Source organism: Pyrgilauda ruficollis, unplaced genomic scaffold (genome assembly GCF_017590135.1).
Source record: "Pyrgilauda ruficollis isolate IOZ18807 unplaced genomic scaffold, ASM1759013v1 scaffold14, whole genome shotgun sequence".
Classification (NCBI taxonomy): Eukaryota; Metazoa; Chordata; class Aves; order Passeriformes; family Passeridae; genus Pyrgilauda; species Pyrgilauda ruficollis.
Genome location: NW_024512543.1, coordinates 8,469,986 through 8,591,881, shown reverse-complemented (window position 1 = coordinate 8,591,881; position 121,896 = coordinate 8,469,986). Strand labels below are relative to the sequence as shown.

At 44.7% G+C, this 121,896-nt stretch overlaps 6 protein-coding genes across 13 annotated transcripts; 4 read left to right on the top strand and 2 right to left on the bottom strand.

Annotated features, from left to right (window-relative positions):
- The first annotated feature begins 611 nt into the window (after positions 1 to 611).
- On the top strand, positions 612 to 13,260 carry LOC121349525 (embryonic protein UVS.2-like). The gene is made up of 11 exons (XM_041460070.1): positions 612 to 687; positions 848 to 872; positions 1,791 to 1,928; positions 3,211 to 3,328; positions 3,885 to 4,063; positions 7,651 to 7,732; positions 8,649 to 8,776; positions 10,496 to 10,611; positions 11,015 to 11,240; positions 12,344 to 12,462; positions 13,030 to 13,260. Exons 1-11 carry the CDS (start codon positions 619 to 621, stop codon positions 13,258 to 13,260), a joined length of 1,431 nt encoding a protein of 476 aa, XP_041316004.1. The 5' UTR covers positions 612 to 618.
- Positions 13,261 to 17,967: 4,707 nt separating this feature from the next.
- ZFYVE19 (zinc finger FYVE-type containing 19) lies at positions 17,968 to 34,704 on the top strand. 7 transcript variants are annotated; one of them, XR_005954544.1, is made up of 16 exons: positions 17,985 to 18,171; positions 18,698 to 18,819; positions 21,262 to 21,315; positions 21,815 to 21,975; positions 23,192 to 23,337; positions 24,232 to 24,346; positions 24,926 to 25,135; positions 25,629 to 25,708; positions 26,414 to 26,524; positions 27,905 to 28,047; positions 29,456 to 29,620; positions 30,129 to 30,770; positions 32,486 to 32,565; positions 32,789 to 32,889; positions 33,883 to 34,013; positions 34,482 to 34,704. XR_005954544.1 is itself a non-coding variant. In XM_041460001.1 (11 exons), the coding sequence occupies exons 1-11, from the start codon at positions 18,118 to 18,120 to the stop codon at positions 29,526 to 29,528; spliced, it is 1,269 nt and encodes a 422-aa protein (XP_041315935.1). In that variant the 5' UTR covers positions 17,968 to 18,117; the 3' UTR covers positions 29,529 to 29,981. The 7 variants fall into 7 exon arrangements, 1 of the variants encoding a protein (XP_041315935.1); XR_005954547.1 differs by lacking the exons at positions 30,129 to 30,770; positions 32,486 to 32,565; positions 32,789 to 32,889; XR_005954546.1 differs by lacking the exons at positions 32,486 to 32,565; positions 32,789 to 32,889; positions 33,883 to 34,013 and having other exon boundaries at positions 30,129 to 30,189.
- Positions 34,705 to 34,817: 113 nt separating this feature from the next.
- Positions 34,818 to 41,490, bottom strand: PPP1R14D (protein phosphatase 1 regulatory inhibitor subunit 14D). Its single transcript, XM_041460003.1, has 4 exons — positions 41,308 to 41,490; positions 37,129 to 37,224; positions 36,912 to 36,944; positions 34,818 to 34,894 (listed from the first exon to the last, which is right to left on the bottom strand). The coding sequence occupies exons 1-4, from the start codon at positions 41,488 to 41,490 to the stop codon at positions 34,826 to 34,828; spliced, it is 381 nt and encodes a 126-aa protein (XP_041315937.1). The 3' UTR covers positions 34,818 to 34,825.
- An 8,733-nt stretch (positions 41,491 to 50,223) lies between these two features.
- SPINT1 (serine peptidase inhibitor, Kunitz type 1) lies at positions 50,224 to 68,908 on the top strand. The gene is made up of 11 exons (XM_041460122.1): positions 50,224 to 50,374; positions 50,518 to 50,990; positions 58,596 to 58,747; positions 60,128 to 60,266; positions 61,365 to 61,535; positions 62,225 to 62,251; positions 63,170 to 63,295; positions 64,177 to 64,227; positions 65,026 to 65,196; positions 65,866 to 65,922; positions 66,986 to 68,908. Exons 2-11 carry the CDS (start codon positions 50,561 to 50,563, stop codon positions 67,180 to 67,182), a joined length of 1,521 nt encoding a protein of 506 aa, XP_041316056.1. The 5' UTR covers positions 50,224 to 50,374; positions 50,518 to 50,560; the 3' UTR covers positions 67,183 to 68,908.
- Positions 68,909 to 89,161: 20,253 nt separating this feature from the next.
- Positions 89,162 to 93,676, bottom strand: RHOV (ras homolog family member V). Its single transcript, XM_041459975.1, has 3 exons — positions 93,481 to 93,676; positions 90,202 to 90,260; positions 89,162 to 89,878 (listed from the first exon to the last, which is right to left on the bottom strand). Exons 1-3 carry the CDS (start codon positions 93,674 to 93,676, stop codon positions 89,438 to 89,440), a joined length of 696 nt encoding a protein of 231 aa, XP_041315909.1. The 3' UTR covers positions 89,162 to 89,437.
- A 9,201-nt stretch (positions 93,677 to 102,877) lies between these two features.
- VPS18 (VPS18 core subunit of CORVET and HOPS complexes) lies at positions 102,878 to 112,127 on the top strand. Of its 2 annotated transcripts, none has more exons than XM_041459987.1 (5): positions 102,878 to 103,004; positions 105,870 to 106,011; positions 106,198 to 106,289; positions 106,987 to 108,857; positions 109,573 to 112,127. In XM_041459987.1, the coding sequence occupies exons 1-5, from the start codon at positions 102,914 to 102,916 to the stop codon at positions 110,299 to 110,301; spliced, it is 2,925 nt and encodes a 974-aa protein (XP_041315921.1). In that variant the 5' UTR covers positions 102,878 to 102,913; the 3' UTR covers positions 110,302 to 112,127. The 2 variants fall into 2 exon arrangements, with proteins under 2 accessions (XP_041315921.1, XP_041315922.1); XM_041459988.1 differs by having other exon boundaries at positions 102,985 to 103,114.
- The last annotated feature ends 9,769 nt before the right edge of the window (positions 112,128 to 121,896 follow it).

The following is a 121,896-nucleotide window of genomic DNA, read 5'->3' as shown; positions in this document are numbered from 1 at the left end:
GAAAGACATACAATTTCTGTCAGCAATGATTATATTGCAAGATACCATGTTGAAAAAACAATTTCTGTCAACAATCAGATTAATCTCTGACTCCAAGAGATTTTTAGTGCTTCTGGCCAGAAATGCTGGGCTGGGAGCTGTGCACAGAGGGGACAGGCAGATAGATGGGCTGTGCAGAGCAGGGTGTCTCCTGGCAGCAAGATAAGGAGTTACTATTACAGGTACTCAGTGGGGATGGATCAAAGGGTTCCTTGAGATGGAGTTTGGCTGTAAACAGACTGCAGCCGGATATCCTGTCCCTTGGTCAGCAGTGAGGGGACCTGCAGCAGCTCATGGCTTCTTCTTAGAATTAAAGATGAGTCACTTAAAGGTTACTGAATTTTCTTTCCTATTGCTCCACTTCCTCTGTTTTCTAAAGATAAATAAGAAATGAGAGCCTGGAAATTCTCTGGAGAGGTCCTGCAGCTTGTTTGTTTTGTGGAAATACTTCTTGTTATCTAATTTTGTTACGCTTGTTAACAACAGCAGCAGCTTCCCATAAAACTTGCCCCAAGTAAACTAACCACAATTTTGAGAACTGAGCTGCAGAGCAGAGAAGTTCATCTTGGAAATTTGAAGATGAAGTACTTTCTTCTGCCAACTCATTTAGCATTTCTCTGTAGCTTTGCACTAAGTAAACCTGTCCAGGTGTGTCCCTGCTTTGAGATGTTGAGAATTTACATTGCTGCTGCTGAGTTGCTCTATCTTAAAATTAATTAGAAACACTTACTGCTGTGAATCTACTTGATAGAAATTTTCTGCTATGGAGATAAGCATGTACTAAAATATATGTACTTTTTTTTTCCAGATAGCTACAAGAAAGAATGACTTAGGTGAGTTTGATTGTAATTATTATATAAATAACTACAGGTTTTGGTGGAGCTACATCAGTATCATGATTTGGTATATTTTTCTCTTTGAAAATGTTTTGGGGTTTTTTTCCACCATCAGCAGAGGCAATTCACAGAATTCAAATGTGTTTTAAAGTCACATTCATTGTGATTTTTTTATGCTGTTGTGATTGTTTTATGCTGTTGTGATAAAGAAATTATGAAGAATTATTGAACAATTGCTAGAGGATATGTTCTTTTCCATATGTAGCTCTAGCAAACCAGAGTATTTTCACTTTGTTTTCTATCTTATGTGATATACGGTACTTTCCTGTCTGCTATACCCAAGACTTCTGTAATTTTTTTGTTTAATAACAGATAGCTTTTGTCTGTGAGAAATGTATTCCCAGCATTTTAGAGTCAGAACTGAGGAGCACATCACAATGTCTTATGTCAAATTCACAGTTAACCTGGCCATTAATAGCTTGCATACATTCAGTATGCATGATAAAAATAGTCCTTTATTTAATAGTAATGTATTATTAATCCTATTTTTACAGAGGTCAGTTATGATTTTTCTTTAATTCCACAAGCTCTAATGAAGAGGACAATGACTTATAACACTTAGCATTCCCCTCTGAAAGCTCCCAAAGCTTCTTAAGCTAAAGTTTATTGAGTCACAACATTGATTACAGCTGCACTATGACATTTATATTAATACTAAACTTTTCTATCCAGGAAGCAAGGCAGACCTAATCAGTCATAGCATACTAATCCTTCCTCACATTATTAGAAAATGAACTTGAGTGAAAGAAATTTCCAAGGATGCAAAATCTTGGTTCGCGTGTGCCTCGTCTCCCTTTCTGCAATGTATTTGCCTTCCCAGTGCCTTGTATGTTCTTTATTTTCTGCACCTGCCAGGTAGTGAAATAGCTGTGTATGAAGGAGACATCCTTCTGAGAAGAGGGCGGCGCAGTGCAATTAACTGTGAGAGCTGTTTGTGGCCCAAGTCACAGGATGGACTGGTCAAGGTTCCAGTTAACATCTCTTCTGATTTCTGTGAGTGTGTGCAAACGGATGCTCTAAAGTGAGCCTTGATTTTCCAGTCCCTAATCCCCTGTTATTTTATGTTTCACTGGCATGCACCAAAAGCAATCTCTGCACAAGTGAGAACTTATTGACACGTCTCTTTTTCTATCCTGTTAGCCCTATGGAAGTTTGGCTAAGATTCCAAACAGATCACACTAAAATATGTGGTTACTTGGGCCAATAGTCAGGTAATTAATTGTAATTTCAAATATTAGCTTGCTCCTGTTAGCTACAATGTACTTTGATATTTAGCAAGTACATTAGAAGAGGCATAATGTGTTCCCATTATGAATGTATTTTTGTCATAATTACCACAAGGAACATGTTTTTTTAATGTTATAATTTTCTTTTAAATCTCTCATAGAAATATTCCCACACTAGAACCCCTGTAGAGGCAAAAATGGAGCAAAGATCCTTGGAGATATTTTTCCTTTTTTGATTCCCTCTAGTCAGTCAATAGTTCTGTCCTATGCAAAAGCTGCAGGAGTAATTCCATACAGACCCTTCTTCAAAGATCTTCCCTTGAGAGAAAATGCCATGGAAGTAAAATACAGCCTGACCTGATCGCTGTTCCTCAGGGAAAGGAACTGAGAAAAGCTCAATCTCTGTGTTATCTAGGCTGCTTCTCTACCCCTGTGCCTCCAGAACTGCAGTATATACTTTTGTGGATGGGTGAGGGTTATTTCCTCCAACTCCCCCTCTCCAAAGTTTAAATATTAGGAAACTGAGATACACATCAGCTGCAGATGATTCATAACTGAGGAAGCCAAATTAAGCCAAAATGTTCCAAAGTAGATAAACACTCTGATCTTTATTTGGTACCTGAGCCTTGGCTGTCTCAAGTGATTCAAAGGGGGCTGTGGCAGGCATTTGCTCTTTCTGATAAACAAAACAGGGTTTTGGTACTTAGCTACAATCAGCTGGCTTATTTGGGATACTCTGCTCCAACTATTTGTATCTGAAACTGCCTCATTTCTTCTGTTCTGCCTAATGGAAGGAACAATGCCAATCTTTTGCTTTCCATCTGCTATCTCCTAAATAATATGTGTATGGGATAGCTGTAATTGCTAAACTTCCCCATAAAAGTCCAATCAGTTTGAAGATCTCTGAATGTTTGGTGCCCTTTTTTTACTATACTTGTATGATAAAGAGCTAATGAGTGCTGTGAAATTTCAAAGGAATGCACCCCATAAAAGCACCTTGCTTTTTGATCAACCAAGAAAGATTTCTCCTGTCCCCCTTCTCTTCCTAGCAATAACAGAGAGGTCTTGGATTGCTGATGCTTTACAAGAGATCTCCACGCTGACCTGTGTGCAATTTGTAAATCGCACTACAGAAACAGACTATGTTTATGTTGAACGAGGGCAGAGGTAAGCTCCCCGTCTCCTGAGAGTGGCAGCACTCAAAAGGTCTTTTCGATTTTTTTCTGGTTTGTTTTGGATTTAAGTAATTGTTTTGTTGGGTTTTTTTCATGCTAGCAGTAAAGATTTGGAGACAAGGTGCAATTTTTAATTTTTCTTTAGATAAACTGGTAGTTACATCAGCTAATAGGCTGCAGGAATAAATGTGTGTGTAGATTTAAAGATAATGGGGTGTAATTCAAAATAAGAAATTTTCCTCAATTGCTGTAAAATTTAAATAAGTATAATTGTTTCAGGTTTTGCGTAACACTTTATACTGCTTCGCCTTAGTTTGATATAGCCAATTTACTGGTTTAAAATTTGTCATCCTCAGCACAAAGGCTTTATTTCCCTCCCACCGTGTCATTTGGCAGCTTTCAGAAGTCTAGATATCTCATGCCAGTGATTATTTGCATGTCCCCTGCTGTGGCTGCATATCTAGAGAACCTTGGTGACATAAACAATACATCTATATATTTGTATTTGCTAAATGTGATCCTTTTGGTTATTGATTGCTTATTCTTAGCTGCTGGTCTTACTTTGGAAAGATTGGAGGACGCCAAGCAGTAGGCCTGGTGAAAAATGGTTGCATGGATAAAGGAGCAATTCAGCATGAAATGAACCACGCACTGGGTTTCATCCATGAACAGGCACGGAGTGATCGGGACAGGTTTGTCAAGATTATGTGGGAACACATAGTGGCAGGTATGTCCACTAAATCTTAAGAGAAAATATATACTTACAGTTAAAGGAGAACGTTTCTCCTGTGAACAGCAATGCAAATAAGAACCGTGATTAAATGCAGGCTGAATTGCAGCAGCAGCAGCACATTCAGTGTGATGGAATTTCTTGTTCAGTGTTTGTACTAAGGGAATTTCTGTGGCTACATCTATGGCACTGTGAAAGATGCAGCCTGAAAGTAGCTCTATATTCTTATTTTGATTGCCATCTTGAGCCCAGAGCCCAAAATACCAGGATCATCAGGATTACAAAATGTTGTTGCAAAGACTTGGCCAGGAGAAAAGACTATGGTATCCTTAACTGAGGGGGGTGAAGTGTGACATTGAAGATCATGTTGGGGAATCATACAACAGTTCTATCACAGGAAAGCCACGGAAATAGGGGAAGGCAGCCAGTAGGCATCTTGGCACTGAGTGAAATGCACATATCCTAAAATGTATATGAACCAGGGGCTCAATGTGGAGGTACTGGAAACACATGCAACCATTAGCATTTCCAAAATTCTGGGACCTGGCATGATGTGAGATGAAAGACTGCAATTATTTCCTCCTCATGGAGAGGATCATAGACACATGAAAAGAAGGAGCCATGGAAAGCAATCAGGAGTGGTAATTCTGTAGAGAAAAAACAAGTGGATACTATTTATGGAAAGGAATGCAGAATTAATTGTTTGGGCACGTGCCCATGATCTGTGTGCTGGGAACATAGGCTCATCATATACAAGAGCTCCAGGCTCTGGGGAGGAAAGGGTAGAGAGAATGGCAAGAGGTCCAAGGGAAAGTGAGAAAGTGGTACATAGAAGAAAAATACCAGAAGAAAGTATGCAGGGTGTCAGTTGTCTGACAGCTGTTTAGAGAGCTGAGTAACCCAAAGCAATTGTAAAAATACAATAGTCTATTTAGTTAATTATAGAAAATAATAGTAAATGAGGCCAGAGAATTGAATACCAAATTCTGTTAAGTCTCTTCAACAAATTAGATACTCAACTACACAATATCATGCACAGCTAAAAATATATCCATCTTTTTCTCCAGATGGAACTTGATTGTTTTTATTGCAAATTCCTAACACACTGCTCTCCAAACTTTCTTCAGCAATTCCCATGATATCCTAAGTAAATTCCATTTGTGTTGTTCTTTATTGAGGTTTCAGCTCCAGTGTTAAGGTGTAATTTTGCTGTGAGTTGTTTGCCATTGTACAACAAGAGTGTGCCATGTTTGAAATGTCAGCAAAGGATGTGCTAGGAAAGAGAAGTTGAAATCATGAAGTTATATACACTAAACACACATAGTCTTACAGTAGTTTTGCAAAGGGAACTCCACAGGTTCAGATGTCATAATTCCTGAAGGATACAGATGTAACTAAGCTGTGATTCAGGCACAGTGTCATGAAATGACAAATGAGGGGGAAGAGGTAAAGAAGACAAGGCTATGCCAAAGGAGATTAGGTGTATCATCAGTGTTTTGAGTGTTTGCCATGGCTGGAGAATGAGATGATTTGTGTGGCAAGGGAGTTGGAATGCAGAGTGTGCATTGTAGGGAAAAAAATGCAAAGATATGCAGGGAAAAGGAAATGGAGAGTTATGTTCATGAGGACTGTAATGTTACAACTTGCTGCTGTTAACACTGCTGATGGCAGAGCTCCTGCTGATCTTGGTGATGCAGAACTAGACCTCAAGACCTTTTCCAGTGTCTCAGCTCTCTCACACAAGCTGTTTTTCTCCTCACTGGACTTTCATATAGTTAATGTTTTCTGGGTTTTGTTTTTATCCAGCAATTTACCTTGGAAGCCATCCTACTTCTTTGTTTTGACAAAATGAAGCCTGATCGGTTGCTGTCCACTTAGTTACTTGAAACTCAGCTTGTTTTTTCTACATTTTTGGGAAAAAAAAAATATTCAGAGTCTTCAGCCATAGTTTCCTTTTCAGCTCTTCTGAGTCACTACACTTACATTCTGGCAGAGGTAGATTTTTTTTTTCTGAGAGTGGAAAAGATGGGGTAAGTCCCCAAACATGTGCAGGTCTAGACAGCCAGATCTCTTTGGCACATGATGAGGTAGGTAGCAGTTTGCTGGCAGCATCTCAGTCCAGCTAGGATGCTGTCACTTTTTCTTTATTTAGCAAACTAATTCAGCAAAGCAATTCTGTGCCAAACAGTAGCCATATGCTTCAGTGTTTCACCACGTTTGAACTGTGTTCTCTGTTCATCACCTCAAAAAAAGTTGCACACTTGCTGATAATTCTTTCTGAAGTTAGTATAGCAGATAAGAAGGACTGAGATTAAAACAGAGTCAGGAAGGCCAATGCTGTTGAGAAACAGTTTAAGCCTTAACTGAGTTTTAGAGCTATGAAAAGCTCCAAATCCATGTTTATCCCCAAATTTCTATTAGTTGGGATTTCAAATCTTTCTGCATCTCTTAGCCCTCAGCCCAGGACCAGTGCTGAAGGACATTACTGGCTGAGATTTGCTCTAGTTGGAAGCCTGCCAGCTGAGTTGTGTAGATGTCAAGGATGTCCAACTCCAAACTGTTGTCCAGATGGTCTGTGGTTTACAAACCACATTTGTAGTTACAATAATGAAGGTACAGAACTGGAAAGGAGTGCTCAGTGGCTAGGGCTTTACTCTTAATGCCAGGCTGGCTGCATTCAGCTCCCTGCTCTGACAGTGCTTGTTTGCCTGTCTCACCATGGAGAAGAGACCCAGCATGTAATTCATACTCATGATCTCCAGTCAGTGAGAAAAATAAATATGAAACTCCTTCCAACTGTGTCTCTCTTTCTTTCCCTCTCCTCTGACTATCCTGGAAGCCTTGAGGAATAGTTTCAGTGCCTAACTTGAAGAAATAAAGCTAGGTGACATGAAATTCAGTCTCTGTCCCTGGGCCCCAGCCCTGTATCAGTGTAACACTTTATCTCATATTGGCTTTTATGGCTGATGAAAAGTGATGAGATGCTCAGCAGCTGTTCTGACAGAATTTGTTTTTCTGCTTCATGTGAGTCATATCACTTCACTCTAGTCACTGCTGATGGGTTTGACTAGAGACAAAGCCAGAACATGTCTGGTGGCATGGGCTCTGCAGCAAGTAACAGGGAAAATATGTTCCTTTTTTTTGTGGCACTAGGACTCAGCATGACATCACCCATGCATAGCTCCTAATTTTTCATCTAGGTGGTCAGCCAGATTTCCCCCTTAAGGTATGAATGCACCTTTGGGGACATAGGTTGGATGCTTATAGTATTCAAGATAATGCACTGAAATGTATTTGGAGACACCCTAACGAAGATGGACAGAGGAATACTTTTGTTTGAAGAGTAGAATGTATTCATTGATTATATCAAAACTTATTTGATTAACTTTATATTCTGAAACCTGTTAGACTGTAAAAATGGGTTCCCATGGATTTCAAAAATCTCTGGTGGTTTTGATAGATCCAAGATCTCATCAGAACACATATTAGTGTCCTATGTTACTCTCTGGATTATGACAGCAGGCAGTGTACTATTAGAGCAGTAATAATTGTTCTGACTGAAATGCTGCTTTCCTACCTTACAGGGGAACAAGGGAACTTTGGAAAAATGAATTCCAAAAACCTGGGCCTTCCCTATGACTACTCTTCAGTGATGCACTATGGCGCGTAAGTTGTTTGCGGAAATATCCTTTCCAAGGAGCAAACAGCTTTCAGACCTTCTGCTCAGATCTAGGAAGAAGAAGTTGCTCTGTGCAGGGAGTGACTTTTGCTGTTCATTTGAGTGCATGGACATAATTAAGGGTGAGCATACTTCCTTTGTCAGCAGGATTCCTGGAAAACAAGTTGATATGGCTAGCAACAAAACATAGGACAACATTTTTCTTCCAGTGTACTCTTGCCTCTTGCTAAAGGCCTTTGACAGGCCTCTGGCCCAAAGTCTAATTCTACTGAACCACTGATCTAAACCAGTTCTGGAGTTTAAATTATTTCATAAACGTAGTAACAGCTAATCATAGACAACAACATTCAAGTGTAGAGGCAAGAAAGATGGATTTTTTTAATATTATTGAAATGTTGCATGCTGCCTTCTGTTAATCTAATCTGGGAACACTGTCTAAGGCTGCATTTTAGTCCATAATGTACAAGCTTGTATCGTGTACCTTCTCCTTTATTTCCACAAGCAAGTAATAATTTCTGAAAAAAAACATGAAACAAAACTGGACTAGCAGAAGGTAGGAAATTGCAGATAGCAAACAGGCAATTAGTAACTGAGACAGAACTATTTCTGCTCCTCTGCCTCAGGAACCAAGAAGGTGGGATTCAGTCCATTTTGCTGGACATTACTGAAAGGCCTTTTCACTCAGGACAGAGCAGCTTTTTCTGCTTCCTTGCTTTCATCTGCTGAACATCAAGTATCTGCCATGCTGGTCCTCTTCAGGGAAGGCTACCAGGTCTCTGAGAAGCTTCTTGTCTATTTCCATTAAAATTCTGTTTACATGGTACATGAGAAATTATAATGCAGTTAGAAAACATCCCTGTCTATGAAAAGCAATCTAGAAATGTGATTTCCTTATTTCTACAGGTATGATTTCTCCAGCACTCCAGGAAAACCAACTATTGTACCAGTTCCTGACCCCTCTATACCTATTGGGCAGAGAGATGGGCTGAGTAACTTGGATGTAGCTAAAATCAACAAGCTCTACAAGTGCAGTAAGTGCTGTAGATAGAAGGCATATGAATACAGCTGATGTCTGAAGGCACTGACAGACATTTCCCAAAGGAATGCGGCCCACAGTCCCTTCACTACACCTCTCTCACCCTACAAAAGGAAACAGAACTCTCCCTGTGCCAAACTGCTGCCTTCTTGGAAAGGACAATTTACTTTCAATAATTCACTCTCATTCTGAGTTATCCTCACCTAATCCCTGCTCTTGGAGATAAGCAAAATCCATCAGAGAACTCATGGTTGCTACCTCTGTCAAATTCTCATTTCAGGAAAGCTCTGAAGGTTGCAAAGCATGTAAGCTCTCCTCTGCCATGAATATAGCTTAGAGTCATGTGCATCAGTAGTGCCAGCAGATTTGTGATTTCTCTTAGTTACAAAATGTCTGCAGGGCTGTAAACATGGGTGCTATTCAGCCAGATCAGAACCCCTTGGAGGAGAAAACCATTGGCATTTTGAATAGATATCTACTTTCTTGCCACATCCATTTCTTAACTCATCCCTGTGGTATCTTAAGGTCTAGCAACAGCTACCATTCCTCTGTAAACAGGAACTCTTCAGCCAAGATGCACAAAACAGGTATAACATCATGCTCCTGCACTGCATGGGTTTTGCTTTAACTCCCAGGACAAAGGCTAATTGATTTATATGGTATTTGACTTTTCTGAGATGTTATTCAATTAATTTCCACCAAAACAGCAAGAAGCATTAACAAGACCTAAATATTAGTGTACTAAATTCTACTCTTGTGTTAGAATGTAGTTAAATAATTAGAATTTAGAAGGAATCAACATTCCTTCAGTTGGATTGTTAGGTACAGAAATCATTGCTGAGAGTGGTTCCACCCAATTTACAGCTGCAGATGAGACAACTTTACAATTTATGTGTCTCAAAGATAGTGATAACAAGTATTTAGTGATATTTATTCTTGACAGTTGGGCTGGGAATGAATCACATTTCAGTACCATTACTATGCAATTTCATAATTAGATCTGTATTTTTTGGAAGAAAAGCACTGAATTTAAAAAAGAGAGACAAACTTGGGGACTAAAAAAACCCATAAAAAATCTGGTTGTCTCAGGAAAAGTAGGAAGTGAGAGAAAAATGTCAAAAATTCCTATGAGCAGATGTCATACATTCATATTTTGGAATTTGAGAAGTTACATAAAATGCAAAAAATGAAGATGTGGAAAAACAAAAGACAGATGAGATCAGATGTTGTATACCAGTCACTAGGTCTGTAGGTCAACCTTAGTGCTCTCTGTTACCATTTTCCCTCAGTGACTACCTCTCCTTGCTTTGACAAAATCTTGTTTTCAAACTTGATTTTTGCACACACTTATGAATATACACAGTTGCTAATAGAAATTTATGTACTGTTGTCATTGAAAGTGCTTCTGTGATTGAAGTTAAGGAAGTCCATGAAAGATCCAGGCCTTTTTTAGTAAACTAATATGTGTGAACGAAGCCCTATTGTCTTTAAAAAAATATTAGTAGCTGAAATGGGCAAGTACTTCAACTATCTTTATTTCACTTGCAGGTTTTCAATAATTTTTAGACTAGGAACAGCAATATAAGCAGTAAGCAGTATAATTAATTTATACAAGCTTGACTGCTACAAATGGTTGGAGAGACTTCTCAGGCATTATGGGAATATTTTTGTGCAGTTTTCATTCTCTTCAATGCTGTTTGGTTCTTCCCTTCAGATTGCTGTAGCTCTGTGTTGCCTAAACCCAAAGGCTCATTCTCCTCTGCCAATTACCCATCCCCGTACCCGAACAATAGCAACTGCCTGTGGTTGATCCGCATCCGCCGAAGTAAGGTAATTTTTATCAGGAAGAAGAAGGTTTGAAGCACAGTATCCGGGCTACACAGCATTATTTCATTACCATGAGTAACCCCTGGGAGTCAGTTCATGCATCAAGACATTTATTTTGTTATGCAGTAAATGAAAGTCTCAACAATTTTCATAAGAACTAAGACTATTAGAGGGATTATTTCACTTGATTTTTATCCAGTTCAGACAGGGTGGCTTTTCAAAGACAAGCAGTGGTGAAACATCAGTCTCTGGGATCTCAGTAATAGGACAGCTAGATGAAATTCTGTACTCTTTTTATATAGAAAGTAAAGTTTCAGTAATACATGGATAATAAAATGAATATGAAGGTTTAAAACTTTCCCTGTGTATAACATTAAATCCAACTTTTGCTTTTTTGTTTCTCCAGATCTTCCTGCAGTTTGAGACTTTTGATCTCCAACGCTCCTCAGACTGTTCTTCTGACTATATAAAAATTTACAATGGGAACAGCAAGAGCTCCCCTGTCTTGCTGGACAAGTACTGTGGGAAGGGTCCACTGCCCTCCTTAGTGGCATCTGGATCCACAATGCTGGTAGAGTTTGCAAGCGATGAGAGCATTACAGCCAGAGGATTCAGAGCCTCCTACACCAGGGGTATGAACACTCCTTTACAAAGCTTGGAGAACAGCATGAGCAGTATTTGTATAGAAGAAATGAAAACCTACACTATACACTACAGAGTAGGTCTTTTCGCTGTCATTCTTCACACTTTCACAGCAATTGGAAATGCAGTAGGCCAGGCAATGATGTGTCTAAAGGTTCACAGGAAACAGAAAGTGGGATGTTGGTTAGTTAGTCTCATGTTAGTTATCCTGAGATCCTACTCACATTCTTCTGAGAGCCTCTGTTAGGTTTCTTCATATCTCCAGAACAATGTCTTTAAAAAAACCCAATGCAATGGCTGAAATTAATAGGAACAGTGCAGCCAAAGAGCACAAAGACTGCAGAATCAACAAGAGACTTCAACCAATGAGATCCAAAGCCAGTATCTGGGCAAGACATTATTCAAGGTTTTGTGGGATTTTATGCAGCAGCAGAGGGACTGACCTTGGGTACCTTACACCTTCTGAATTAAAAACTTTATTGAAAGTTATATACACAAAACACTGTGCTTTCTGTAATCATGTGAGGGGTGTCTTTTTTGCAAACACACAAATGCATTCTGGACTGCCAGACCAAATTCTGTTATGCTGTGTCGTGCTTTCAGCAAGAAGGCAGTAGCCCAAAGCTGCCTGATTTCAACTAAAAAACCAAGCTTCTTTGGAGCATAAATTGAAGTCTTAGAAAAGTGTCATTTTTAGTCTTTTTGCTTTATTCAATTGAGTAATTTCTAGAAAGCACTAGATATAATTTGATAATGCAATCTTGAGTACTTGAGCTGATTCTTTTCTGAAGGGCAGTCAGTGCCATCAGAATGCTATGCTAATATGGTAACAGCTGATTGGAAAGTCAGATACAGCTTTAGATGTAGCTGTTCCCTGTCCTCCAAAGACTATTTATCAGATGTGTTTCTAGTTTCTTCAGTACAGCTGCTGATACAAGTACTAAGTGAAGAAATAAAGTACTTCAGCAGTAGGTTTTCATGGTAGCACATTTTTTCTTGGTTTGAAGAAATAATAAAATAGGCTGTAAGCAAGCTCATTTCTACTGAGAATATGCTCTTGTTAATATATCTGGTTTTCTCCTTTACTCCTCAGTGAATTGTGGAGCCACTTTCAGAGATTCAAAGGGAGTCATCACCTCTCCAAACTACCCCAATAAATACCCCAAAAACCGAGCATGTTTCTGGGTCATCATTTCTCCAGTAGGATACAAGGTAAGGCACAGATGAATTCATTTGTGGGTTTCATCACTGTTCTCTGATGAAACCTCTGTTTCTCGTCAAGAATAAGAGCTGTTATGTCACTTTTTTCAGCAGATATCCTCAGAGTAAAAATCTGAAAGCACAAATTCATTTTAAGAATTTATGCTGGATCTTGGTATCTGAGGTGCTCAGCAAGGGAAAACCTTTACACATGCAACTGAACACATGAATCTAGCCTGTACCACAAGGCTTTGTCCAAAATAATCCCTAGATAAGAGCTCCCACTAGAAAACAGAAACATCACACAGGTGCTGTTTTTATATTTCTCTAGAGGAAAGAATGTGAAGCATAGAAGATCAATCTTGTCCCTTGCTTCTCCTTCCAATCCAAATACTGATGAACTAAGCTAATAATTTGCTATTAATTTGCATTGCCATATGGAATCAGGATGTGGTGCACACACAGAATAAAAATATGGTGTCGGCACACAAGGAGTTTAGAGTATTTGTTGTTATTTAAAAATGGGTAAGAGAAAAGGCTGCAACCTGGAAACAAAGTGCTTTGGTTGTATTTCTACAGATATCTCTCAAAATGTTATCCTTTGAGCTGGAATATAGTGACAGATGTGTTTATGACTACTTGCTCATACATGATGGAAGCCGCCCTGTGTCACCTGCAGTTGGCCCTTATTGTGGGACAGAGAAGGTTGCAGACTTTACTTCCACTGGGAACTTTGTGCTGGTTGAATTCCACAGTGATTTAGTGTGGGAGTTGCCTGGATTTGTGATGAGTTATACATTTGCTAGGTAAGTAAAATACAGACGGGGTTTGAAAAACACAGAGTGAGAGTAAGAGTCCAGCTAGCCTCAGGTAAAAGCCACCAATTTCAGAAAAAAAATATATAGCCTGATACCTTTAACAAGCATGAAGTTTGACCTCTTAGTCAAACATCTACAGTGGTGTAATTTCCATGGTGAATCAAGGACAGAAATGTTCCTGCCCATGGGATGCTTCTGTCTGAGACTGTATGCTTTTTGTTATAGTATTCTCATTGCTGGTGTTGCATGGCCAAACACAATAGCAGAGCTGAAACTATGTAAGCAGATTTTCAAGGACTTCTTGTGGTAGAAACTGTGTCCATAAAAAAATTCAGAACACGACTGTGTAGCAACTTTAACCTGTATTCTAGCAAACGCTATTACCCAACCTAAATATGCATTCCAGCATGCATACAGAAAAATCTTCAGACACATTTATTTACATTTTGAAGCCAAGATCATATAGGCACCAGAGCTTAGCCTGTAAAATCACCATCTGACACCAAACAAGTGGTGTCATAGTACAGTATGACACACAGTACCTCAACTCAAAGATTTGCACTACTCCTCTGTGAGATGGACCAGGTCAGGGAACAGATTTAACTAAAAAAACTAAAGTTAAGAGTAGCAGGAACAAGCACTGAGGGAGAGGGAATGGAATGAAGCACCTGCTATTGTCACTTTGCTGTGGCCTGAGTCAGGTATTGAAATTGTCCATAAGGTGCTACCAAAATACTTTTTTAAAAATGAGGCCTGAAAACCTAATGCAAAGACCACTGAGTGTTCTCTCTGGAGAGCATTTTAGGTTTGAAGTACCTTGTCTGTAGAGAGAAGTCCTCCTCCTCTAAAGAGATGGCTGGAGTGAAGAAAAAAATCACCACTGTAAACACCTAACACTTTGCCTCGACTTGATGTATTCAGAATTAAATGCTAGTGCCAAACTGAGAGATGCCAAAACATTATGAATAATAAAAGACTTTGCTGAAATTATGTCTCTGTGAAGAAGAGCACGTAGAAATTGCCAATTTGCTTTCCTGGTGCAACCAAGAAAATTTTGAATTATGATGAATTTGTAGCAGTGGGGGCGAAGGGTTTAAGATCTGTAATGTTTTGCTTTTTAAGCACTGGTTAATTTTCACCCACAGAAGAATGATAATTGATAAGTTGGGGACATCAAGGTTTAGAGCTTTCTTGCATCATGGTGGGAAAGTGCATGCACAGCAGGCAACAAATATTTGTATTTCTTACAAGCTCCAATCTTCTGGCTATAAAAAGCATTCCTTCATTTAACTTGACTCACTATTTAGATTGGCATATTTTTGGAGAATGTAACCATTTCATCAGCATGTCAGAAAATTAAACTCTACTTCTATTTTTAAGCTCAGCTTCTGACTGTAAAAATGCTAATTCTTCTCCTTGAGTCTGAGGACTTTGATGGAGGTGCAAAAGTAACAACCCCATGACAACTGTGATTATATAATGAAGTTGAACAGGTCTCTGTTTTAAACAGACACTGCTGAACAGCCTTGTAACTTGAGTATGACTTTAGATTCCCTTCCCTTGGTCTGATGTGGAGCTCTACAGACTGCAATGTTTTAGATGTTTACCCATACTTGGTAAAAGAGCATGAATAGCATATTCCAAAAGCAATATACCACATACAGGAATATTGGTCTTGCACTTTGTCCCTAGAAATACAGTTTTAAGTAGGACATTACCCATGAATAAATACACTCACATTCTGAACTATATGAAAGAAGAGTAACCAGCTAGTAGACACAAGGGACAGTATAGTCAAAAGTTTAAGGTTCAAATACCACAATAGGAGGATTTTCAGAAGTTCTAACTAAAGTTCAGCACTCACTTAACACACTATTGAAATCCAAAATGTAAGGATTTAACCATAAAACACAGAGGTATCTAGCAGTGAGGAATATATGCATTCCAATAGATGTGCATAACTCATGACACAAACAGGTATTACCTTAAGTGCATACAAAACCAGATGTTTTTAAAGAGAGACTCACTTCCAGAAGCCTGTGTTGTGTAAGAAATAAGAGTGTTTGTGCCCACATATTCCTTTTTTACCTGCTCTCCAACTGTCCTGGTTCCTGCCTGGGAGGCAAATCAGAGCCTGTGAGTGCTATGCTTTTGTAGTCTGTAAGAACCAGAACAGAGATCTGTCAATTATTGCTGCAGGAGAAAAACAGCCTGGAATAAAGCATTACAGAAGCACAGAAAAACCTGCTACTCATAGGTCTATTTTTGTGTTTAATTTAAAATACATTTTCCTTACATAAACAAATAACTGTGGTTGAGATGACGCTTGCTTGCATGACTACAACCCCGGTTATTGAATCATAGAACAGTTTGGGTTGAAAGGGACACGTAAAGGTCATCTAGTCCAAAACCCTGCAATAAGCAGTCATCTTCAACTAGACCAATTTGCTCAGAGCCCCATCCAACCTGACTTTGAATATTTCCAGAGGTGGGGCATCCACCATCTCTCTGGGCAGCGTGTTACAGTGTCTCACCACCCACACATAAAAACTTTTTTCCTTATCTAGTCTAAATCAACCCTCTTTTAGTTTAAAACCATTGTCCCTTGTCCTATCACAGCAGGCCCTGCTAGAACTCTTGTTCCCATCTCATATAAGCCCCCTGTAAGTACTGAAAGGCTGCAATAAGGTCTCCCCAGAGCCTTCTCATCTCTTGACTCAACTCGACCCAACTCCTTCAGTATGTCCTCATAGGAAAGGTGCTGCAGCTCCCTAATCATCTTTGTGGTCCTCTTCTGGATGTGCTCCAACAGGTCCTTGTCTTTTCTGTGCTGAGGACTCCAGACCCAGACGCAGTACTCCAGGTGGGAGCTGCCCAGAGCACAGTAGCTATAACTTTGTAGGACAGAGAACGTACAACTTCCTGTGCAACAACTGAGTTTGGCAGGAAGACACACAAACCAAAGCCCATTTAATCTCTCCAGCACTTCAAATAGAAATTGAAAACCTTATAGGCTAAGTCGTCACCTAGGATTTTATAATCGAGTTCGCTTTACCATGGGAAACAGCCGCGGGCAAAAAAGAGAAATAAAGGAAAGCTGCTGCTGCTCTGCTGCCAGATGGCCTTCGCCTCAGGAGCCGGAGAACCGCGGGGGCTGGGCCCCCTCTGGCGGACACCTGCAGGGAGCGGGAATGGGAACGGGAACGGGAACGAGAACGGGAACGGGAATGGGAATGGGAGCGTGTAGCGCCGCTTCTGCAGACAGGTGAGAGGGAGGGAGAGCCCGGCCTGTGCCGTCCCGCCCGGGCGGGCTCCCAGCTCCGCGCCGCAGCCCAGCCGCCCCTCTCCGTCTCCTTAGCGGGATTCCCCCGCTCCTCTGCCGGCGCCGCTCCAGGGGTGGGAAGGGTCCCTTGGGTTACTGCTTGTCTTTTCTCTTCAAGAGCTGCACTCCAAATTCTACCTGTCAGTCGGTAGGTTGCACTGTAACATCAGGATTGAAGTCTTCTGATCCTGTTTTCCCACTGAGCAGCTCAATAGCAAAGACAATGAAGCCTTTCATGTGAGTTTATATGTGCCTCGATTCCCTGCTTTATGCCTACAATACCTGGAATGTCCGGGTGGTCTCTAACACAATTGCTGGACAGGTACGAAGTTTAGCTTCCAGTTGTCTTTCTAATGTTTTTTACCATTAAAAAAACTAACCAACAAGCAAACACATGCCAGAAATGAAAGATTGAGAGAGAAGAAAAGAAAAAATGAGAGAAACCCCCCCCCCCCCCCATTTTTTTTCCCTTTAAATTTAGCTTTATTCAGATATTAATGCGTTTTACTTCCTTGAAAAAAATCAGTGAGTTTCCTAATTTAATTGTGTGGGTCTTTACAACGCGGGGTTATATATTAAACTGGAAAGAATGCCCAAGGCACCTGCGAGCCCACGCGGTTAACAGGATGACTCATTTGCACTCCGTGACTCTTTTTGCAAACACTGCAGGGCACTTACTCCTGAGGGCAGGCGGATCAGCGCTGGCAAAGGAAGGGTGGGCTGGGGATAACTGGAGTTTTTTGACACTGTCCTGGTGCCTGCCTGGGAAGCAAATCAGAGCCTGTGAGTGCTATGCTTTTGTAGTCTGTAAGAACCAGAACAGAGATCTGTCAATTATTGCTGCAGGAGAAAAACAGCCTGGAATAAAGCATTACAGAAGCACAGAAAAACCTACTACTCATAGGTCTATTTTTGTGTTTAATTTAAAATACATTTTCCTTACATAAACAAATAACTGTGGTTGCAATAACGCTTGTGGTTGAGATGACACTGAATTGCAGTTCAGCTGATTCTTGCTATTCTGAGCCGGGATCTCACCACAGGTTTAGGACAAATAACCCCACCCAGAGTAGCTTGAGCACTACACTGCCAGCCTTAGAGAATACACTTTCTTGTTTTATTAACACCGAAGAATAGCTAATGCCCTCTGGGCCAGGGACCCTCCGGCGGGGGAGGGCAGGGGCACCGGACTGCACGTACCACAATGCATCGCGCGGCGATGGTAGCCGAGCCGGCCGGCCCCTGGGATCGTGTGGAACTCTGGGCAGTGTAGTTTACTTGCGGAGAGCTGCCTGGCCTCTGAAGGCGGGGAGGGAGGAGCAAGGGACTACAACTCCCGTAGGGCCGTGCGCGTCGCCAGCTCTGTGTTGAGGGGACGGGAGGGTGGTGTCCGCGGCTCCCAGCTTGTGACAGTCCCGTTCCCCGCCGATCCCTGGGCCTGAGGCAGCCGCAGCACCGGGCAGACCATGGAGCCTGGGATAGCGGGGGTGCAGCGCCGTGCCTGAGGGCGGGCTGGGGCGTACCGCTATGGATAACCGGTGCTATGGATGCGCGTCCAAGTTCTCTGTCTTCAAGAAAGAGGCAAGTCGGGCTGCGGGGGTCAGGAACGGGCCGGCCCCGCGGGAGCCTCCCCCGCCGTGCCAGGGTCTGAGAAGCGAACCGGGAGCTGCCTCGCCCGGCGCCGAGACACGCTTCCCGGCCAGCATCCTGGCGTTGTGGTCCTTGCTTACTGAGCTCTTATGGTGCCTAATTCCGATACGTCTTCAAATATGAGAAATTACCGACCAAAGAAACAAAAAGTCGTTGAATGCCATCCCTCTAATCCAGAGTTCTGTCATGGTCTCAGACAGTTCACACACACACTTGGCTATACTCTGGGGTGAAGTGGTGACTCTGCTCCCAGCAGGAGTTATCTGCTGGTGCTCCAAGGTTCTTGAGTCACTGTATCTTCAGCAGCAGCTGGTGAAACAGTTCTATCACCAAAAAATCAGCATAACCCCAGCATTTTTTTGTGTGTGCCTCGGCACGGGCACTGTGCCCGCAAGCGGCACCAGTGTGGTGGCGAGGTGCTGAAGCCCTGTCCTGCCCCTCTCTCCTGTCTCTGCAGTGTGGCTGCAAGAACTGCGGACGGTCCTTCTGCTCGGGCTGCCGGAGCTTCAGCGCTGTTGTTCCCCGCTGTGGAAACACCCAGCAGAAGGTGTGCAAGCAGTGCCATGAAAAACTAACTGGGTAAGACGGGAGTGTTTCTTCACCCAAAGACAGTTTGCTGATTTTTTTCCTTCAGTTTACATTCAGTGTGGTGTTGCAGATTTCTGCAGGAGAGCTCTGCCTTCCATATGTGCATGGATGCTGCCTGCACCCCAGAATCTCAAGACAGGACATCTCTGAACTTGTTGTTATATGAGCTGTGCAGTCCTAAAATAGGGATCAGGATTTGTGCCTGTTCTCTATGATTTGAAAGCATCAGGTTTAAATCTTCATGGATGGACACTGAATTCCTGTGGACAGCTTAACTAGATGGGCTGAGGTTAAGCCACACTGTGTTTTTGCCCAGAAATCTACACTGCTTTAACAGTTCTGGCAGTCTTCTCAGCTGTGTATTAGTTGAGTAGCCTGACAATAAGATGTTCAAAGTGTTAGTAATTCTGTGGGCAAGCAATGACATAAATCCTCCTTGTTGAGAGATCTCTGCTATATGTAGCCTGAAGATGTAAAGTTTTGTAGCCAAAAATCTATAAAACTTTTGCTTTTAAAAGAAAACTTTAAAAATTATTTGCAAACATAACCAGTAGACTTCCTGTTGAAAACAAAACATGTAATTCAGTAGCAGCAGGATTATACGCTTGAACAAGCAACATAAGAACACAGGTGTATAACGGAGTTCCTCTGTCAACCAATTCTTCTGTGTCCTCCTTTTTCTCTTGCATTTCTCTTGTTCCTTTTCCTCACTTTTCTCCTATAGCAAGGAATTTTCACCAGCAAGGGGGGAATTTTCTGGCTCTGCAGATGTTGAAAGGAGAAGAGCCTCATTAGTGAAGGTCTTCATCTTCATGGGCTGTTGAAAACAGTGAAGGACAGTATTCAGTCTTTTCAGTTTTGAACTTATCATTTCCCTTCACAACTTCAAAGCCATTAAGAAAACAGAGCCACCTGTCTTGACGTTTCCTCTGGGTGTTTTTTTCTCATAATTTTAATATCAGCACTAGAGAGCTACAGCAAAAAAACAATCTTCCCTGACTGGATAGCAGGTAGATTATAGAATCATAGAATGGTCTGGGTTGGAAGGGACCTTAAAAGTCATCTATTTCCAGCCCCTGTGCTGTAGGCAGGGACACCTTCCACTAGACCAGGTTGCTAAGAGCTGGATCCCACCTGACCTCGAACACTTCCAGGGATGGGGCACCCACAACTTCTCTGGGCAACCTGTTCCAGTGTTTCACCACTCTCCAAGTAAAGAATTTTTTTCTAGTATCTAATCTAAACCTGTGCTCTTTCAGTTTAAAACCATTTCCCCTTGTGCTGTTGCTACGTGCTCTTCTAAAAAAAATCCTTCTCCGTCTTTCCTGGAAGTTTCTGGGAAGACCCCAGAGCTGAATGCAGCACTGCTGGTGGGGTCTCTTGAGAGAGGAAGAGATGGGTAGAATCCCCTCCCTTGCCCTGCTGGCCATGCTGCTTTGGATACAGCCCAGGACACAGTTGGCTTTCTGGGCTGTGAGCACACATTGCTGGGTCATGTCCAGCCTCCTACTCACCAGCACTCCCAGGTCCTTTTTGGCAGAGCTGCTCTTGGTCTGATTGTCCCCAGCCTGAATTGATACCAGGAGCTGCCCCAACCCAAGTGCAGCACCTTGCACTTTGTCTCATTTAACCTCCTGAGAGTCCCAAGGCCCACTTCTTGAGCTTGTGCAGATCCCTCTGGATGGCATCCTGTCCTGCAGGTAATACACATAGGCTGCAGTTCTGTAAGCTGCATATGTTGTTGTTCTGCCTGCAAATAGCTTTCAGAATTGAAGCCTTAGAACTGTGTAAAGCATTCCAACAATGTTGCATTCAGTCATTACTATATGGGCCATAGCTGTGATTTCTAAGAATGAATAAAATATGCTAACTAACTTACATGAGTGTCTAGTTTAGTCCCTCAGCAAAGTAGAAGAGTTAGACCTGTTTTAGGCGTGTAGTGTTCAAGTGTTTTGTAAGATGTTATATAATAACTTTTGTAACGCTTTGTTTTACTTGCATGTTATATAATTCTGTGTTTGTTGCATGCCCCAGCTCCTTCCAGAGTGTCCTGCTGCATGGAAGCTAATTACACTGGGAGTCTTACCTAAGTACTCCCTACCTGCCCCCTGAACTGGGAGGTGCAGGCTGTGGGAGGCAAGGGTGTTTCAGCCTTTGGATCACCGGTGACCGTATTAAGTCACATTCTGTCCAGATGCAAAACAACTGGACCAAAGGACAGAGATGAAGGCTCCTGCTGTCCTGGGCAGCGATATTGTCTTAATCCCTTGCATAAGCTGATTCCTCTCAGTATTAATGAGGTTAAGAAAGGGGCTGTACCAAGAGGTCAAGAAACACCTACTGATTCCACTTGAGATGAGAGACTAGATGATTGTCAGTATTGTCAAGTATTGTCAGTATCTTGAGTTCAGAGAAATCATTTTTGTCTTTCAGAGAAGGATCTCAAAGCAGTTCAGCAAAATGGTCACCACCAGAAAACTACAAAAAGTGAGTTGCACTTGCCAAGCAGTTCTTTCTGCTGCAGATGAGCCTTTTAGGGCCTCCTCTTCCCCTATGGATAGCAGTAAAAGTGAGGCTTGTGGTGTGGGTATTTGCTTGTTTAGAGTTAGATTAAGGATGGACTTTTTGTTTTGCTGTTTAGGCTGTTTGTTTGGAGGGGTGGGGGATATGCTTTTTGAATAGACTCCTGAACAGCCACCTGCCTGCAATTGTCTGTGGCTGACCAGAGTTGGCTCGGAAACAGGAGCCTTGTGCTGAAATGTTCCTTGTATGCTGGGAAGTGCTGCCAGATGTGTTGTTCTTGTGAGCTAAGGTTTTCCTTGCTCTTAGAAGTACTTTATTGTGCTGATATTGGAGAGAGTGATTTCATTTGTCTTCTGCACTGGCATTCTTCAGATAGCCTGTTGGTTTCACAGAGGATGTTTTCTTATCTCCAGGTTAAAATCCCTGTTCTCATTGACATGTATTTTTTCCATCCTTGTCACAGGCGTGTAGCAGCTTTTGAGGCTAAACAAAACCAGCTGAAAGACCAACAGAAGGCAGCTGCAAAATCCCCAGGTCGAGCAGGCTGCAGATACCAGGGGCTCTCAAAAGAGGATAGAGCTATTGCAGAGAGACTGGAGAGGCTCAGGGAGGAAAGGAAACCAAGTGAGTTTTAGAGAACACCATAAATACCTTGGGTGGGAACACTACTATTTGGGAAACAAGGAGCCTGGAGCAAGAGGAAAGTGCTGGGCTTTAAGTGGCTGTGATATTAGGGGGATGGAAGCTTAAAATAGGACAGAGCATCCAAGGTCTGCTGCCACAATAGCTATCTTCTACAATGATTTTAGATCAGTGTTCCAGTTTCATTTTGCTTTTTGGGGTTCTCTTGAAACTACTACTCAGTTTTGGAGTAGTGTCTTACCTGTAAAATCACTTCTTCATTTTCTGTTTTTTGAGGTAAAAACATGTGTCTAACCCACTTGGCATAGAATGAAATGAAAGTCTTTGGCCAAACTATTTTGAAGAAGGTTTCCTGTGGGTCATTGTCTTGGGCATCAGCAGTTCCAGTCTCTGTGGGACTATGTTCTGACCAGCCTTGTCTCACAGAAGGAAAAGGATTTTCATCCCAGTCCACAACTGTCAGGTTCTGGGACTGCTTTGAGGTGCTTGCATGAGAATAAACTATTTTAAATGTTATGTATAGTCTCTAAAAGGAAAAGAACACTCTTCAGAGTGGTTACCTGGTTATTGCCGAATCATCGAGTCCAGCTGTTAACCCAGCACTGCCAAGTCCACCACTAAGCCATATCCCAGAGTGCCACATGTACACATCGTTGGGGTACCTTCAAGGATGGTAACTCAGCCACTTCCCTGGGCAGCCTTTTGCAATGCTTGACAACCCTTTCTGTGAAGCAATTTTTCCTAATATCCAATCTAAACCTCCCCTGGAATAACTTGCAGCTATTGCCTCTCATCTGTTATGTGGCAGGGGAGAGTTTCAGTCTGATAAGGCTGGGATTGTATTAGGAGATGTGGGACCAGTGGACTGGACTGCCTAAATTACACTCATTTCTCTGCCTGTCCCTAGAATCCCAAGTCAGCTGATTTCCAGATGACATCAGCCTAATACTTGTGTTATGGCTAGGAAATGAACTCTGAAGAAGTCAAGGACTTGGAAGAAAGGGATGGCAGTTAGCATCAGGGTAGTCTCTGAGTCACTGCAGTATGACCCTTCATTCACGTCAGGGCTGGGCGAGGTTTTTACTCAGGCGTTCAGAGTCTGATTGCAGAAAGAAATACAATTTTAAGGAAAAAAACATGTAGCTTTTAATTTTCAATAACAAAATAATCTCCTCCCTTGGGTTATTGTGAATTGCAGAGTCCATCCCTACTCAGGCTGAGATTGAAGCTAGGCTGGCAGCCCTGAAGGAGGATGGCCGAGGACCTGTTCCATCCACACAGGAAATGGAGGACCGGTTGGCTGTCCTGCAGGGTAGAGATCCTCCTTCCCAAGCTCCCAGACCTGTAAGCTCCCTCATCTCTTTAATCAGCAATTTATTCTGAGCTGACACAGTAACTGGTGTCACAGCATGCTAACCATCCTTCCTTCTTCAGCCTTTTTGTGTCCAGGTAGCTTTCTTCAGAAATCTCTGTTTCCTGATTATGTCATTGCTCCCGAAGCAATTCACCAGCCTTTACCCATTCAAAGCTTCAATTTGAATGCAGAATGTGCCTTCATGCCAAATGTAGTTTGTGTGTATATTTTTAACAATAGATGCTAAGGTTTTTTACTCTCAACTCATTTATGTACATGAGTGGTCATAGTTTTTCAGAGCTGTTTGTATTGCAGACTTATCAGCCCTACCTTCTAATTACATCTTCTAGCTGTTACTGCATACCAGCTGGGCAGAATCCTGTTAATTTTTCCAGAAATGGAAACCCAGTGTGATTTGTCTGAGTTTGCAGAGGAACTAGTTGAATATCTGCCTTGAAAGCCTATAGGAATAATCTTGTCCCCCAGGATACCATTTCCTTATGGTTCTTTCAGCTGCATGCCCAGCTGTTGCCGTAGATCTCTGTGAGGCTTGCTGGCTGGCACTGTTGAGAATGGCACTTTGTTTACCCTGGAGGTAGTGGCAGAGCTGGAGTTGGGACCCAGCAGCATGTGTTTTTACACATTCAGCACCCCTTTGCCTTGTTTGGGTGACTGCACTTAGAACAGTGTGCATTCAGCACCTCTGAAAATGAAACCCTTACAAATCTTACACCACATAACTGTAAACTGAGATTCTCCATGTCAGTGGAGGCATCTTTGTATACTGCTCCCATCTAGGGTGATCTTGGTTGCCAAGATTCTCCTTTGATTGAGTACGCCACTTTCCTCTCATTTGCCTTTTCCCACACTCCCTGGCTTCTTAGGTGCACCAACCCCCGGATACCCGAAGTCTGGTCCAGCAGACAGATGACCTGTTAACTCAACTGTCTGAGGAGGTTGCCATTGATGAGCATTACAGACCAAGAGTTCAGCCTCAAGGTATCTGTTTCGGCTTCTAAAGACCTGTTTATGTCTAATAATGTATGTGCTATGCTGAGAAAGGGGTTTGTGCCTCCCTATGTAACTTACAGGTGAGCTCAGCGTCCAGTTTGTCCATATCTTCCCCTTATAATCCCTTGCACTGGGCAAGAGCAGCCATCTGGCTCCACCCTGGGACTCGGTGTCTTTGCTTGGAGATAGTTCCTTCTTGTCAAGATTGCATTATTCAGATTCTCTGTTTCTCTAAAGTGTTTCTCTCAAGTGTTTCTCTCCTGCCTGGAGAGGAGCTGTTGCTACTCCTAATGCACCTGTGCACTGTTGCAAAACATCAGCATCAGAATCTGGCATACCATTATCTTCCTGGCTGCATTGCTTTCTCTGTAAACTCACTCTAGGCCACAGATTAGCTCAATTTCTTCTCTTCATGTACAGTGAAGATCCCACTGGCATGCCTTTTCCTCTCGTTATCCAGTTTTATGGAGAGCAACAAGCTGCTCTCCTAGCATTATTTGTCATGTTTTCTGTGCCCAAGGAACATTGCTGCTGAGTCACCAGTGTGTTCTGTGTGTCTGTCTGCAGCTGTTAGTAGCCAGAGTTTGAATGATCTCAATCGGGGAAGTGAAGATTGTGTTTGCCCTGCAAATCTGGACCCAAAACAGCTAGAGGAAGAGAAGAACAAACTTCTGGCAGAAGCTGCTGCTGAGCTGCGGGAAGAGAACACTAGGCAGGAAAAGATCCTACAGGTTGCCAAGAGACTGGCAGCACTCAAAGGCGAGGACCCAGAGAAAGGTGAGTAGCAGATGAGAATACAGTGCCAAGAGAGGAATCAAATTGCTATGACAGAGTAAATTCTTTATTAGTGTTTATCCATTTAATTCTTCTGTTCTGCAAGAAACAGACTGAAATTTGGTTCTGTCTGCAAGGGTGTACAGGCTGGTTTGTCATTAAATCATTATGAAAGATCTAAGCTGAGGGTAAAGGCTGGAACTGTAAGGTCAGACTGCTTTGTCTTGCATCCTTCTTTGGGATAATTTTAGCATGCTTTGTTGAGGTTAACAAAACTTTTAAAAGCAAAACTCTGGTTTTGGTGGAGATCTTTTCCATCTCTCTTCCAAGTATTAAAAATAAACAGTAATGTCCTTTATGAGGAACCTGCACCTTAAAAGGTCAGAGCCAGAATGCCACAGCCAGCTCACACCACAAAGAATTGTCTCTGGTACATTAGTGTGCACAAGGCTTGAGGCAGGTGTGAGTTACAGTCTCACATTTCCTACTCCTACAGTTACACTGGAAACCTATAAGCTCCCTGACAGTGATGAGGAAGTGGCTGAGGAGGAGGCCATTCGCCAAGTGCTGAAACAGGTCAGAAGTGGCAGCTGTGGCCTTGTTTTTCTTCCTCTTGGTTATGCCTCATGAGTGTGTTACCTGGTGAGCGTACAAAGGTTGCATTTCTGTTCCTGAGAAGGAAGAGTTTCCTTCCTTACTTTCCTGGTGGTTTTCCAATACTAGTTCCCATGGGCCATTCAACTATTTGACAGGCAGTTGAAAACAATACTTCTAGTCTGTCACACTGTCTTTCTCATTCATGCTTAGAGTCTCTTGTGGTCTGCATGTGTCTCCTGCATAACCACACTTTGCTGCTACTTCCTCTCTTCTTGTTCTGTGTTTCCCTCCAGCCAGTTAGAGCATGGATGATGAGATGTGTGCTGTGTAGCTCAGCTTACGCTTACATTTCTCCCCAAAATGTCTCTGAATTGTCTTGCAGGCAGACCTGAGCTTCAATTTGTCTGATATATCACATGTGTGTGATTAGCATGATGCTGAGGGTCTGCTAGCTGCACTGCAAAGCAGAGTGTGTGAGCTGCAGGCCCCTGCTGCTGCAGACTGTCCACAATGGACACACAGTGTTCCGAGAGCAGAGTGAGCTTGCATCTGTCTGGGTAACACCAGCTGCATTCAGACTTGTCATCTCCTGTTACTGCATGAGAGCAACAAGCACAGGAGGCTTAGGGCCTAGAATGAGGCTGTGTTTGAAACAAGAGACTTCTTCCTTTGTGTTGTTACCAGCTCACAGAGGAAGCAGCCCTGGATGAAGCAAGTGGATTCAACATTCCCCCAGATCAGACCACCCAACCAGGACCCTCACAACAGAACCTGTGTAAGCAAGCAAAGCAAAAGGTCAGTGAAATGGTCAGGATCTCTTGAATTGACATCTGGAATGTTCCAGAGTGTCAGGAGAGTACAGTTCTGCAGCAAAAGTTTGTTGTATCCTAGGCTTGATGCAGAAAAAAAAATTAAATAACCAGTTTCTCCAGAGCTAACAAGCCAAGCAGCTTCTGCAAGGCTGACCAGCTCTGAGCTCAGCTGTGAATCATCCTTGTACTTATTAAAAGAATTGTTCCCTGGAATACAGTTCCTTCCAGGCTGGCTTTGAGTTGAATGTTACAGAGTTGTGTAAACCAAGAGAAGGTGGTAGACACCTCACAATATATATGTATAATAAGATCAACAAGGCCATGGTCTAGTACCGTACAATCTGAGCCAGAGTAAATGGGAGGTTTACCAGTGCTTTCAGCAGAATAGAATCTCTAAATAGCATTCTACTGTTCATGTTCTCATATAATATCAGAAGAAGGAATTAGTAGCAGGATACCCTATGCTCAGAGTGGATTCTAGCCTACTATGGAAATACATACATAATCTCTAATGTGTATTACAAGAATTAAATGCATCTGTGACTCACAGGCACCTGTTAGGCCTGCTCCCAGTGGAAGAAATTATATAATTGTAAACATTATCAAAAACATCCATCTCAGGTATGACACCTTGCATTTCTGGGATTACTGATGCAAAAGATAGTGTTAGGAAAAGATTGTGTCAGGAAGCTGCCTTTGCCAGTGTCCAGGCACGGTGTCTCAGTGTGTTTTAAGTTCCACAAGAGTTCTCTGTAAGGCAGAAGGAGGCCATAGTTGGCTGTATGGATATATTTAGATTATGATTTCAGAAGATCTTTTTGTCCCAGCCTCAGGTATGAATGAATAGTAGGGGCCTTTTGGCAAAGCACTTCCTTTGTCCCACAGTTTTCTTCCCACAACAGGGAGAAAACAATGCCCCCACCTCCACATTCCCTTCCCACATAGCTCCTTTCAGCAAAACTGTTTGATCTGTAGCTTTTGCAGCAGGAATTGTCTGTCACATGGTATTGTTGTGGTGTCTGCCAGAATATCTGAGCTTTATGCCCTTAACACAGCACATGCAATGTGGGTGTACGTCACTGTAGACACTAAATGAGGCTGAATACCTGTTTACATTCCAAGCAACATAGATTTAAACCCAAATTCTAGAAACACAATACCCCGGGTTTTTATTTGACAACTAGATGTACATGCAGCCTGTCCCTGCACTCTGTGCAAGTTCATCTCACAGACTTAGGAACAAAAGAGAGGAAACTGTGGACTATGGGACAGGGCACTGTGGCCATCATGTGTTACAGTTAAAGTCCTTTATTGTCCATGCTGGGGTTTGAACTCTCTGTCTCTTGTTTTCTGTGTGAATTAGAGCCACACTCCAGCCACCACAGCTCTTGCAAGGGCAGATGATAGTGATGAGGATGAGTTACCCTGGTGCTGCATCTGCAACGAAGATGCCACTTTGCGCTGCCATGGCTGTGACGGGGATCTCTACTGTCAGCGCTGTTTTTGGTGAGTCTTGCAATTCCTCTGGGTCTGAGCAGTGGGTCAAAGGTAAGCTTGGCCCCCTTTGTATGTTTTTCTCATTAGGCAGAAAAACAGGCAGTAGGAGGCAAGATGTGAGGAATCCAGATTTGAGCTGAATGCTGGTTGTTAGAGAAGTACTTTGTGAGATCAGTAGTTGTTCCAGGCTTCAGGAACTAAACTAGTACTAGGCAGAAATGCTTCAGTGCATGTTTGGGCACATTGTCTGAGTGTTCTCTGGAGCAGCTGCTATGCTGCATTACGTGGGATGGGATAAATGAGACCATTGTTCAGTGACTCCTATGGCTTGTTAATGCCATTGATGGATGACCTAGGCTGGATTCCCTTAAAGGGGGAGATCAGATAGTATGAATTCCTGAGGGTTTTCTTAGGTTGAGACTTTGCAATCCTAAACCATATTAAAAAATTCTTTGTTGAAATATGTATGTGTGAGCCTTTTTTCACCAGTCAGGCTGGTGAAAGACTTGCAGCAGCTGTAGTCTTTGTTCTTAAACACGTGTAGCTTGATTTTTGACAAAATTTTCATGCCTCAGATTTGGAGGGTTAATTCATTTGAATACAAAGTTATTCCTAACAGGTTGTGTGACTTCTCTTTTTTCATGCTTCAGAAGGATTGGGTACTGGCTGGGTTCTCAGATTTGTGCGGGATGACATTAAGACAGCAGGTTGCTAAAGATGTGGTTGGGATAATAAGAGATGCTTTTTGTGCATATTCTCTCATTTCCTGCAAATGTATTTGTAGGAAAATGCAAGTGCGGTGGGGGAAATCCATATGAAAATGTTCAGAAAACATATGACAGACAATGTTAGATTGTTAAAATAAAGCATATGGACAAAAGTATCTGACAGCAAACATCAGTAAAAGCAGATTTAGCAGTTTGGCAGGTGAGTGTATCATCCACACACTGCAGATGCAGGCTTGTATCTTACTCAACACTGCCTGCTTCTGAGCATGGTTAAGACAGCTGCCAGTACACTGCATTATTTTCAGTTATTTTCCAGAGTTTTCTGGGGGAGACTGTCACTTCCTCTGTTGTCACAGTTGCTAATGTCACTGGAATCACAGACACAGTGCTGAAAATGAGCCATGAGTTACATGAATCTCTTCAAAAGGGAAAGAAACAGAAGGACCTGTTGTCATTTCCAAATACAGTGACAAGGATGAGCAGACCTTCCCATAAAGCACCTCAGAAATTTCTGTTAAAAGCAAATATCTTAAGTAGTTAGTCCACATGGCTGCCAGTCATGTCTTCACAGCCAGCCCTTGGGATATGTTTCTGGTTAAGGGCTGCTGGGAGATATTTTGTGCAGTGGCTGAGGGTGAGTTCCTGGCCTGGGTATTTGCTTCTGACTGCACTTTGTATTTGCTTCTTAGGGAAGGCCATGAGGAGTTTGACCTGAAGGACCACCACACCTCCCGCTATCATCTTCCTTGCAAACAGAAGTGACCACGCTTATGGGCAGAAGAGGAGCTGGAGAATGGGAAAATAGAGAACCCAGCCAGATGGGAAGAATCTAAGTGGATTTGCAGCCAAAACGGGTGATGTTTTGGACAGTTAAAGGATGTGCTGTAATTTGAGAGAGGCTTGGAGGGTGTGTGACTTGGTATTCACAAATACACCTGAGAAGTGCAGGGTTTGCTGTGCATGCTTGGGGATCAATGAGAACTCTATAGGAGGAGGTGGATATAAGTCTATAAATACAGATGGTAAAGCAATGTAGGTAGCAGTAAAGATGTGTGTTTAAGGCAGTACTGACTGGCTGATAAATAACTTCCTGCTTTTACTAACAGCTTATACACTGGTTCAACAGGCAGCAAAGCACTTTGCACTGAGAAAAATGTCTGCATTGTGATCACGTGTGTGATGGGAACTTGCAAAGCATAATAAAATTATTTACAGAGGCCTGTGGTTAAAGTCTCTCCTGAAAATGCCTGATAGCCCTTATCAAAGTGTTGCTTTCTTATAATGGTATGTTATTCCTAGTGTCAAGCGGCTTAGGGAAAGACATGAAGAATAGTGAAGTCATCAAAAATGTTTCTGTGGCAGGTCTGGAAAAGATGCAGGGCGGTGTTGCTCACTGACATGAAAGGAAGGATCCTTTGAAAAGGTAATCTGCTACTGATACAGTGTTGTGGCCTGCAGTGGCTGTGCCAAGATCATGTCATCTGTAAGAGCAACATGTTAGTCTGAAAGAGCTGTGTATAAGTCTGAAAGCAGAATTTGACTTTGTTTATTATTTGGTCACCTGGTAGGATAAAAATGGTACCTGTGTGATGCTCTTCATCTGGTTAGGAGCAAATCTCAGTTGCATATGTCCATATCCCTCCTGGGAGACAATCCAGATGCAAGTGGCACTTGCCAGTGCCCAGAACACCCAGAATTGCTTCAAATACCCAAGTAAATTGGCTGTAAACATGCTCTATTATTCCATCAGGATGAGCTCTTTCCAAATAATGTGCCTTCTGAGAGAGCTCTCTAAGGCTGACAATTCCAATTGCAACAAAATAAAGGATTTGCCCTTGACAGGGAATTTCCAATGAATCTTGCCTGTCTGGTTTGACACTGCCACTCCCAGATGTCTGCCTTGCCCCGGTGCTTAAGGTCAGTGCCTCCAAGTTGAAGTGATGAAACAGCGTTTACCTGCACCTCTGGTCAGAGGACAGCAAATGAATGAAACCACTGTTGAAGGTGGGTTTCTGCTAATGTGTTGCTCTGGATCAGTCTCTTCAACAAAAACCTGATTCAAACAATGTAGAATAGTAATACTTTAGGTCAACACACTAAAAATGGCAAGTGTGTCCAGCAGTGCCATCAAAACCTTTTCTTAGGAAGGGGTGGCAAAACCCGACTTCTGAGGAGGATCTTCTTTCTCCTGGCAGCCCTTGCTTCACCAGTGCCTGTCTCCTTGGGACAGGTAGATGGGAAAACTATTTGAGTTGTTCTGATGCAAGAGCTCACAATTAACCCTGTGACACACAAAATTTAAATAAGCTATTTAAGTAAGCCCTGAGGAGCTTGCAGTCTTAAAAATCAAAACAAAATGCTGTTCTTTATTTATGTTATCATAGGAGTGACACTTTTTCATTGCTATTTGACATAGATAATTCATCTGGTAGTAAGACAGCCCAGTTCTATCTGAAGTTAAAGCCTTCATCTTTTACATATACAGGGGAAGGTGCAACTATCTGTTCTTACTTCTCTCCTAAATTGATCCACTGCTTTGGGTTTCAGCCTGTGTCTTCCCCGAGCAGTTAGTAGTAATTTTGTTTCTTGATTTACAGCTGCTGGCTTTTTTTCAATATCTTAGTATAAGCTGGTATGATACTTGCAACATTTTTGAATGCTTCATCAGGCACAACAAAACTTTGAGCTCCCTTGCAGTTAGGCAGCCTCTGTCTTGTAAGCCCTGCCCTGTTCACATCAGTATTAATGGAGCAGGTTGCAGCCGGAAGCAGTTTATTTAGATTCCCAGATTGGTTTCTGTGGGGTCATCCCAAGGAATCCAGAAATGCACCCAACCCATTACCTGAAATAGAACTTAGTCATACATGGAAGACTCTCTTCAAGTCATGCAGACACAAGCTGCTGCTTTCCCTGCACCACTAATGGACATTTTTGTGGCTGCTGCACTTTCTGCATGCAATGGGGCATTTTAGTAGTAGCCCAGTCACTTTCCCCTGAAAAGCCATTCCCACTGTAGCTGTTGCCTCAGTGAACTCCACGTAGGAGGGGCAGAGGGGTACCCAGATGGGCTGTCTGCAGGAAGCACACCTAGCAGAATCTGTGTTGTGAAAGAGGAATGCTGCATGACCTTTAAGTGGGCAGTGCACTGTTAGCTCTGTTACTTACTCCCTATCCTTGTCTTTGAAAAGGTGCTGGTAAACAAAGATTCTGGTAATCAGTCAATTCCTGACAGGCCAGATCACCTTCAGTCATAGCTGTTCAAGGACAGAAGACAGCTTGGCATCTTCCAGAAAGACATTCAACTTCTTTGCTCTTGTCTTTGTAGCAAGTCGTGAGGGATTTTCTTTCCCTTTCAAAATGTTATATATGTGAATTATCAAATGTGGGCTCCACTCCAATAAGAATTCAAATTAGAAAAGTTCATGAACTTTCATACATTGGGTTATCTTGGTATAATCTAGAGGGCAAAGTTCCTTTCAAGCAACATTCATAGATAATATCTACATACTTATGCTAATGGTGATGCTGAGAAACAGCAAAGTTAACTGGAAGATGTTTGTAACAAAAATTTTTCAAGCATTGATTTTAATCTATCCTTGTGGTCTAGTGGGAGAACAGCCAAAATGTAAATCAAACCAAGTGTACTTTACTACTGTTTAAGAATGAAACAAAAAAGAAGTTACTCTGATTGTATTACATTGCTTTTTCTTTTACACCAGTGAACTGAGAAATCATCTACCACTGGCCTCATGTTGCCTTGCTCCCCTGATCTCAGTGTGCTCAGTTGAAGTGCACTCAGGTATCATTATATATCAGAATTCCTTATGTATCAGAACCAGCTGCACATGATAGGGTCTGCAGCTTACTCTTTTCCTGCTACTTGCAAAATAAGCATAAAGACAACTTTGGTCAAGCAGAGTTTTCAGAACCTGCTTTGTCTTTGATTCTAACAATGTCTACCTTAAAGCACAGACAAAAATTCTTTTTGCATCATTCCATATTGAGGAAATACTGTTCTGTAGTTCCCAGGGGAAAGAAGCTATTTCTCTTGGGCCAGAGGAGAGGCATGTCATGTCTTTGTGCTGTTGCAGCTCAGCAGAATAAAACAAAGTCTGTTCGTGGGGTATGTAAGTAATCTGAACTCCTATACTGCTGTGCTGTAGCTAATTGCATCTCTAGTTCAGGACACTCTCCTCATGTCCTGTCCACCTAGCTCTTCCACCTGAACTTCTGTTTGATCCTAGTCTTTTTTTACCAGTGCTCAGAGCTTTTTGTCAATATGCTGCTCTCCTTTCCCAAGGGGTGTGTTACATGAGTTAGCAGGTGAGTCATCCGTAAGCCAGATCTGCAACCATTGCAGGTCTGGATTTAGGTTTTTGTTATGTTACTGATTAAGTTGAGATTTCATGAGGGTAGGCATGTCCCACTAGCTCCTTATTAAGCCAAAATTGGCATGTTCCCAGGGCTACCAAAGACATATATTGGACCTGATAGAGAAAGACCATTTCTCCAGCCTAGTGGGTGAGCTTTAGAACACCTTGGAGCAGTCTTGGAACAAGACATGAGGTCCATGGCTTGCCAACTTCCAGTCAGATACAAGAAAAGCATGTGAAAGGAAGCAGACCCTTACATCACAGTTGTTACTGCAGCTTGGATTTTGTCTTCTTAGAGGACACAACCTACAGTTTGTTCACTGACAGCTGGAAAATTGGAGGGAAGAACAAGATAATAGTCATCACTCTGCTGCTGATAAAGATGGAAAGACTAATGCATTTAAGATATTACTGGTTCAGCCCAAGAATCCTTGTTTGTCTTTGTTAGCTAACCTGCATGTCCCTCTGGTTCCATAGTTGGTCCCTTCTGCCTGGCTCACCAAACAGACAAAAGATGTACTCAAAAGCTGGCCTTGAATGTTCTGCTCTGTAGGAGCTCCTCTGGATGTGACCCACACTCATCTCTTGTGTTTGCATGGCAGGTATCAATGTAGGGACAGGGCATAATGTGAGAGCGCTCTGCCTAAGCAATCAGCCTCCATTTGCTGCCTTATTTCCTAGTCCATGTGTCAAGTTACTGACTTGCTGAGAGGCTGGATGTAGTTTCCTCTGTATTTTTCCAGGCAAATATTAGTTGTAGCCAGAAGAGTTTGTGCAGCAAGGTACTGTGTCCTACTTCCCTGCTCGTTTGTGAGACCTACCTGTCTGCAAAAGTCTCGCTCCGAGATGCTCCCTGAAGGAAAGTTGGGAGCAGGTATTTTTTTACTTCAGTTTTTCTTTAGAATCTAAAGAGAGAGCAAAATCAAGTAGTGCATGGCTGGTTTTTCTGTTTTAATATAAAATAAGTATTTCCCAACATCTTTTTAAACTAGGAGAAAAATCATTCCCAGAATCGTTCCTTTAGAAAAGGCTTCTAAGTTTTAAGTTTTAAATTCCACAAAATGGAAAAAAATATAGCCATTAGCTATAGCAGCTGTTTCACAAACTTGTTAGGTAAACCAGGTGCATCCAAACTATCATATATTTTCTATCCAACCTTCATAAATAAGAGAGGCTTAGTAAGACTTACAAAGTATGTGCAATGCTGTAGAGTCGGGTACAGCAGTAACAGGCAGGAGATCACAGTTGGGTTTAAGCCAGACTGAAATGAGGTGCAGCTTAACAGTGGCTGATTTTCCATGTTGATGAATGAGTGATAACCAATGCCTTGTTTTCCTTGCAGTGGATGAAAAAAAGAAGTCTTGATGGGCTCCTGAGAATTGTATTCAGTGCTCCTTGGCCAGCATGGAGATTCCTAGAAGAATCTAAAGGAGAGAAATCTTTTCCTCTTCCTCAGGTTAACAGACGCTTTAAGAATCAGGAAAATGTACAGTCTAGCTCCCTGCTGTGTGTGTAGATCTGGAAGGAGTGGAGACTTCAAACCACTGGTACAGAGTTCACAAACTTGGTGAAGTTTGTCAATAATAAGTCCTAAACATAATCAGAAGTTCTGTTGCTGATCCTGGTTTTTGTCAGGAAGATACACATTTCCTTTTAATCAGAGCTGGGTTTTCCATGTGAGCAAGGTCATTTCTTCTGAGGATTGGTGACTCTTCGGAGACCTCTCAATCGACTAAGCAGTTCCGTAATGAAGTCCTGCAATAAGAGTTGTTTGCAGAAGGATATCGTATTAATTCCAGTGCTCACCAGCCCAAAGTGTTTTGTGGTATTGCCATCATTCCCACATTCACCCTCACATTGAGAAGAAACCAGAATTTTGACATACATTGAGCAAACCTATCTTTTAGCTTAGGAAAGGAGACCTTGTGATGGATGAGAAGGGTCTAAAAGCTCCTCCCCTTTCCCTGTCTCCCTTTGGAACAGCCATGCTTACTTTCTCCTCAGGAGCTAGCCTGACCCTCTTTATCCCAGATACCTGCTTTTCCCACCATGAGATGACCTCAGGATGCTGTTGTTCTCTTTTAGGTTCCACTGCTTCCTGTTGCCACCATAACCTCCTGCCCACTTGTGCTGCCCTCCCAATCTAGGGCAAAGCAAGCTGTCCCTCTTGTTGAACCAGTAGAGCTCCATGTTGTGAATTGCAAACCATCCTGGAGCTGTGCCAGTTCTGCAAGGAAATGGCTGGCAGAGAAGAGGTGGAGCAAAACATGTAGGACTAATGATAATGTTGAGCAGGGTTTGAGGACAGGCAGAGCAGATAGATGAGCAGTTAATGGAGACAAACCCTGACTACTTTGCTGACACAGCCAAGGACTATGAACTAAACTGGCCTATCTGGTTATTCCAAGCAGAAGGCAATGTAACTGGTGCAAACTTTACCCCCTGCATGGCAAGTAACATCGCCATAAAGAGGTGTGCAGCCTTTCTTACCCAAAGACATCGCTACCTGTTCCTGTAATTAGGCAGGGTCACTGGAAGTATTGCAGCTTGTTACCATTTGTGCTGTGTGGAAGCCCAGCGTCCTCAGTTGGGTGATCAGAGGTTGCCACAACATGCTCTGGAAGTAAATGCCTAGGATCATACCCTTTTTTTCAGTCAGTCCTTTCAGTTTCTTGTCTGCCTTCTGCAGTTAAACTGCTGTGATCTTTCAAGGAAACTGGATTCAAGATCCCCAGGGTGAAAGTATGTATTTTTGCCAACGGGGCAGCAGTATCTGTATTCAGCAGGTACTGTGCTGCCCACAAGACACTTTCATGGCTTCTGACTTAGCAGAACAAACTCTCTTCAGTTACTGCTCTGGGAATGTGAGATTCTTGCCTCAGATCTGACATTCAGACACTCTGAAAACTATTTCATATTGCCAGCTTTGCTGAAACCCCCACTAGGAGAGCATCTGTGATGATTACTACAGGCCAGTTTAATTTCAGTGATACTAATATTGATTCAATGATTGAATTTCAGTCATGCATTCATCTCATTTTCTGTATGTTCAGCACTGCACAGCCACATTGGCTCAACAACACGTGTGGTCTGTTGGATGATGTGCAAGCAGAATGTTCACATGCAGTGCATGTGGCTGAAGCAGTGATGGGGACCACATTTTGCACAGGTGTGCAGTGCAGCAAAGGCAATCCCTGTGTGGTGCATGCACACAGTATTGCCTCCAATTGTGTGGACATTGTGGGAGTTAACTGTCTAATTCAAATAAAAACTTGCAAAGTTTTGTGGGGGAAAAAAATCCATGTATAAAACTGACCTACATGGCTACTGCTCAGCAGTTATCTGCCCCGTCCAACATAAGGACCATTCTACATCCTTGTCACTCATAACCCTCGAGTGTGTTAAGCTAAGAATGCCTTCAGTTAAGAGTGTAAAAAATGGTTATGTGAGCTGTGTCATTGTCAATGGCTTTTCTACACTGAGGATCAAAGAGCAGCTCAGACTGATCATCTTAGGATGTCCAAAAGATGGAAAGAACTTCTCTGATTGTAAAGCATAATTTCTTACTTGCTCTAGTGCTCTGCCTTCAGCTCATTCCTATGCATTTATATGTAATTTTACATCACAGAATAAAGTGGCAAACACTTCCCATTACGATTAAACAAATCTGCAGCATGGTAGTGTCTTGGCTACTCAGCCAAGCAGCAGCAAAGACACTATAACAGAATAGTGTAACATGTATACATGTAAATTTATATGGTCCTTCACTCACCTCTGTGGGGCTGGAGCACTCATGGAGGATTTCCTGAAAAAACAAGGAGTCATCATTTTAGTATTTTATGAGTTGATCTAATTCTCCCCTCCCTTCAGAAAGGAAGGCACAAGAAAGCATCTTGCAACACTACAAACACCTATTCTCTACCCCACATGCCACTAGTATTTATGAAGAGAATTTCACTAGCATAAATCACCAAGACCCTCTATCTGACCTGTAGTTTTATTTTCTGTTCTTCATTAGGGACCTCCAGGAGATCTTCAAGATCAATTTGTGGTTCAGGAGCTGCTGCCTCTGTTTCCTCCCTTAGCTAAAAAGGAAAAAACCACCAGAGTTAATTAACCTTCAAGAACTCTAGAGGCCATCTTTAAAGAACTAAGCAGCTGAGTACAATAAAACCATGCTGCAAAGTTGAGGTCAAGATATAAATCATCTCAAAAAAGGGAGGTTCTTGTAATGAGGGCATGGATTCCAGCCCCTTTGTAGTGTCTGCTACAGCCACACATCCTGATGTACACATTCTTCATCTTTTCCAACCACTACACTGCTCAGGGATCATCACCCGTCATTGGAAGACCATTTCAAGGATATCAAACTGCAGTGCCACATATACCAGCCTGTGACACCCTTCCTCTATGAAGAGTTCACCAAACAGAACTCCAACAGGCTTAACCTTAGAGATGCATAAATAATAGGAGGAGATTTTAGGTCTTTATGCTAATTACACTCACCTACTTTGTATTTATACTAAGGCTTTTGGCAGTAATGGAGAGAAAATGATGCTGTTGAAAGACCTAGCAATATTTTGCCAGCTTTCTCTAATAGATATGAGAGGGCTATAATAGTCTCCTTTAATGTAAGAGGGACTCCAAGTTTTGGTGACTGGAGTGATAATCTTGTAGTGCATGGGGGTGTTAGTTGGAAACATTTGTTCACTTGATCACAAACACATTTTAGCATCACAAATCTCTCTAAGCCTGTGTTTTTCCAGTGTATTTGCAAAATTAATCTTTCACTACAAAACACTAGTGGTATTTTGGCATAGTAATCAGTAGAATAAGGATACTGGGTGAACAGCACAGTTCCTGATTGCCAGGTTGTGGCATTTATGGATGTGTATGTAAAACATTAAACAATAATGGCAATACTTACAGGAATAAAAGAAACTTTTCCTGGGTAGTCACTGATACCAAGCCAGAGAGAAAGTAGAAAGCCCTCATTTAGCTTTGATATGCAGCTAACTTAAGAATAAATAATAAACCAGAATGAAATATATTGCACTGTAACTCACACAGTATTTCTTCTTAAAAGTAATAGTTTTCATGTGACCTTTTAGAAAACAGGTGTTGATCCAGTCTGACTTTGATAAAGAAGCTAAGTAGGCTGGGAGGGTGTGATAGGGTAGGAAGTCCCTGTGGTTTTTAGTCCTAGTGTGGATGCTCTTCTGAATTCCATATGCAAGGAATCATCTTGAAAATCAATCTTAGTTTTGTTGCTAAAAAACCTTGTGACAGTAAACTTCATAGCATTCCCTGTATCAAGGGAATGTATCGAGAGGTGATGTTTGAGCTAACCTTGCTGTCATTTGAATCTCTGGAAGACACCCAGGAACTTTGCACTGCCAAGGGCAGGTGGAGCAAAGTAAGAGGTAACGACAATTGTAATGGAAGTTGATGGATACAAGGAAGCCCAAAGAAGTAGGACAACTAAATAGTCTTGTCACAATGTGCAGAGGAGAGCAGGATGACCCGCTGGACATCTCTGTGATTACAAGTAATTCACTGTGGCACATGTGTGTATATGCAGAGAACCTGTTAACAGTCTCTGACCTTGCACAGCATTATGTTATGTAGTTCCTTGTAGCAAATCTCTTATGCTGGCCTGAATACATCAGGAAGCAGGGAAATCTGTTGTGCTGAAAAGATACTAGCAAGGGCAATCCACTAGCAATCTGTTCCTGTAAGGGCATGGTTGGGTTTCTCACTTGTGCCTGCTGGGATTTTGCAGTAGGAAAAAGAAACCCTTTTGGGCAGCTACTCTGATGGCAGTAAACAGCTCTTAATTCTCTGGAAAACAGAAGTGATAACGTAAACTGACTTGTTTTTCTGACACCTTTGCAGGTGTAAAGGTCTATCTCTGTACACTTCAGCGAGTAGCACATGGACAACCCCATCTTGGGTCATGTTACTGGTCATACCAAGTGCTTCTTGTCTGTCTCAGAAAAAAAAGTGACAAAAATTTAACTCTTTAAAACTGCAGTAATTCTCCAAAGGGCAAGATATTCTGTTACTCAAAGCAGCAGCCATTCTCCTTGCTCATCTCAACAGTCAGGAAAAGGACTCTGAATTGAGCTACCAACTCCAGGGACAGTCCCTTAAATGCCAGTGCTGGCATGGTTGGGAAGCAATATTGTCGCTGCCACTCTTTTGAACAGCCTTCACTCACCAGGACTACCATGCTAGCACTTTGCAGACACACTGAATTTTGCCTGTCTGACTGGATCTGCTGATAACTTCTGCTCCCATGTGCACTGTATAATGTTTCACAATGCATTATCAAGAGGCCTAAGATACAGCTGGGAATTTCTTGTTATTATATTATTATTATTCTTATGATAGTAAGAAATTCTATCATTTCAATAAGCCATAGAAAACAACTGGAAATTCACAACTAACTTGAAGAGATTAGTAATTTTTACTGAGCAAGCTATGTTTGGGAAATCTAAACCAGTTAGTTAACAGAACAGAAGCAGTAATATTTTCAGAGAAGCCATGCATTTGCAGCAGAAGGAAGGACCTTTTTCTCATTATTTGTTTTCTGCCTGTTCTTTGCATAAGGCATGAATTAAAACAGAAATGAACTATTTTTATCTCCCAACATGGCATGAGAATCTGGCACATTCTCACAGAAATATCAAATACACAGTCACACAGGAAGTCACACAGAAAATTATTATAATAATGATTATAATAATAAAAACAACAGCAACAACAATAATAAGGACGGACTTAGAAGCAGTTCCTGAGGTCTGGGTCTTCAGCTGTGAAGGCGACATAATTCTGTAGCTCTCGGGCCCAGAAAATCAGCCTGGGCAGTCAAAAATTTCTGTGTACCATCATGGCAAGTAGCACAAAACCCACCATTCATGACCTGTTCTGAGATATCCACTTCAGTGGTGATTGCAATTTGAAACTGCTGATGCTCAGAGCGGAAGACTCTAAACAATCATCAGCTCTTATTTCCTTGTATCACAAAAGTGTGCTTAACACTGCACTGGGGTGCAAATACAGAATACAGAACAGAAAGGGCCTGGCAGTTCATTTAGTCCATCCCCATCCAGGACATAAATAAGCAGTTTTACACAATTTGTTAAACCCATCTGTGTCATCTGCTGAAAATGGACATTCTCTGTGAGTCAAGAAAGCTGTGTTCTCTTACTGTATCAGCCACTGCCCTAGAGAGAAAAGCAAAATCCTTAATCAAGCCATTTAAATGTGTTTAAGATCATGATGTACAATGGGGGAAAGCCTTTCATCTTTTACTGTACCACACTCCAAAGGATTATCTCAAACACAGAAGAGCATTATTGCTTCTGAAAGCACCCAGTATAACTGTCATGCATCTAAGGACAATATATGAATAGAAGCGATAGTACAGGGTTAAAATTTCAATGTCACTAACCCAGTGAAAAAATGCAACAGCTGAAGCAAAATCCTGTACCATTCAGGTGCTATAGGCACTCCTGGATCTTTCCTACTGGAACAGCTCTTAGGCAGGCAGGAAGAATTTGGGAGGGACTGTTCCTGGTGTGAAGGGAAGCTCAGCAAGGGAGACAGCTCTGGGGATTGGTGAAGATGGAGGCATAAGATCTCTACATTTGAGCAAAGAGTTTTTCCCCAATCTTCCCTGTTGCCAGTAGTGTGTCCAGACTCTGCAGTTACGGATACAGCACATTCCGAAGTGTATTATTCAAACAGCAGGTAGAGCCTCACTGTTGTGTCCAGAAGGAACAGGGCTACACTGGCCACTCTAACCCAGCTAGCTTGGATAGTGCTCACTGCAAAGCCACTCACCACATGGAATTCAGCAAGAAGAATCACCCTGGGTTTATACATCTCCCTAGGTTGTGCTACTCATGCTGAGCAATAGCTACACCCCCCCAGTGGGTGCAACTCCAGGCAGTTCAAAGCCAGTTGGATTGCATCAGTGCAAGCTTCCCTGCCTGCCGACACATCAGTCAGATGCTGCCGAGGGGGCATGGAGATACCTGCTGGAAGTTGAAGACAAGGAACTATTTCCAGTGAAGCAGAGCAAGCAAACCTCTGTGCCAGCACACAGGGCTCTAGACCCATTCACCTGACAAGCAAGTGGTTCCTGTGCCCCAGCTACTCACCCGGCACTGGTACAGCTCCTGCAGCTGGGCGTTGATCCATTCCTCCAGGTCTAGCCAGCGCTGTAGGTCTTTGCGGTTGTACTTTATGGTCAGCTTGCCCAGTTTCCTGTGTGATGATTCCTCCCCAGGTTTCTCTGGTGTCTGGAAAGTCACCCGGGGCAATGCACTGGAGTTGCTGGCCATCCTCACCGCCTCCTCCTCTGACAGCAGGAACCCACTTTCCTCTGGGCTCCCTCACACCTTTTCTCTGTCTCCTTTAACCAAAGCCTCTCTGCAACCAGTGCCTCCCAGCACAAGCTAGTTACAGGCACCACAGGTGGGAGGCATTGGTGATCCTAGGGAGAGAGTTAGGACTGGCCACAGGGCTGGGGCAGCAGCCAGGCTCTGCAGGCTGAGTTATCGCCGCAGACTCTTGGGTTTCACCATCAGATGTGCTGACAGGAGCAGGGAGGTAGGCAGAGTTGTTGTAATAACATCTGTTGTTAAAAGAAGCCAAGTGAACCAGGGAATTGATGAACCATGTTTGTTAATATTTAACACAAGTCAGGTCCAAGAGGTGGGGAAGAAGGAGGTTTTAAATTACTGTTTTCCTACAGGCATAACTTACATGCATGTGCAATTCCAGAGGGTTGATCCATACATAATGTATTGAATCCTACTGCAGTTCATACTCAGTAAACTGCCTGCAGCTACAGGGTTTAGCTCCCTTTGAGATGGTATATTTGGCATTTTCCAGCCAAAGCACTGGACCCAGCACAGATAAGAAGTGGTCTGGAATCAGGCAGCTCATTCATTATTTTACAGCAGTAGGTCAGGAAATGACACTGCAACCCAAAGCTGGGCTCAGCAGTTCCATTTTTAGTTCTATCAGCTCTCTCAGAAATTTCTGTAGAAATCCCAGTGACATGAATTTGAAATTATTTGAGCATGGAAATTCTGGGATAAAAGAAAATATCTGTGCTCAAAAAAGTACAGTAGTTGATCTGATGGCACTGCAGAAGACCTCACTAGGGGTATAGCACCATCTCCTTCCCACAGAAGAGTATTCATGGTAAACAGGTTCACCTGCTGAAGCATCATAAATGGCTATCAGACTATATATTATCAATGCTTGGTTTACAGTTCCTCCCCACCTGGTTAAAGGTCTGCAGCATTATTGCCCTATAACATTGAGAAGAATATGTGTGAGAAGTGCACACAGCTGTTCCGTTCAGAGGAACAGGAATCAGGCTGGCTGTGATTACAGGGTGCCAGGACCCTGTCCCTCCCAATGCTGTCACACCTCTTTATCCAGCTGTTCCCAGAGCCCTCCAGCAGCCTGCCCAGGGAGCTGCCCCACCACATGGACAAACCAAGTGAGACCCTCCATCCTGTCTCATGACTGGAGACACCTCCAGTCCCATGATTCATGTGGGAAAAGCAAGTAAGCCTCTGCTATCAGGAGCCAAGGTATTTCCAGTTTGGAGGCCATGAGCTAGATAAGCCAAAGGAAAAGCAACCAACCCTTCTCCCCATGAAAGGTGCTGCATGAGACAGTCTGCAGAGGAGCTGGTCTATCAAAAGCTTGCCCAGTCCCCTGGAATAGTTCTGTCCCCGGAGGGATGGTGGTGCAGCCAGCCAGCAAAATCTTGTACACAGGGTAGCAGAAAAAAGAGCAGGGCCATTACAGCCCTTTTCATGCTTAATGTGAGAAAAAAAAAAAAAGTAAAATAAAAATAAAAATATTTTTTTAAAAACCCTTTTCAGATGGGAAATTCTGCAATTTGCTTTCATGTACATGAAGAATAAAGTGTTAAAGTATACCTGAAACTGATATTATCTCCACTGTTTCTCTGACAGCCTAAAACTTCTGTTCAGAAGACAACTGTTAGCTTTAATTTTAGCAGCTTTACCCATTTTTCCTCACTGCTTGGCTGTTTCCCTGCTCTAATTCCACTCCTAAAACTTCCTTATTTAGATCAAAGTTACACAGAAAAATCTGTGTTGAGAGGCTTGTAGCATACTTAGTGAGTGCAGATTCTTCAGAGATTCTTAACTAGTGAAAACCTTGTAAAACCCATTGAACAACTTACAATGCCTTTACAACTATTGGCTTTTCAAAGGTTAATATGGCCTAAAATGGGCAGATATTCACAAGGTAAGTCTGGACCAAAGGACACACATTCAGGTGATAAATTCCTGTCCCCAAATAGAAGCGCTCTGTTTTGGTGTTCAAGGACTGACATATTTGAAGGGGGAAAAGAGGGGGGAAACTGTGCCTCTTTGGTCCCAAGAATCTCCAGAGAGGCTGGCAGAAAGCAGAAAAAGAGGGTCAGACTTAAAAGAGAAGCTACTTGTTGTCTCTGAGTCACTCCAAATGTCTGCAGTGGCTGAAGGGCTGGCAGGGAAGCCCCTTTCTTCCATCCCCTGTGCTGACTCTGGTGCTCTTGAGCAGTTTAGTTAATCTCTACATGAAAGGTGGGGTTGCCCTGTTAATATTCTGCCAGCATGGTTGAATTTATGAAGCAGAGGATCCAGAAGTCACAGGAGAGCTGTGAAAATGAGGAAAAATGGAACATAATGTCCTCTAGTGGCTCTTCAGATAGCTTGAACCATGGTTAAGTTGTAACCTCACTTGAGCTGAGGTGCCACATCTGAAAAGGTCCACAGGGCTGTTCTCTGAGTAACAGACTCACCCCAGACTCCAACAGACTCCACCAACAAAGTAACAAACAAGGGGCACAAGCCCTCGTGCTGCTCCATCAGTGCCACCCTGCAGCTGAACAAGACATTCGGAGGATGATGTCAGAGGTCCTCTCAGGAAAGCTGCAAGCCAAAATGAGCCAGATTACAGGATGTTCATCATACTGCTTTGGCTTATTTCAGCTTAGTCATGAATTTGTTGTAATAAGAAGGTGGCAATATAGAAACAAAGGTTTACTGATAAAGTAGGCCTCGTCCAGTAATAAAATGTTTTAATCTATGATTAAAGCAAGAAGAAGCAAAACCAGTGCAAGATCAGTGGGTGTGGCAGAAGTTCCTGCAGGAACAGGACTGGGTGCCTCATTCAAGGTAAGGAATATTGTCCCCTTGAATGAGGCAGCATCTCCTATGGGTGCCCAGCCACCTGCCAGTGCTGGTAAATGCCAGCTGCCACCAAAAAAAAAAAAAAAACAGCTTCAAGATTTCCTTCACAGTGCCACACCCCATACTGTCCTTTGGTTGCATCACGGCAGATTCACAGGGCCAAAGGGACAAAAAGGCATCACCATTTTGTTCAGACAGAATCTCAGAGATCTCAGGCATGGCTGGGAGATGGAATCTTATTTTCAGCCTAGTTATCTCTCCCTATAGCCTCAGGCCTACAACCTGGAGCAAAATTTCTGGAGTCAACACACATACTTGGGCAACTGAGTCATCTAATCAGACAATCTGTTTTTTCACAAGAGCTGTGCACATGTAAGCTCCAATGGACCTCCTGCTGCAGTTGTTTGTGATCATCTTCTCTGCAAACCTGCATATCATTTATGTTGGTGAATAAAGGGAGTTTAAACATGGCCAACACATTTGAATTGTTAGACTGAAAGAAGCACTATGCCTCAATTTCCGTGTGTGTGACCTGGGGTTGCTGATCCTCCAAGCCTACCCTAAAAGTGAGGTGCCTCTGAAGGGAGGGGAGGATTCAGCACTGTGGAGTTGGACTTTTATGGCTGTCTATGGTGCCAGAGAGGGCCACCAAACTAAGCTGTGCATAGGCATCATAGTACCAAACAGCTGTGACATTGATCCAGCAGAGCATCCAAGGGCATGAGTCAGATCCAGTTACACTCCTCTGTTCCTGAAGCTAGTAATCTCCATCCCACACCTGTGACCTAAGCTGGTGCTTCTCTTTCTTCCTGAGCTGATGACTCTGGTGTGTGCTTAATAATTCAGCAGGGCCCCAGCTCATCTTTCCACAGAACCAGGTTGGCCCCTTTCCCTTGAGTCCCAGCCTAGTGAGGAACATTTCCCTTCAATACAGCAGAAGCCACTCTCCACCTGCTTTAGAAAATAATCACTTTCCCTGTGGTTGCAAGTGTGGTGGTTAACACAAATTAAACCAGAGAAGCCAGCAGAGGTGACTGTATCAATACTACAGTGACACCACAAGGTAAAGAGGTTCTGTTCCTTCCTGGGAACAGGAATAGGCACAGAAGAAATGTTGTGCAAGAAGACAACGTAGCCAGGACTGGAGATTTAAAAAAATCCAGAGTCCTAGATGAGCAGCTCCAGTATACCCAGCATGCTGATGTCCATCATCCATTTTCTTTATTTTTCAGTGTTTCCATGGGAGCATGAAAACCAAAAAGCCTGCATCATTGCATAGAGTTCCAGTGCAGTAGGGGGAGAATGCATCATCTCTCACCCTCCACTTCTGGAGACGTAGGGAAGCAGAAAGGAATATCCAGCTCATATAGTCCCCAGCTTCACCTGAGAAGTACTGCCACCTTCCCATCAGCACAGGCTGAGAAGCCTTTACATTCTTCAGCCAGGTATCAGTAATCAGCCTTATTCCTTTCTCCTGACAGGCTCGCCTTTCATAAGGCACTGAAAGGGCATGGGAAGGAATAATGACAAGTGTCAGAGGAAAACATTTCCCAATTTGATTGACCCAAATTGCATTATTTGGCACTCTTTCAGAGAACAGAGAGGTCTCAGCAATAAAGAGGTCAAGTGAGCTGGCCTGCCCACCTGCCCTTCCTCTGGCCTCAGTTACTGGCAGCCAAGTGAAGCATAAAGGCTAATGTCTCATTAGCAGCTCAGAAGGGTAAATGAGAAATAGCTGTACCTACTCCTTTGGCACACCAGTTTTCCTTGTCTGTGTCCATTCACAGACTGGCTGGAGGTAGCAGGTTGAGTAAGCATCTCCACTGAGGAAGAAGACCCCCTTCCCCTTGAATACTTGGGTGAAGCTGACAACATGAATTAGATGCCAAAATAATTGCTTGGAGAGCTTTGAAAACCTGCCCATGCTGCTTGTTTCTATCCCTCTTGTTTGTTGCTCTCCCTCATTACACTGCTGTTTCCCTAGAGGAAGAGGTCTGAGACACTGATAGCATGATCCATGTTTTCCTGTAACACAGAAGTTTCAGCAAGTCTTTGAATGGTGGAGTTGGAGACAAGAAAAACACGGCTGAATAGTTGAAGGGGATCTTCCTTGTTTTCCAGCCTGCTTTTAAGCTTTTCCAGCCAACATTTTAGGCTTTCAGAGGCTGTAGAGCTCTTGCACCAATAAGTTTATTACGACCCAATCCCCTTGAAAAGGGTACCATTCCATTTTCAGGGACTGTACTGCTCACACCTGCAGGGAAATCACCATCTACAAGCAGAGGGGAGAGCAGACTTTCCCAGGAGGCACTGGCAGCTGGCCTGAAGGTGTGCCATGAAGATTTCTGGGGATGTGGTTGCTGTAGGAAGTAATGGAAGAGAGTCTATAGGGAACTCTATGGCCAATCCTGTTCCACCCACAGGTGCAATGAAGAATAGATCAAGTTGTCTGTGAGAACTTCAGTGGGAAATGTAAGTTTCTTCTAGTTCCTACAAATTTGAAGGCTCTTTACTTCACATTTCCATACCTATCTCCCTGTAAAAACCTAGCACATGCAAGACAAAAATGCAAATACTTTCTTGGTGTAACTAGTCTAGACACTGTTTCCACTTCTTCCTTTCCCATTGCTCCTGCCTTTAAGGGTTTACCTTGACCGGCAACATTAAAATAAAAACCAGTGCCATGAAACTGTAGACAAGAACAGCCCCAAAGAAACAATATACACTATAAATATATATTGTAACTCCCTTCCCCAAAGCTACCTCGGTGCAATGGGAATGGCTCTCAGGAGGACTCAGCAGGCCGTCATCCTTTCTCCTGCTTTGTTCCACAGGACCAGGGTTTAGTCATAGCCTGATGAGATCCCTTCCTGTCTCCTTCCTTTGCCACATCTTTGTGCCATCCCTTGCATCCGGGTCTCACCCCTAAACCACACCAGGAGGTTTAACCTGAGGCAAATACAACAAAACAAGCAAGCAAACCTGTCTCCCAAGTGCTAATTACACATGGAGCAGCTCCCAGGTAAAACACAGCAGAATGGATTCATCTGCAGCAGCCGGTGGGACAAGCTGCTGTGAGGAAGTCATTGCAGGTGATGATGCCACAGAGCTGGGCTGCACAGCGGGGCAAAGGGGAACCTGGATCAAGCCTTCCTTATTTTCCTGCTGTTGGAATCACTTCCTCCTGGAAGGTGAGCATCAAGCTGCCAAAGGTGCTGTGATCTCAAGAGCAATCACACAGAAAGAAGGCAGGTGATGGAGGCTCCTGCACTGCATTTATTACAAGGCATACATGTCCAAGACCTCTTTCAATCTTAGTCAAATATTAAACTATGGTGTGGTTTACCCCCCTGAGTCATCCTCGGAATAGTTATTTCCAGACGGAGAGCAGACACTTCAAAGACAGACAAAAGTTAACAATGACTCACTGTTTCAGGACCCCTTAAAAACACTCCCAAACTATAAAATCACACACCCTACTTTCCCTTCACGCTAACATGAATAACACGTCTCAGCTGAAGCTGTGGGAATTTATTCATTTTTGCAGAAGATGAGGCCTGCAATGGGATTTTGAGGTTAGGAGAGCAAAAATTGAGTTACCGGGTTGGAAGAAGAGCTGCTGCCACAGAGAGGGGCTCCAAGTAGAAGTCCTTGATCTTGGACCCAATCTCAATTAAAATTTTAATTACTGAATTCCTCCAGAATAAACTGGGCATATTTAGAAACTGTGCTACTGTTACTGAATATACTGAATAAAACTAAGTATGAAGTGACTATAAAGACAGGGTGAACAGCAGAAAACCTTGCAGCAGAATTCAGCACAGCCTTCTGCTACGAGTAAAAGCCAATAAAAACATCTATTTAAAGGCTAGGCTTCATCCTTTTATGAAAGGGCTCATCCTTTCATAAATTTTTTTTTCAAGTGGGGGGAGACACTAGAGATGCCAATCAATGAATCCTCCCAGCTTTGTGTTTGTAGGAATTACATTACTCCTATATGGTTTGGCACAAGCAGAAGAGACATCATGTCCTTCAGGATTGCAGGAAATCTGTGACAGATTTTGTAACACAAGAGTACTGTTGAGGCAGATTAAATTATTGCCAGTGAGACAAAAATACCAAACTGCAGCGTTTAGGCACAATTCTGCCAGTGGGGACATCCAAACACAGCCACTGGTTTGCCATGGTGCCAACTGCTCCCTGCTCCTGTGCCACAGAAGTGCACTGAGCCTTACCTGGCTCCACTCTGAAGGCTTGAAATATTTATCCAGGAAAAATCTATTCCAGGTTAAACACAAGAAAGAGCTCCCAGCAGAGCATCTCAGGCAGTGCAGAACAGAAGGAGACAACCTTGTTGCCATTTTTATTTCTCCTGCATATATTTAGATGTTCAAACACAACAAAACAAGCAAGGTCAGCTCCCCCTTTACTGCTTGCATGGTCTGCAGGCAGGTCCAAAAGATCTGGTTTGTAAATGGGGTGGGAGACACCCATGCTTCTTCTGACAAAGACACATAAAGCCCATGAGGAAAGCAACATCTCTTTGCTCTGCAGATATTCATGTTTTCTCTATCAATTTTCAAGGTTTATTTTATACTTTACCACTGCCAGATTGAAGCAATTCCTTTTTCCTAACAGATGTCAGTACTATACAGATGTCAACATCAGGCCATAGAAAATCATTAGAGGTAAGGAAAAAATATATTCCCACAATATTATCCTCCTGTCATGCTTGTGACAGCCAGGAGGCAGAAAATGTGTCTCTAAGGACTCTCAAGAAATGAGGATTTCTGAAATCCTGGATCAGAGTTACAGAAAGAAACAGCAAGAATTGAAATGCTGGACCAGAATGGTCTCCCAAACCACAAAGCCAACTGCTGTTTGATACAGCTGTTGCTCACCACCTCTTTCTGAAGGCATACCACGGAATGCCATCTCAGATTTGGTGTTGTTATTTTAAGTGATTAAATATTTCATTATAAATAATGTCCAAGCAAATTACCAACGCTCCCAGCCTTCCTAAGGACAATGACAGAGGGATAAGAGCAGTTTGCCCAGGAGTTTTAAGACTGTTTACAGACAGAGGGGGTGGATGACACAGGTGTATGTGTTGAACAGAGGAATTTGATTATGGAACTGCAAGTAAAATCAGGAAGGGGGAAAATATATGGACATGCAGCCTTTGCATTCCCATGGCCCCAGAGAGCACCGTCCTGCAAGGCACGAGCACTACAAATGGACCATAGCTACCCTATGTGAGATTGAGAACAATGAAGTGCTGCTCATGAGTGGGGGATGACTACTTCAAATTTTCACTGCTGGGGTAACAGGGGTCCTGCCACTCAGGCAGCCTCCAGGTACAATCCCAAGTGCTTTTGCTGAAAAAAAAAAATAAAAAGTACTGTGTCCCAGGAGCAGGGAATGCATGATTTCGGGATGCCTGCACTGAGCACAAAAGCTCTAGCAGCAGCAAGGCAGTGGGCACTGCAGACAGGGCTGCAAGGCTGACTCATTCGGGTTAGCGAGACACGGGCTAATGGTGCCAGTGACCACACCGGAGCACAAGGGCGACTGCCACAGGACACAGATCGGCTGCTTCTCGGCTTTCGGTTCCTTTACGTCCTTAGCACGGGGATGCAGCCAGCACCCGGCAGGTGGGATGCTCCTCTGGAGTGGCTGCCCTCGCACCTGCGGGAGCGAGAGAATCCATCTCGGCTCTGCTCCAAGGGGAGTAGAAGATCCTATCAGCTTGCCTCTCCTCCCCTTCCTCTTACGCAATTCAGCATGCAGGGGAGTGACTTGATTTTTTTTTTTTTTTTTTTTTTCCACTCTCTCAGGGAGCTGGTTTTCACTTCCTGTGCTCGCCGAGCCTTTGTCTCCGCTGGCCGCAGCTGAAGGCGCACCTGAGGGGTGAAGGCACCGCGGGGCGGCGGGGACACCCCGCTCCCACTGCAGCTTCAGCCGGGAGCACCCAGCTGGGGCTGGCAGCACACGCCTGCGGGTGAGCTGCGGGCTCAGGGACACTCGGGGCGAGCCGGAACACAAAGCGTAGCCTCGGCCATGCTCCGGCTCCCTCTCGCCCTGGGTTGTCATGCGCCTGAACACTGTCCCGCTTGGCTTCATATGTCTTCTCCCTTCCTTTAGGAAAGAACTGAAGTCTTAAGACAGTGCGAGTCGGGGCGCCAAGATGGCCAGGAGGAGTCCGGGTCCGTGGTTTGTACCCTGGGTCTGCTTGGCGCTGGTGCTGGAGATGGGCGAAGGGCAGAAGGAAAAGCCCTTCGGTGAAATGTGCCTGGAGGACTTCACGGCAGGGCTGCCGGACTGGGTGCTGGACACAGACGCCTCCGTCCAGAATGGAGCCACCTTCTTGTCGTCCCCCATGGTGCACCGGAGCAGGGACTGCATGAGAGCCTGCTGTAAGGACCCCGCCTGTAACCTGGCTCTCGTGGAGCAGGGCCCGGGCTCGGAGGAAGACCGCATCCAGGGCTGCTTTCTCCTCAATTGCCTCTATGAGAAGGCTTTCGTTTGCAGGTTTGCCAGGAAGATCGGCTTTCTCAACTTCTTGAAGAAGGACGTGTACGATTCCTACCTGGCAATGCAGAATCACAGACCTAGTGGTAAGGTGCCCGTAATGGATCCCTGCAAACCGGGTCTGGAGGACCATTAATGGTTACTTGGTGCCAGCTCCTCCGGCCATCGTATGAGCAGCAGTGCTGCCAAACACTTGCGGCAGAGTGATGCTAAAGATGGTGTTTCTGTGTTTTCTTCTGCCACAAAGGTTTTTCCCAAACCCTAATGCTCATTTTTAAGATCTGTGCCTTAGTTTACTCATTAGTGAATGAATAGGGAATCTCTCTTTAACCTGTTTGAAGCAGGTGGAGTGTGTGATTAACCAAAGTCAGAGTTTTTGCTACTTGACAATGTAAAGAAAAAGGTATTATTTTTCTTCTCGTTTCCCCTGAGCCTTTGAGGTTGGAAAGTGAAATCCTCTGAAAATCTACACATCACCAGGTTTTAAAGGGCTGCATTAATCTCTTAATTGCTCAGGGGCTGGAGGCAGGATGCAATCCACTTACCTTTATTTAACAGCAGCCTGGATGGTGAGGTGCGTCAGTGTTTCTCTGCTTGTTGGGGCTGTTTCTGCTTGTTGCTGCTGGGAGAGGAGCAGCTGGGGGAAAGCTGGTCGTAAAATTTCCCCTTTGGAGGTGGGTTTCTCTTCTGCAATCCCTGTTTCCTTGCTCTAAAAGATTGCACCTGGTCGTAGAGAGCCAGGTGAAAAATGAACTAATCTGAACCTGGCCACCTGCAATCTCCAAAGAATTCCAGTGTGCTCAGAAACACTAAAACACAGCAGCTTCTCCTTTTGCCCCCTCCTTCTGTGTTTTGGTTGAAGCCTAAGAAGGCTGGCATGTTTCTAGCCTGGCTGGGTCTTTGGCAACCATAACCAGTTTATCACTTGTTGGTCCCTGGGCAGTGCTGCTAGGGGATATCTCTATGGGTAATCCTCCTCACACCCCCTCCCAGCCCACCTGTGGGAAGGAAAGGATCTGTGAAGATGGCAAGGGCAGCATCCAGGTGGGTGCAAGGGCTTGATGGTGTGAGCTGAATAGATCTTTGATCTTCTCCTGGGATGTGCCAGCCTGAGGCCTTGTGGGTGCTGGAGGTGGGAAATGGCCCCAGACTCCACAGTGGGGAGGTGGGAAATGGCCACAGAAACCCCACTTCTCCATCCTGAGTAGCAGTGAGGGGTTTGGAGCAGGGCACAACTTCTCTGAAGCGGCCCTTGGGTGTTGCTGGTTTGAACAGCAGTGAGGCAGAAGTGGTCCTCCTGGTCCTCTGTCACTACTTGTGGCTTCCTACTGGATTTTAGGGCCTTTTGGTAAAGGTGTCTGACTGTTTCAGTAGTTCTCCCTCCTCTCCTTTCCAGGCTCAAAATCCTTTTCACAGGAGGTGCAGTTAAGGGGGAAGTGAAGGCCACATCACCAAGACTGGAGGTGGCATGCCGGCAGCTGTCTAACCTCCTATATGTTTTGCTGTAGGAGGAAAAGGGAATGCATCATCTCTAGTACATTCTGATTTCACAAGATTAGATTAAAAAACAATATACTGTTGAGCAATTCAGCCTCTTTACCTCTGTGGAGCAGTGCCTCATACAAGAAGACTGCAAGCCCCTCATCCCTTGGCTGGTCCCAGGGTCTGGTATTCCATGTGTGCAGATCTTTAGAAAGTGTCACTGACCTCTCTGTGTGACCAGTGACATGTTTGCTAAAATATGGCACTGAGCTGCAGCACCCCAGACACCAATATGAAGTTGCTGTCTTGCAATCCATCCCCAGTGCTCCTTTCACCGATCCTGGCATGGCTGCAGTGGAGCAGGAAGACCCAGGAGGGCTTATCAGTGAGAGGTGAAAAGCACTCCAGAAATGCAGTTTGGGTGCCTCTCCTTACTCACTTGGGGCTTGTGCCTCGGGCTGCTGTGGGTGTAGGAAGGGCTTGGTCTCTTCTGCAGCTGTCTTTGACTTTGAGGCTGCTGGGTGCCAGGCAGGTCTCCAGCTGTAGTGACAGACACTGGGCAGCTCGCTGCTGTTACTTGGGTCAGGCTGCGATGTTCGGGCTGGGCTTTTATTGGAAATGTGTTCCCCTCCCCTCTGAAATTTTTAGGCATTGTCTTTGATACCAAAAGCTTTTTGAATAACCTTGAATGACACAGGGGAAAGAGACCAAGGGAGTTATTTTACCGGAGAAATAACTGAGTCCTCCTCCCTACAGCAGTTGATGAGACACTTAAAAATGTGGATGTCCATTTTGATTCAGATATAAACCAAAAAAATCCAGACCAAAACCCCAAGCCCTTCCAGCCATGATGCTGGAATTGGGTCGGTGCAGGGCCTGTCTGGACAGGAAGGTGGATGCCTGGCTGTCACTGAGGTGGGAAAGGGGAAGAGCACAATGGGGCAGGTGCAGGAGGCCGGGTGAAGGAGCCTCTGGGCACTGAGCGTGTCTGCCTGGCAGCATAAGGAAGCTCTACAGCATTTTTGCTTCCGGACCTTTTAGGGATGCCTGAAGAGGCCGGGTGAAACAAGCGTTAAAGGAAGCTGGTTTTGGCATGTCAGGTCTTCCTCCCAAAATCTTGGCCCAGATTTTGGACTGGAGACAAAACTGTGTTGTTTTCCTGCCGTTGTGCTGTATCAGTGCTAAAACCTGAAGTTTTGTGACTACTCTGGATCCCAGGTTACTGTCACCCCCTGATTCTGGCCCTAAGGGTCTGCAGGAAGCTTATCTGCTGCTTTATCATGCATTCCTTTCCTGTATGAGCTGCTGCCGGTGTCCTAGGAGCCTTTACCTGTATCACTCTTCCAACACCCTCTGCAATGATAAGAATTAAATGCATGCTTTTTCTAGTGAATAATGAAATACCCAGTTAGTGATCCCAGTGGGTGACATTAAACAAAAAAGTTACAGGTTATAAGACCCACAGTACTACTGCTACTAAAGGGAGCAGACTGTCGAATTAAAAGGTTTATATATGTTTAGGAGGAGAGTAGGTAATACTTGAAAGAGAGCACACAGCTGGGGCTGCTGAATGGACAGATTTAATCTTGGAGTGTTTCTGGAGCCTGATGGAAGTAGCTGAAAGCTGGGAGAGCATATTCTTGCAGTGGTCTTGCCTTTGTTCAAGCATCTGCAGCGAGACTATTGGCAAGTGAACACAGACTCAGGGATACCTGCTCTAACCCACTGTGGCCACTCTTACATTGTTATGACTTCAAAAGAACCTGTGGGTATAGTCAGCAATGAATACAGCTGAAATCTGGGTTCTGCACATCTTCTGAATATATTTTCAGTATTTTGCAGAACAAGAGCTTCTGACTTCTTTGTAAGCTGGTGACGACAGCTTGGCCCTGTCTCTTGCCTGTTTCAGCTAACGTACAGCCTGAAGTCTCTGATGTTATTGTTAAAAGACACAATCTTCTTAAATGATTCCTGAGCCTGAACTTTGGTGCGAGTTTTCTGTCTGGCTCATCCGGGAGGGGCAGGCTCACCATGCACTTTATTGGTTATAATGGAGCCCAGTGTTTAAGTAACTAGCCCAGCTTATTCTGGTCTAGGCAAACCAGTTTTGGGTGTGAAACTGGAAAATAACCTCCCTGAAACTCTGTTCATTTCTTGAACTGAACCTTTTGTGGTTGTTTTGAAATGCTCAGTGACACTCTCCTACTCCTGTTGAATCCAGGGCTGGTGAGTGGGAGACAGGAAGTGCTTGGGAACCACAGGGTTCTGATCAGATATGTCTGCTCCTGCCTCACCGTGGAGGGAGATTTGCAGGCTAAAACTTTGGTAATGCATTCCAAAAGGAGAGCTCCCCAAAAACAAAGCTCATCCCTCCTCAAATGTTTGGTCCCATGCTGGTTTCCATTCTGTGGACAACTAAAATGAGCAGCACAGGTATCACAGCTGGGGTTGGGACAGGTCCTCCTTTGGGTGATGCTGTTGAGCCCTGAGCCAGTTGCTCATCCTTAAGCTCAGGCCAGGAGATGGGAAATTGCACAGTTGGTACCCACAGCACAGATTCAGAGCCTAATGTGTACTGGAAGGGTCCTGGAAGACCAGCTGGTCCAGCTCCCTGCTCAGAGTGAGTGATGAGGGGCTTCCACTCCACTTGCTGTGAAATTAATGTTTGTCATGCAGCATTTACTGAAGTGGCTACATTATGTCCTGTCTCCAGAGCTCCAGTCTCCTCAAAGACACTGGAAGTACAAATCTTCACTAAAATAACATAAATACCTGTGGGAGAGTCTTTCCCTCTGCCTGCCAAAGCAAAAAGGACTGGTTTCCCACACTCTGAGGAGGGATGGAGGGAACCTAGTGACAGCAGCATCTTATGTTATTCTGAATATATAATCCATTCAGTCATACAGTATTGTTTTAGAGAGGTTAAGTTGATCTGCTGTGTGTACCACTTACCAACCGCTACAAAAACTTCTAGAAACTAATGCTGAGAGCTGCTTGGCTGTGCATGAGTTGTTAGAAAACTGTATGTCTTTATCATGACTGTATTTGCTCCCCAGCCAGGGTGAAGGCCTACAAAAACTTCTAGAAACTAATGCTGAGAGCTGCTTGGCTGTGCATGAGTTGTTAGAAAACTGTATTTGCTGCCCAGCCAGGGTGAAGGTCTAAAGAAAGAGCCTGTATTTCCCTTTCTCCAGGCACTGCATTGCATTGCCTTGCTTTGTTCCCTTTTCCCTCTTTCCACCTCAGGCAAATTAATACTGTGGCAGCAGTGTCATCCTTCATTACCTCTGCCCGTGGAAATGGAGAGTTTTCTAGTGTGGATGGGTCAGGAAGCTGTTCACTTTAGAATTACTATCCTGGAAGCAATGCAGGAGCAGAAGTTAAGCATTTGTGGGAAGAGCCACACTGCTGCCCACCTGCTTTTGCAGCAGACAAGTTCTGCTGGCTTCTGACACCTGATATCTCCAAGGTCCTGTGTCTCATGGATGCGGGAATTTGGGTGGCCTCATTTTTGCTCCTGTCTGTGCTCCTGGCCTGGTCAGTGGCTTTGAGCAGTGGCTTTTGTCCCGGTGAGGTCTTTCCCTTGCCTGGTCCCCAGTGCAAACCGCACTTGTCTCATTTGGAAGTTGCTCCTGCAAAGGCAGTCAGCAGAGGACTGTAAGGGCCCCTCAGCCACCACCAGAAAGCTTTCCAGCTCTTTCTAGTGACAACCTCAAATCATCCTGAGGTATTTTTAAGCATTGCTTTGTAGTTTCAGCTACTCAGGGTGTATCTGCATGAGCTCTGGAATGGAGGAAATCTGGTTTTCTATAGATCTCAAGGGCAAAAGCTAATATCCAACTTCCAGAAGAGAAAAACCTCCAGACTGTGAGCTTTGCAAGTACATTCTGCCATGGGATTTCAATGGTGCCTGCATAGTAAGGTCCCTAGTGGGGTCTCTCCCCCACTTAGGTGCTTACTTTTGAAGGCCTTATAGAAACTTATTATCTTTAAATTCCTGTTTTCCCCTTCAATTTTGGTTCAAGTTAACTCATTAGAGGTGAAGCCAGACAAGCAAATGACTGCATGTGCTTTTAAATAAGAAAAAAATTTTTAAAAAGCAAAAATCAGGGTCTCAGATGTGAGTAATAAAACCTTTTTAAGCAATTTGGATTCCCTCTATCATGCTTTCCTCTGGAGTCATAAAGAAAAGATACATCCCCTACTGATGTGTTATATAAATGGGAGAGGAAATTGTCGCTTACGAAGTGACTCCAGGAGTATGTTTCACAGTAAAAAGCATGCCATAGACAGCATCATAAAGCTTTCACCTCCCTGTTAATTACAGAGTTTTACAGCAGAAACTTTCCATGGTCGAAAGAGCATTATAGCAAAGGTTACTTTCATTTTTCCTACAGACTTTGAGAGCAAAACAGAGTGGAGTCTCCATTGTATGAGCAGTTTGCTGATACTCACTCTGGGTTGGTCAGCACTTGGTTCTGAAGCTCAAGTGGAAAACAGCCAGGTTGCCAGGGAAGGCTTCCTACAGTCAGTGTGGCAGAAATACTCCAAAGTCACTGAACTTTCAGGCATCCTAAGGAGAAAAGGGATAGACTTGAAAACCAGGTCCTTAAATTCTAGTGAGCATTACTCCTTGGCAGTTATCACAAATAAAGAAATACTCTTGACTCTTCTTCTGGATGTGAAGAGAGTTGGTAAATTTGGTTAATCAGAGATGGGAACTGGAGAAGTTCCTGGCCTCTTGAATAGAACTGAGCTTTTACTTGATCATGTGATCCACAACCCAAAGTAGTTGGATGTTTGGCCTGCAATTTTTTGTTTAAAGTGTACACGCTAACGTATGTCAAGGAAAAACATGATTTGGAGTCACGAGTGAAGGATCAGCCTCCATGTTGTTGAAAAACTGGTCTTTTCCTTGTGCAATTGCACCCACCTACTGGGCTCACCCTGGCAGGACGGTGGCAGGGAGTAGGCTGCCTTTCTCCCTGCCAGGCTCCTGGTGTTTGCCTAGCAGGAATGGCAGGAATGTGTCCCCTTTCCAGAGCTTGCAGCGGTGTGTACAAGGTGACAAAAGAAATAAGTGACCTGTTTTAAAGTCAGGTTTGTACATATGCCTTGTATTAAATGTCCCTTCAGTAGACTGCAGCAGGAGTCAGCAGCTGGGATCTGAATCCAGATACACAGGATTCAAACAGGAAATTAGGAACAAGTCTGCAACAGTGAAAATAATCAGCTAATGGAGTAATTTTCTAAGGGGTTTGGACACTAATCCTCTCCTTCAGTCACAGTTGATATAACAGTGTAATGGCAGAGTGATTTCTATCTAGTTTATAAGTGATGGTTGGTGCCTTTACAAAAGACTCAGGCTGAGCTGGAACACTGAGTCTTGGACTTGGTACAGGTGCTACCAGGTGGAGTTTTACAGGCTGAGCTATGCACAAAGCCTGCGATCAGAGACGTTCAGGCCAGAAGGAGTTATGAGTCACGCTCAGAGGTGTCGTTGTTTAGGCTGTTCTTGCTGGCATGGGCAGGGATTCGTTTACACCTCTTGTACTTACAGTCTGGAAAAACATTTAATAGATTGTGGAAGTTGCTGGTAAGTTAATCTGTGGAACGGTACAAAAATAACAATCTCATTAATGTTTTTTTGTGCTGTTTTAAAGGCATGTATGTCAGAGAGTGGGGTGGAAGATGAGCTGGAAGAGAAATATTGCCCATCCATGTCCCACATTGTGTAGCTCTGGCTAAATACACTGATGTAGTGCTTAGAGATAGTGGGAGGAGTGACGAGAGTTCCACATTCTTCAACACCCACATCAGGTCTTGCTAAGTGAAGGACGGACATTTCTCTGTGCTTTTCTGCAAGGATGTGGTCCCACTCTCAGAAGCACAATGGCTGTAGCCACAGGGCCACCCTCTTATGGTGGTTCCTGTGGACAAAAGTGCCCAGGGAGCCAGCTGGCTCAAAGAGACTGCCATAGTGGGTTGTGGACTTATTAAATTACTGAGGGCAGTAATAACGGTACTGGTTGCCTGCTGCTTGCTCAGGCTGCAAGGAGCACAGCTGTATAAAAATGTTTTCCTTTCAGCAGTTGAAGTCTGGATTGATTTAACCTGGAAGAATCCCCTTCCCTTGTCTTCCTGTAGTGGAGACAAGGACTGGACCCTTCAGCCTCTTACCCAAGCCTTGTTCTACATTTTTTCTGCAGATGACCACCCTCCAATAGCCCGTGCTGTCAAGGACATGAGGGTACAGCCAGGGGAGCCAGTGATGCTGAGAGGCACAGAGAGCACGGATGACCATGGCATAGTCAGCTATGAATGGAAACAGATCCTTGGCAACCCCTCTGCGGAGATGAAGGTAGGGAGCTGCACGGAATAAGCAGCTTGCTCAGTGGCACCTGTGTTCTGCACTAGGTTGGTCAGTCAGAGCCCTGACTTAAAGGTCACCTTGTCCTTCCCTCTTCAAGTCGATCCATGGAAGAGCCTATTCCCAAAAACCATGGAGCGGTCCTTGCGGTTGCCCTCCCTGTGTCACACACTACTTAGAAGTGCCATTTTTGGCCTCATTAGGTCTCAGGCTCTCTGCACAGGATGCTGTCACAAGCCTTCCTGAGCAACACCTGACCTGCCTGGATGGGAGCAGCTGAGAGAGCAGAGCTTTTGCAAAAGCTGCCTCTGGTCCCAAGATCCTATCGTTCAGTGAAGGCCCTTCTCTTAGTTTTACTCTGTCCACTTTAGTTTATTTCCTCTTCTGTATCTGAACGATCTGGTCTCAGGCTCTGCTTCTGTTCTCCTGGGGCTTTTCCTGGACTTTGCCTCTGTTTAAATCATTAAGTTCTTCCTCCTATTTTATCTGAGCTGGAACAGAGATCCAGGATCTCTGAGGTGTGAACACTGCCTATTTGCTAGATGTTAAAAGTGATTCATGGCTTTAGAAGGGCAAATTATTTATTTTAAACTTCTGCAAAATGCTTTGGAAAGCCATGGAGTTGATGTGGGGTTCTTGTGGCACCTTTTGGAAGAATTAGCAAATGAGTACACCAGGACTACAACTGATTTTGAACATCAGCAGTGATGAACTCTAAAGTGCCAAGGGGTCTGTGTAATTCAGCAAGTGCTCCTTTCCTTTTCCCTTTGCCCTAGACCAACCAAAGCAACTTCTGTGGATGGGGGGAGGTTAATATTACGCTGTATTAACTACATAAAAATTATGTATGGCAAGGCTGTGTTCTTTTGAAACCTAATCAAAACCAGAGATAGCATGGAAATGAATGTCCAATTCTATTGTAAATATAGAAGAAGAGTTTGTGTCAATAATATTGTAGCTTTCTCTTCTGACAAAATAATTAAGCTACCTTATACAGCTACCTTATTCCCTGTGTACTAAGTAAATGATTCATAATAGGTTTTAAGTTTTAAAAAGTTAAGTAAAAACTACAGGTATTTCTGTTCTTTCCAAAAAGTTTCGTTTTCCCTTGTGCTTTCACAATGCCCCCAAACCATGAAATATCTAATTATGCTTGTGGTACTTGTTCTCTCTCTATTCCAGTTGGGTACCAGTCCATGGGTTTGGGGGGATTGTTTAGTACTGAGATATTTTTCATGCCAGACATCTGCTTGAAGGTTTCCATCCAAGTTCCTTTTTCCCTAATACAGGAACATGGACCTTGCACAGCTTCAGTCACTTCTTCCTTAGAAGTACTTTTCTCCCACATAATCCTTTCTTTTGCATTCTCAGAAGCACAAAGAAGATCAGGTAGAAGTCTCCAACCTTCAGGTGGGGACTTACGTCTTCCAGCTCACTGTCACGGACACTGCACAGCAGCAAGACTTCACCAACATCACCATCATGGTGCTGAGCTCTGAGCAGACAGAAGGTGAGCCTGAGCCCACACATATCAACCTGGAGTCCTCGAGCCTGGGTGCTGCTCTGGCATTATTGGTGTTCTTCTCAGAGGGGTGGATGGGAGAAGAGCACAACCAAGAGTCTGGACTTGCATGTCAGCTTTTCCCAGTAATAGCCTGCACCAGTAGTGCAAGGTCTCTGCATTCATAGTGATCTATTTTGGAGTTTTCATGTACCTTGCAGGAGATGGTGCCTGCAATAACCCCATCTGCTCTGTCTGTCATTGCTCTCTCCTGGGTGAGACCAGAGTGGATGAAGCTTGGGGTGCAACTGAGGTTGCAAAACAGGAGAATATTAAAGGTCTTGTTGACTCTGTGGTTTTGCTGTGAAGGGCCTTAGCTTGCAGGGTAGGTGGAGTCATCTGCAGGATATTCAATGTATCCCTGGATTTATTTATTTTTTCTTTAATAGCTTTATTTAATGATGAAAATGTTTAGCATTACAAGTGTATTAGGAGTAAGGAGTTCTTGGACGAATGGTTGACTAGTAGCTAAGCAGGGGATGTCTCCTACCTCAGGTACCATAAAAATATAAGAGCAGCCATGTCAAGTGATGCTAAAGGTCTGACCAAAGTCCAATACACTGCATTCAACAGTGTGCAGAGGTTGGTACTTTGGAAAGAGTGCAAGAACATGACATGCTGTCAGTAAATCTCTAATATGCTTGAATAATCCCCAAGGATTTTACAGCTGGGAGATGTTTTTAAACAGAATATGGTGTCTTTCTGTTTAATAACCATGTACAAATTCCTTTTTGGCCTCATGTAAACTTTGAAAAGCAGCAACCTCCTGAAGCAAGGAGTTTCACAGCTTAACTAGGTGCTGTGTGGGGATGCAGCTCCTTTTGTTTTATGGATGTGGCACCTTCTAATTTGGTTTTGTGACCCTCCCTTTCATATAAAACAATTAATTCCATGATTCCCTGCTCTCCTTCTCCATGTTGGTCAAGATTTTATAAACCTTTCAGACATGTGCTTTGGAAGATTTTGTTTGCCTTCACATATACAAAACAGAAAATCTTCTAAAGGACCTATCTAACCCAGACCCTTTTGTGTTAACTTTCTTGATAGAGCATTGTTTGACTCCAAAGAAGGTGGGTTGGTGTCGGGGATCTTTTCCACGCTGGTTTTACAACCCGAGCCTTCAGCAGTGTGAGGAGTTCATTTTTGGTGGCTGCAAGCCCAACAAGAATAACTACTTGCGGGAAGAGGAGTGTGAACTCGCCTGCAAGAATGTCAGAGGTGAGTCCTTCAAAAATCCAGCCCCCTCTTTCTCATCAGATGGGGATGACCCTATGGAGAAGTACTGCAGCCTCTTGGCTTTCACCTAGGTAGAGCCCAGTAAGCTGAGGAGACTGGGCTAATTATGGATGGGCACTCATTGTCTTAAGCTGCCAACATATCTGACCCAGCTCCTAAAGCACTGGGCAGTGTCCCTGGTATTCCTCAGGCTGCAGAAGCCCTCATCAAATTTGTGTGTTGCATCTGATGCCTAAATTCAGAGAGCAGCATTGTGCAGTTGGGGGCGAGAAGTGCTTCACTCCCAAAATGAAATTAATCTCCCTCATTGCCACCCTCAAACCACTGAGAACAATTTAGTGCTGCTCAGATAAATGGGCTGAGCCTCTGCCAGGCCCATTGCAGTGCACAGCTTAAGAAAGAGGTTAAAGCCTTGGAAAAGAAAGACGATTTGGAAATGGTCTACCTTGTGGTGAGAAGTTCCTCTGTACTCCTCCAGGCTTGCCTCACGCAGGTACAGCTCATCTGGATCTCTGAGTGACGGGTATCCGTATTTCACCTCTGTAATCCAGGGCCTCCTTCTAGAAAATATTCTCATGTGATACATGAAGGCAATATAAAGCTGATATTAAGCTGACAAAATGCTGTGGTGGTAAATTTATTTTATTTTATTTTTCCCCTTGTCTCTTTAGGTTCTATTGGTGGGCGACAACAGCCAGGTGAGTCTCCCATAGGACAGCGTAATCCTACTGCAATCTTGGGCTGAGTGTCTCATGTCCATTCCTGTGGCTTTTGATTGGGACTCAGCGTGGAAAGTGAGGCACTGGAGAGTAATTTCTTTAGTAAGCCTTTCACTTTCATGTCATAGGATAATTTAGATTGGGGATTACCTCTAGAGGTCACCTGATCCAACCAACTACTGAAAGCAGGCCCAGCTTTGAGTCACACTAGGTTGCTCAGCTCTTTATCCAATTCAGTTTTGGGTATCTCTGAAAAAAGAGATTTTACACTTTTATTGGTGAAAGTATGCCAGTGTTTGATGACCCTCATTATAATTTTTTCCCCTTATATTGCTTTCCCTTGTTGCAACTCCTGTCTGTTGCTACTCATCCTATAACTGTGCTCCAAAATGAACGTCTCTTCTATAATCTCTGTCTTCTCCTCATGCTAGGTCCTGTGCTCCCGGCTCTTTGCAGATGTTCACTCTAGTGTGCCAATGTTTTTGGTCACTGGGGAGCTGAGAACTGGGCACAGTACTCAGCACTTGGGACCACCTCTAGAGCAAAGAGGTTTGAAGCTTTTGCAGCCCAGTGTACAGGTTTCAGTTTGGCTTTCCTAATTTAATCCCCCATGCTTTGACAATATCTTCATATTCTTCCTGAGTAGCTCATTCTTGCTTCCACCTGCTATGTACTTTTTTTCTGAGAGGAAACGTGGCTGTTTCCAGAGTAATGTTTCCTTTATAAACAGGATTTTTTTTTTTTTTTTGAGTCTAGGGTGGCATTGAGGAGAGACCTTTACCAGTCTGCCTTGTTTCTTGTTTGCCAGCCCTATCAGCAGCTTTTAAGTCCTTGGTAAAGTATCTGACAGGGAGAAACAATGGATTCTAATGAGCTATCTGACTGTTTCTGATGCAGTATGCAATGGGAACTGTCAGGCCCCCTTCTTCAGATGCAAGGATGGTTGCTGCATTGATGCCTATCTGGAGTGTGATGAAACTCCTGACTGTGCTGATGAATCGGATGAGATGTACTGTGAACAATGTGAGTACTTTAAATTCTGGCTCAGACAACTTAAGCATCTGCCCAGGAATGGGTCCAATGTAAGTTACAGGTGCTGAGTCAATACTGTTTGGTGTCTTCTGTTCTTAACTTCTGACCGTGCATTATCTCTTTCCACAGTGTTGCAGGTTCTGCCATGTCCTGTATCTCTCCTGACTGCAAGAGATGACCTTCCTTCTGTGACATTTCCTGCCTCTTAAATGCACTTTGTCTCTTCTCTGCACCTATCTGTAAGACTTCAGGCCTGTCTTTCTCCCCTTTCAATATTTTCGCTCACTGAATGACCTTACCTGCTCTCTTAGAGTGGGGAAATGGGGAAGGAAACCACTATTTCTCCAGGTCTGTCCAGTGGCACAGTCCCCTTAATATCTTCTTTGCTAATGTAAATGCACCCTGTCTCCTCCCTTCTTCCTTCCCTCCTCACCTCTTCTGAATTCCAGTAATCTCTTGCCTATGTATGGGTGTTTTGTTGCCTTTTTAGATTTGCAAGCCCATGATGCATCTCTCTTGCCCTCTCTTATATTCTGCACTCATGCTCTTTTACATTTCTTAAAACCTGGAGTGACTTTTCCCATACTTTTTGATGGAAAACAAAAATAAGAAAGCAGCCTTTATTTTCCTTAGTTTTGTCTCTGGATCTGTGGATTGGAAATTGGGAAGAGTTTCTTGTTAGTACATTTTAGTTTTCCCATGTTCCTCTCATAGCTTTGAGATACATAAGAACATAAATGATATCTCTCTTCCTCTGGCTCTTGACAGCAAAGGAAGGTGCAGGAAAGCCTTGTCTGCCCATGTCTGCATGGACAGAGGCATTTCTTTCCAACTGGTGAGAGAAGTTTTAACATGAAATATTTCCCTTGCAGATGCTCGTGAGTTCAATAGACTGCAGAAAATCAATGTCACACATAAGCAAGGTATGTACCATCCGGAGCGCCTAGGCTGACCTCTGCCAGCTTTTGGTTTTTTCTTCAGTTTGTTGTTCCATGGTAAAACTGCTTCCCTCTATAAATCCAAAACCAGGTGTAGCATCTGGATAGTCCCTGTACTGAAAATGAGCAAGGGCATGTTCTCTGACCTTGAGGACAGCTGTTGACAGCAGGCATTCACTCTCCTGCCTAAACTTTTTCCATCCAGGTAGGTCTCATGCATGTTGCTTGCTGGGCACAGTACCTGGCCTATACAAAACCCTGCAGCATGTTTGTTTTTTTTTTTTAAATAGTGCAAACCAAAGCAATGTGGGAGACACAGCAATATCTGTGCTCGATCCCATATCTTTGCCTTGTTTGTTAAACTGTAGACAGTAGACCTATCACAAGGCTAAGAGAATATATTCCAAGTCACTTAAATGCAGCTCGGTTGTAGAGGAGACCTGAGCTGATCTCTGGTTTCTGTGTGTCCAGGCTCTTCATGTTCCCTTCTGCCTCCCAGGGAGGACAGGTCATTTCTACAGGGGAGTGAATCCAGGGTTTACCATGCCTCCACACTCTGAAGTTCCTTTTTCTGCTTGCTAGTTGGATTTATGGCAGGTGCCAGCTCACCTCTGCGTTGCAAATTTGACCAACTGGCAACTGAGCAGTGGGGATCTGAGAGCCACTGTTCCAGCTATGGATTTCCTCTGCCATGGTGCTTGTGCTCTTTTGTTGTGAGCAGAAAATTTTGCTGCTCTGGGAAGACACTGCTTGGGCTAAAGTACCTCTGCCTTGCTTTGCCAGGCCACTGTGTGGACTTGCCTGATACTGGACAGTGCACCGAGAGCATCTCCCGCTGGTACTACAACCCATTCCTGGAGAAATGTGACCCCTTCACCTACGGCGGCTGTGGTGGCAACAGCAACAACTTTGAACAAGAGGAAGAGTGCATGAAATCATGTTCAGGCATCACAAGTAAGCATACATAGTGGGGGCTGGAGTTTTACTGATCAAACTGGGAAAACCACTTCAGATTACGTTCTGTGGTCCCAAAGAGGCAGTGCCTTGGGAGCTTTCAGTCAAAGCTGCTCTGCTGTCAAACCCTGGCCATGACCCACAGCGTGGCATATGGGGGATCTACAGCATCTTTCTGCAATGCAGCCTGTCATTTCACAGAGCTGGAAAGCATTTTGGGTGCTGATGTTGAAGAAAAGACAAAGGAGGATAACAAAACAAACCAGAGATATATCTGCTTTGAAGAGAATCTAACCTCGTATCTTGGCTCCAGGTCTCCCCCCTAAGTGAGAGGGGAGAAATTGAGAAAATCCTCAATGACACATACTAGCCTGAAGCTTTAAACAAAATAGGGAAAGGATTGCACAGTACACTTGGTACATATTGCTTTGGAGGCCAACAGGAGGAATACTGCCAAGCTGTAGCTGTTAAGAGACAAACTGCCTCCCTCAGCTACACTGGGCCTCACAGCCTACCCTGAGAGCTCAGTGCCATGGCTGTTGAGGAGGGATGCTGTGTGCCTTCAGTCACTTCAGAGCACTGGAAATATGCTCCTCAGAAACCTGTCTTATCCCTTGTTCCCAACCTTCTTTGTAAAACCTTTTTCCCCCCTCTGTGTTCCCAATTCAGAAGCAGATGTCATTGGCCGAAGATGGGAATCATTTGAGTCCCAAACTGCTATGTTAAGTGAGTAACAATTTTCCCAACCAATCTTTCTTGTTGTTTTTCCTTATCCTGAAAAATACTTTGTCTTTCCTTGAAAAGAGTAGCCTTCTCTCTCACACCCCTTTTGAAGCTGGGGGAGCAGTGTCAGATTTGTGGGATGCTGGCAGTGGCAAGAGGTGCTTCTGTGCACTGTGCAACTGTGGTCCATTTTTTCCGGTGTCTGTGACTCAGTAGCTCTTACAGAGACTCCTGTTTTTCTTTCCATCAACTTGCATGAATGTTCCACAGTTCAACATCAAAAAACAGGAAGTAAAACTCTTCCTAAGGGCCAATTTCACATAAGGACTACTAACTTTTGCAAGAAAGAAAGCTCAAGTGGAAATGTGAATAATATCGAGTGCTAGACTGCGGGGAAATGTGATGACCCTATACAACTCCTCTACAGCACTAAAAAAGCCCAATGCTACTGAAATACAATTCATTTAAAAATGTCACATGAAGGTTATTGCTCTTAAATCCTAGAGATTGGTTTAATCTTTAAATTCACACTGTCTCTCAAAAGCATCATGTTTGACTGTCTCCACTGATGAGGGAGGGGTTTGGTTGGTTGGAGAAGTGCTCACACCACTGCTAAGAGTGCTTTCCCACAAACTCAGCCTATCCTCCATACCTCACTCCCTCGGTGTTGTCCCAGCCAGGAGGTGCCTTCTGTGACCACCCTTTGGTGGCCTCCCTGTTGAGGTATGACACAAGGCTGCCGTTGCAGAAGGATTTGATATTCCTAGGGTTGTCAAATGGCCAAGCCTGCCAAAGTCACGGATCAGCCTTTAGAGGGCGTGGTGCATCTGGGAAATGATGGGAAATGTCATTAGGGAGAGGCAGGCTGGCTGGGCTGTGCCATGCAGTTACCATCTTTCTTCTTTGCCTGTTGTGCAGTGACCACCGTTCTGTCGTGTCAGCTGTTGCCTCTTCTCTTTGCCAGCACAATTTCTGCAGTGGCTTTTGTGCTTGCTTCATCCTGGCCACTCCTGCTGCATCAGAGTTTGTGGAGCATCCCTTCTAACATGTGCATGCATTCCTGCAGGTGCCTTTGAGGTAGTGATTGCTGTGCTCCTCGGGATTTGCATCATGGTGGTCCTGGTGTTCATTGGCTATTTCTTCCTGAAGAAAAGGAAGAAGAACAGCCACCGCCGTCAGCCTCCCACTGCTACCAACTCAACCCTCTCCACCACAGAGGACACTGAGCATCTGTTCTACAGCAGTGGCATCAAACCAGTCTGACCTACAGCCTCCCTCTCCAGCTCAACACTGGGGCACTCCCCAAAACCTCTGGAGTTCTGTTTTTAGACACAGGTCTGTGCCTGAAGGACTCGTTCTCTGTGAAGACATTTGGAGCATCAGGCCAAGATTTAACTGTGATTTGGCAGTACTAGTATTTGTGATTGTCTAGGCTAAATGGCTGCTCTGGAAAGTGAGGAACTGGGAGCATTCTGTTGCTCTCTGACATCCATCCATTCCTAACCTCAAACAATCCAATGAAACTCTGAATTACATCTTTATTCCTGCTCAAACCTGGGGCACAACTTTGCTCAACTTCCTGAAGGAGCCTGGAACTGGATCTGTGTAGCATTCGTGTTGGTGAATGGTGCAAGCTCACCAGAGCCAGCAATTTGTTTTCAGTGTCACTTTCTGCCACTTAACCTTGTATTTTCCTCCCATTCTGCAAGGTGCCTTGCCTTTCAGCAGTCTACCTGGTCGTGGTGCATCCCTTGAGGTCTGTGGGATTCACATAATCATTCAGACCTGATCCAAGGGCTCTCTGACACTCTCTGGCAGTTCCTGTTTTCAACATAGACAGAAGCAGAAATACCTGCTTAAGTCACTAGGCTTTGTTTTTTAGCAGAAAAGCACACCTAGACTTTTTGCTGGCTGGCTTCTGTGTTTCAGTCTCCTGTGTACAGTACGTGTTCACCATTTTTCTCTCTGAGTTGCCCTGCTTGCTTTCCCAGTGTACTGTCTGAACCCAAACTCATTGAGAAAATATCTATTTATTCTCACATGAAGTAGACATCCATAGTTTTCCTGCTGATTGTGCAGGAAAGCTGCAGCTCTGATTTTGCTGCATGTTCCTCTGAGCACACTGCCTGACTTGAGTCCCTGGCATCTCCCAAAGCACAGGAGTGGGCTAGATATCACCAGCTAATGTCCACAGGCTTCCTTGCTCCTGCTGACTTGTCTCTTCTGATGCAAGATGTGCCCAGCCCAGCTCTGGGAGGTCCAAAGCTCATCTCTGGCCCCAAGGCAGCATGTGAAATCCCCACTTTGCCAATGTCCTGTTCCCAGTCCTGGTCCTATATGTTCCCCTGTAGTCCTTTCACAATGAGATGCTTCTGAGCTCTGTCCTGCATCTGCTGGACCAGGCTTGTACCTCAGTGAGCTGAGGATTTCTGTTGAGGCAGAAGAAGCTGTTTTTGAAGGGCCTGATGTGCTGTCAGCTGTGGGGCTGGCACCAATCCCTAAACTTCCAGTGCCTGCTGCTCTTGGAAGACTGCTGTGAAGAGAGGAAACAAGTGCGCATGTGTCCGTGTGTCTGTGTGTGTAAGAAGCATAAATCCATGTACAGGCTTCAGTTTAAATGCTTGGGACTCTTTCAGGGCCAAGGGCAGAATTGTTCTTGAATGCTCTGGTGAAGCTATTCCCAGCTCGGGACATGCTCAGGTCCTCTCAAGTGCAGTGGCAGGAGAGCTGCCTCCTTGGGCTGATGCCTGGGCTGAAAGGAAAGAAACTGCTGCCCAGAGTCTGCTGGCGTTCTGACTGCATGCCTCTCCCCATCACAGGCATCTCCTCAGCATTCCTGGGTCAGATTCCTCCTTTTTGTGACCTGTCTCATATCATTTCTTCCATCTCTTTGTTTTTCCCACAGCCTATCATGGCCTATGCAATAAACCTAATGTCTAGATTTATTTTTTTGTGTGCTTACTCTGATAATAAAGAGATGTTTGTCTTATCTGGCTTGGGAGTGGTGTCTGAGGAGCAATGACTTGCAGAGGGTGCAGGTACCATTTCCATGCCTGCTATCTCACACCCTTTCATCTGCCCCAGCTGCACTATCGAGAGAGAGCTGCTGCAGCAGCGGTCCCATGGCGTGGGGAGGGCTGGAAGCAGGGGTGCAACATATGTGGATACCTGAAGAGGAAACTACTGCATGAGGTGTTCTGGGAGAAAGATTATTACCCACTAAGTCACCCAGAGAGCAAGGCAGGGTGTAACCTGAAACTGGGTTCCAGCTGGTCAGACTGGTTTGGGCTTCGGGTCTGAAACCAACAGCAGACACTATCCTTTGAACAGGAGTTGCTCTAACTGTGTCTTCAGGCTGCTGATCACTCAAGAACTTCGATGTAAAGTCAGCTAAATGTGACTGGCTAATTGGCAGTGGGTTTGTACAGCAACCAGGTGGACATGCCCTGCACCAGTGACCTGGCCACCCTGGCTGGGCTCCGAGTGCTGCTTGCAGCAGGAAGGCTTTTTCCCCACACTCTGCCCTGGGCTGTGGGCTTTGCTCTGTCATGACTACACACTACACCAGCCCTCCCATCGTGCCCTCTCCGGCTACTTACAGGTGTAAGTGCAGACATTATCCCTCCTGTGCCCTGAAGCGCTGCTCTGGGAGCAGCTCTGCTGACCTTGGCCTACGGGATCACCGCTCCCTCCCGGCGGTAACCCCTGGCCTGGGAGCGCCATCTGAAACCACGACTGCTTCTCATGACAGTCTCCAGAGAGAGGTGGGTACGTGCTTTGCAGTCTCTTCCTCTTACAGTAACCTTTGTGTCCCCTGCTGTTGGACACAGCCTTGTTGGAGGCTGCAGGTCCGGCTGCTCTCCTGTGCAGCTCCTGGGCCTGCGCCCCCCACGTCCCACCTGCCTTCAGCCCCTGCCCCCCACCTGACACAAGGGCTCCTGCTTCCCAGGAAATCTCAGCTCTTGGAAATTTTTAGACAGAACAAGAGCTCAGAGTTTGAAACTTTGCAAAATGAGAATCCCACTCCTTGGGGGCCAGCAGTGAGGGGAGGCTGCCTCACTGCCTTGCTGCCCAAGCAAGAGCAGTGTTTGGTGACAGCTGAGCTGCCCCATTGCACTGGCTGTGTCCGACAGGGAGCACATCCTCCATGTTCCCCAGCTGTGTGGAGAATGCAGCTGTGTGAAGCTGCTGGCTGGTTCAGGGCAGAAGGCTCTGGACCTGCCCCTTGTCCTTGCAGTGTATGCAGACAATGCCTTCCGCACCGAGGTCAGCGTTTTCCAAAGGGTTGTTTGCCATCCTTGAGGAGCCAGGCTCCTGGCAGGTCCCAGGAACTGCTGCCTCACTGAGGGGAAACTACTGCTCCTTCACATTGTCCAGTCTGCCTGTTGGTGGTGTACACCTCTGCAGAAGGATAACCATGACCTTCCTGACCAGCAAAGTTGTTTAGTCACCTTGCTTTGACTGTCAGGAAGGAGGATTTGCCTGAGCTTTTGGCTGAGATTATCCCACTAGGCTGGAGGGGAACTCACAGGGTTTGTGTGGCTTACTGGCCTGGAAGCATTAGCTCACAGCTAAACATCATGTGTCTCTGGCTGCCCCGAGGCACAATGGCCCTGCAAACCATTGCAGCAGCTGCCCTGGTACAACAAGGGATGGCTCCACAGTGGCAGGCCAGAACACTGTTCCACACACAAAAGCCGCAGTGGGGTGAAACTTTCTGATAAGTTGCTTTAGCCCTCAGGGCTACTTTAATGCCTAAGGAAGAAATTATTTTGGTTTTGAGACCAAACTGTTCATTCTGGTTAAAAAGAAGAGCTCTAAAGCTGGGGGAAAGAAGGAACAGTTTGGTGCAAGCACTGCATAATGTAAAGGCAGATCTCATTTTTGCCCACCTTACTTCAAGGATTAGGAATGACCAGACTTGCTCCTACAGCAGTGTGCTTTGAGCTCCTAAATGGCAGACATGCAGGTTTGAAGTCTAGTCCACTATGTGGTAAGCAAACCTTGCTCACTAAAATAGCACCTGTGTGAGAAATAGCCTGTGAAAACTTCCCAGACAGTCTTTTTTTTTTTTTTTTTTCTTTTCCTCCTTTGACTCATGGAGAGAGAAATTGTAAATACTGTCCCTTGGTTATCAAGCATAGAACTGCATGTTATTGTAATAGCTTGTAGTCACAGAGAAATACAGTCACCTCTAGAAATTCTAGCAGCCATGATCTCTTCTGCAGCACCTAAGAGGGCATGGAGGAACCTTTCTGCAAGGAAACCTGGCTGACCAGTAAGTGTTTCCTGGGCAAGGTGCCACAGGAGGTGTGACAGAGTTTGTGTGGCCCTTATTCAATAGTTGCGTCTCCAAGATGTCCTCATCTCCAGCTGTGTCAGGAGTTTTGAAACTAACCATCAGTTCCTGCAACAGCTTTAGAAGGTTTTGCAGAGGCCACCCAATGTTTAATTACCATCTTCTCCAGGTTGCCCAGAGCCAGCCTACATGAGAGGATACACAAAATGACAGTGAGCAACTGATGAGAGACACAGAGGAAGAGGAGCCCTGCTGGAGCCAGCCAGGCGCTCCGATAGGAAGGGAATTTTTCCACAAGTCTCGGTGCATACAAAGAGCCTGTGTCTTTGTTCTCTGCCCTGACACACCTGACCCACATGACGGCTGCTTCAGGATTGTTAAAAAATATTTCTGAGCAGTTGAAGCAAAACATTGGTCCAGAAATTTGAGCTGCTGGACTCCCCCAGCCAGAAACTCTTCTTTAAATGAAACTATAATGTCCCTCTCATGTAGGTATTGTGGGAGCCCTTCCCTCCCTCAGCTGCATCCCCAGGGGCCCCAAGACTTCTGCCTCTGCCATGAGCTCTGGGCTGCACTTCTGCATTTTTTATTCAGTATGGGGTGTTTAGCCAGAGCAGCTGCCCAGGGTGGTTTGCCAGCTCCTTTTGAGACGTCCACAAGAGGGGGCAGCAATATCTTAATATCCCTCTTGGTGTTGTCTCCGACACTGTACTGTCAAAGCAGCAGGGACATGGTGCACTGCTGGAGTTGGTGCTGAGGTGTGAGATGTAAGCCTCTGTGAGCTCCATAAGATGTGAGGCCCTGTTCCCTTCGTCCCCATCTATATAATGGTCTAATGTTATGCTCCATATTGCCATACTCCCCCAGGTCTCAAAGCATCACATCTACCTGTCTGCAAGACAGGAAGAGGTGGTAAAACCTTCAGAAGAACAGAGGATTGACTTAGGGTCTCCCGCACCTCTTGTGGCTGTTCTGTGCCCTGGGTTTACTTCCCTTTGGTTTTGTATGGGTTACACAGAGGAAACCCCAGATACTGGGGTCACCAGTCCAGCCCCAAAAACTTATCAGTGCGACTTGAAAAAAAAAAAAATACGTGGGTGCTTCTCTTTCTTTAGCTGTTTGGATCAGTTTCCCAGATTTCTTTTGCTGATTTCTACTGCTGTCCCCAACTTACACACTACATTTTGAAAGAAATAAGAGACTTTTTCCTAGTAATCAGAGGACTTCAGGCAGTAGAACCTTCATTAAAATGAAAGCAAGACAAAACAGTCCTTTTACTAGACTGTCATCAAATTTGGAAGCTGGTAGCTCTGTCTCCCAAGCTTCGCCATACAACCCTTCCCTGCAAATCTACATTAGAGGATGATGGGGCATTTGTGACACACTTGAGGTGGCTCAGCAGCTCTAGGGAGCTGTGGGGTCATTGCATGGACCATGCAGCTCTGCAGGCGAGCAGACAGGAGCTGCAGGCAAGGATGCAACGCTCTTATTCTAATGTCCTCGCTAGAGGTTTTTGGTGCATGGAGTTTCTGTTAAACCAGTCTGAACTGGTTCTCTCTCATATTTAGAAACTATCCCTGCTTATGCTGTAGAATTACACCCTGTCAACAAATTTTCCTTTCCCTTTCCTCTTAGTATTTTGGGATGGGGGAGCTCTTCTCCCCTTTACCCCAAAGCCTGGCCTAATCTGACTTAAATGGAAAATTAATTTCCCCAGGAATCGCCTCTTGCTTGCCATTTCTTCGGCCAGCTGATCCATCCACCACTCCTCTGCTGCTCAGCCATGCAATTTCCATCCTCCTTCCATTTATGCCCCGCTCAGCAACTAAGGGACTGGCCAGAGACAGAATCTGTGCAGAGCACAGTCTCTTAGGTAAAGAGAAGAGCTGGCACAGTGTGTGTGTGCCCAATGCCATTCTTCCCATCCTCTTGTGTATGCATTCTCAGCCAGGGAGGCTTTATCTTCTCTCTTTTCTCTTGCATTCCCAACACATTACCTTCTTAAATATTCAAGGCTGTAAAACCCATGCAAATACCCGGCCATCACTAAGTGAGTAAGCATCTGGAGGGCTCTGCTTGGAAATAGTCAGTGTACCAGACACTTCAATTTAAATATTAAAGCGTTGTGTACTGGGGGAACTCCCACTGTTGGCAAACCCTGGGGCAAGTGGGTGAGGTCCAGAAGGAAGTCCAAGTACCAAGAAAGTAGCTATTTGTTTTCATCAGTATTTTTTCACCATTAGGCTCCTCTTTCTCCACAAGGCCCTGGATTCAAAGAACTGATCTAAGATCTGACATGCTGTACCTCACAGCTGGTGTTTCACAATCCACTGCAGCTTCTTCCAGAACATGTTTGTCTCTATGCACTGGAGGTGAGCTGTGCTCCTTCAGATGGGCAATGGTCTTCATATTGCAAAGTGCCAGGCAGGTCCATTTGGTGGGACAGGCTGGAGGGACATTCTGTTTCTCTGCTGGGTGAGCTTTCTGCTGGGCTGCCCTAGCCCTCTGTGTGGTGGGAGCCTCCAGGCAAGGCTGCAGGGCAGGGTAGGACCCCTGGGTGAGCAGCGGCCTGCAGAGCTGATGGCGAAAATTGAGCCCAAAGGAGCAGCTCAGCATTACAACTCAGTCTGTCCTACAGCTAGCCCCTGCTGAAGGAGTAGTTCTACACCCATTTAGCTTTCCTCACATTAGCGCTGCTGGCCCTGAAAAATCCTGGAAAAAAGCAATTCACTTTTCAGGGATCTGTTTTCTGCTAGTACAGCTCCTTGAACCAACAACCCAGGACAGCAGCTGAGCACCAGCGCTGGCAGAAGAGAACCTACAGGAGCATGGCTTGGAGAGCATCTCTGAGAGAAGCTACCCAGAAATGTCAAACCGTACCAGTCAGTCCTGACATCCCCCCTAGCCCCACATGCTCTGGCTCTACAGTGCTGGACTGAGGCTCTAGGAAACTGCATCCAGGTTCTGTCTGTTGTCCTGCAAGTCATGTTGCTCTTGGCCCTCCCCATGGTTCAGAGAGCTTTCCCTTACACCATTTGTAGCAAGGCTGGTGTTTGGGCAGGCAGTTTCCCTGCTGTCCTGCTCTGGCCCACAGTGCTGAAGCTGAGGGAGCCCAAGTGCTGCCCTAAACTGCCCTCATCTGCCCTTTCACATGGACCCGCAGCAACCTCATGAAAGGCTCCTGCTTCCCCCATGCCTCCGGGCTTTCTGCAAATTGCCTCATCCAGCTGCTGAGAAAAGGGGGCTTTCCCAGCTTTCTTTTTTTCCCCCACTACATTCAGGTTTATGTTAATTGTGCGTGATTAACTAGCTGTGGGCTGGAAACTCTTGTGACTGTCTTTTCCAAGGAAACCATGAGGGAAGAGCCAGGAAACAGTGGTGGTGAAACCCGCATATGAAGCTGCAAAAGCTTCTCCCTTGAGCCTGGATTTCTGCAGCAGGAGGAGCAGGCTACAAATGCCCAGGAGTGCAGTGTCAAGTAGAACCTGTCTTTGGGAGAAAAGCGGCCACTTATTTTGCATAAGTCACCTGAGACAGCAGGCCAAATATTTCCTGGCAGGGTTGTGTGTGTGACCATCAGCAGGTCAGGAGAAAAGCCTTTTTGGTTTTTTTTTTCAGTAGTGCTGAAGAGCTCGGCAGGTTTCCATGCTGGAGGGAACCAAGCCCTTTGTCCCTGCTCCCTTTCCTGTACTCAAGAAGGTTCCTCCTGAAGCTTTTGTGGCTGAGTTGATCGCAAGTCTCAGAAAACCTGCAGATTAGGCGCTTCAGCCTTCCTTTACTCGCTGTATTCAGCAGAAACAAAGCAGAAATGCATAGTGGTTGTCTCCAAACATTAAGAGGAAACTGAGGAAATGAGAATGGCAGAGAGCACAGGATGCTTGTCCTTCCCTGGGAGATAACTGGTTTTCCTGACTCTGTCCTCCTAATGCCCTCTCTACTTCATAGCTCCTAATGAGCTTTCCTTCTGAGATGGCCTAATTGATATGTAATTAACGAAATCCAGAACAGTTAATCTCAGTTTGTAATTGGCTTTGGAGTATGCTGTTTCTGTTTCAAAATGGAGAAGGGCTTGTGTGTCCATAGTTTGCTTTGAGTGCTGCCTCTTCTTACCAAGTTCAGAGCTTGCTCAGACCATACAAAGACCATACTTTGTAGGGTAGGAGAAAGGCAAATATTCTGGATAGGGAAGGTGATTTGTCTTCTGCAGAGAGAGGATCATTTGTGAATCTACGTGGTCCTGTAGCCAGGGCCTCCTCTGCCATCCCTTTCAGCAAGCAGATGCACCTTGAGGTGCACTGCAGAGATCACTGAAACCTCCTCTGTCACCATCCACTCACTTCCCAAGTCCTGCAATGGAGATGCCACACGTGGATCAGTGTTTCCTTTCCAGAGCCATTTCTGTTCCCGCACATGAACCTGTGGCAAGGGCTGCCAGCTGACTGGCACGCTCATTGCAGCGTGTCTTGGCCACTTCCACTTGTTTGCTGTTCCTCCACAGGAACATGACCAGCAAACAAGCCCCATGCTCAGTGCTGCTCAGCACCCCAGTTCCCACTGCAGTCACTGGGCAGACTGGGCTGTGGTCAGGCAGCAGACAGGTAGAACCAGTACCTGAGGCATGACTGGGCTTGTTCAAAGTCTTAACTTCCTATTGCTCCTTTGCCCCTCTCCCGTTCACTTTCCCATAAACTCTACCTTTGTTTGACTCCCAGCACACCCTCCTTACCTGTCTTTCTGTTTTTTTCCCCAGAGACCTCTGATATGCATTGCAAGATGTCTGGAACTGCCAGATCGTGTGGCACGATCTAAATATCACAGCATCAGGCAGGAGATAACATCTTTCTCCAGTTGCAGAAGCCCCATGTCTCTCTGTATGGTCCTGGACATGGTAAACTTTCTGCAGCAGATGTAAGGGTGTCAGAAAAAGAAGTGATAATTTTTCCCAGTTTGAACCACTAAGGGGATTTTTGGCACTGTGCAAAGCACTGCAATAGCTTTCTGGTTTGGACACTTGCAAACTTTGCAGAAAGCTCCATGGGAACCCTAATGATTGAAAATACACCTGTCTGTAAAAAAAAATAGTGCCTCTGATTTGAAGAAAGCCAGCTTCAGTTGAGTAAACAGTGAAATTCATGTTCACCCCAGTATATCCACATTGGACCCACACTCCAGCTCCGATCTGTGGGTGACGTCCACCGACTGTGTGAAGATAAAAATGACCTGGCTGTTCTCTTATCCTGCTTAATGGTGCTTTTCAGCAAATATGAATCAAACTGTCCTCTCCAGAGTGCCTTTCACCTTCTTAGAGCAGAAGAAAAAACAACTCCTCCTTAAAATGTTCAGAGCTTGACTAGCCACCTCCTTGTGACCAGACTGCTGCTTATGTGACATGGGTTTGGGGCTGTCTGCTGAGATGTTTTGCTTCTGATGTCTTGGGTAGACGTTTGTGAGTCCATACCTGTGGGGTGCAGAGTCCTTGTCCCGGCTGAAGCAGTAATGAAATCAGCTCTCTGCCCAGATTTCCCTGGAAAAAAAGTGATGATCAGAAGCCTGGGCTCCTTACTAGGAACACTGTTACAAGGGAAAAGATGATGCATGGTGCATCTTAAAAGTGGCCACTGAAAGCACTGAGACAAACCATGCTTGGTTCCTAACCAAGTCAATGCTTGTTTGTGCTGCAGTTAGAGTGGAATAATACATGTTGCACATGGTACAGTCCAAATTTCTCATAGAGATGAGTGTTGTGGAGCTGGAGCCAGCCCCAGCCTGATTGTAATTGTGAGGCAAGGCAGTCCTTTGAAACAGCTTTTGAGTGCAGGGCTGGAAAGAGCCTCCTGACTCATGTCCACTTACCTTCTCCTTTAGACAACTGTGTCATCTAGTAGTTTTCACAAACAAGACATGTTCAGTGTCCAAGGGAAGGGGTTGTCCTTACATCAACATGTCCTTCCAGTGTTGCATCTGCTAAACTCTCCAGAACCTCCAGGCTCTCTGATGAAAAAAAATCTGCTTTCTAACCTGTCTTGAATTTTGTCCAGCTCATACCCGCTTAATTTTTGTCCAAAATTGCTCTTTCATTTAAAAATCTTTTCTACCCCTAGGATGAGCAAGCTGGGAATCTCATGACGAGGTTATCCAGTGTCTGTGTCTCAACTTCTCCTTGCAGTTCATCCCAAATTGCAGTGTGTGATGGTTAGAGCACTGGACCTCCTGGCTGCACAGGATTAGCAGTGAATCTCACAAAATAAGAGAGATTTCAGAGATTCTTAGGGTGTCTAAAGAAACTAAGACTGCTGATCCCCTCCAGGACAAATTAGAGGGACTACCCTACTGTCCCAGCATCCCTGTTCCTCTCAGGCAAGGGTTAGTATCCAAGAGGATTCTGCCACGGCCAGTGACTCTTTCTAAGTCACTTGTTTGCCAGACATACTTGGCCAAAGTTTAGACAGGGTGAGAGGAAAGCAAATCTCCATGTTTTCATGATAAAATATATTTTAACATAGCAAGACCTGTTTGCTCATTTAGTTTAAAAGCCCATCTCTTTTCAACCTCCCCAAACTCTCAGGAAGCACCCCTCCCCTTTGCAATGCCCCTCCAGTCCCCAAGCCTTAAAGCCTTGCAGGTTGTCATTGCTGAATTGAGGCAGCTATTTAAATTAGGGATGGGAACTCCATTGATGCTCTCTGCTTCACAGATACAGAAGAAAGAGATCAACCCATCTCTGAGGAGTTTATTAGCTGATGCAAGCATGACCCCATGCCATCTAAACCTCCAGGAAGCAAGTCAGATTGATGCTCTGCTGATAAACATATCAGCAGCTGAGGAGCTGAGCACGGCACAGCTCCCATAATTACTGACTCTGGTTCAAAGGCTTTTATGCAAAGGAACAATGGGCACCAAAACAGTCTTGTAGCCTGTTATGCACCGCAGTGTTTTGCTGGGAAGGAAAGGCTTGCCCTGTCAGAGAAGCCTGCTCTTCATGTCCCTGTCCTGTTCACAGGACAGAGGTAATTCCTGCTGGTAAGGAAGTTATTGTCCACCTTTTAAGAACAGAAGCCAGGGATGTACCTGCTAGTTAAGGAGATGAAAAAAAGGTCTTAGTAAAAAGGGAAGTGCCAAGCAAAAAAATATTCTTTTCATTGCAAATCTGTCCCTATTATCAAAGGATTTCCCTGTCACCAACAGTGTCTGAGATGGAACTGACAGCTCATTTGTTTTACCTTTGCTGCCAGCAGTGGAGCACCTCTGTGCATGTCATTAAGTAGCGTGCAGAAGACATTTATATTTTTTCCTTATGTCCATTTTTCCTCTTTGCTCACCGAGTTGAGGTTCTGCCTTTGAAATTAAGTCTGTGTTCAGCATCATCTGGGAAACTGGGATGTGAGCTGCTGCCCAGCCAGACTCTGCCATCCCAGGGTGCTCTCAGAGCTGCTCTCACCTACGTCAGAACCAGCTTCTTCTTGTGCAACCCTGCAATCAGCCATGCATATAATGACTGGGCAGCTTCCTTCTACCCAGAGCAGTATTTACTTTGCAGGGGAATGCTTTGTGAAAAGCATTCATGCCGTGCTCACTCAGCAGTGCTGAGGCAGGACTCTCTGTGCAGCACCTCACATATGGAGTGAGTCCCTCCTAGGTGCTTTCCAACCTTTATGAAAGGCAGGCCTTTTCCAGTTCCCTGGGTTTCTTAGAACTCTGAGCCTTGTACACAAAACTAGATTACCCCTTACAGTCTTTCATCTCTTTACTGGGAAGTGGTTTGTTTTCACTCAGTTGCTTTTCTTCCTGGTCATTTTTCCTTCTTGACCCCAGAACAGCAAAGCAGTGTATTTGCACAGCAGCCAGATCTACAGAAAGTGCATCCATGTTATCGCAGAAGAGCAGAATTCTGTCCTAGATGATGGACTGCTTGGAGAACAAGGGAAGAAATAAAAGGGCAGTGATCCTCATGGAGTTATCCCAGCAGGCTCCTAACACTCATACTTTTCCAGCCTCATTTCATAGTGTGGCAGGTGTGATGTGAAATGCTCTGCTTCCTGACCAGCCAGAGACGTTGTGCTGGAAGTTATGATGGAACTGCAATTTTAAACCACCAGGCTTCTTTTGCTCTCCTGAAAATGCTTGCTTGGATCTCTGGAGGTACAGGCAGGCTGGTAGGCCAGGGTCACCTGAGTGTTATTCAGCCAGGGTCTCTGTGAGGTTGACATGGATCTCAGTGGTAAGGATGCCTACAGCCAGCATCCAGGAGTGGGTGTTGGCAGGCTGAGCTGAATAACAAAAACATGAATTAGTTACTTATAGTAACATAGTACCTACTTCATATTGTGCATAATACTAATTTTCACTTTTCTTCCAAGTGCTGCAGCTTGCTGGAACTCGATTTCTTCTCTGGGGCATATATTCATACTGCTTTGGAATATTTCTGGCAAATATTCCAATGCAGATTTTTGTTATGAGCTACACTGAACCCCAGGATTTCTGTAGGACAGAAAACTTGCCCTCTAGGAAACCATGAATTCTTTCTCTCATAAATGAAAGAAGCAGCATGGTGTGTGTTCACCTCTGAGAGATCTCTTTTCCCACAGACACAAGGGATCTTGAAAGAGATATCCTTCCAGCCAGGGCTCTGAGGTATCAGAGCTGCAAAGGCTGAAGGTGCAGCTTGTTTCTTTTCAGCAGGAAGGCAAGAATCCTGAAGATGATCAAATCAGGAATGGTCAGTGTGGTTGCGTTTTTCCCAGGATTCATAAGGACTCACTGCTGAGAACAGGCCTGTGATCCAGCAGCCCTGGTTGCACTGCAATGAGTTGTCACCAAAATGGGACTGTTCCACACATAAATCTATTGGGAAAAATATACTTGATCAAAATGTGAAAATGTTGGTTAGATAATTCCTGGCCAGTACCAGCCTGTAACCCTTTTATCAGTCACTGTGTGAGATGAAAATACAGGTATGCAGAGTACAGGAGGCTGAGTAGTAGTTGGTGCTTGCTCCCTGCCAGGAGAGTTTCCCAAGAGCAGAATGACCAAAGGCAACAGCTGAGGTCTCCAGTCAAAGGAGATGTCTGGAAGAACCTTGCAGGGGGAAGCGATCTTGCAGTGAGTCACCCTGGGCTCAGGTCTGATATCCCTGCCCAAAGAGGCAAAGGTAATTGCCTCTGATTAATGCAGGCAAACTTCTGTGAACTCCAATGAGGATATGAAAGGACTGACATGCCTCTTTGAGATGGAGGTAAGATAGAGTACAGCCAAGTGTGGGAAGAAAATTAAGCTGAGATGTAGTTTTTAATTACCAATAAAGCCATGCTCTAGAATAGAGGGTTGAGAAGAGGACTCGGTCTCTTCCTACTCTTTTGTGATGCTTGATGTATAGAAAGGAGTTTAGGGAAGAGCAACCCAGGATTGCTGTGGAGTCCCATTTGTAGCATTTAAATGCTTGTGCTGCCCCCTCACCCTTTCTTGCTCAGAGGCTGTAATTATTTAGACAACAGATGTAGCCAGAGATTTCCAGTGGATGCCAATAAAACATGGAAGGGCAGCATCAGTGAAGTCAGCGCTGATATTTAGCAGAAGAAAAACTACATCTTTACTGGCCATTTGTGTGGATGAGGCAGGAAGAAGGCTGTACCCCAGAGTGTGCTGTTTCCTCTTGATGAACATTCCAGGTGCTCAGCAGCCCCACTCTGGTCTCACCTCTGGAAGAGGGAGAGTGGAATGGTCCAAGCCATGCCTGGCAGCAAGTGGCAACAGGAGGCTTCCATGACCCTTGGGTGCATCTGTTTGCACCTCAGTCAGGAGGCATGGTGAGAGCCTGATGGTGGTGAGCTCGCTTCATCCAGCCACGTTGAGCTTTGTGACAGCAGCACAGACTTCAGCGTGGGTTTGGACATGACTGCCCGGGCCAACAGCTGCTTAGCCAGAGACCTTGGCCTTCTTGGAAGCCTGTGCTGCTCTTGTCTACTAAAGTCTGCAGAGGGGTCTCAGTATTCAGAATGCTTCTTCCTCCTCTGTCCCTCCTAAAAATGATGGACTCAGAATGGGATGCTGTTTCTACACCCATAATTAAAGCTAGTTCACACTCTTGTTCTGGAAGAGTTCCTGCTGCTGCTGGGCTCCCAGACTTCCTATGTGGTGTCCTCTCATCCACGTGGGCTGTGGCTATGCTCAGATAGTGCTGCCTGTGCTACAGGCATCATGTGAAAGAAGCAGAACTGACATGAATGTCCCATATTCTGGTCTTGGACCCATCTCTTTATTTTATCTAGGGACTTGATAGCTGTGTGAGGACACTGTGTTTCAATGTTCCTCCTCTCCCACCACATCACCAAGGTGGCATATGCACTATTTAAGTAGCAATAGGCATAGAGCTTCCTTTTAATAATCTCCTCACTTTGCAGACCATATGATTCATGTTTTCTTCAGCAGCACTAAAGTTGGGAGATATCTGCTCTCAGAGCTGGAGGTATAACCAAGAGGGTTTGATTTTCCAGTTCTCTCCGGTAACTCACAGAAAGCAATAATGTATATATTTCAGGATTTTTATCCCATTTTGAGGACCATGAAAAGAAGCATTGTAATGTTCCTGGCAATAACCTTTCCTCTTCTATGGCACACTGTGTGTACCAGTTGATAAATGTTTATCATACCCCACGGAGGGGAAAGAACTCCATTCTGCAAATGGAAAAGGGAAGTCATTCACGCAAAACTGCACAGGGAAATGAAGTTAAAGCCTGGGATAGCATTTCCAGGTTTCTGATTACCTAAATTATATTTAGACTTACCTTCTCTCTCAACATCTAATGCAGTATCTTTATAATCCAAAAAGACATATTTGGAGATAGTGAATAAGTTCACTGCATGTAAAGCTAGGATACTGCCGTTACTGGTACTCACAAGGCAGGCAGGCACTGCAGGAAGTCCTCTTCCTCCCAAAGTATGGTTGTATTTTATTTATTAGCTCAGAGTCCCTGTATTTCAGGTTCAGCATCCTTTAACAGGAGTTTTGTACATGTAAGACTTTACTGTTAGATGTTAATAACTTATTACTCTACAAATCTATTTGGCTTACAAGAAAAAAAAACAAATCATCCTGCAGAAGATACCACAACATTAGATATCCTCTCCTACCCTCCCTTCAAATTATACACTGCTGCCCAGATAATATTCCAGGGTGGCTGACATCTTTCATCTGCTCTATGTTATTAAAACCCCTTAGCAAGTGGAATGAAAATTCTTCTGTGCTATGTATAGCACCATGTGTACAACTCTTCACAGCTGGGAGTACAGCCTTGGTACCCACACTTGGATCTTTATGGTTTGGGTTTTGCAAGCCTTTTTTTCTCCGTGCCTGCCAAGCCTCTGGCTGGCCGGTGGCATTGGCACTCCACAAGAAGCCTGCTGCTCTCCTTTCCTGGCAGAGGTTTCACAGGGTTTCAAAGTCTCCCTCCACTGTGGTTATTAAAGGCTTTTGTTTATCTTGTGAAATCTGCCCTGTGAATGCTGACACTGACTGAAGTGCTGGGAGAGTTTCCCTGACTCTTCCTCTCTCAGTCTCTCACGGGTCTATTCCCATGAAAATGATCTCAGGTGTGCTGTGCGTCATCAGTCTGCCCCGGGCGCTCTCTGCCTCACTGGCAGGGAAGATGAACGCGCTCTTTCTGAAGCTCTGCCCGCAGCTGGGTTCTCCTCCTGCCTCCGCGCTGCAGAGAGCCATGCCAGCGGCTCCGGCCATGCGGGCACCCGCTGTCCCGGGCACCGCCGCTCCCCGGGAGCGCAGCACGGCAAAGGGCTCCCTGCAGGAGAGCAGCCAGCGCTCTGCGATACCATCCCAAACCCATGGGCACTGCTTGGGCAGCATTTTCCCAGCCTCTCTCCCATCCACCCTGCAGGGATGCAGCCTCTGACAGGAAAACTAAATCCTCCCACGATGAGCTCTCCTTCAGCACGTGATGCTGACTTTCCCTTTTGGATGAGAACGGATCTCCAGCGTGTAGGGCTGAGGTGTTCACCCACCTTCCAAGGGAGATCCCAGCTAGATCCCTGTGTTCCTGCTGCCACTGAGCAATGTAACCAGGTGTTTACCTGGAGAAGCAGAGAGTTAAGTTCTGTGGCAGGGTGAGATGCTTGTGAGGATGGCGGAGGGACAAGCCCATGGCTTGAGTGCCCTGAGCTCCCAGCAGAGTTTAACATTTGTGATGGCACCACCAGCAGCACCGTTCACTTGTAGGTAACTGCTTGGGAATCACCAGGGCTGTCCCCAGCAGGAAATTCCACCATGCCACCAGCACAATGATTGGCAGCGCAGCCACAGGAAGGGGGCTTTGCTGTCTGTGGTTGATTTGCTAAACTGTGCTCTCTTCCACAGGAGGTCAAGCTCTTCCACCCTCACCACCGGCAGAGCCAGGGCCCATGGGTGGGCTCCTGTTGCCAGCTGGGGGAGCAGCAGGCACCAGGCCTGGCTCTGAGGGTGCCACTGCTGTGCTTCCTTCTGCGCTGAAGGCCTGGGGAAGGTTTCAGCAGTGTCTGGCTTGCTTTCTGAGAAGACAAGGAAAGCTTTACCCTAGACCCTGGGAAGCCCGTGTATTTTCATTGTATTTTAATTTTAAGAGATTGTCTGCCCCGCCCAAGATTATCTCATGGGAAAGAAAAGCCTGGCTCAGTGACTCGTGGTGAAACTTGTCCCACAGCCAAATTTCTTTGCACCTGATGTTCCTCCATAGCAGCAGAAACCAGAGTATTTCAGTTCACAACACTGCCCTAGGGGTAGTGCTGGGGATAAGGGGTTGGAGGGGGAGGATGGGACCCACATCTCCTCCTGCTCCTCTAGAACAAGTCCTGCAAGTTTGGATGCTGAGCAGCTCAGTCTGGGAACTGGAAAGGGCATGGTGTCACCCTGGGAACGAGGATCACGTGGGACTGCAGCAGAGGGAACCTGTCTCAGGGATAAGTTGAGACATACCCTGCCCTCTTGTGCAATAGGTCTTTGCAAGTACAATGCTGTATTTATACGGTGGGAATGGGGAGCCCAGGGCTGGACTCTGCAGAGGCATGAGTAAGCAGCTTCCAGGAGGCCCAGGTGCCAGCTGGGCCAGCTCTTTGATTCCTTTTCTGGGAGCAGATGCAGACCAAGTGCTGGGTCTCAACCAGCATTCTCCACTACAGGAAGGACAGTCTTAGAGCCATATTGTAAAGTTCAAGTGGTTTCTTTGGAAAAATGCTTTATCTACCAGGCTCACTACAGAGTTATTTAGCATGGTCAAAGAGAGGCAACGATGTAAAGCAGACTCAACGTGTACAAGCAGACCACACGGCCAAGGGCAGCATCCTGGGCAAAAAGGACTCTCAACAGAATGGAAGAGCAGCACCTCAGTAAGCACACAGGCTGTGAGAGGACAAACATGCCTTGTGGTGACAGCATCTGTTTGAGCAGTGCCTCTGCTCCCTTCTGCTCTTGTGGTGTTCCCACGCTGCTCTTTGAGAGACTGCAGAAAGGACCATGGGAAAGGACCAATCTAGCCCTAATTAGGGGCAGGAATGCATTAAGAGCAAAGCTGAAGCAGCTTACCTATCTGCCAGTACAGCTGAGAAAAGTCAAATCAGACCCTGGTTCCAAGCTGAGCCTAGTTGATAAATAACGATAAACTTGGAGCAATCTGAAGAAAAAGCCAGTTAGCACCTGAGGATTAAATTGGGGAGTGTTAAGAAAGTGATAAGGTTGTTAATGTAATCACACCTTCTCAGGAAATGGGGGGCGGATGCCATTCCGAGGTAACTGCATTTCAGCAGGGTTTCTCCTGCTGGGCCATGTCAGCTCCTGACCTGGTAATAGTTCAGCCTTGTCCCTTCAAAATAAATAGGATGTAACCTACAGGGCATAAAGATCTCCAGAAGGACTTTCAGACTCGCCCTTTTGGTGCTGGAAGGAGGATGTGCTGAGTCAGATGGAATCTTGGAATTATTTTGGGGTTTAATTCCCAGTCAGGGTTCAGTAGAAGCTGAGGAAAGTGTTATTAGCTGGAAACCTTTTTGGCACAGCTAAGCCCATTTAGGGTGTGATACCTACAGAAAAAGGAAACTAAAGGGTCCTTTCCATACTGTGTCCCTACTGTTGCTGATATTCAAGCTCAGGTCCTTTGGCAATGGCAGCTGAGAGTGGCAGCAAGCACACTGGCTTTGTGTGGATTTACAAAACATGGTGTGTACCTGTACTGGTCTCACCCAGCATTCTCCAGTACCAGAAGGACAATCTTCCTTATAAGTTACTCTGTTGGATGCAAGGATATGCAGGAGTCTGCTACCCAGGATCCAAGTCAGAGCCCTGAGCAAGAAAGAAGGTACTAGAGAGTTTCTACCCTGTAGGAATGTCGGTGCTTTTAGCATTTGTTGCTGAGCTTTGTGCTATGGAACAAGTCAGATCAACTAATCATAAGGATCCTTTATGGAAGAAAGTAAGCAGCACTTGTAAGGAATTGTGCTGGCCTAGCAATGGACTGGGCTGGCTTCACCCAGCCTGGTGGGGTGGTTTGTGTTAGCAACAGTCTCCCAGGAACTCCCCTGTGCTCTCAGCAGCATCTGAAAATACAGGTTGGTCAAGCAGCACTGCAAGGCAGAAACAAGCCCAGACTCTACCAAAGCCAAGTAGTAGCACAGATCCAGTACTGCACCATAAGAGGATGAGAGCAAGGCTTTACAGACACCTCAGGTGGCTTTGGTAGGAAACTCCATTTAATGAGATAGATTCACCTCCCCACACCCAGGAGTTCAGCTTTATTCACGGATCTCAGGGAGTTTTAGAGTGCTTATTGTGCATATGACAGGATATGGCTCAGTGGAATGACTCACTCCCTGTAAAGTTAATTCACACTTTGCTGCTATTTCCATTCAGAGGTGCTTCTGTAAGATTTAGTGCCAGGAAGTTACAAAGCTGGGAGCCAGCTCCAAATACTCCCATAGGTTACTTTACACCTAGTAAACAGTGGGTCTGTAGAAGGAGAGTGTGATTGCGGACTTGGTAAACAACCATGCCCCCTCCCCCACAAAAAAAACCCCAAACAAATCCTAAAAACCCCAACAACCTTCTCACCCAAAACACAAGTTCCCAAATCATGTTTTATTGGTAGTGATTTCCTATTCCCTTCTAATTTCTGAATTTGCCCATTACCTCTGCTACTCTCTTTTTTTGTCCATTTTCTTTCCTAGCTCTGCTGAACCACCACACTTCTCCCTCAGCAACCTCTGACTCTGGAGCAGCTATGGGGCCCCACATCTGGACAGGCAAGAGCTCTGACCTATCTGTAATACTGAAGACAGGGCTAAAAGGGTTAGTCCTGTGAGCCATATTGGATGGAGCCTTTGCATCCTCTGTGGCACAGGCACTTGAGCAGTATTTAACTGCCAAGGTAAGTTAAGTGAAGCTGGTCCTAAATTACCCTAATGACAGAGCAGCATGCTGTCATTAAGGCTCCAAATGCAAGTCCTGCATGGGCTTGGCTCAGTGAGTGCTGGGAGGGCTTCCTGACTGGTCCCTGGAGAGTGGCTTCTGGGGAGAGGCATTGAAAGCCCTGGATGTTTGCTACTCCATCCTCCTCAGCAGCCTCCATATGGAGTGATTCATCTTATTGAAAGATTAACTGAGGTAACAGGAGGAACCTGGAAAGTTTTAGCTATGAGGGGATTTTTACCATTGCTAGTGGGGGTTAGGACATGGAGTGAGAAGTGGGGCTATTTCCCTCTTATGCTTTTTGTCAGTAAAATGGAGTAACTCCCTCTCCATATTAAAGCCCAACTTAATCTGCACTGATGAAATTACAAACACAAATTGTGGACATTAAAAAAATTTATTTGAACAATTTTTAGACACAATCACATAGAACGAAAGTAGCTCTCAGTACAGTTTCTTTTCCAGAATGAAATAACCCCTGTTTCATACCAAGCTACTGCAGGACAACCCTTGCTGTCCTTGGCAGGAAGGAGGCTGGTGTTCTTTCCACCTGTGGACTTGCTCCATAGGGATGTAGCATGCTCTTTGGCAGGTCACACCATAGCCCTTGGTCTCACAGGCTAAAGAAATGTGTAAAGACCCAACAGACATACTGAACTAGAGATACAGCAAAGGTGCCTGTACAGGTAGGATACGCACACAGGGATGCATTGCTGAGTGAGAGCTTTGTCAGGTGTCCTACCTAGACCTGTGTCAGACATGTCACTCCTAGTTACTGTCTCTGTGCTCACCATCTCTTAGGACCCCTCACTGGACACAAATGGCATTTCAGCTGGAGGAGTCCTTTCAACATTCAGCTCATTTTGCTGCACCATCCTTTTCAGGTCTCTGAGCCTTACCCTAGCAGCAGCTCCAAGGCTGTGGGCCACTTCCCTTCCCAAGAACAGTTCACCTCTTTCATCCTGCAATACTGCCCAGGGAGACAGCAGTCTTGTCTCACATCCTGGGAACTACATAAGCTGCACTACAAAACCAGCTGGCTGTGAGAGCTGTTGGGAGGCATTTGTTTGGAGCCAGACTGCATTAGTCACATTTGCCTTGCTACACGCTCACTAGCTCACCTCTGCTCGCTTTTAGTCTAGGGCAAACCATCCACAGCTATTTCTCTTTCTGTCACATTACTCCAGAGTGTCCTTAAAGTGATGGGCTGTGGCCAGATGCAGAGAACCCCCTGAGTATCAAAAGCATTGCTTGACAGACCTGTCATGCTCTCTGCTACATAAACCAAAATGAAATGTCTCTGCAAAAGAAGATTTAGAAATTGCTGCAAGTTCTGTAATAAAATATAAGAAAATGTGAATAAACTCTCTGAGGTATTAATTCCCCGAGAGACAGGTGAGAGGGGAAGGGAGTGAAACTTAAGGAATTATTTTCTCCAGCATAAACTTAATGGATTTCCTTTGCTTTTGATTTCAGCAGATCAAGCAGCGACTTCTAAAAAAGGGAAGCATAATTGAAAGAAGCCCTGAGTCCTCTGTTCCTGTTCTGCAGCCTTAGGAAGAACAGTACAAGGTAAATTCCATTCTTCTGTGTAGATCTGAAATGATCTGTAAATCTGAATTATTTTACTAATAAAGAGGAACTCTCTCTCACTACAACCTTCTCCTTTTGATTCAGAACTAAATGTATGACAATATTACTTTGAAATTCATATCACCAGCAAAATTTTTAGGTCCCTACTAAAGGTTACCCTGCATATTAGCATCTCAACTAAGTAGAATCACAACTTTAATTTAACATTGATTCTTATTTCCTTCTCCAGCTACCTTTCTTCATTCCATCTTTCTCCTTTCTATTTGCTTTCTTTTCTTCCTTCTCTCTCCATCCACATTTGACCCCTTGGTAGTGTTATAAACCCTTTGCTGACACAGTTTTTTCTCTGCTAGACAGAGCCACACCTCACTCTTCCTCACCTCTTCTTTCTTTCGAAACACCACACACACAAAAGGCCTTTCAAAGTTGGTCTCCAAGTCCACAACTACCTCTTAGGATAGGACTGTAACACCTGCACCCATTGGACTAGAGAGTCCTCTCAGAGAAGGTTTTGCTCAAAGTATTTCTGTAGCTCCCAGTGCATTTTTTCTTCAGCCTGCTAATGGCCTTTATTTAGGAAATAACTTCTCAAGAGTACTCCTAGTACAGGGCCTTTAAGAAACAGTGCTGCTTTTTCACAGCCAAGTGAATTCTACCTATTTCGGCAAATGGAATCAGAGGGGGAACCCAAGTCTCATGTTACAAACTCTGCACCCCATGCCTGACCACATTGCAGTTGCATGTAACTGCCCCTGCCCTACTCTCTGCCATGCCTGTAAATCAGCCAAAACACAGGCTGATTTCAGAAGTCCCTCATGTTTATTACGCTGCATCAGAACTCTGAAAGTGTGTGAGCTTCAACCAGAAAACTGGTCATTTTGAACAATGCAAGGAACCTGCCTGTTCTGGGATACTGAGTCTTGATGTACTAAAGGCTCCCATTAGTCTGGGACACTACAGACATGTCTAGCAGGTGTTACAGCTGCCTGGACCATTCCACATCTCAGCACAATGGAAATCTAGTTCATGTCTCCTTGGCATCTGATACTGTACCCAGCAAGAGACAGGTTTCCAAGCCCAGCAGCTTATCATACCCTCCTTGCTGGGGCCATAGGAGCAGTCACTCCAAGAAGGTACAGAGCCAATACTGGCATTGGGTGTTTCTTTTCCCCTTCCTCAAAGCAGCTTCAGACAAAGCAAAAGAACTTCTTCCAGCGGCACTTAGAGAGAGTCTTGATGCCTTTGGCAGTCATCTTCTTTTCCTGACGTGCCTTGTGCTCAACACCGCTGACAATGGCCATGTCAAAAACTTCTTTAAGGTTCTTCTGGGTCAGCGCTGAGCATTCCAGGTAGGCTTCAGCCCGGATTTTGTCAGCTAGACCTTCTGCCTGAGGCCGGGGCACAGGCTTCACGTGGTAGCGATCCAGGCTGATGAGGACATTGACATCGTCCCGCAAGTCTGCCTGTGTCCCCACGAGCAGCACTGGCGCCCGCGGGTTGTGAGTTCGTATCTCAGGGATCCATTTCTCTGTAATGTTTTGGAAGGAGCTTGGGTTTACCACACTGAAGCAGACAAGGAAGACGTCGGTGTCAGGGTAACAAAGAGAGCGCAAACAGTCAAAGTCCTCCTGCAGAAAAGGGAGGGGAAAAAAAAGTCTTCACTGGACTGCTCTTCTAACAGCATGACGCTGCAGTAGCTTTTCTACAAGTTAGCTAGGATAACAACAGAGGCAGAGCATTGTACTGGCTTTGTGGCCATGCCATGTTTCAGACACAAGTTTCAGAGTTGAGGGCATCTGTCATTCCCTTGTCTGTGACTGCCATGCCAGCAAATGGCTGGTGCTGGAGCAGTGCACTTCCTTTCTTCCCAGTTAAACACCTCCTTCCTCAAAACTGAAAACAATCTCTGTCCCACAGGACCAGAGTTGACAGCTGCTTTGATAGAGCTTACCTGTCCAGCAGTGTCCCACAGCTGAATTCGGACTGGGGCTCCATCCACGAGGACCTGCACTGTAGCAGAAGGAGAGTAAGGATGAGTCTAAAGCAGCTGGCCAGCATACACACACACACTCATACAGGCTTTTCCTGAGCACTTTGCTTCATACCCTGCTGAACAGACTCACTGAAGTCACATCTCCTCCTAGCTGAGCATCCTCCCAGACCTCACCAAGACTGTGGAAGCTTGCAGTGGAAACATTAAGAGAACTGCAGCAGACCTGCTTTTGTTGGCTTTCAGGTGTTTTGTTCAGGAACTTTGAAAGAATAGTTCCATGTTACTGGACAACTGCTCCTCTAGACAAGAAGAGCCCTTAGCAAAACAGCTCCCTGGGAGCTTCTTGTTCTCCTTCCACAACACAAGAAAAAGATAAGGATAAAACCAGAGAACTTCGGCAACTTGCTCCTATCTTCTTGGCCAAGCAAATTCAATTCAGACTCCATCAAACAAGCTATTGGAGATTTTTCCCATCCAGACCAGAAATTTGGCCTTAAAAAAATGTTACATGAGAGTCCTAGCTAAGGAAAACCCCACCTTTGTAATGAAGAAACTATTAAGGAAACAGTGATGAGTGAAATCCCTTTCAGACCATCCACACACCAAAAAACTGCTGAGTTACACATGTAAGGTTTGCTCCCATTTCACTCCCTAATCACAGTAAGCCTTCATGTGGTATCAGCTGACTCAGACTGAGGGCTGGCAGGACCTCTGATGGCAATCAGCAATGAAACTGTTAGATGTTTAAGTGCATAGACACCACAGAGATTAGGCTAGGAACGGAGGAGAGGGAAAAAGGGGTTGTGGAGCTGGAAATCACTTGAAAGTAGGTGGATGGGGCTGTGCTTGGGTGAATAGAGGCAGACATCATGGCTAAGGTGCCAATGGCTGGCACTTGATATGAACTAGCAAAACTCCACTGCTGTGTGCAGGGAGGAGGCCTTATTGTTCTTTTTTTTAAAAAAAAAAAAAAAAACCAAAAAGCCCCCCAAAACCCACAAACAAACAAAAATCTCCCAACCAGAGGCAGGATAAATCTTTTGTGATTCTTGAAATAATTTGTCAGGTGAGAAGTGACAGAAACAAGAGAGTTTAACACAGGTTTTTGAAGGAGACCACTCCTCCCTGAAAGCAGTCTGGGGAAAAAAGAGGGGGACAAAGACAAAAAGAACAGAAGTTTGGTGGGAGACCAAGACTGGAGGAAAAATGAAGAGGTGGGTGCGTCCACCACAGTGCCACTCCTCGCAGCGTAGTTGAAAGTCATTGCTTCCGTGTGACTGGGAAACAGTTGGGTTGTTACCATATCTTTGCCCCAGAGGAGGAAGAGAAACCTGTTCCTGATCAAAGAACCTGCTAGATCCTGACTTGATCTGCAAGGCAGCAGGCATTTGACTTTCTAGTATCTGGTTTTCTCTGTCTCACAAGTGCATTGAGAGAAGGAATTAGCATCTCTGAAATGTCTGGCCATCTTCAGAAGAAACTCACCACACATATTACCTACTGCTCCAGCGTTAGCACAAAGTTTCATCCCATCTGCTGCTAGCTTGAGCTACATTAGCAACTCTGCAACAGCCCTACAAATATCACCCTCACAAGGCCCACGCCCTCAGGATGAGGATGGATCATGGTACAATAGCGAAGGGGCTGGCAGAACAGGATAGCCTGGTGGAGAAAGGTCACCGGGTATGCGTTTCACTCAAGGCTGCTCTAGCTGGCAGCGACACCCAGCAGGAGGTAGCAGCCAGACTACATCTGTGTGTGCTGGGTCACTGTCCCAGAGTCGTCCCCCTGATAATGCAACACCTTCTCCTATCTTGTTACTGGCATCACAAACCCATGACCAGGATTAAGGTTAGAATTTAAACTGCTGAGTTCTGCCAGCTGTTTCAATGGCAGGTATTCCCCAAAAGTGGAAGGAATTGGGTTGAAATTTCTGAGCTGGATCCTGAAGCATAATATTTGACTCCAGGAAGGGACTTTCTTCAGGCTTATCCACTGTAAAAGTAGGAGTGTGAAGGGAAGCTTTTGATTTCTATCAGTTACAAATCCTATGAACCTCTGAAGGTTCATAAGACTGAAGACTCAGTGCTGGGACATCCAGACTGGAACTAAACCCATGTGCATCTATCTTCAGAATATCTGCTGTTAATCAAGGAGTCTGTGCACTCGCCTTCACCTTTCTGGACCATTTTATTATGGATTTGCCCTTCCAAAAATGTGCAGTCTAATAGCTACAGTAATGTTAAACCTCTCTTAGTCTAATCCATACACATTAATGCAAAGAGAGCAGAGAGAGCAGTAACCTTTCCCTTGGAGGGCTCATGATTCCTTACATCTGTTCACAAAGGGTTTCTGGACCATGAACAGCAGCGTGTTCCCAGTCCAGTTCCTTCAAGTGACAGTGGAATAGCTTGGAGCAGGTCAAGGTAAGTCAACAGCTCTCAGAGTGAGCGACTGGGGGGGACATTCAAACAAAACACTCCCTCTAAGCACCCCTAAGACTATGACACATTAGATGTCTCATTCCTGGTCTGACTTGAGCACATCTCTAATCTACCAATCTACATTGTCAAGTAGTGCTGTGTTTCTTCATATCAAATGAAGATAAGAAATCTTTCAAAGGGCTTTGTATTCTCCTGGGGTTTATATTAGAAATTGGAGCCCAAAGGAAGAGGAGTGTAGAACAAGAACAAAGATAGCATTCACAAAAGTGGAAACAAATGAGAGCTCATCAGTTTGCAATTCTAGCCAGACTTATAAAGCTCGTCAACTTTTTGACAACCTCTGTTCAATGCTAACTTCACCAGACATGGAGGGAAAAGGATGGTTTTCCTGAGTATCAGTTAAAACTAAAATCACAGCGTTACACTGTAGGCTATTTCTGAAGCTAAAACCACCACAAACAGTAAAGAAAAAACTAAGCCCCCTTCTATGTAGTCATAACAACACCACAAAACCAGGAAGGTGCCCAAGTTCATAGAACTTGCAAATCAACTCGACATAGTTGCAGAACGGAGAACCTCCACCTGCTGAACCTCACAAAACGTCGGATGGACTCGGTCCGAGTGCCAGGAATCCCCTCGGGCTGTGTGCCCGCAGAGCCCCCGGGGCGCAGCCCGTGGCCCCGGGAGCGCTCGCCTCCATCCGCGCCGGGAGCCCGCTCCTCCCGAGGTTTCGCCGCTCCAGGCCGATCCTCCCGGCCGCCCCATGCCCCGCGCAGCCCGGGCGGGCACCTACCGGAGAAGGTGTCGAGGGCGGTGGGCTGGTACTCGTCGGGGTACCCGTTGGTGGTGTAGCTGACCACCAGGCTGGTCTTGCCCACGGCGCCATCGCCCACCAGCACGCACTTGATTCCCAGCTCCGGGCAGCTGCCCCGGGGCGGGCTGTGTCTCCGCAGGGCGGGCGCGTAATCCAGGAGCTCCTGGGGAGGCATGGCAATGGCACTGACGGTGGCACGGCGGACTCGACAGGGCTCAGCGCGGGGAGCGGCGCGGCGGGGCCGCTGCCATGCTCCTGAGAACGGGCTGCCGTCGGAGCTGCCGTGCGAGGCCACCCTCTCCAGCCCGCCGAGCTTCGCTCCTCATCACTACACCTGCCACCCTGCGCACAAAACCAGCCCCTATTTCCCTAGTCCCGCCCTGTCCCGCCCCGCCGGGAGGTGGCCGGGCCCAGCCCTGCCCGGCCCGGCCCGGCTCGGCTCGGCCGCCTCCTCCCGCCTCCTCCCGCCGCCGTCCCTCGGGCCAGGGTCCCGCTGCTGCAGCCCCATCCCCCGCGATGCCCCCGAGCGGCGCCTGCCCTCGCAATTTCGGCAGGTGCCACGCCGTGCTCTGAGCCGCGCACACGCAGGAAAGCCGCGCCCCATCCAAGTGGCCCCTGCTTGCTTTTTGAAAGAAGCAGCTCCACTGTGCCATTTGGGGCATCTGTGATTTCTGCCATGAAATCAGGACAGAAGTAAAACCAACAGTGCTGGTCAGTATTGTGCAGGACAATATAAAACAAATGGCCAAAAGTCATCACATCTGTTAACTCCATGATTGCCATTACTGGGTTGCTGGGGCACAGCCAAGCTGTTGCTGCCTGCTGGCAAAAGCCACAAAGTGTATTTTCCCAGCTGCATGGACAAGTGCAGGAGTTCCCAGTCTGCTGCCTGTTTTTCATATTCACCTCTGGTAGCTCACACACCACACTGTGCCCTTGGCAGCTAAGAAGACAGCTCCATCCCTGCCCTGAGGAGCTCACCGTCTAAAGAAGTATGACTAAACACAGCAGTGGGAACACACCACTTAAAAGGAGAGATACAGCCACACTATCTCAGCCATCACTGCACACCAGTGTAGCACCTCCAAGTGATTGGAAACACTGGAAGGAAAGTATTAATGCCTGAAATACCCAATATTGCAACATCAGCTTTGAATGTGGAGCTGTTTCCTAATGGAGAAGCTCAGGCTATCAATGAACAACACTCTTTTAGTTACCATGATGTCCTCCACGGTCCTCTCAGCAAGGCAGACCTGTCTGCACTAGGCAGGTTTGTGCTGCAAGTAGCTGCTGATCAGCAGTTCATGAGTTTGCCTTGCTGCAGTTTGCATCCATGCTGAGAAAGATACACCAATGTTGAACTTGAGAAGAAATCTTTAAGTCAGGCACAGTCTAGAGTGCTTTTCTCTGTGAGTGACAGAAAGTCATAAGCACTGCAACCCTTCAGGTTCAGTGGACAAAGCATGTCCACTCTTTGGAGACAGCCAACAAGCTTCCTGGGAACTGCAAGAAGGCTTTTCCTCTGCAGTGTTCTCTAGCAGTTTGTTTTAATCAACTCCTTATGTGATTTTACATGTAGCACAGCCTTAAATTTCTACAGCTACAAAAAATGGGGATGGTATTAGAAACTAGGCTGCTGCTAAAACATATGCCAGGTAGTCTTGCTACCACAAGTGACTGCTATCTCAAGGGACTGGCTTGCATCAGACTGGCTTTTTCCAGTGCCATGCTCTTCAGTGCTAGCTCAGAGCCAGGTGACAGCTGAACTGCTCCAGAAAAGGCAGAATGCACTGGGGCAGGCCATGCTCTGCAGTGTGTGAGGTGTGGCAGTGCCTCCAATGGGACCAGCAAGGACACGCTACACTGCAGCTGGGACAGGCAGCACAGCAAGCAAGGACCTTACAAAGCTTTCCCAGTGCATTTCAGACTCTGGCTGACTTTCTGTGAACTATGACATTTCCATTAATCAGAAGAAATGAATGTAGATGAGGGATTATTCACTGAATTGTTCACTGTTGGCAGGGACAAGAGATGAAGAGAAGTTGACAGTTCAAGTTCCCTATTTGCTGTTTGCTTAGGAATGTATCTCCCTTAAGAAGACACACTGTTGCCCCACTCCTCGGATCCAGCCCTTTTCCTCTTTTTCTTTTCCTAAAATCTGTTCCTTCTGGGACTATGCTCTTTTTTCCTTGCACTTTCTGACAACTGTTGGTTGACACACACTTAATTTGTCAGTGAGCTTAAGTGATTTTTAATCTATATTTAAACAAAGTGATTAAGCAAACAAACAGGGCTGCTCCCATGGATTCGTTTCTCAGGTCTTGAGAAAGAGAAAGGTCTTGTCTTGATCCTGACAGCTAACAGTGGGTGCAGATTTAGTTTCACAATGCAGAGAGCAGTCAGATATTTTGGGTTTCCTAGATTTTTTTGCACAGTCTGGCTTTTTTGCAGTGAAAGTCTGTCCTATTCCCAGAGCGGCTGAACCAACAGCTCTGGGGACTGCCTACTCTGCCTATGGAGGCAGCAGGTACATTAGGAGAGCCCCATTGAGTGCTGCTCGCCTGACGTGCTCCTCTGCCAAAATCAGTTGTGCCTGAGTGGGAAATACAGTCTGCAAGGCTGTATTTGGCCTCACTCCCAGGAATTATAATTAGTACAAATTATGATGGTATTTCTCATTATGTGAATTCCTATCCAGGAACTAAGTGCAGAAGATCAAACTCTTTCCAGGCAGATCAAATACAGATTTCAGGTCCTGTTAGTGTTTAGCTGTTACTCAGCTGGGCTGCACTATGTAGGCTGCACAGAAAAGCTGCTCCATTAAAGTGATTTACAGTGGAAATAGATTTCTATATTCAGGCAGTGTGTGACTGTCACTAATAAACAAACTTCATACATCTGTACAAAGTCCTGTTATTAAAAAACCCAGTTATTTAGAGGAAGATGCTTCCTGTCCTGCCTATTTCTATCAATTCTAATAATTTTTCTCACTGCTGCTGTGACAGGAGAAGTCCACCTATGGACCAAATCAAGAACAGTACATAAACCAGTTTGGGTGAGGAGGACACGTGGGCTTGTGGGGATGAAACTTGTGGGGAAGAAACTACAGATCAGCTCAAACGATTCCATATAATTTCCATTCTGAAGTACAGTATTATAATACGGGGAAATGGTGACACGGCTTTTTAGCAGATAGCGGTCCTGACTTTCAGTGGCTCCTGAGCAATACTTGACCACCAACAACCTTGTATTCTGTTCCTCTGACAACATTGTTTTCTGCCTCCTTGGCTGATATTCTGCTTCCCAGTCTTGTCTGAAACTCACAGAGTGGAAGGCATTCTCATTTTTGCAAAGCCTAGCAAATTACTCATGTTGCCTCAGAAAAAGCATTCTGTATTATGGGAGGTGGCAGTTTTAAAAATAACATGGCTCCCTTCTCACCAAGGGAAAAGAAAAAAAATTATCAACCCTTCCTAACACGGCAGTGAGCAAACCCAGCCTTCAGCATCACCTGCATTTGTCCAAGTGGGCTGCATTTGTCAATATGGCTTCTTAGCAAATGGTGCCCTGGGATCCCATTTCTGAGTCTGTTCACAGCGCTGCACAAGAGAAACCTAAACAATGAGAAAGGGGGGCACAGTGAGAACAGCGACAACGCCATCACGCACAGGGCAGGTGGGTGGGCATCTCGATTGAGAGGGGGTGCACTGGAGGGCAGGTGCCAGAGCAAACTGGATCCCGTGATGTCAAGAGACACTGAAGAAATCGAGGTACAGCCGCTGCCCAGCTGGTTGAATTCGTAATTGCAAGCAATGACACAATCAGTTCTGAGTCACCCAGTGTTTGTCATGCACCTGAGTGTGCTTCCTCCCTGGGAAAAATCAGGCTAACTATAATTACCACTTAAAAGGAGTGACAGACAAAAGGGTGAAGACAAGAGCCCGAGCCTGGTTTTCCCTTGTGGTGTGCCTTGTCTTCCTTGTAGCCTTCAGGAAGTGATGTCAAACGCTTCTTTGTATCATTTGCTATCAACTTCGCAGAGGCAGAAACAGATACAACAGAAAGTCAGTGAAACATCAGGCTGCACCCATTCATAGAAAAATTATGACAGGAGAAATCCGAGAAAGAATTATTCTAGTACTTACTTTCCTTTATAGAGATTTTGATTGATAGGAACTCCATAGTTCCAGAGTCTCCAGCAATAAAAATGCTTTACAATTCTATAGCAGCTAATGGATACTTCTGTTGTGAACTGGAGATGTGTGCTTTCGCAATGAGAACAAAACAAAACAAACCCCCAAAAAACCCAAACAAACAAAAATAGAAACAGTGTTAGAATACAGCTCCCACTATCCTTAGAATACAGCTCCCACTATCCTGGCCTCTGAACTACTTCATTGCTCTTTGGAAATAAAGGCAATGCCTGGGAGATGGACAGAGAGGTTCTGGTTCATCTGTTCACTGCCACTGTGGTTAAATGTGGAGGCAAAGAGCCACAAGAACAGTATTATACTACATTTTCAGGTTAAAGAATAAGTTTAAGTGATATAACAATGCCACTAGCTTCAAAAATATTTTCTTGAACGTTCCAAAGGGAGACAAGCATCGTATTGCACTAAGTCCCTTTCTCAAACTCTACTTCATCTCCTGACTTGCTTAGGAACTAGTCCTACCTCTCAGACATGCTGTGAATAATTTAGAAGTGTGTTGCCATCTGCTGGAGAAAGTACGTATTTTAACACATCAACTGATGAATGTGAAAGAACAGGCAAAGTTTAAGGCGTTCAAAGACTTTCTTTAAATCTGAAAGAGAAACAGTAAATTTCAGACTAAAGACAGGTTGGAAGACAATGGTCTGAGCTCAGTTTCATTATGTCACTCACACTCAATCGGACGCTTTACACCAAAAAGAGGCGCTAACGTTTAACAGGAATGGGTGAGGGAATTAGCAAGAGAAAGGTGATAAAGTTCCTATCCCCCCTGTGAAACAAGGAAAGGCAGGTAGTTAACACTAAGCAGTGAAGGGCTGGGTTTAAGAGGGATCGGAAAACCATAAAATGCTCTAAGATCACTGTCTCTGCCAAGTTATCAGTTTCAGTTCTCAGGCTTATCATTTATGGATCTCCCTTGAGCATCAAAACGGAGGGATTAGCCACAGGGTGCTGATGATAGGAAAAAGGTTTTCTCACTGCAAAAGCATGTATCCATCCTGCTTTTTTCAAACTCTAGGACAGATGGGTTACGCCCTAGGGTTTCCATGGGGGCACTCGGTGGGTTTACAAAGGGCAGCCTGCTCTGGAATTGCACATGCGGCATCAACAGCCATTGGTAGTTCACCTGTGGGAAAACAAAGTGTCAGGGGAGCCGCGGTCTGCAATTGCTGCTCAGGCAGGATACAGTTCCACCCAGCCTCTACTGGTCTGCAGGAGTCTGTTTCTGACAATGGGTTTGAAGAGCTTGGGAGGTTGGTTAATGGTTAGGAGGCGGGCTCTGGCAAGATTTTGAGCTTTGATCTCTTCAAGGGTGAATTCTAATTGTTGTAGGGCTCCCTGTGTAGGTTCCAGTTCAGGTTCTCATGGGTAACTGTGATACCCAGGGCACACAGCCACTGTAATTCTGTTTACTGCATTAAATTTGTATACAGCAATCAAAAGGTCACGCACAAACGCTGTTCCTTCTCTTGGGGCAAGGTCTCTTGATTGAATGGGAGACACAGATATCTGCAGCACTATTCTCAATGCAGTTACAGGGGTGTCTCATAGCCTGGAAGTGTGCTACACCTTTGTTGGTATCTTATGGAGGCTGGTGCCTTTAGGGAGTTACACCTATTTGCCTACATCTTTTAAGAATATAGGGTATTTTTTATGCTGATCACTGTGAAGGAATATTCTATATACAGTGAGGTGGAGTGATGATCAGTACCATCTGTAGTGGAAATTTGTGAGGAAGTCCGGGGTTTAATTCAAATTTCAGTTGTGTCACTAGATTCTGCCCTTACTTTTTTCTACAACCACATCTTCCTGCCCTCTCCTCTGCACCAGCATTCATGTTTAGATCATGGATCAGAGAGTCATCTGCCGCAGGGCAATGAACTGTCTCACTCTGCAGTCGTATACACACTGCTGTGCACCAAGGGGTTGGACAGGGCAGCCAGGAGTGACACAGACAGCATTGAGGAAGCCCAGATTTACACAGGGTTTATCTGCTGGGAGTCTGAACCTTGGACACACTGTATGTTTGTCAGTGCAGTTATCTAGAATTACCTGTTCCTCTAGGCATTTGAGGAGAATAACAAGCCATGCAACACCTAGTTGTTGATAGCTGTGTCCATAGCTTGGAGAAAGTGTTAACTGTTTAAGTCAAAATTACTGCAATTTGCTGCTGTGACCACAACCATACCAAAGCAAGACAGGGATTTAGGTTTCCAATCCAAACATATCACCAAAATCTCTGAAATTCTCTCACACAAGTCCCTCTTATAGATTTACATCACTGCTACACACAAAATGTAATCACGTGATTCTCCACACATTCCTGATGAATCAAAGAGCTGATAAATCTTTCATCTGCAAGCCTTGCTCTTCCCTTCTTTTCAGAATGCCAAATCTGTAAATGTAGTACTGGGATATAATTATTGCACATGTTTGTAAATTAAATAATCATAGCAGATGATAATGCAGACGGATGGAGAGGCTTGTGGGCTTGGGTTAACTTTAAGCTGATGTTTTATTTCCAAATAAGGTGAAAATCTGGCTTCCAATTTAACCACATTAAAATCAGACAGGTTTCTTTCTCATGAGGTATTAGCCTTAACAGGCAATAATATCTGCCAGAATGAGAACAAAAATCTCTTCCATTTCTAGACCTGACCAAGAAAAAAAAGAACTTATAAAACATGGCCTGATCTGGGCTTTGAGTGGAAAGAGCCCACCAAGCTGCACACTGAGAAGTTTGTGCACAAATGTCAACTTACCCTAATATCCAGATCTATTTCAAGACAGTTTATTTTCCCCTTACCAAATAACCTTTCCATTTCCTATTGCTAAAAATATTACTACAAAGAGAAAAAGTAGAAGCATCATTGCTGAAGGCAACGGGGGAGACCTCATCTCAAATGAGAGGTCAGCTATGCTCACCCCTGTGACATAAACATGAGCTGGAGCTGCAACCAATGTAGAGAATTGTAGGATGCTCCAAGGAAATAATCATCTCTTTTTGAGAGAAGTCAAGAACTTGGTTTGATAAATCCTGGATTTGGTACATCCAAATGAAGGCTATGATTGGTGACAATTTTTGCAGAGGAAATGAAAGCTCAATAATGTCCTGTATACTAAAGACCAGTGTTTGAACAAGAACAAAAAGATTCAGACTAGCCACAGCTTATGTTAGACTGGAAATCACAGATTGAAATCATGGGAGTGTTTGGAACAGGTACGAGCTAGAGTAGTCAGGGGAAAAAATACCCACACTATCAGACAGAGCTTGACAGGAATAGAGAAAGGACTATATGATGTGGTATCTGCAAGAGTGGGAGAATGGATCTGATAGTCCACGAAGTCCCTTCCTACCTCATTACCCTAAACCTAATGTAATTTGTTTGTGCCTTTTGAGATGCTGAAAGAGAACAGTCACTGCTTATGAAGATCAGGATGATTAGACAGCAAAAGAATGTGGTTTTGCTATTTTGGCTCAGAGCTGCCACATAAAGAGGATAAACAGCAGAGGCTGGGACTGGTGCTTGCAGGCAGGCTAGGTCAGCAAAAGCCATGTTCTGTTTTTAGCAAAGCAGGCAGAGGTGACCCTGTGGAGGCGTGCCATGGGAGCCTGCAGGAGCCCAGCGAGCATGGGACCTGCATGTCTGGCTCAGCACCGGGGAGGAGGCCTGAGGCTGAGTGATGCACACCACAGCCCTGGTGTACGAGGGTGCGGTGTCCAGTAAGAGCAGAGAAAAAGGAGGTGCAACTTTGTTTGTGAGAAGCCAACCACATGCAACTGCTGCTTGTGGTGCCTCACTGCCACCTGATGTGCAAACTAAGTTTGGGAAGACCTTTTGTGTCTTGTAATAGATCCCTCCCTGTTGCAAGCTGTCCTATACCCTGAGAGACCTTTCCCCATTGCTTCCAGAAAGTGAAGCTTGCATCTAATATGCAGTATATAGTATACTCACAGTATGGTGTATGGCACACATAGAGTGTACACATATACATCTCTGTTCATTTTATACAGGATGAAACCCAAAGGGTTGTGTAAGAGACCAGTCTTTTTGCTAATGCTGTTGTTATAAATTCTGCTAGTTTAAGCTAGAGGGTAAAATAGTAAATAACTGTTGTTGGCACACCAGAACATAAGAAAACTCCAGGTTATAAATGCTATTTAGTGACACAGAAACCTGGGATAAACTTGCAGAGCAAGTCTAGTATAGTTCAAGGACCGCCTTGTCCTGGCTCCCCTTACGCTGTGCCTCAATGATCATTCCAATGATAAAGCCAAGATTTTTCCACCCAATGCTACGTGAGAGCCACAACACCGGAGTTTTTACAGTGTTTTAAACCAGACAATTCCTAGCTGCAGTCAGTAGAATTGCTCTGGCAATCAGGACTGATTCTAGTAGGGCACACTGCTGCATTAATGAGGTAATTTTTTGCGCATGTAGCTGCACACAACAGGACAGTGTCACTGAAAACTGGGACAGAAAACCTTCAAACCAGAGCTGGAAAGCTGACACTACTTTGTCACAGTGCCAGGTTAATGGAGGGGACGGGGGTGTCTCTCTGCCTGTTATGCACACCAAGATTCACACTTCTATTACTTATATGCAGTTTTTTTTATATGAATATGTATTTACATTCCAAGAAGTTTACACCTATTTCCAAGCAGCCTTGTATGTATGCTAATTAATTGTGCAGGTGTTATTACACATGCTCGTGTTAGGGAATGGTCTCCAGTGGTCACTTGAGGGCTCTCCATGCTCGTGTGGGCCGGCCCCCACCTCCTTTTAGCCCTCTTTGGGGCCAAATCCGAGTTTTGATGTTTGGCATGGCTCTGCTTGTTATATTCGACAACTCAGAGGAACTTGTGGCTATTACTGGCGTACAAAAATGCCGACTTTGTTTATTCGAGTGTTTATTTAGTTCGACTTTCTTAATTCGACACAAGCCTTTCGGCATCGGCGGCAGTGAGCAGAAGCGGTGGGCAACGCGCGGAGCCCAAGGCCCGGCAGCATGGGCACAGGCCGACCGGCCAGCTCCGGGGGAACACCGGGAACAGGAGGGTCGGGGACAGGAGTACCGGGGACAGGAGTACCGGGACACACCCGGGCGGCCCCAACCCCGCCCGGTGACCCCGCTCGCGCATGCGCAGGCGCACGTGCGGCGGGTCAGCTGAGCGCGCCGCGCTCGGGCCGCGCTGGGCCATGGCGTCCATCCTGGACGAGTACGAGGACTCCCTGCACCGCTCCGTGTCCGTGCCGCAGAGCCGCGCCAGCGTGGGCATCCCGCACTCCGGTACGTGCGCGCCGGGGCCTCCCGCCTGCGGCCTTCCTGCTGAGAGGGGGAGGCGAGGCGGCAGCTCCGGGTGGGGAGCAGGGCACGCCGGGCTGCGCTGCCTGGAAGAGGTGTGTCACTGTGTGTGTGGGGGGCAAAGCGTTCGGCCGCGGCTTGTTTTTTCCACGGCTTGCTGTGGGAGGTGTTTAGAGACGGGGAGCACTCGATTCCCGGCTGGGCAGAGCGGTGATGCAGGCCGGCCCAGCGATAGCGCGGTGCTGCTCCTGTGCGGGCGGCTGTGGCCTGCGGTGCTGCGCGGAGCCAGCGCGGTGTCGTGCGCCCGTGCGGTCACAGGTTACAGCCAGCCCTGCGCAGCTCCGAGCTGTGCCAGCGCCCGCAGGACATCCCCTCGCTTGGCTTCTCGTTTCTGCCCCTCTCTGAGGAAGCCGTGCTTTGCTCTGTTATGGATGTGTGCACAGCTGTTCCTGCACGGAGTTCCTTTCCCAACTCAGGCGCAGTTTAGCAAAGAGTGCGTTTCTCTGGAGTGGTTCCTTTAGGCTGACTGCAGCATGGCAAGGTGACCAACAGAGCAGTGTGTATCACTACTATACTTTTCTGTCAAGGGATGTGAGGCTTTGGTTACTGTACTGTTCAGGGCGGTGTCACATCAGTGTAAAGTAATGATGTGATGACCAGTCCGTTTTTTCTTTCATGTCAGAGAAATTTATTCCATTATTATTCCATGACAGATTCAAGATATATTAGGTTCAATAACCATTTTCTACTAGGTGTCACCTCTCAATATTTTTTCAGTGTGGCAGAGAAATGTAGGTTATGGGAGAATTCTACCTGGTATTGTCATGGTAGTACCAGCTGCTATGGAGAGCTGGTGTTTTTGGGTTACAAGTTTGGAAATACATAGACACATTCTTTCAAGTTTTTTTCCTTGTATAGTGTTGCCCACTGGTAACCTTTGAGGAAACCAGGTTGTTGGGCTCATATATGTGCTAAGAATTGATAAATTCTGTCATGCTGTGTATACTGTGGAATATAAATGCACTGACACAGTTACTCTGAGTCTAGATACTGAAGTAGGTATGTTCCTCTTGTTTGTTTTGACATGCATGGTTATTTCATTGTGCAATGTTAGATACAGAATAAGTGGCCTGAATAGGTGTTGTGCAGAACAATGCTAGTACAAGCCGTGTAATGGAAAAGAATTTTTCCAGGACTCAGCTTTTCTTCTTGACTGCTGCAACACTGTCTTCAGTCATGGCTGTGTTAGAGTTGAGAAATCTGCCTGTTTGCTCACAGTTGATATTGAAAGAGGAAGTTTGGGACACTGCTTTATTGCAGCCACACAGGCAATTTTTAATAAAATTTGGGTTGGTAAAAGTTGTGGGCAATCTGAAGTTTAAGTAAATTTATTTTGTAAAAGGATGCAATAGTTACCTTCCTGAAAGCAGTCCTTAAGGTTAGGTTTGCAATTTTGGAAGATGTTGAAACTTACTCCTCAGTTTCAGGGAGTTGTTCCCTGTGCTTGTTAAACTGCAGGTACTGTTTCTCAAGGTTGTAGATAAACAAGCAGTGACTCTGTATCCAGCCTAAAGTCCTGCTGCATTGTGAACTTCAAGTACTGTAGCTCCAGCTTTGAAAATCCTACTTTGATCCACTGCATCATACTGGTGATCTTAGATCTTTGGACAAATTAAAAGCTCTGAGGAAATAGGTAGCTTTGCCCAGAAATCAGGGTGTGAAATGCTGCAGTAGAATCTTGATTAAACAGAAGAAGGACACTAGGGACAAGATGAGGGAGGAGACTGTTTGAAAGGAATGAATGTTATAAAATAGACATCTCCTTTGTATAGAGAACTGTGTATTAACGAAGCTCACCCTTCTCCTATTAGGGACAATAGCTAAAATCCTCATGTTAATGGTGATGATCCTATGGGTGTTATAAATGTAATGGATACAGGCCTAAAGAGCCCAGAATGCTGAAATCCAATACTTTGGCTTGAACTATGATGGAATTAAACCATAAACAGCTTCTCCTTAACTCTAAACCCTTACCTCTGTACAAAGGTGCAGTTTGTTCCCTTTCCTTCCTGCCTCTAAGTTTCCTTGCTGAGGAAGCCTTGCTTTGCCAGATGACAGTCTGAAAAAAACTTGAGGTTACCTGGATGAATGTGACTTGATGATCTGGTAATACGTGGGTTTTCCAGAGTAATCCTTCCCTTTCATATATATATATATATATATAAAAACAGGTATTTATTGGCTAGCTGTGATATCATGTGAATCTGTACCTTGTGAGCTTTTTGTACGTGTTTTGAGCTGCAGTTCATACCAGCAAATTTAAACTGTGGCATTGCAGGTCCCTAATCTGAGAAGAAGAACATCAGTTCTACCTAACTGGAAATAAAGGAATGAACACTTATATAAATGGGTAGTGTTTAAGGTGTGGATCAATGTGTAAATAAAAAGCATGTGCTGAGCAAAAGGCTGCCTACTCAAGTTGTGGTTGCTTTGTCTCTTCCTGCATGTGCATCTTTCTTCTGGAAAAAGTGTATTTTAAGGATCCTGTGGCTGGTCTAGAGGTGAGGCAGAGGCAAGGAGAAAGCATTGGTGGAACAGACAATTAAAGGGTTTGTCTACTAGTAGCAGGCTACTTTCTACTACTACATTGTCTTTTTCAACATCAGTAGGGCTGGAATTAGAGGGTTTTTTTCCTCTGTGTTCCTGCGTTGTGGAGCAGACTTCCTTTTCAGTAAAACTTGGAGCAGGACACTTTTAGTCTTTTAGTCTGGATTTTGATGTAGTTTGGTGTTGTTGTTGTTGTAAAATTTTGTCTTGTTCAGTTTCTAAGTGTTCACATTCTTTCTCCAGGATATGTCAATGCACGACTGGAGAAGGAAACACCAATATTTAACAAGCAGAGGATTGATTTTGCTCCTCCAGAGAAAATTAACAGCTTAGTGGTCTCCTCTAACCAGCTCTGTATGAGCCTTGGGAAAGACACCCTTCTCAGGTAATGCTTAATCCTGAAGTTATTCTTTGTTTTTCCCCTGCCTTCTTGTTTTTTCCTCTTAAGTTGTTAGAGAAGTTACATTTGCAAACTGGATAAAAAGCCACGAGTCCAATATGAAAACCAGGTGAGGAGTTACAGGCATGTGAACTATTGTTGGCAGCACACTTCCATGGTTTCTCTTTGCAGGATTGATCTTGGGAAGCCAGATGAACCTAATCAGGTAGAGCTGGGACGCAAAGATGAAGCCAAAGTCTACAAGATGTTTTTGGACCACACAGGTGAGGCAGTGGGTGATGGATATTTACAGACAGTGAGCAGAGCTAGTGCTGGTGAAGGAGTTCTCTTTCTGCTTTGTGCATAAGGAGAACAGATCAATCTTCCATGAGCCAGACTCTTTCCCAGGGCCCCTGCCCACTGGTTTGCCCTTTTGCTATTAGTAAAGCACAGGCTTGTGCCGGTGTTGTGTTTTTGGACTCTGAAATGAGCACATGCAATTAGGGTGTTTTGAGCAAGGCTAAAGCCAATCAAAGGAAGGTTTGCAGTCACTCTCTGCTGTGTGGTTTATATAGGAACTTTAAAAAGGGCCATAAAACATCTGCAGTTCACTGTAGCCTAGACTGATTAAAAAAAACTAAACAAAAATTTGGAAAGAGATGCTCATATCTCTTGCCAGCTGCCAGGGATAGGAGGGAACTCTGAGAAGTGTTTATCCTTAGCACATTTATTGAAACAGAATACCTTCTTGCTAAAGCATCTGGTACCAGTTATTTAACGTTGCAACATATGGACTACTGTTCTGATCCAGCATGGAAGTCCCCCACATTGCCATGAATGCCTGGGAAAGTCTTGGATTAAGTATGTTGATATTGGAGTTTATCAAATGTTAGGATTAGAAGCTTGAGGAATTTGGCTTGCTTAGGCACGGTCTTGATTTGTTCTCTCCTTCTCCCTCCCACACCCCTCTGCTGTTGGCAGGCTCTCATCTCCTGATTGCTCTGAACACCAGCGAATGCCTTTACCTGAACAGAAGTGTTCAGAAAGTGCGGGCACTCTCCCGCTGGAAAGGACACTTGATTGAAAGCGTGGGCTGGAACAAATTTCTTGGTTCAGAAACCAACACAGGGCCTATCTTGGTGGGGACATCCCAGGGGCAGATCTATGAGGCTGAAATCTCTGTCAGCGAAGGAAGCCTCTTCAGCACTAACCCTGACCAGTACTTCCGACAGGTCTACACTCTGGAGGAGGAATCTGGACCTGCCCCAGTCTGCTGCTTGGAAATTGAACGAGGGCTAGAAGGGAAATTTTTTATTATAGCCACCACTAGGAAGAGACTCTTTCAGTTTGTTGGCAAAGTGCCTGAAGGGACGGAGCAGCAAGGCTTCAGCTCCATATTTGCTGTGCATGCTGACCATCTGCCCAGCTTTCGGGAGTTTCCAGCCAACTTGGGTTTCAGCGAGATAGCCTTTTACACGCCAAAACTGCGTTCCAACCCACGCTCCTTTGCCTGGATGATGGGAAATGGTGTTCTGTATGGTACCTTGGATTACAGTCGTCCTGATTCAATTCTGAGTGATGAACGGGTCTGGGTTTATCCTCCTGACATTGACATAACTGTGAACAAGCCAATATCCATTGTGCTTACCCAGTTCCACTTTCTGTTACTGCTGCCTGACCGGGTGAAGGCTGTCTGCACTCTGAATGGACAGGTTGTTTTTCAGGATCTGTTCCTGGAGAAGTTTGGCTTGCTGACACGCATGATTAAAGATCCCACAGTCCAGCAGATATGGATCCACACTGAGAAAGTAGTGTTCCGCTACCATGTCCAGCGGGAATCTAGAGATGTGTGGAAGATGTATATGAATATGAACAAATTTGATTTAGCAAAAGAGTATTGTAAGGACCGTCCAGAGTGTCTTGACATTGTGTTGGCCAAAGAGGCAGAGCACTGCTTCCAAAACAAGAGGTATCTGGACAGTGCCAAATGTTATGCACTGACCCAGAACTACTTTGAGGAAATTGCTCTGAAGTTCATTGAAGCCAAGCAAGAAGAGGCCCTGATGGAGTTTCTGATTAAGAAGCTGAGTAACCTAAAGCCTTCGGAGAAGACACAGACTACTCTGCTGACCACGTGGTTGACAGAGCTGTACCTGAACTGGCTGGGCATATTGCAAGGAGATCCCTCACAGCGCAATCTCTATTTGGATACACGGGAGAAGTTTCGCACTTTCCTGAGCAGTCCTAAAAACAAAGACTGTCTTTTTAATAATCGGGCATCTATTTATGAGCTGTTGGCAAGCCATGGCGACACAGAGCACATGGTCTACTTTGCAGTCATCATGCAGGATTACGAGCGTGTAGTAGCTCACCACTGCCAGCATGACGAGTACGATGAGGCTCTAAATGTGCTGTCCAGGCACAGAGACGAGAAACTCTTCTACAAGTTCTCTCCGGTTCTCATCCAGCATATTCCCAAGAAGGTCGTTGACGCTTGGATTTCTATGGGCTCTAGACTGGATGCCAGGAACCTCATTCCAGCCCTTGTTAACTACAGCCAGAGTGCCAGCACCCAGCAGATCAATGAAGCCATCAGATATATGGAGTTCTGTGTCTACCAGTTGGAGGAAACCCAGCAAGCCATTCACAACTACCTGTTGTCTCTTTATGCTTTGTGTCGGCCGGACTCGCTGCTGTCATACCTGGAGCAAGCAGGAACTAACCCAAACAGGATCCACTACGACCTGAAGTATGCACTGCGCCTGTGTGCAGAGCACGGGCACCACCGTGCATGCGTCCATATTTACAAAGTGATGGAATTATATGAGGAGGCTGTGGATCTCGCCTTACAGGTACGTGTGTATCTGTGCATGCTGTGATACATGGGAATGTAGCTTCTTCAAGTTTCCTTGAACAGCAGAGCATTGAGAGGAGCTGGACAGACTCACTGGTATCAAAGTGGTGCAGCTGAGGCTTGGAAGAAAGACCTCGCTCTGTTAACATTTTTCTGTGCTTTCACAACTGTTTCAAGTAGGCAGCTGACTGACAAGCCATAACTGAGGGTGGAGGCATGGAAAGTACAAGGAAGAGTTTTATCTGTCTCAAGCTCAGTCTCTGACATAAAATACCTTTAACATATCTACATTTATGCAAGATTTGTATAGCTGTTGTTAAGGATTTTAATTACCTATTCCTAGCTTTGATAATTATCAGCTTTGTCAGCTTAGTCTAACCTTCAGGGAGATGCTGTATTTTTTTCCTATTGGAATTGCTGTGTCTTTGCTGAAATGTGTGGCCAGCAAAGATAACATAACATGAATTTGCCCTTTCTGTGCTGGCCTTTGTTCTCTGCTGGGTAGCAAGCTGAGCTTCAGTGAGGAGTTCTGGTGGAGAGGAGAGGTGTTTGCCATGGGAAAAAGGAGAGGCCAGTAGTGCAGTCCTAGGCAATAAGATAGCAATACAGGTTTTCTAAATGCCTCTTAAAAATGGACAGCAGGCTTTGAAGTTGAATGGTGGATAAACAAAGAGGGAATCTTAACTCTGTTTCCTTGTCTGTCCAACTTCTAGGTGGATGTTGATCTTGCCAAGTCCTGTGCAGATCTTCCTGAAGATGATGAGGAACTCCGGAAGAAGCTGTGGTTGAAGATTGCTCGCCATGTTGTTCAGGAAGAGAAAGATGTCAAGAAGGCAATGGCCTGCCTCTCGAGCTGTGCTCTGCTGAAGATTGAAGATGTGCTGCCATTCTTTCCAGACTTTGTCACTATTGACCATTTCAAGGAGGCAATCTGTAACTCCCTGGAGGATTACAACAAGCACATTGAGGAGCTGAAAAGGGAGATGGAGGAGGCCACTCAGAGTGCCAAGAGGATCCGAGAGGACATCCAGGAAATGAGAAATAAGTATGGCTCTGTGGAGCCTCAGGAAAAATGTGCTGCTTGTGACTTTCCACTTCTAAACCGCCCTTTTTACCTTTTCCTGTGTGGTCACATGTTTCACTATGACTGTCTCCTCCAAGCAGTTTTCCCTAACCTTCCTGCTTATAAGCAGGCAAAACTTGAAGATCTTCAGAAGAAACTGGCAGCTACCAGCCAGCCATCCAAGAGCCACCATCGTCCCAAGGATGCAGACACCATTAGCTTGGGGAAGGGGCAGCAGAGCCGGGAACAGATCAAAGCTGACATTGATGATATTGTGGCAGCTGAATGTGTGTACTGTGGTGAGCTGATGATCCGGTCCATTGACAAGCCTTTTATTGATCCCCAGAAGTATGAAGAGGAGATGCAAAGCTGGTTGTAATTTTCCAAATCTTCAACTGCCGAACAAATCGTGAAGCTTCTGTGGTGGGGATATAGCCTCCAGGAGCAGGAACACAGTGACTTCTGTGCAACTCTAAACAAAGGGTAGTGCAGTCTTTTTACCATGGTTAGGGAGAACTTGTATTGAGAAGTGGGGAGATACAGCTGTGGTTGTCTAAGAACTTTAACAATACTTAGAACTAACCTACTGGAATATATTTAGCAGATGTTTCTGCTTGCAGTTCTTCTGAGGTTCTCAGTGTGAAGCTATATGGAGTGCCTTGTTGTCCAGAAGGAATTGGGAGCAGTCTGTGATTTATGTTGTGTGGTATTTATTTTTGTGAAGGCAAGCTGAAAGAGAAAGGTAGTGAAGGCCGCTAAGCAGTGTAGTCTTCATTCATCATTTTCAAAGCTAGAATTGCCCTGTGTTTCCTTTTTGTTGAGTCTATAGCCACATACATAGAACATGAAAGGACAGAAGCTCTTACATGTTTATATTTTGTAAACATCATGCTACACAAATATATGTTTCTACACAATGTGATACAAGAATGTGTATAATTTTCAATTATTCAATTATACAATTTTGCAGGAAAATTACAAAAGTAATTTGCCTGCAATTCAAGGTGTATAATTCTCTTTCTCACAAGCTTTATGCATGAGACCAGACACATTTGGATTTTCTGTAGGTACTGTTTCTCAAAATACCTGTTCACCACTCCTCTTTCCATCCTGTTTCTGCTATAACTGCCTTTGTATAGCGGGTCTTGGTTTTCTCTTCCCTCCAGACCAAAACTGATAGATGCAGTAGTAAGGTTTCAGCTGACACTCTGCAAGCAGGAGCACAATCTGTTTTTATATCTTGCTGTGGTTCTCTTCCAGCTGCACTTGAGCATTAAACTCAAGATCTAGTCAGAGGTTTGCTCAAGGGTAGTCTACAGCAATGATCTGTTGGTGTGAAATTTGCTTTGCCCTTTGAAGCTAGTACCTTGTGCCTAAACAGTCTTTTGCCTTGCACTTTTTGGAGATGGCTGCAAGACAATGCATCTATCTATTGCTCCAACTTGGAAAATTTTTCCCAGAAGGTAACAATCACTATGTTGTGAGTGAGAGAAGAAAAAATTGTCATTAACAGTTTAGCAAGGGTTCCTTGTTTTGTTTTAGGAAAATAAGATTTTAATTAGGTTTTGCTGTTTGGGACTGAATCACAAAGGTAGTAATTGACAGAAGAATTGAATGTTCTAAAAGAAAAAATACAAATCTTGTAATTAAGGCAATAGAAAATACTGTCTTCTGAAAACCATCTCAGTTCTTTCACATGAATATGTGTGCTTGTCTTGAATACCTCTCTCAATCTCCTAACCACTTACCCTGTTCGTAGGGTTGTAGAAATGGGTCTTCATGTTATTGTAGGAGAATATGTATTCGTTTCCTCAAGGAACTGACCTAAGAATTTTGAGTTCAGAACTTCAGAAGAACATCTATGTTTTTGTTGGGAGAATCAGCCTGGAACGAATGAATTTTATCTGTGTAAAATGACACGAGTAATAAAAACAGATATGAAAGTAGGAAGACCTGAGGTTTCAAGATCCTCTTTTCTTTGGTGAAGCCATGGGGTAGGCAGCCCCATTACCACCTGGTGGTGTGTGTTTGCTGGCTTGTCAGAAAGCACTTTTTTGGTGGTTCAAAAAACCCACATGCTGTAGTTTTCTTTGGCTCTGCATAGCCTTTTGCTTTGAATAAGTTGGTGGGTCTGGCAGAAGAATTTGCGATGAAAACTAAATGTGATGTCTTTTGAAGTTTGCCATTAAACCTGTTATAACTGGCCACTCTTGTGAATCATCATCTTTTCCTGTAAGCAGTGTGATATTTAGGTTGTACATGTCATTATAAACCAACAGTAGCCTCCCACCCAAACCAATTCCTGGTCAAAGGCAAGAGGCTGTTTTTCTGCCCTTTAGCAGAACATGGGTATCAGCTCATTCTGATCCAGGGATAATTTCACATTATTTTAACATGTTCTTAACACTTGTTCCATCTCTTTTGGGTTTTTACAGGATGCTTTCCTGGTGTATTAGAATTATTATAGTCCACTATTCTTTCCCTGTTTGCGCTAGAGAAGTCACATCACTAAATAGACCATTGCAGAGTGATCTGCTTGTCCATAGTATTGGAAGAAGCTGTAGGAAATGAGGCATAGCAAGTAAATAAAAACCCTCTAGTCTTTGCCTGAGATTGGGTGGTGGGGAAAGGCACCTCTGATTCCAGTCATGGGTATTAATAGATCTCAGTTAACAAAACTAGAACTAGGTATTTTTAAAGACTAGTATGCAGTATTCTCTGAGGGCTGTAGGCACATGCACCAGATACATAAATCTCATTCTTCCTCCCCATTGTTAACTGAAAAATCATTTAAGTGATTTGTTGTCAAGGTTATAGAGAATGTTACTGCTGACAAAGACTGCAGTAGTGATTAAATGACTAGTGCCAGTAATACATAAAGGTGCATAAAGGTATCTTCTGAACTTTTTTTACATTGTCACATGCTTCAGAAAGTTTCAGTAACCACTTACTTGTGCTTCTTGGCAATTTTGCAACATCACTCAGTGAAAAAGGTAAGAGGGTTTATTTTCTTTGGGGTGGGTTTGTAGTGGTGGAGGGAAGTGAACTGCTTACTGTTCTCCCATAAATCTAATCTGCAAGATCTCTTCCTCTTTGCATTCAGAATAGCATTTTTATCTTTTCTCCTTGTAACTTCAGCATAGTTACATTTTAGAACTTGCAGTCCTTTGTATGTATTTTAAGCTATGAATGAACTGTACCAGCTGTTAAAAATTGTGGCCTTGGGTTTTGTCCTTGCCTGTGTGAATCACTCCTACCACTTAGCCTAATGCAGCTGAAGAACAGCATAACCAAAAGGGTGAGTGGAAGCCTCAGCCCTGTGTACCCAGAACAAATATCTAGCTACATTTGCACTGAAGAAATTCAGTTTTGCAGGAAAGGCCTAGAGCAAACTACTACATGTGCCTACTACATGACCTGTCCTAGGCTTTGAGCAAGGGATGGGGGAAATGCTCTGAGTTGCGGGAGACAGTGCTGTGTGTTTTGAAAGAGTTTGTAGAGAATTTCGGGTGCACTTCCTCTAGCTGGCAGCAGCTAAGTGAAATGCTGAAAGCGGTGGGTTCTGTCTCCTTTCTGAAAATGAATGCCCAGGCTGGGAATTTAGAAGGGCAAACTCTTAACCAGCCACTAGATGTCATTGCTGTCTATTTAAATACTGAGGTTTGCTGCAGACAGCTGAAAGCGTTCTGTAGCAGAAGGAAGAAGTGGCACAAAAGTGAGGAACTGAAGCAGGATCCCAGTGCCTTTGGAGGGGTGTGCTGGGTGCTGGAGACACAGCCTTTGGTGTAAGGTAGCTTGGATTTGGTGTAAGGATTGGAGATAAAGACGCTTAAAAAATTGACTTTAACTAAATGGCAATTTCAGCTCACAGATGACTGATTTTCATGTTTTGAACATCAAAAGCTGGATTTACTCTGTTAATAAATCAGTATCATAGAATTGTAGAATCATTTAGGTTGGAAAAGACCTTTAAGATCACTGAGTCCAATTGCAAACCCAATATAACCAAATCCACCACTAAACCACATCTCCAAATGCCATATCCACATGCCTTTTAAATGCCTTCTGTGATGGTGATTCCAGTGCTTCCCTGCACAGCCTGTTCCAGTGCCTGACCACTCTTTCAGTGAAGAAATATTTCATAATGTCCAATCCTAATCTCCCCTGGCACAATTTAAAGGCCATTTCCTCTCATCCTGTTGCCTGGGAGAAGAGGCCAACTGGCCCCTTGTTACAATCATCTTTCAGGTAGTTTCAGGCTCCCCCAAGCCTCCCATTTTTCCAGTCTAAACAACCCCAGTTCCCTCAGCCACTCCTAAGAGTTGTGCTCCATACCCTCGTTGCTCTTTGGACATCTTTTGGTGCTCCAGCACCTCTGTATCTGTCTTGTAGTGAGAGACCTGAGACTGAACATGGCGTTTGAGATGTGGCCTCTTTTGTTTAATTTGTTCTAGTGTAAGTGCTCTATAGACCTGCCTGATTTAGTAAACTGCACAGAGATCATCCCTGGGTTTGGAGTTGCAAAATCTGGTGGCCTTGGGTCTGGTCATCTTTGCTTGCTTCCTCTTCATGCTCTCATGACAGCAGAGTGTAAGCCAGCTTCTTAGTTGCCTGAGTTCACATTTAGTTTGTCTTGTTAAAAGCACCAGTAAAGCTGGGCTTGCAATGTGACATTGGACACTTGCTTGCATAAACAGATAAGCTAGTGTGTTTGCTTTTTCCTTTTGAGTTGTGGCATCATAATCCCTGTAAAACAGCAAGTGGGAGTAGGTACATCTTGTACTCTAGCAAAATAAGATGTAGATTGACTCAGACTGTAGTCATGTACTAGCATGTATATCTTGGAATGGGTAGTTCCCATTCACCCCTGCCCTGTCAATGCCAACATATAGATTGTCTATGTTTGCAAGTGCGAAGTTTCTAGTGGGATTTCATGGGAAGCCTGTTCCTTGCCTCACTTCATCCAACAGCTCTGTACTGAGCTGTGGGAAGACAGACTAAAACTAGATTTCTTACTTACAGTAAGTGTGCTGAGGTGAAGTTTGAGGTTTGAAATGTACAAGACATGATATTTTTGAATTTTAAGCTGTTACTGTTGAGATGGATTAAGTATTTTTCTCCAGAATAGATGGAGTAAGATGTGATTCACTGTGGTATGTATAGTGTTTATGAGAGAATCTTATGGCATCTAAAAAGCAGAGAGGGGCTGTCCACGGTCTTGGTTTTGTACATGAAGGAAGTGATGCACTAGAAGGGGAAGGGAATGGTGGTTTCTGTAAAATAATTTGGCCAAACTTCATGTATCTGACTTCAGGGAAGCTTCTCCAGTGAAACTGTGATGTTGATGGATCTGTACTTCTCACACTGAGGTGATAAAGAAAAAAAAATTCCTTTGAAATAAGGACTTTGTTAAAATTGAAGAGCTTAGGGCTTGAAAGAGGGACATTACAAGCATTCCTTAAATTCATTATGAATTATGCATGGATTCATCTCCTAAACACTCTGCTATCTCTGATTATGCCCAGTCCTGACTTTACACCTTCTGAAACCTATGGGATTTGCATTTTATGGTAATACTATGATTTTGGAAACTTGTGATACTTCCCCCTCAAGTCACTGTTGGTGTTTTTCACTCCCAGATCTCATGGAAAGGCATCAGGCTACATATTTAGCGTATGAATTTCACAGCAACCTGGCCTGCAGCTGCTTTCAGGTGAAAGGAGGGGGAAAAGGATTAGACAAACTTGTTAGATCTGCTCGTTGAAACTTGTTGGGAGGGACAGAAAAAGGGGCTCAGGCATTTCCTCTCTGTCATGGCCAGAGGTACTGGAGGCAGCTTGTTTGAGTAGGACTCGTTGCTTAGAAACAGGGAAGCTACAGGAGCACTCTGAGGTTACACGTACATCTATAACTAATCCTATACACTCTTTGCCATGGAGGGGCAGCTCAGAAGAGGAGTTTCCAACTTGCAGCTTGTCTGTATTGGGTTCAGACTTGCTGCAGTGCTTCTAGGTCCCTGTGGTGATGGGAGAGCTGTTGTAATTCAACACTGGAGCTTCAGAGCTTGGTAGGTGTGGGAATAAGCACAATTGTTGTGTCTGTGTGATATCAGGCTGTCTCACTGCACAGAGCTTTCCATCATATGCCTCCTAGCACCACAGAAATACCCTTGCTTTATAAAGGTGCATACAGGCTGTACCTGATATGTGATGGGTAGTAATTCTGCCATTTCCCTACTTTGCAGGGGTTCATATATTCCTGCTGTGTTGTCTTCAGAAGAGGATTAGACACAGCCTTTTGTTAACATATGGTTTGTTTGCTTCATCTGAACTGAGAATACTAGTTTTTGGTAGAGTTTTATTACAGTGTAATTGTCCCAGAGGAGCTGAACTATAGCCTACTCCTCATTTCATGATCCATCCTGAATGGTTCATTGTAGGTGATGGCTAAGAGGAAAAGGAGATATTCCCTACTTCATGCAATTTAAATCCATGTGCTGGTCACTTGGCATGAGGCATGGTCTTCAGAACACAGCCTGAACTTGGAGGCTGCTGGACTCTGCTTAAGCAGACATCTGTGTTTTCCAATTAGTCAGTTATTCAACAGTCTTTTTTCTTCTCTTTGTGTGTACATGCTGAATAGATTTTCTAGTAAACAAATTATTGCTGTGAAACTGGGTTCATAAGAAAGTTGTTCCTATCTACAGATTCTCTTTTATTTTCACATGTTTATTAGAAGTGAGATACACAGTGTGGTTTTGAGGAATGTCACAGGCACAGAGGAGCACAAAGGCTGATGGATTAGTTTTTGAGGACTCTTTTCTACAGACTCTGCATGACAATTATTAGCAGCTGCCCTGGCTGTGTTTGATGGCTGCTACATGTTTTTCACCATGTGAACAAGACACTTATTCTCTGCTAAGAGCATGGGTAGTAGAAAATTGGTCTTTGACTAACTACCACAGTTTTAGCAAAATATCTGTTGTCCAATTTTTCTCACAGTAGCTATCAAGATAACGGTATCATTGATCTAAATAAAAAATTCCATATGAAGCTGAACAATATTTTGCCATTCTTGATAACAGGATTGTAGATTTAGATGAGCTCCTGTTGTTTGAGAGAATTGAACAGTGGTTGGGTGAGGAGGAAAGAGAGACTCAAGGCTTACACTCCTAGATGCCTCAGTTCTTTGTTGAATACTTGCCTGTGTGTCACAGCGTGGCTGTCTCAGTGACACCTGCATTTGTGTCACAGTGGTACATCCTGCTGAGCAGCCTTTTTGGGAGAAACACATTTCCTTACGTTCTGCAGTCTGTTTCAAACACTTACCTTCTTGCTCAGTTAATGAGATTGGAACAATTAGGACCATGTCATCTTTCTATGTTCTTCTGATAGGTTGCTTATGGTAATCCTCAATATAAGCTTCAAAGACTTGCAGTGGCAGGATTTCCAAAGCAAAAAGTATTTTAGTACAGGAAACATCTAATGGAGGGTGAACAGAAATGTCATCTTCTGTGAACTTGAGTGGGTGCAAATCAATTAATGTGGACTTTTCTGTTTATAAGTAGCATCTTCTTAAATTTGTTGTTGGCTGTTGATTGGGAAATGTCTTGTGCTCCTGGATGCACCTAGTATTGTACCTACAGCCAGTGCTAGGAGACAGAGAAGTAGAACAATGTGTAGCAGTGTTCAGAAGGCAGCAAGACTGGACTCTGGCAGTAGTTTCTTTGCTGGTGTAGAATCAGAGTTTTCTCTCTGAAGGCTGTTTTTCTCTGCAGTATGGTTACAGAAACAGAAGGGAGTTTTCAGAAAAATCTTGAACACCCCTTGTACCCTTATGGAGAGGTTACCTGGAAAGTGGTAACTTATGAAATCGAGTGGTTCAGTATGGTGTTTTAGCAGCTGTGAGTTGCTTGCTTGATGCTGTGGCAGCTGAAGGTAAAGGTGTGGATTATTTGCCTGCCAGGCATCTTGTCCTGCCCTGGGTTATGCTCTGAATGAAATCAACAGTTTAAGAAATTCATGTTAAAAACAGGAAAGAGGAAGAATTTCTGCACACAACATAGATATTGCTGTGAATCCTTCAGCACATCTGCATTTTTTTAGGTCAGAGCAAGGTTAAATGCTTGCTGTAGATCAACAAAAATCTGTAGTTAGGGCCTAGGGCAGAAGTTCAAAGTGCTCTCTTCTTATCCTGTTCTTCAGAAATTAGGACACTTGTTGACTTGAGCTGACTATATTCATCTCAGACCCTGAGTCAAGAGCGGTGCCTAAAAAAATCATTTTTATTGATTCTTCTATCACTGGGATAGGCACCATCTTAGCAGCCACCTTTGTCTCTCACTTAATTTTTTCACCTCCTTTGCAAAGAACTGATTTAGCAAAGAACTGTTTGATTCTGACATAAGTAGAGGAAGGGTTAATACATGGGGAGTGGTGAAGCTCCCTGCCACTAAGCTTGAAAACTAAGGAAGAGAATCATATGAAGAAGGTAACAAGAGGCCCACTGGGTTTCAGATTTCAAAAGGATGGAACATGAGATACAGAGCAAAGCTGTGCCAGGGTAGTGTGATGAATGTATTGCAATCTTTATTTAATACAGCAGAATTAATACAGACTGTGAAAATTCTTGCTTCTGGCAAGTCTCTCTTTCCTGAAGAATGTACTACTTTTCTCTGAGTCATAGACAGGGGCATCACAGGTTTGTGAAGGGAAAAGAGTTTCAGATTTTATAATTTGCAGGAGACACAGAGGATGATCTACAAGCCTCCTTTATCAGTGAAATGAGGAGAGAGTAGGACAGAGCATACTTTGGATTCAAGAGGGCCGCTGGTATATAAACAGCTCTCCTAGAGGCTGCTGTCATACCTGGCTTTTAGGTGATTTAGGTGATTATTTCCTAAACAACACTGTGTATATATGGAAATACTCAGGATCTTTAAAATGCTCTTAGATGCTTGCACAGCTGAGTCACTCCTGAGGAGCCAGCAGGACAATGCAGTGTCATGTCTGAACTAAGGCCACCTCTGGCATGTCCAGCGTAGCTGTGCTGAGATGTCCCAGTAGCACAGCAATGGAACTGCAGTTTTAGCAAGGGTTGTGATTTAAGTCTACAGAGATTGCCCACAATAGCATAGTCACATTGAAGAACTGTCTGGACTTTTTGGGTATTTTTTTACTGCTTTTTCAGTGCCACAAAGGACGTGTGAAGAGGATTTGTCTTTTCACTGTGCTTCCATCTTTCTGACTTATGCTATTAGTGAGTATGGGAGGTTCAAGATGGCTGCAGAAACTATTCCTCCCATTGACAAACAGGCATCTGACCTTGCAGAGAAGTGACTGAATTGCTCTTCCCTGTTTCAAGATGGGCTACACAATATCTCTTTCAAAACAAAAACAACCCCCCAAAAAAGCAGTGTGGCAAATCTCTCTCAACCAACTTTATTTTTGTTCCCTCTCTGACAGTTTTAAGTTAGCTAATTTGGGTTACAAGCTGTACAAAACTCTAGGGTTTTGGTAGCAGTCCAAGTTGGTAGCCTATGAGAAGTTATTGTGTTCAGATGCCTTCTGAGTGGGGACGTAAATGCAGCATGTTGCAGGCTGCAGCTGTTAGATGGAGATTGCAGTAATGTCCCTGAAACACTGAATTTAAAAAAAAAAAAAAAAAAAAAAAAAAAAAAAAAAGCAAAGTTGTTGGATTTGAATAAATGGGGGTGTTGGTCTCTGCCCTTATGTAGTCCAGTACATATCAAAGGCCCTCTTCCTTTAATAGCAGGAAGGAAATAAGATCTGTATCTCTTGGGAACATGCTTCTAAAACCAACTTTCACTTGCATTCCTATGTCTCCTTTTAGTCCTTCTGAATAGTAAAAATTCACATTGTCACATTTTAGTAACCCCAGCCTGGATATTAGATCACTCAAGGGTGTTGGTTTTTAGTCACAGTCTTACTAACATCTTAATTTGTGTGGGTGTTGGTGTTCCTCTCCTATGTTCAGGTGCCTAATATGGATTCTTATCACCCCAAAACAGTGAGCTTGGATCCCAGCCCAGCATGCGTGGGCATTGGCAGCACTTGGATATTTATAGGGATTTCTACTTCCTTCTTTTCTTTGGGCCACTTTCTTACTACAAGAATTCCTGATTTCTTCCATGCACCAATGAATGCAACCCTTCTAGGGTGGTGTCAGGGCAGGGGATGTTATGTATGTGCCTTCCCAGCTGCCAGGGCCAGTGCAAACAGGCATAGCACTGCACTGGCCTGCAAGGCACCGAGGGGAAAAAAAAGTACTACCTTTTTCACACCCTTAGATCTAGTTTTGGGAGATTACTTGGCCTTGTTGATTTATTGTGTCATTATTAAACTCAGCTATCTTGACATCCCAAGCACAATTACAATGTGGTTAGAGAGGGAGAGAGAGTCAAATGCCTGAACATTTTTCTGGTTGATAATTTCCTTTGGATCTAGAGAGTGGCAGAAGGGTGGAACTTTCAAACAGTACTGTACTGATTTTGTTTTGATCTGTTCTTTTAAAGGTGAATCAATAAAATCTGATTCTTACAGAAATCTTTACAATTGCCATTTGAAGTTCCATCTTCCTTCCTAGGTGCTCATGGTAGAGAAGGACATCAGCAGAGGTAGCTGCTTGACAGGTCCTCATGTGCAGAGTAGCTCAAAGCATTTGCTGACAGACCAGCCAGCTGACAATGGGAATGCAAAGCAGTAAATTCCCTTTTTCTTTCCCTTGCTGGTGATTCTTTCTAGGTTTCTCTGTTCCACTCAGATGTCATTTCCCTCAAAAAATTGTAAGAATCTGGTAACTCTGCCTCATTCTGAAATTTCACTTAAAATCTGTCAGTATGTCTCTGTTGGGAGCTCAGCACCAAAAATATGATTTTAGAAGCTTTGTTTCCTTTGGAAGCCAGAGGAATAATGTGAATATTAGATCTGAACTGCTGTAGTCAAGACTTGGGACTATGTGGAATGGAGCAGAACCCTTAATGCATGGCTGGAGAAGGAAAACCTGCAGTGGACATATTTGAGCATTTCCTATCAGAAGGCACTAAGAGACTGGATTAGGAGCCATTACTTGAACGAGTCCATAGCATCCTCTGTGTCTCATTAACAGATGGTTCTAAAAGGCAACAGTGGAAATGCAAACTCATGCATGTTTGTGCTTGCTCTGCTTGTGCCTCTCCTGGCAGCACTTGCTGGCATAATCTGTCAGGAATTAACCTTTTGCTTGAGGTATTGTTACACAGGCTGGTATAATTCATCCCATTGCCTGTGACAAATCTCTGTCTCACCCCTCCACATGCTTCCCACCTAGAAGGAATTATGTCAGAATGGCAGAGAAATGCTGGCTGTAGGATCTCACCTTTGTAATGGGCAAACTTTCTTCTCCCACTGTAAGTTTTTCTGTGCTTTCATTGCCAGGATTGTCCACACAATCCTCTACCCCAATTACCCATTGATTAGGGCTCCTCTGGTAATCTGCCAGATGCAGGTTTGTTACCAACAGATGGCAGAAAGCATTTGAGGTAATGAGAGAAAGGATAATGATTGCTGATCTGCATAATAATCAGCTTGTGAACAGGTTTCATGGTTTTTTTCCGTTTCCACTGGCTCAAAGATTGCACTGTCAGACAACCAGGCACCTTATCTTGAGTTAAAGAAATAGTAAGGGAGGAACCTATTTCTTCCAGCTACTGTTAAGATTTCTGGAGGTACACACACACTCCACCACACAGATTAAGATTTTAGCCAGAGTCAGAGACAGCACCCAGAGTGCTAGGAAAGAACATTCAGTCCTCTTGTGATCAAGACCTCTAACTGACCAATCTGGTCAGAAATACTTCCTTTTTCTGTTTTCTGAGACAATTTCCCCCACCTGTACCACAAGGCAAGAAGATCCCCATCTCCCTTGGACCAGCATCACTTTTGCACTGTCTAATATCTAGTCTGAAAAAAAATGA

Excerpts from the sequence above, each read along its gene's own strand:
- LOC121349525 (XM_041460070.1), top strand. The coding sequence starts at position 619 with ATGAAGTACTTTCTTCTGCCAACTCATTTAGCATTTCTCTGTAGCTTT. Across the intron at positions 873-1,790 it reads TACAAGAAAGAATGACTTAG|GTAGTGAAATAGCTGTGTAT; the intron begins GTGAGTTTGATT and ends TGCACCTGCCAG. Across the intron at positions 1,929-3,210 it reads TAACATCTCTTCTGATTTCT|CAATAACAGAGAGGTCTTGG; the intron begins GTGAGTGTGTGC and ends TTCTCTTCCTAG.
- ZFYVE19 (XM_041460001.1), top strand. The coding sequence starts at position 18,118 with ATGGATAACCGGTGCTATGGATGCGCGTCCAAGTTCTCTGTCTTCAAG. Across the intron at positions 18,172-18,697 it reads TCTCTGTCTTCAAGAAAGAG|TGTGGCTGCAAGAACTGCGG; the intron begins GCAAGTCGGGCT and ends CTGTCTCTGCAG. Across the intron at positions 21,976-23,191 it reads CAGGGAGGAAAGGAAACCAA|AGTCCATCCCTACTCAGGCT; the intron begins GTGAGTTTTAGA and ends TGTGAATTGCAG.
- PPP1R14D (XM_041460003.1), bottom strand. The coding sequence starts at position 41,490 with ATGGCCAGCAACTCCAGTGCATTGCCCCGGGTGACTTTCCAGACACCA. Across the intron at positions 37,225-41,307 it reads AGGAGCTGTACCAGTGCCGG|CTAAGGGAGGAAACAGAGGC; the intron begins GTGAGTAGCTGG and ends TTTCCTTTTTAG. Across the intron at positions 34,895-36,911 it reads AGTGCTCCAGCCCCACAGAG|GACTTCATTACGGAACTGCT; the intron begins GTGAGTGAAGGA and ends CTCTTATTGCAG.
- SPINT1 (XM_041460122.1), top strand. The coding sequence starts at position 50,561 with ATGGCCAGGAGGAGTCCGGGTCCGTGGTTTGTACCCTGGGTCTGCTTG. Across the intron at positions 60,267-61,364 it reads GAGCTCTGAGCAGACAGAAG|AGCATTGTTTGACTCCAAAG; the intron begins GTGAGCCTGAGC and ends CTTTCTTGATAG. Across the intron at positions 62,252-63,169 it reads TGGTGGGCGACAACAGCCAG|TATGCAATGGGAACTGTCAG; the intron begins GTGAGTCTCCCA and ends TTTCTGATGCAG.
- RHOV (XM_041459975.1), bottom strand. The coding sequence starts at position 93,676 with ATGCCTCCCCAGGAGCTCCTGGATTACGCGCCCGCCCTGCGGAGACAC. Across the intron at positions 90,261-93,480 it reads CGCCCTCGACACCTTCTCCG|TGCAGGTCCTCGTGGATGGA; the intron begins GTAGGTGCCCGC and ends CTTCTGCTACAG. Across the intron at positions 89,879-90,201 it reads TGTGGGACACTGCTGGACAG|GAGGACTTTGACTGTTTGCG; the intron begins GTAAGCTCTATC and ends CCTTTTCTGCAG.
- VPS18 (XM_041459987.1), top strand. The coding sequence starts at position 102,914 with ATGGCGTCCATCCTGGACGAGTACGAGGACTCCCTGCACCGCTCCGTG. Across the intron at positions 103,005-105,869 it reads CGTGGGCATCCCGCACTCCG|GATATGTCAATGCACGACTG; the intron begins GTACGTGCGCGC and ends TTCTTTCTCCAG. Across the intron at positions 106,290-106,986 it reads GATGTTTTTGGACCACACAG|GCTCTCATCTCCTGATTGCT; the intron begins GTGAGGCAGTGG and ends TGCTGTTGGCAG.